This window comes from Rhineura floridana, chromosome 4, assembly GCF_030035675.1.
Source record: "Rhineura floridana isolate rRhiFlo1 chromosome 4, rRhiFlo1.hap2, whole genome shotgun sequence".
Taxonomy (NCBI): Eukaryota; Metazoa; Chordata; class Lepidosauria; order Squamata; family Rhineuridae; genus Rhineura; species Rhineura floridana.
Window position 1 is genome coordinate 133,194,599 of NC_084483.1, and position 138,965 is coordinate 133,333,563.

At 42.1% G+C, this 138,965-nt stretch overlaps 3 protein-coding genes and 1 long non-coding RNA gene across 11 annotated transcripts; 3 read left to right on the forward strand and 1 right to left on the reverse strand.

Annotated features, from left to right (window-relative positions):
* The first annotated feature begins 12,032 nt into the window (after window positions 1-12,032).
* Window positions 12,033-37,408, forward strand: ABCB10 (ATP binding cassette subfamily B member 10). 2 transcript variants are annotated; one of them, XM_061624479.1, is made up of 13 exons: window positions 12,033-12,706; window positions 14,775-14,975; window positions 16,558-16,760; window positions 17,642-17,776; window positions 18,829-18,975; window positions 20,401-20,536; window positions 23,740-23,835; window positions 28,280-28,489; window positions 30,101-30,180; window positions 33,584-33,764; window positions 34,601-34,644; window positions 35,590-35,624; window positions 37,023-37,408. In XM_061624479.1, exons 1-13 carry the CDS (start codon window positions 12,355-12,357, stop codon window positions 37,282-37,284), a joined length of 2,082 nt encoding a protein of 693 aa, XP_061480463.1. In that variant the 5' UTR covers window positions 12,033-12,354; the 3' UTR covers window positions 37,285-37,408. The 2 variants fall into 2 exon arrangements, with proteins under 2 accessions (XP_061480463.1, XP_061480464.1); XM_061624480.1 differs by lacking the exon at window positions 12,033-12,706 and adding an exon at window positions 13,270-13,452 and having other exon boundaries at window positions 37,023-37,407.
* An 11,537-nt stretch (window positions 37,409-48,945) lies between these two features.
* Window positions 48,946-94,364, forward strand: NUP133 (nucleoporin 133). Its single transcript, XM_061624481.1, has 26 exons — window positions 48,946-49,265; window positions 50,156-50,274; window positions 53,620-53,723; window positions 54,736-54,843; window positions 57,098-57,229; window positions 57,453-57,623; window positions 59,200-59,355; window positions 59,435-59,505; window positions 60,004-60,151; window positions 60,797-60,941; window positions 61,883-62,040; window positions 62,231-62,322; window positions 69,981-70,144; window positions 70,562-70,656; window positions 70,742-70,966; window positions 72,499-72,621; window positions 73,616-73,715; window positions 76,233-76,475; window positions 77,645-77,778; window positions 79,493-79,651; window positions 81,722-81,857; window positions 83,453-83,571; window positions 87,028-87,108; window positions 88,988-89,052; window positions 93,718-93,806; window positions 94,131-94,364. Exons 1-26 carry the CDS (start codon window positions 49,093-49,095, stop codon window positions 94,265-94,267), a joined length of 3,447 nt encoding a protein of 1,148 aa, XP_061480465.1. The 5' UTR covers window positions 48,946-49,092; the 3' UTR covers window positions 94,268-94,364.
* Window positions 77,745-108,435, reverse strand: LOC133383558 (uncharacterized). Of its 7 annotated transcripts, XR_009762330.1 has the most exons (7): window positions 107,766-108,435; window positions 105,150-105,272; window positions 94,675-94,801; window positions 93,996-94,053; window positions 86,957-87,177; window positions 81,225-81,313; window positions 77,745-78,332 (listed from the first exon to the last, which is right to left on the reverse strand). It is a non-coding gene; the product is annotated as an uncharacterized LOC133383558 (long non-coding RNA). The 7 variants fall into 7 exon arrangements; XR_009762334.1 differs by lacking the exon at window positions 93,996-94,053 and having other exon boundaries at window positions 107,766-108,434; XR_009762331.1 differs by lacking the exon at window positions 86,957-87,177 and having other exon boundaries at window positions 77,746-78,332; window positions 107,766-108,162.
* On the forward strand, window positions 108,396-114,505 carry ACTA1 (actin alpha 1, skeletal muscle). Its single transcript, XM_061624482.1, has 7 exons — window positions 108,396-108,505; window positions 110,357-110,497; window positions 111,241-111,565; window positions 112,270-112,431; window positions 112,948-113,139; window positions 113,317-113,498; window positions 114,067-114,505. Exons 2-7 carry the CDS (start codon window positions 110,369-110,371, stop codon window positions 114,208-114,210), a joined length of 1,134 nt encoding a protein of 377 aa, XP_061480466.1. The 5' UTR covers window positions 108,396-108,505; window positions 110,357-110,368; the 3' UTR covers window positions 114,211-114,505.
* The last annotated feature ends 24,460 nt before the right edge of the window (window positions 114,506-138,965 follow it).

A 138,965-nucleotide genomic window follows, 5' to 3' on the forward strand; every position in this document is an offset into this window, starting at 1 on the left:
ACCCCCAGCAGAGTCAGTTACTGAGATTAGATAGTAAATGATCATCATTAATATTTATCATGCCCCTCTTTCTCAGGAGACCTTCAGAATGAAATCTTGGAAAGGTTTGCTCAAGAGTGGAGAATCTGTTGTCAGCCCCAGTCAGGATGGCCAATGGTCAGGGATGATGGGAGATGTGGTCTGACAACATGGAGAGTCACAGGTTAACCACTCTTGATTTGCCCAAAGCCAATATGGAGGGAGAAGGGGGGCCTATAGCTTACTGTAAGGGTATAGCTATACTCCTATTTGTAGCTAAAAAAATTTAAAAGGTCATGCACAGACTTCAAAAATAATTTCTCTCCCCCCCCCGAAAAAATGACTGCTTGTTGCTGCCAAAGGCCATATCCAATATTTATTTCTTCAGTGTTTATCTTTTATTTATTTATGCTAAAAATGCTTATCCCACCTGTCTCTCCAAAGACTCAAGGTGGCTAACAGCAATACACACATAATAAAAACAAACATGATCTCTCTACCCACTCCCAACATACACTTAAAATTTAACAAATCCTGTTAACCCCCAGTCACAAGATTTGTGTGACTCAGAGGGAGAAATAACAGGATGGATGGGTGCGAGCTCAGTGCAGGGTTCATTATCTTCATATCCATCCCCTACTTATATGTGAATAAGGTAAAGAAATGCATAAATACATGTGGCTTCCCCATCACATGTAGTTTAGCCCTTAAATTTCCAAGATACTGCTTTCTAGCAATATGAAGTTTCATTTCAAGACGACATCAGAAACAATTTCCTTTTTCCATTTGGCTCAGCGCACCCAATCCCAGGCAACTCCACACAGGGCAGCCCAACCTTTTCCCTTCAATCACTAGAAATAGCCAATCCCATTGCTAAGGAGGAAGGGGAGGATGCAAACGGGTATTCCCCAGCTCAGCTGGCTGCTATGTAGCTTTCACTCTTCCCGCTTTTAAAGGATGGAAAGGAGGGTAATTAAAGACCACATAGTACTCATAGGATACCTCCGTGCAGCTTTCCCCGCCTCCAGGAAAGGGAGGCTGATTTGCAACGAGGCGTTGTAGGAACAAGCTGCTTTCACCGCTGCCTTCCCATCTCTGCCAAGCTCTCCCAGAAGCGTACCAGGACCTGGCTGGCCGCCACCCAACCACTTCAACAGTGAAAGACAGGCTGGGGCTTTCCTTCTCCATAAGGGTTAAGGAGCCGGAGTCCCGGAAGAGCAATCAGCAGCTGGTCTGTAGAAACTCGAGGCTCTCCCAGTGATTGGCTGTGGCTCTACTACTGGGACTGGGGGAGGACCTAGGAAACGAAGTGCTCTCGCCAGTTCAGTTCAGTTCAGCCAGCATGATTTTTTTTTTTTAAAAAAAATATTTCTCTTGGCTCTTTGTGACCCCCCCCCATGGCTTCCTGCCCCCCCCCCCGGTGGTCACACCCTCAGGAGGGGAGCCACCGCTGTAGGACAACTAAGGGAACAAAATTTAACTGGCTGCTATAGAAAGGTCTAACTAAGCAACTGGAAACTAATTGTGGGAAGCAATTGGATTTTTTTTTTCTTACTGGTTCCTGGGTTGATTTTTCTGTCCGGAAGCCTGGAGAGGCCTTACGCTGAGCTGCACATCTTGGGAAAAATCAGAAATTAGCACTGCCTTACAGTCTAGGTGGCTAGCAGGTCAGCCAGCCAACTGTAGTGTGCACAGCAATATTTATTTTTCTCTAGGGCTTTTTTAATCTTTTATAATCAAGTACTCAAGAAATAGAAAAAATAGCCACTATTATTAAAAGAGTAAAAGGTACCTTAGGGTTTTCCATTCATGTTTTCCATTCACTTTAAGTTATCTCTGTATTTCACCCTTTAGCAGTAAGCACCCAGTCCTACTCTACTCTTTATAACAGCAGAACAAACAAACCCTTACTTTATTGCAGGCAAACAAACATGCTTCTTCATTGCTGGCTGGGTCGAGAACACAACTGAAGCTGAAAAGCAGAGCAAAGGAAAGTCCAACGGGTGGAGTCTACTTTTAGCCCATAACACAAATTTCTAATATTTAACTCTTCAAGGGTCATGTTACTTACCATACAACCAGTAAAAAAAATAAAATGTTTCATGATCACATAAGTCATTAAAAATCCACCCTTAGTCAGGGAGCCTTGAGTAAGCAGACTGTTGCAGGCTCTTCCACATGAAGCTTTTGTTATGCATTCGCCCTGCCTTGTTTACTGAAATGTTCAGAGGGTCCTATTCATAAATTGCTCATCTCCTCAAAACAAGCTGTCATTATTTCAGTGGAGCTTATAATTGTCTATCATGTCACAAATCAAATAGACGATTTCTCCCCCCCAAAAAATCTAGGGGGGTGGTGGTGGTGGTGGTGAAGTACAGCTTGGGGCAGTGCCCCCATCAGCTCCACTACAGACCTGCCCTTCTTGTTCAGATTTCTGGTTCCTGATCCTAGCTGAATGAATCTTCCATGCATGGAATAAAAGTCGTGTAGGTATATACAAGCATGAATATAAAATTCAAACAGAACAGATAGGGTTAGAGGTGCACTTTTGTTGCAATGCTTTGAGATAATGCCATCTATTCACCACCACCCCAATAAATTGGACAGTGATGCTTAATAACCCTGGCATCAATAGAGATTTTGGTGGATGAAGTGGCAGTTACAGGAACTCTGGGGGAAAGTGACCACACCATGCTTGAATTCTTGATTTTAACAGAAGCAAAAGCTGAGAGTAGCCATACACACACCCTGGACTTCAGGAAAGCTGGTTTTAATAAACTCAGAACAATTGTAAGTACGGTTCCATGGCAAGCCACCCTAATGAGAAAAAGAGTCCAAGATGGATGGGAGTTTCTAAAAAATGAAATTCTAAAAGTGCAATGGCAAGCAATTCTAACAAGGAAAAAAAAGGGCGGGGGAACAGCAGAAGAAGCCAATGTGGCTTCAGAAAAAGCTTAGAGATGACCTAAAAACAAAAAAGGACACATACAGGAAGTGGAAAGAAAGCCAGGCCACAAAGGAAGAGTACAGGCAGGTATTTATTTATTTATTTATTTATTATACTTGTATACCGCCCCATAGCCGAAGCTCTCTGGGCGGTTTACAGTAACTAAAAACAAATACAATTTAAAATACATCTTTTAAAAAACAATTTAAAACAATATAAAACACATGCTAAAATGCCTGGGAGGTATCACTGAATTGCAGGGATGGTGTCAGGAAGGTTAAAGTTGAGAATTAGCTGAAGTTAGCGAGAGATGCTAAAAGCAACAAAAAAGCTTTCTTCAGGTATGTCCATAGTAAAAGACAGAGAAAGAAATGGTGGCACAGCTACTCAATGAGGATGGCAAAACGATAACATGACAAAGACAGAAGTGCTCAATTCCTGCTTTGGCTCAGTCTTCTCCCAAAAAAGGGTCTATGACCCTCCCGGGAAACATGAAGTAGAAGGGACAGGATTGGAGCTTGAGCTTGACAGACAAACGGTCAAGGAATACCTAATCACTTTGAATGAGTTCAAATAGGCAGGGACCGATAAACTGCATCCTAGAGTATTGAAGGAACTGGCTGAAGAACTCTCAGAACCACTATTATCTTTGTGAAATCATGGATGACTGGTGAAGTGCCGGATGACTAGAAGAGAGCTAATGTTGCAAAAAGGAGGAACCGGGAAGCTACAGACCAGTCAGCCTAACATCAATCCCTGGAAAAACTCTGGAGCAGATTATAAAACAGTCAATCTGTAAGCACCTTGAAAACAATGCAGTAATTACTAGGAGCCAACATGGATTTAAGAAGAACAAATCCTGCGAAACTAATCTTATTTCATTTTTTGATCGGGTAACCTCCCTTGTAGACTGTGGGAATGCTGTGGACATAATATATCTCGACTTCAGCAAAACTTCTGACAAAGTGCCCCATGATATTCTGATTAGCAAGCTAGCTAAATGTGGGCAGGATGGAACAACTATCAAGTGGATCCACAGTTGGCTCCAGAATCGTACTCAAAGAGTGCTTATCAATGGTTCCTTCTCAAACTGGGCGGAAGTAACAAGTGGGGTACCACAGGGTTCAGTCCTGGGCCCAGAGCTCTTCAACATTTTTATTAATGACTTGGATGAGGAGGTACAGAGTATGCTTATCAAATTTGCAGATGATACAAAATTGGGGGCCACAGCTAATGCCATGGAAGACAGAAACAAAATTCAAAGGGACCTTGATAGGCTGGAGCATTAAGCTGAAAACAACAGAATGAAATTCAACAAGGATAAATGCAAAGTTCTACACCTAGGAAAAAGAAACCAAAGACAGTTATAAGATGGGGGATACCTGGCTCAGCAGTACAACATGCGAGAAGGATCTTGGAATTGTCATTGATCACAAGCTGAATATAAGCCAACAGTGAGATGTGGCTCCAAAAAAGGCAAATGCTATAATAGGCTGCATTAACAGAAATATAGTTTCCAAACCTCATGAAATATTAGTTCCCCTCTATTCACTACTGGTTGGGCCTCATCTTGAACATTGCATCCAGTTCTGGTCTCCGCACTTCAAGAAGGATGCAGACAAACTGGAACAGGTTCAGAGGAGGGCAACAAGGATGATCAGGGGACTAGAAACCAAGCCCTATGAGGAGAGACTGAAGGAACTGTCCATGTTTAGCCTGGAGAAGAGAAGACTGAGGGGAGATATGATAGCACGCTTCAAGTACATGAAAGGTTGTCACACACAGGAGGGCCGGGATCTCTTCTTGATCGTCCCAGAGTGCAGGACACGGAATAATGGGCTCAAGTTGCAGGAAGCCAGATTTCGACTGGACATCAGGAAAAACATCCTAACTGTTAGAGCTATACGACAATGGAATCAATTAGAGAGGTAGTGGGCTCTCTGACACTGGAGGCAGACATCTGTCAGGAATGCTTTGGTTTGGATTCCTGCATTGAGCAGGGGGTTGCGCTTGATGGCCTTATAGGCCAACTCTACTATTCTATGATTTTATGATCAGAAATAAAAATGGTGCATGCAAGGAATGCAACCATTATTTAAAAAATAGGAACTCAATATCTGTGCTTCTCTTATTTGTTCATCTTCGCAAATTAGTGATGTAGCGACTTCTTACACTGTCACAATGAATCAAGTTGATAAATTGGAAATCTGTTCTTATTCCAATAGCACCAACGGTTTGGCCCTAGAAATGTTCATTCTGGGAACTTGCTGGCTTCAGTAGGTCAGGAAAGGGAAGGAGTTTTGGAAAGGAGGAACTATTTAAAAAAAAAAAACCTGTAGAACTCCATTAAAATATAGCAAGGGCCCTGCTACATGAACTGAGAGTCCATTTAGTTAGCAGACTGTTTCCAACAGCACCTAGAGAAGTGTTTCTGAGAATCTCACAAAAGCAGGGCATGATGGTCAACTTTTTCCCGCCTTTGAGTCAGAAATTGGCCAAGATACTAAGAAGGCTCAAACATTTAGGGCTACCTTCCTGTGCATACTTTCTTGTGAATAATCCTTACTAAACATAGTGGGATTTGCTTCCCAGTAAACATGGGTAAAAATAGACTGTCAAAATGACAGTTGTAGCTTCCTCTGACTTGCCTGCCTTAAGTTCAGAAGTGTTGTTGCTGTTATGTGCCTTCAAGTAGATTTTGACTTATGGCGACCCTGTGAATCAGCGACCTCCAATAGCATCTCTTATAAAACACCCTGTTCAGATCTTGTAAGTTCAGGTCTGTGGCTTCCTTTATGGAATCAATCCATCTCTTGTTTGGTCTTCCTCTTTTTCTACTCCCTTCTGTTTTTCCCACCATTATTGCTTTTTCTCGTGAATCATGTCTTCTCATTATGTGTCCAAAGTATGATAACCTCACTTTCATTATTTTAGCTTCTAGTGATAGTTCTGGTTTAATTTGTTCTAACATCCAATTATTCGTTTTTTTCATGGTCTGCAGTATCCGCAAAGCTCTTCTCCAACACCACATTTCAAATGAGTTGATTTTTCTCTTATGTGCTTTTTTCACTGTCCAACTTTCACATCCATACGTAGGGATCGGGAATACCATGGTTTGCATTATGCTGACTTTAGTGTTCAGTGATACATGTTTACATTCGAGAAGGTTTTCTAGTTCTGTCATAGCTGCCCTTCCCAGTCCTAGCCTTCTTCTGATTTCTTTATTATTGTCTCCATTTTGGTTAATGACTGTGCCAAGGTATTGATAATCCTTGACAAATTTAACATCCTCATTGTCAACTTTAAAGTTACATAAATCTTCTGTTGTCATTACTTTAGTCTTGACGTTCAGCTGTAGTCCTGCTTTTGTACTTTCCTCTTTAACTTTCAACAGCATTTGTTTCAAAACATTACTGGTTTCTGCTAGTAGTATGGTATCGCTTGCATATCTTAAATTATATTTCTCCCTCCAGTTTTCACACCTCCATCTTGGTCCAATCCTTCTTTCTCTATGATATATTCTGTGTACAGATTAAGCAAATTGGGTAATAAAATACACCCCTGTCTCACATCCTTTCCGATGGGGAATCAATTGGTTTTTCCAAATTCTGTCCTTATAGTAGGCTGTTGTTGACAGTATAGGTTGCACATCAGGACAATCAAATGCTGTGGCACTCCCTTTTCTTTTAAAGCATTCCATAGTTTCTCATGATCTACACAATCAAAGGCTTTGCTGTAATCTATGAAGCACAGGGGTGATTTTCTTCTGAAATTCCTTGCAGGGAACTTAATCCTCTTTATTGATTTGAACTAACCAGTCAATTATTGGGTTGTAATTTTAAGATATAAAAAGTGATTTGGGATTACTATTATAAAGAACTACTGGGTCAATCCCCCTACCCCAGGGCAATTGATCCCAGTCAGGTACAATCCATGCCTCCCTTACCAGGCTGAGTTAAGCCAAATGCCAACCCTATAAGGTAAGTAGATTGCCATTACCCCTTATTTATTTATTTATTTATTTCATTTTTAAACCGCCCATAGTGAATAGCTCTCTGGGCGGTGAACAAAACAAGATTAAAATACAATATTACAATAAAATTACAATAAAGTCAGCAACAAGTTAAACGAAAAAAAATTTAAATGAAACACATTGAACATTAAAATGCCTGGGAGTATAGCCAGGTCTTAACCTGGCGCCTAAAAGAAAGTACCGAAGGCGCCAGGCGTATCTCCACAGGTAGGCTGTTCCACAGTTTGGGGGCCACCACAGAAAAGGCCCTAGATCTAATAACAATCCTCCGGGCATCCTGATGAGTTGGTACCCGGAGGAGGGCCTTGGATATTGAACGAAGTGAACGGGTAGGTTCATAGCGGGAGAGGTGTTCCACAAGGTATTGTGGTCCCACACCGTGTAAGGCTTTATAGGTCAAAACCAGCACCTTGAATCTGGCTCGGAAACAAATAGGCAGCCAGTGCAGGCGGGCCAGGACAGGTGTTATATGCGCAGACCAGCGGGTCCTCGTTAACAACCTGGCTGCCGCATTTTGCACTAGCTGAAGTTTCCAAACGGTCTTCAAGGGCAGCCCTACGTAGAGCGCATTACAGTAGTCCAGTCTAGAGGTTACCAGAGCGTGAACAACTGAGGCGAGATCGTCACTGTCCAGATAGGGGCGTAGTTGGGCTACTAAGCGAAGATGGTAAAACGCATTCCGTGCCACCGAGGCCACTTGAGCCTCAAGCGACAAGGAAGGGTCAAAAAGGACCCCCAAGCTACGAACCTGTTCCTTCAAGGGGAGTGTAACCCCATCTAGAACAGGATGAACATCCACCATCTGGGCAGGTAAAGAGCTCACCAACAGCATCTCAGTCTTGTCTGGATTAAGTTTCAGTTTATTAGCTCTCATCCAGTCCATTATCGCGGTCAGGCAACGGTTCAGCACATCAACAGCCTCACCTGAAGAAGGTGAAAAGGAGAAGTAGAGTTGCGTGTCATCAGCGTACTGATGGCAACGCACTCCAAAACTCCTGATGACCACACCCAGAGGCTGCATGTAGATGTTAAAGAGCATGGGGGACAAGACCGACCCCTGAGGGACTCCACAATGGAGAGTCCAGGGTGTCGAGCAATGTTCCCCAAGCACTACCTTCTGGCGACGATCCGCTAAGTAGGAGCAGAGCCACTGCCAAGCAGTGCCCCCAACTCCCAACTCCGCGAGCCTCCCCAGAAGGATACCATGGTCGATGGTATCAAACGCCGCTGAGAGATCAAGGAGAATCAACAGGGTCACACTCCCCCTGTCCCTCTCCCGACAAAGGTCATCATACAGGGCGACCAAGGCTGTTTCAGTGCCAAAACCAGGCCTAAAACCAGATTGAAATGGATCCAGATAATCGATTTCATCCAAGAGCGCCTGGAGCTGGCCGGCGACCACCCGCTCCACGACCTTGCCCAAAAAAGGAACATTCGCCACCGGTCTATAGTTGTTCAAAATATCTGGGTCCAAAGAAGGTTTCTTTAGAAGAGGTCTCAACTACTGCCTCCTTGAGACTACCAGGGACTACTCCCTCTCTCAAGGAGGCGTTTATCACCTCTTTGGCCCAGCCGGTGGTTACAGCCCTGCTGGCCTTCACCAGCCAATATGGGCAAGGATCAAGGGCAGACGTGGTCGCCCGCACCATTCCAAGCACCTTGTCCACTTCCTCGAGCTGCACCAACTGAAACTCATCCAACAATGAAGGACAAGACCGCGCTCTGGACACTTCAATGGAGTCATCTGTCATAACATCAGAGTCTAAGTCCCGACGGATGCAAGCAATCTTATCCTGGAAGTGCTCCGCAAATTCGTTGCAGCGAGCTTCCGATGTTTCCTTAGTATCAGGAGGGCCAGAATGTAAAAGCCCTCGTACCACCCTAAAAAGCTCCGCTGGGCGGCAAAGAGATGATCTAATGGTGGCAGCAAAATATGACTTTTTTGCCGCCCTAACCGCTTTTACATACAACTTAGTGGAAGCACTCACCAAACAATGACTACATCCGTCAGGAGTTCGCCTCCACCTGCACTCTAGCCTCCTTCTCTCTTGCTTCATCACTCTCAGCTCCGGGGTATACCACGGTGCTGTTTGAGTTCTGCACCGAAGGGGGCGCGTGGGAGCGATCATGTCAATGGCCCGGGTCATCTCCGCATTCCACAGATCGACCATGGCCTCGACAGGAGCGCCAGTGCTATCAGCCGGAAAAACTCCCAGAGCGCTCTGGAAAGCAACAGGATCCATAAGCCTCCGGGAGCGGACCAACTTAATAGGTCCCCCACCTCTGCAGAGGGAAAGGGTTGCCGTGAGTCTAAAGCTCAGCAAGCGGTGATCTGTCCATGACAATGGAGTAGATGAAAAATACCCCACCCTCAGATCACCATCTCCATGACCAGTGGCGAAGATCGAATCAAGAGTATGTCCTGATACATGCGTCGGGCCAGTAGCAACTTGAGACAGCCTCATGGTTGTCATGGAGGCCATGAAGTCCTGAGCTGCCCCGAACAAGACAGCCTCGGCATGAATGTTGACATCCCCCAGTACCACAAGTCTGGGGGATCTCAACAATACCTCCGAGACTAGCTCCGTCAGCTCAGCTAGGGAAGCCATTGGGCAGCAAGGTGGGCGGTACACCAATAGTATTCTCAATCTGTCTCCTTGGCCCAGCACAAGATGAAGACACTCCAAACCAGTCGCTGTCTGGACAGGGTGCTTAGTAGCCCTTCAAAAAAAAACTAAAATAAAAAAGGATGAAGAACAGGAATAGCAGAGAAAGAACTCGATAGACCACAGCAACCCCGCCTCCCCGGCCCTCAGATCTACCACAGTGCTGCACCGAATACCCAGGTGGGCAAAGCTGGGAAAGAGCAACTCCTCCCTGCTCACCCACCCAGGTTTCGGTAATACACACAAGGTCGGCACCCTTAACCTGGTCTCCAACTCTGGGCCAAGGGGAAACTCAAAGTGCTAAAGAAAATAGGCAAGAGCCAAATTACACTCCCTGTCCTGGAACCTAAGGCAAAAAAACCCCCATTTATACAGTAACTTGTGGATAAATGGCCAAGGTACTGGATTCAGATCCAAAATTCCCCTACAATGAATACACACTGGTAAATGAGAGATAGTTTTTCTTCAAAATAAAAGTGTAACTGCAAAAAAATAGCAGCAGAATAATTCCTTAAACCAAACACCCAGGTCAGGATAAATACAAATTACAGAGAGTTTAGTCACAGGACAAACATAACAAAGTTGTCTAACCTATTCTATACTCACAAATTATAGGAAGACAGACAGAGCAATTTCATGGTTCACATCTCCCTCAGAGATGTATGGCCTGGATGGTATTAGGAAGATAGATCCTCAACATCAGAGAACAGTATCAAGTATTGAACTTTGAACAATAGGCCAACCTCTCAACTCTACTTTTATGAGAAAAAGCCCAACAACAGCCAGGAATTAATTAACCAATGAGAAGGCTTCCTAATGATGAAATCTTCTAGCGGTTTCTCACTTAGCAGCAACAGTTTCTCCAGCCTTCCCAGGTCTGTGGCCTTGAGGTACCACTTGTAAGCTAATAAACAGGTGTACTCACTGACTGCTTAATTAACTGGATTCAGCTGTGAGAAGTGACAGTCTCATAGCCTACCAGAGGCCCTAATGCAGGCAAGATGTGTCCCCCACAATTCCTTGCCACAGAAGCATCTTTATTAGCAAAACCAGACTTCCTTTACAACTGTAGATTTAGATAAGATTGTGGAACACTTGCACACTGGAAATGATTATAATAATGGAAATCGTTAACAATTTAATTACTGCATTATAAGTGAATGGATCTGTCCCAGATGCACATTATAGTGAGGCAGGTGTGATTGGTAAGGGTGAGTTCCTAAAATAAAACCTTAGACACCGATTTGTATAGAAGTAATGTACTGTCACTGGAAACTCTTACCACTAGGGTTGCCGGGTTCCTGGCCTGAGACTGATCCTGTATCTTTAGGAGAAGAGAAAGTCAGCCAAGTGCAGGTGTTCTTGCAACACTGTAATGGGAAAAACCACAAGGTGGAATTCTTCCTTCCCCCTGCACAACTTTTAAAGATACAGAAGACCTCTTGCTTGCCAGGCTTCTGTATCTTTAAAAGTTGTGCAGGGGGAAGGGAGAATTCCACCTTGTGGTTTTTCCCATTACAATGTTGCAAGAACACCTGCACCTAGCTGACTTTCTCTACTCCTAAAGATACAGGATCAGTCTCAGGCCCTGAACCTGGCAACCCTACTTACCACTCATGTATACCAACTGAATTACTGAATTAACTGGAAAGTAAAGGTATCTCTACTGACCCATAAGAAAAATTCCAAAACCTCTGTTAAGGTAATACCTTTATTTGGTCAACTAAAATGTCAAAAAAAGAGTGTGCAAGCTTTTTGGTTCCTGAGAACTCTTCATCATGCTAGAATGTAAACCGGGCCATTGGCGAAGACAGACAGAAAAAAAGTTGACTGTTAGTGAAACCATGAGTCTGCATCTTATAAAAGTCTTAAGACAGAACATAGATGACAGCAGACATGCATATAAGACTCTGTAGTGTTTCTGTTAAGGCGTTTTGGAAAGGAGAAACATACAATGGTAAATTCTCCATCTCTGGAATAAAAAAACCCAGCTGGTACCCAGACCTGTCTCCATGTTTAGGCGAAACAAACAGGTTCCTTGGTAGGCGGGAAACGGGAATAAAGAGAAACTACATACATGGATCATTTTTATCATTGCGACTCTTTCACTCCCAAATGCATATATGCAAGATTGCATTGCAGACACAAGCGCAGGAGCTTGGGGGGCTGGTTGGCGTAGTTCCGGGGAGAGGAGCACTCTGCGCATGTTCCAAAAGGCATGCTTTTAATCCCTTCTCATCTTTCATGAACGATAATTGAAAACAAAGTCTTGACAAGTGGTAGATTTTTGTTTTTTGTATTTTGGTTATTGTTATCAATCTAGTCACGGGCGAGGAAGGTGGGATTCTCTCGACCCCCTTCTTCATTTCGCACAAACCGGACTGGCGGCTGCGGCGGCGGCCTCTGCTCGTTGGTCAAGGCCGCGAGCAGCAGAGGGCGCTGCCGGACCCCGATCACTTCGGGTGGGTCGCTGGCTGCTGCGGGCTGGGAATGGTGGCAGGAAGCCTCACCCAAGAGCCTTATCAGCCGGCGGCAGCAGGAGAAGGGATCAGGCCGGGCCCCCGTTTAGGCGTACCACCCCACCCCACGCCTGATAGGGCAGCGCCACTGGCGAAGACTGAGGTGCCGCTCTCTTTCTCTCCGCGTGGGAAGGAAGCAGCGGACACGCCACCCGGCCGGTCACTCGCTCTATGGCAGGCTTGGTTCCCCGCCTCCCCTTCCTGCTGTTGTGGCGGCGTCGGTGTGTGCCGTGGTCCTCCTGGAGTCGAGGTCCCCTCAGCACAGCGGCCACCGGCGGCTGGGCCGCCTCGCACTCAGCAGGCACACGCCGGGAGGTTGCTCCTTCGCCCGACTTCCCCCGCTTACTGCCGGTCGCTCCCCGCTTCGCCGCATCCTCATGGGCAGCCGCGGCGGGGTCCCCCCAGAAGAAGGCGGGCGACTCTCAAGGAGCCACGCCGTCCTTGGCTGCTGGGCCCGACGGTGAGGTGTCGGACGCCAAGAGGCTCTTGGCTCTGGCATATCCCGAGCGCTGGAGACTGACAGGTACCTCCTCGCAATAACCTTCGTCTTCCTGGGGGTTTCGGGTGATAAAGCGCCCTCAGCGTTACTCTGCCCTCTCATACTCTGATCTCTTTTCTCCCCAAACGACCGTTCCCGCATTGTTTTTGCACGTCATTGCCTCCCCCCATCGACGTCCCGACGGCTACTAAACGGGCTCCTGCAGTTAGCAGTAGTTGAGAAAAGGCTGTCGACATGAGATCTGTTCCACCCCTTGTTGAACATTTGCTCTATCCCAGTGTGTGTGCATCCGCGCAAATATCTGACTCGTGTAGCTTTTTAATGTCTCGCAAACGCACAGACGTGACTTCTAGCAGGTTTTCTTCCCCCGCCACAGGCCTTAGAACTAAGTTCTCCCACTCTCCTTCTCCCTCAACCTGACGCAGGCACGGTACTGTGGTAAGTGGTATATTTTGAAGCGCAGGAGCTCATCACGACCTCCTCCGTAGCCACGCCCCCGAATAGAGTCCAGAAATGCTGGAAGGTGCTGTTGAGCCATTTATATATTAGCTAATTAACTAGTCTCTGACTTCCTCCACGTCACTCCCTCTCTCTCTGTCAGTAGCAGTAAAATTTGAAAGTCTCACTATTCCCTCGTTCATTTGCCAGAGCCAGGAAACCCTGGGTGCTCTGGCAGACTCCTTGGACGCTTGTGTTTGAGAAACAAATCTCCTGAGTTGCACTCCACTACTCCATTACACGCACACACAAATGCTGTAGTGCTTCCCAAGGTATTTTACTCCTAGCTCTCCCTGTGCTTAAATCTCAGCTCTGTCATCACAATGCATGCAGCCCCCTCCCACTCCATTATTGCTGTTTGTATCCCATTCAGAGTACCCCGCGATTTGGTGTGCGTGTTAGGCAGGCGTCGCTTGTATTCCCTTAGACTGCCCCAGCTGGTAAGATCTTGTCCTTCCCATCCAGCAGTCTACACTTTTTTCAGATCTACCTTTAGCCCAAACCTTTTTTTGAACTATCTATGTGATTATTGTTAATGTTGCTGTTGTGGCCCCTTTTAAGTCAGGCTGTGAGCCAGTAGTGAGTCCTGGCCCACCAATTGAAGACCACTGATTTTATCTATTAAACTTTCAGAAGTTCATAGGTCTTCTCTGTGCATTCATGGGACATTGTAGGGTGAGAGGTTGGCATTTCATTGGTAGGCTTTGCACCATTCCATAAATGTATTTGTTGGCATGTCCACAACATGCAGGTGTGCCTCTCTGTGCAATTGGAAACCCTGCCTTTGCAAGGAGAAGTGCCCCGAAGTTTTCCAATGTGTCAGTATATTTATGGGGCAGAGCCTGCCATCTCTACACCATGTACATGTTCAGAAGAAGCAGCTTGAACATCTTCACTTGGGTTTGAAAATGTATTCAGATTGTCAGTGCTAAGAGATGGCATCAAACGTTTTGAAAGTAGATGAGCCTGGTACTTGGGATATTTTCAGTCCTATCAATTTCTAATTGCATGAGTACAAGTGAGGAAATTTAGCTGTACTCCCACAAAGCACACATTTCCCTTTCTTTGTGCGTGTGCGTGTGCTTAGTATTTCTTTGCAAAAGGGTGCAAAACTATTTGCAAGAGGGCTGTTGGTGTGGGGGAGAGAGGACATGTCTCCATTACTGACTTGCCCCTTGCCAGTTATGTTTAGCTGGCTAGGTGGCTCAGAATAGGTATGCATATACCAAATGCACATTATTTGGTGGAATCAAACATCACACAGTGGAATCTGAGTGATTATATGGTACAGTGACATCTGTTGTTGTGTTATCTCTGATTGGCTGGGGTCACATAATGAGAAAACCCTTTCAACAGCCCCTGTATCTTAATTCATCTCTGCTTGACAGATTACTTTTAAAGTGGGTGCTGTAAAATAACATCTGATGTTACAGTTGATGTCTCATGCAAGTATTTAAAAAATCATGTGAATTGTGGATAGAATATTACAAACACTCAAATTAGGCTGCTAAAATGTATCTATAAGGAGCTTAAGTGTTTTATAAAATGTTAATGTAAAACTTGCATCAATTAAAAAGGCAATTTTCCCCTCTAGCTGCTGTCGGCTTTCTGACGGTTTCCAGTGTTATCACAATGTCTGTCCCTTTTTTCTTGGGGAAAATTATTGATGTCATCAACACAAATCCCACTGGTGAACTTGTTGACAACTTGTCCAACGTCTGTGCCTTGCTAAGTGGAATATTTTTGTGTGGTGCTGCCGCCAATGCAACTCGTGTCTACCTCATGCAGACTGCAGGTAATTGGGATGAATATGTAAAATGATCTTCTGGGAAACAGAGTAACTGACTGAAAGAAGCTCCAGACTCATAGTTACATATTTAATAGCCAATCGTCAGGGATGGTGGGAGGTGTAAGCCAGCAACTTCTGGAGGGCCACAGGTTCCCAAACTCTGGCCTGTGGGTTCCCTTCTTACTGTATGAACTGAAAGTTCACACATTCCAGAGTACAAAAGCTTCTAATGCTTTTTAAAAAGCTCCCACTTCTGAAGCATCCTAGGAGTGCAATCCAGACCCCTATCCTCACCATTGGAGGGGGTTAGGAACAGTTGGAGGTCTCCCTCTGCTCTGCTGTTGGCCATGCCTGCCAACAGTGTAGGTGGTTGGGAAGCAGCCAGTGTAAGGCCCCAAAACAGAGCATTCTAGGGTGCGAACAGGCAGGCCATCAGTGGATCCACATGTGGATTTCCTGGAGATGGGCCTGATCTGAACCTGTCTCCTGCGCCACCCTGGAGCTAGCCAAGCAAAAACAAAGGGGGGGGACTGCCCCCTCCCCCCAACCTGCACAAGTGGCAGGGTTCAGGTGTGGCACTTCAGATTCTGCAAGTTCAGTATACTACTGAAGTTATCAAGAAAATAAAATTTCTGCAAGCTACTTCTGTGTAAAACATTGCATGGATGGTTATACAATATAAGGAAAGAATTTACTCTTTAGTCTAGTTCTGATAGAATGGGTGACTGAAATTGTTCCATTTGCTTGATATCTTTAAATATTTCTATGAAGCTACTTGAAATTGCTGTTGTCTTAATTCCAGCTAATATTGTCATTGCTTGGAGTAAAAAAATATTAACAGTGCAATGCTTTGTGTATTTACTTGGAAGTAAATCTGAGTTATTTTGGGACTTACAGGTTCTTTATTTTTGCTGAATTTCATTGCATAATAGTTTCCATAATAGTACACACTTTTGATTAGTGCCAGTAAAGGTATTGCCTAGCCTAACTATGGATTTTGGATGCTTTTTTCCCTTCTGGACCAATGTAGCTGCCTTTGCCTTTTGTAATAATACAGTACACTGGAATGCAGTTTTCTTGGTACATTTTAATACGATTAAGTGTCTTTTTCCACCCTAAGATAATCTTCTACTAAGACATGGAAAATAACTAATTCATCTTCTAATTGAATATTAATTTTTGTCTAAATATTTAACAGCAACAAACAATTATAACCCTAATTCTCCCTATACCTGCACAGTCGCACACACAGGCACACCATTCTGTCCAAACAGATTTTCTCTCAATTTTGTTGTTCAAGATCTGTTGCAAAATAACTTTTATTTTGGAGATGGGCTGTGGCTCAGTGGCAGCACTTCTGCGCGGAGGGTCCTAGGTTCAACTTCTAGTATCTACAGGTAGGGCTGGGAGAGAACCCTGCCTGAAATCCTGGAGAGCTACTGCCAGTCAGTGTGGGCAGTACTGAGCTAGTTGGACCAATGGTCTGACTAAATATAAGGCAGCTTCCCAAGTTCCTATGTTTTGGAATTGGTAGTGTAATGTTTCATGTATATATTCAGCACATTGTCACACTTCTTGACCCTTCCAGGACAAAGAATTGTGAAACGGCTGAGAGCAACAATGTTTTCCTCACTCTTGAAACAAGAAGTAGCTTTTTTTGATAAAACCAGCACTGGAGAGCTGATTAATCGCTTATCTTCAGACACAGCACTCTTGGGTCGTTCAGTCACTGAAAACCTTTCTGATGGGCTAAGAGCTGGTGTTCAGATCTCAATTGCAGTTTTTATGATGGTATGTGCCTACTTGTTTTTTTTCTCTCACTCACTTGCTGTATTCTGCAGACTTGCCGTGTTTAGGATGAAATTACAAAGATTCAAGAGTCCACCTGTGAAGCTGTTGTGTCTGGTACACAATGCATATACTAAGATTGCCTTTAATTATATCAGATGAAAATGGTGTAGTCCAGTGGACAGAGAGCAGAACTTGAATCACGATTCAAATACCATCAAGCAGTTAATGGACTTGCCATCCTAAAGGAAAATCATACCACCACAGCTTCCTGCCAGTAACACTGGAATTACCCATTAGGGGATTTTGTTAAAGATGGGACAAAGGAATGTAATACATACTGATGTTTGCAGTCCTTTGTTATAAGTACGTTTTCTTTATGCAGCAGTGGAGGCATCCAAAGCACCTTGCTCCTTAATGACTGCAGGTAGGGAGATCGCAAGATGTGTGGGAGAATCCAACAAGCCTGCAGTCAAAATTGCACAACTTTTTGGCAGTTCTTCTTTCCACTCTGACTTGTGATGCAACTGGATCATGCAACTTGGGTAGGATTTAAGTAACCTGTCCACTTTTGAATACTGCCCATGCTGAATTATAACACTTGCAGCATGCCTTAAATGTATTCTTCAACAGCAGAGTTGAAATGATTCCCTTCACTTGTTGCCCACCTTACCTGTGAGTGGTTTGTATTTCTTATTGGAGCTGTGGGAATTCAACCCCTGCTGTATTAGAGTGCACAGAAATGAAGAAAAAAATGTGTGTGTGCAAAATGTTAAAAGGGAACTTAATTGCATTTCATTTTTGCTGTCTTTAATTTATAGATCTAGCAGAGCCTATTTAATAGTACTAACATGTTAATTCCACATTGCTTTTTTTACTTCTAGTTTTTTGTGTCTCCCAAACTTGCCATATTTGTTCTGAGTGTGGTGCCACCTCTGGCTTTCACAGCTATCATTTATGGAAGATATTTACGAAACCTGACTAGAATGACACAGGATTCCCTTGCAGAAGCAACACAGGTCAGTTCTCACATTTTAAAGTAAAAATATTGAAAGTGAATTTTCAGATAAAGACTCCTTTATTGCACTAAACGTTGCCCTTATATAGGCATGTCCCACTAGTCCCCAGTTATCTTCTGATTCTGGTGTATAAGTTCAGTTAAGGCAAATGAGGTAACAGTAGGGATGGATTGTAAAAGATGAAGAAACAGAAGTGTTGTAAGCTTTTTAGTCTGCCCCTTTTTAATTGAAAGTGAAGGCTGAGTCAAGAACTTAAGTCCTTTCTTACTAGTATGAATATGACAGTTATCTATCTGCTTGTTTTTTGTTTTTGGCAGGTGTTACTATAGAGTTTGTATGTAGTCTCTTAACATGTCTGCTTGTTAATGACTTTGTGTAAAATGGCTCTGCATTGAGCTTGTGAGTTGGCCTGCTTCTGATGTCATATTAAACCATAGTTAAAAATAAAGTATGGTATAATGAGAGCAAGCATGCTGGTGCATGCCGCATAGTAGTGCCTGTTTGATTTCTCTGACACTTCTACTTGTGGTTTAAGTGGAAAAAAACAAATGGTCAGTGCAGATTCACATGTGATTCACATGTAATTCAAAAATTGTTTCCCTCCTAGTACAGCAAAGATAGGAGCAGGAGGGGAGAGAAGCGGGCACTGTTGAGCAGCACAGCAGGGATCAGCATGCTGCTTGTACTTGTCAAACTATTGGTTATGTTTAACCATAATGGGACATCCGAATTAGGCCTTTGTATAATTGCCCTCTGTGACGTGTTGAAATGGCCCAAGCCACATATTGCCCTGGGGCTTAGTCTTAGTTCCTGTTCCAGCTCCCTTTTACACAGGAGCATAAAGCGGCAAAAAGTACAGGCATGCCTTTTAAACAGCATCGTTGCATGCTGAATGCTTTTGGCATATGTAAATAACAGCAGAAATATATATCCACTCTTACTGTAGTACTTAAATGCAATTAGAGGAATCAAAGTTACTAGGGTTTCAGGTTGGGGCACACCAAAATGCAACCCTCCAGAATTATATTAATTTTATTAAATGTTAACTGCAGTTAGCAGAAGAACGGATTGGAAATTTGAGAACAGTTCGAGCTTTTGGGCAAGAATTAAATGAAATGGAGAAATACAGGAGCAAAGTTGATCATGTGCTACAGTTGGCCAAAAAGGAAGCAAAAGCTCGAGCAGGATTCTTTGGAGCAGTAAGTATATGAAGAAGGTGAGGAATCCATAGTGTTTTTGTAATGTGTGGCTTTCTCTTCAGTTTGAAACATTTTGATATACACACCCCTTTTTCTCATTTTCCATCTGTAAATAATGTATTACAGTGCCCTTACAGAAAATTATTTGAAAGTCTAGATGAGAGTTGCACCTCAGGACATGAATCACTGTTTTGTTTTGTTTTGTTTGTGGAGGATTTCCTTATTAGTGTTAACTATGATCAAGGCACCTACACGTTTTAGAGAGCTTCTTTGCCAGTAGCTGCTCCAGAGAATTTCCAAACTGCTTCTTAGGCTGTGAGCACACTAGTTGCCTATAGCAAAGTGTTTCCATTGGCCATACCTGGAGGGGGAACACGCTCATCTGCGCATCAGTTACGAAATCCTTTTAAAGCTGATTTTGAAAAAAAAAAAACACTTGAGCTGATCCCATCAGATTTTACAGTTAAAAGGGGCAGGGCTTGACTAGCATAGTGTGCTAGTCAGAAAAGAGGTGGAGACACACTGGAACCAGCAGAATAGTGTGTCTCTACCTTTACATTCGGAGCAGTTTAACAGGCAAATTTGGAGGTTGGATATTGGAGTACTTCAAATGGAAATTCAGGATAAATGCAGCATGAGTTAGCAGCATTTTCCCTTTAAATTACTCTTATTTATTTATTTATTATTATTATTTATTACATTTATACCCCGCCTTTCTTTTCATGATAGAAACCCAAGGCAGCTTACACATGGTTCCCAGGCGGTCTCCCTTCTAGGTACTGACCAGACCTGATCCTGCTTAGCTTCAGCAGGGAGCTGGCCTTATGTGCCTTCAGACCATGTCTTATATCGCGTTGTGAGCTTCCTTGCTATTCTGTTGGAAACAGAGACTAATGATGTATTTCTTAAGGAAATTGGTTGAAGACATTTACGAGGGCTATGTTTTCCTAACTTATATAGATAGAGAACATTTAGTCCCAGGATGGGTAGAGCAGACAGTGAGTTGGATTATAGGAAGGCACATAAGAAGCTGACTTATGTTGAGTCAACCCATTGGTCATTCTAGTTCTGTGATGCCTACACTGACTGGCAGTGGCTTTCCTGGGTGTCAGACAGGAGCTTTTCCCAGCCCTACATGGAGAGATCCAGGACTAAACCGTGGACCTTCTCCATGCAAGGCAGATGTTCTGCCTCTGAGATGTGGTCCTTCCCATCTCTCCCTTCCTGCAACAGGCGCCTGCAACTTCCAGAACAGTAGAGAATGTATGAGAGGGGACTGCACCAGGGGAAATTTGGGAATACCTTGCATGAGTGGAAGTGCCTTCTGATTGCACAAGAGCACCTTTGGATCCATGTTAATATTTATTTGGCTACCTTTGAAGACCTTCTGAAATGTTTGCAAGTTTTCCTTTTCATCTTTTTCAGACTGGGCTGTTTGGGAATTTGATTGTGCTCTCTGTTCTGTACAAAGGAGGATTACTGATGGGCAGTGCCCATATGACTATGGGTGAACTGTCCTCTTTCTTAATGTATGCCTTCTGGGTTGGCACAAGCATTGGAGGTATGGTTCATAAAATGTATACTTAAAAACAAAAAATCGTGCATTTAAAATATTATAGGCAAGGCAAGATTCATTTCAGAAGTGGGGACAGGATAGATAGAATTATGTTTGGTATGGAGAAAGTGAATAGTTTTTTTCCCTCTCTCGTAAGAGAGAGGGGTCATCCAGTGAAACTTATTGGCAAGAAATTCAGGTAAGATGAAGTACAGTAGGGCCCTGCTTTACGGCATTCTGCTTTAAGGCGTTCCGCTGATGCGGCACCTTTCATTTACAATTTTAAAGGTTTTTTCCCCCATTTTGCGCCGTTTTCGCGTCATTTTTGCGCGATGCGGCCCATTAAAGTCAATGGGGTTCCACTTTAGAGTGTTTTCCACTTTACGGCGGGGGTCCGGAACGGAACCCACCATATAAGCAGGACCCTACTGTACTTCTTCATATAACTAATTTACAAAACTATGCTGCCACAAAACATGGCAATGGCCACTACTTTAGACAAATACAAGTCATATTGGCTATCCTCCAGTATGCCACTGAATACCAGCTGTCTGGGAGTAACAGCTACTGCTCTCATGTCCTGCTAGATGGACCCTTATTCTAATCCAGCAGGGTGGTTCTTGTATTCTGAAAGGAGCTTTAAAGTATATTAGTGATGTTTTAAAGCATTTGTTCCAAATACTTTATGAAGAGAGGCTAAAGGTTGTTGATAGGTTATCTTGGAATTTCAATGAATCTATGTGCCTAGTCCAACACTTACTGTTGCTGGTCTGGTGACATTCTCACAGGTTGATGAGAATATCTTACTTTGAACCATTATTGGGAAAATGCTGCTTTTAAGGCCTTGGAAGTTATACAGCTATTATGAATGCTTCCTGAAGCACTAAACATGGACTCTGTTAAAAGTATTTGCAACACTGAATACCTTGGCTCCATGTGTGCCATGATTTCATGGGAGCACAGAAAAACTGCGGAATTCAGAATTGGCCATAGAATTCACTCCTTAAAAATCCTGTCATTCTTTTTTTAATGTAGAAACAACTTGAATGTGGTATGAGAGCCATGATTGTATGTGTTGTGTACACTTATTGACAGTCATGTCTGGAAAACTAACTTTTGCTGGCTTTGCAATACTTCAGAAACTTTTAAAAACTGTTTGACCTAGAATTTACAGTGGAACAGAAAAAGCATGCCTTTGTCAATACCACCTTCAGCTCTCTTGACAATTATCTGCCTTCTTTGCTTTGCTCCTGTACCATTATTGCAGATAACAGCCCAATCTCTTAACTCAGAAATTGGCTGCTCCTTACAGAACAGTTATTACAGATGCACATAAGAAGATAAGCATGTTACTAGTAGGTGATTCCAGTAATTTGTTTTTTAAAAAGAACAACACAAAAGAAAACTTTGGGTTGTTGCTTGCTTTTAAATTAATTTTGGTGCTGGGAATAAGAGTACATTGTACATATAATGCCTTTTTTGTTTGAATACTAGCACCCAAGTTGCTATCTTGTTAATGTAGGCACCTTTTAATCATTGTTGTTTCACTGAATATGTTCTCTATCATCCTTGCCAGAAAAATGTTTTCTCCTATTGGGAACATGCTGTATTTAAGATCCCAAGTACTTTTAAAAAAAAAGTTTAGGACATCTTTACAAAAAGTTCCTAATAGATTTCCCCAGACTACATGGGACAAGTGTGTTTTCCTGGTGAAGCCCACCACATCCAGAGTGCTGTTTAGCTTTTGGTTACTCTAGTACCACAGGCACATTACTAGTCACCACCACCACATCTTCTCCTCATGCAATTTGGAAATTATTTTAAAATATCTCTTAATTTATTTTGATTTTCAGGATGAACCATGTTGTGGGCATGTTATGAATACATATTCGCTATTTTCAGTAGGAATGCATTTTTCTCTGTAGTGGTATAATCTTCCATAAAACCCAGTTTTTTTTCAGATTATTTCACCAAGAAATGTGTCAACAATGGTGATACTAAGTGGAAGTATAACCAACCCAGGTGATGCTTCCAAGATACAATCCCTACCTCTGCCTCCTCCACATTCAGTTTGCTTGAATCTGCAGACATGACTTTCAGATACTCTAATTGTTTTGCTGAGATTCAGCAGCTAACACTCATTACTGGTGGTTGTTTTTTTAAACATGATGCAAGTTGCATGATTGTTCATTTAAACAAGCATCCGTTCTCAAATATTGGGACTTGGTGGAAACATATTTCTATTTGCCTTCCATAGTGTTGAAGGCAACTGTTTTTCTTCTGAAGCAGTTAACAAAGGAATTGCCCATGAATGTTCATAAATAGGTGAACATATTGTTGCATGAGTACACAACCCACAGCTAGAGTAGAAAAGTGTCCTGTTTTCACAGTCCTGAAGTGCAGCAAGGTTGTTAGCACAAACAATAATAGAAGTAGACACAGGTGAATAGAGAAATTATGGGCAGATAAGTGAATTCCACAAGAATTCAAAAGGAGCTACACTCTTGAAGACTGAAAGGTAGGTTAAGGAGAGTAAGGCATACCTGTCAAAGGTAGTCAAAGTTTTGTTGTTAACCAGTTCGCTAGTAAAACATGCTTCTTTGGGGTGGAAAATGTATCCTACCCTCTCCTGGAACCCACTGGCATGGAAGGAGGAATCTAACGTAGTGCAATTTCACACTGGCAACAGGTTTTGTCTAGCACTGGCAACAAAATCATAGTCTTGCCAGGGTGGGAAAAGCTGCATTGGTTTCTCAAAATTGCTCCCCACTCTACCACTCCAACACAAGCACAGCCATCTATTCTTTCAAATTGTAAACAAACTAGCACTGCCAGCTGCTTTAGTGTGTTTTCCTTAAAAGTACAGAGAAAGAGAGAGAGATAAATACTTCTCCAGTGCTGTGGTTCATTTACCCTGCTCAAAAGAGGGGAAAAGGTGTTGCCCCTGCAGAATGGCTACTTGCTGCCAAGAACATCTTAGCCCTACACTTCACTCTTATTTAACTGTACAAATTAGTTATTTAAAAACTACTGTTTAAAAAGGGTTGGCAGAGCTTATTCTATCAAACATGCAAAACTTGATTTTCAGGCTGAGCATTTAGAGTCATTGGAACAGGCATTCAGTAGAGGTTATGCCAATCTCTTTCAGGACAACCACATTTTCTACATGTTCCTGTTCATGCATAACAATAGTTTTTTTTCTTGTTTAGGTTTAAGCTCTTTTTATTCTGAGCTAATGAAAGGATTAGGTGCAGGAGGGCGTCTGTGGGAACTTATTGATCGAAAGCCACACCTTCCTTTTAATGGTAGGTTCTCTGTTTCGTAAATGTTTAATCGGTGGTGTTTTGCTCTCCAACCAGTAGCACCCTATCCATCTGAAGTTCCCAGTAGGGCTGGTTTTAAGGGTTGGTGTGTTGTTGGCAGGGATGTGGCTGATGACCTCTACCCTGACTCTAGTCTGTATGCTCCCTCTGGCCTTTGTGCATTTGTTCCATTTAAGAGCAGACTGAAATTTCCTCCCCATTTTTGCAGAGCTATTTGTGTCCTCACCACTCCAAAAGTAGGGGGGGTTCTGGTTGGTTTGGGGGATGGGCAGTTGTAATTTCTGCAGATTTGTGTGTGTGGCTTCCCTTATTATAAGACAAGGTGGCAGAGGCTTGTCTTTCTGTATTTAAAAATACAGCCAGCAAACCCCCTGCATTTTCCAGTCATGTTTTCTCTTCCCGCCTGTGCCAGATCCCCATAGAAACAAAATTGGTGTTGTTTCCGTAGGGACCTGGCACAGGCAGGAAGAGGAAATGCTGCAGGAAAACTCAGAAAAGTCTTGCCGACTGTGACCAGTGAAGCCCTGTTTAAAATATACAAAAACAGAAAAACAAAGCCACACACACCTGGAATTCATAGATATTTTCTCCACCTATCCCCAACTTTGAGGGGCAATTTATTTTCTTTCTTAATCCCTGTTGGATGTTGTATCTGGCGCAAGCAGATGCCCAGGATGCAGAACAGTATAGTGACAGGCTAGATGCCAGTTGAAGCAATGAGCCGGACAAGCAATAAGTTTTAAGAGTCACTTTACTGACAATATATCACAAGCTCTCTCTGTACAAACTCCTCGACCCCCACACTCACAAGTGTCTGCTGGCCCTCTATATAGATAAGGCCAGCTGCCCGAGCCTAGGTTGCATAGCAACGTGTCCTTGAAGATGGCTCGAGCTCTGCCAACTTTCGCTTCTAAGTCACGTAGCTCACTTGTGGAAATTTAACCTCTGCTTTCTCGGTTTAATAGCCAACAATCCCCCACCTTAAATTTCCACATGCAGCTAGTTACATTTCTCTTCCATTTACATGTGTTACATTTTACATGTCATTACATTTACATCATTTGGTTTTATTCCAGTTTACATCACTTTCATTTGTAATCATTATTTCATTAGAATCGTAGCATCACTTTTATTACATACAGTTATTACAGCAATTATTCTCATGAAATTCCACACTTTTGCTGTCATACCTATTTGATTTATTGGTACTGTGTCTGCCTGTTCTTGTTCATTACTACCTTCAGTGTTTCCCAACTCCACATATGTTTTCTCTTCCCAATCCTGCTCTATTGCTTGCACGCTTCTGCTTAACACCACAGACCTTTGTTTTGGCATCCATATTCTGTAATACGTGTTTTCAAATCCCAGCATGTACCCTTTGTCTGCTCTCCTTTTCAGCTTCCCTGTCCTTTTATTTTTGGGAACATGTACCCAGCATTCTGCTCCAAACCTAATCAAATGGTTTAATCTGGGTTTTCTGTCATACAATTTCTGATAAGGAGACATTCCAGTGGCCTTATGGAATATTCTGTTTTGAATGTAAGCTGAATACAGATCACACTCTCCCCAGAAACCTTGTGTTAAAGAGGAGTCACATAGCATTGATCTTATTGAGTCCTGAAGCAACCTGTTCCAGCGTTCAGCTAACCCGTTCTGATGAGGGCTATAAGGGGCTGTTAACTCCTGTTTTATTCCTCTTTTATCCAAGTATTCAGTAAAAGAGTGTCCTAAGAACTCTCCTCCTTGATCTGATCTTATTCTCTGTATTTTGACACCAAACTGCACTTCAATTTTTGTAACAAATCTTTTGAGTTTCTCTGCAGCTTCACTTTTAGCTTTTAGTAAATAAACAGTGCAGAATTTTGAAAAAATCATCAACTATTGTCAGGAAATATCTTGCACCCCCCTGAGTAGGTTGAAATGGCCCCACTAAGTCCACGTGTATTAATTGATAAGGTGCATTTGTACTGGGCATGGCTTCTTTGTTCTTTGCAGCCACAACTGCCCTAGTTTGTTTACACACGTGGCAGTCTACATATTTTTCACAGTTTTTCAATGTCACATCATTACTGTTCTCTGTTGTTTTCACCACATTTTCATATCCTATATGGCCTAGTTTTCTGTGCCATAAATGAACACAATTATTATGGGGTTTCTTATTAGCACACATGAGTACATGATTTGTTAGTTTCACGTGTAAGAAGAACAATGAGTTCCTTACTATTCCTTTCATGAATATTTTTTCTCCTCTCATTACATGCACTGAACCCCTTTTGAACATTACCGTGAACCCCATTTCATTGAGTTTCGAAACAGCCATAATGTTACATTCGATATCAGGAACAAACAGCACATCTGTCATAATGGTATTGAAACCTGCTAATTTCACTGTACCCCTACTTTTGATAAGTTTCTTAGTCCCATCAGCCATTATTACATGATCCTCTACGTCACAAAATGTATGAAACATGGATTTATCTTTGATTATACTATTTGTTGCCCCACTGTCAATTGCCCATAAATCTTTACAGTTATTTCCCTGCTCATTGTTAATACATTGCTTATTCTTACTAGCATAGATCACCTGTACACATGGTTTTCTTCCTCTTTCTCTTCTTCTTGCTTCACAATTCCTTTGAAGATGTTGCTTGGAACCACAAAAATAACACGCTTTTTGTCCATACAGTCTCTCTTGTGGAGCTTTGTTGTTCTGTTTTTCCACGTTGTGTTTAGACTCAGTCTTTTCCTGCTTTGCCATTTCCTGCCTCCTTTGGAATTCTTGTAAAAGTTTGCCTTCTATATAATCCATATTGAGATTTGCATCGTCCATTGCTTCCAAAGAGCTCACCAGACTATCATAACTTGAATCTAGTGAAGCTAATGTGATATACACTTTTTGCGTTTGAGAATGTTCAATTTCACGTTCTGACAACTCAGTAAACAGTCTGTTTATTTCCAACAAATGCTCTGACATGGTTGTATCTCCAGATAAGCGCATCTGATACAATCTTCTGGCAAGATATATTTTAGAACTGGCAGTCTTTCTCACATGAATATTTCTTAAAGTTTCCCAGGTTTCTTTTGCCGTTGTTGCATCACGCACGTGCAGTAATTGAGAATCGTCAATAGCAAGAACAATTAACGCCTTTGCCCTCTCATCCAGCCTTCTCCAATCTGCTGGAATTGGCACTACGGCGGGTGGGTCTTCTGCGATAGCTTTCCACAGGTCTTCTTTCACTAGAAAAGCCTGCATTCTCTGTTTCCAAGTGCCATAATTTTTCCCTGTCAGCCTTTCCAAGGGAATCCCGGCCGATAACGTAACAGACATACTTTCACTTTTCACAGTTCACCGCCTTTGTAATTAGAGCTTCTCACCTCTGTCCTTCAGTTAGTTTTTTTTCTTTCCCACGGCTCTCTCACAGCTTTCAGCTCAGCTTTCGGTTTCTCCGTCTCTGCTGTTTTTCCCGCTGGTCTGCAGTTCTGGCTTTTCTCTGCCGCTTTTCTGCAATCCTCCGCTCCAGGTAATCCTCAGCACCAGGTACCATCAGCACCAGGAAACCATCCTCTGCTACCACTTGTTGGGTGTTGTATCTGGCGCAAGCAGATGCCCAGGATGCAGAACAGTATAGTGACAGGCTAGATGCCAGTTGAAGCAATGAGCCGGACAAGCAATAAGTTTTAAGAGTCACTTTACTGACAATATATCACAAGCTCTCTCTGTACAAACTCCTCAACCCCCACACTCACAAGTGTCTGCTGGCCCTCTATATAGATAAGGCCAGCTGCCCGAGCCTAGGTTGCATAGCAATGTGTCCTTGAAGATGGCTCGAGCTCTGCCAACTTTTGCTTCTAAGTCACGTAGCTCACTTGTGGAAATTTAACCTCTGCTTTCTCGGTTTAATAGCCAACAACCCCCCCCCCCAATTTCTCAAAAGAGTGGACCTAACATATTGACCCAGCTCTAGTTCCATGCACTCTTCCCTTTGCCCAATTCTATTCCTGTTGTGACCCATTCTCTGTCCTTGTTGCTGCTATTGAAGCCCCAGCCTGGCCATTGGGAGAAAATGGGAATAAGTACCTTTTGGCCCAACTAGACCATAAGCAGCAGGGACACATTGGATTTTTAGAATGTGTGGCAATGGTACTTCATTCCTAGACAGCACTGACAGCTAAGGCTCATGCCTAATTCCTCTATAAGCAGACTGGTCCAGGTTGCCTTATGGACAGTATTTCAGAATGACCAAATCCATAGATGTCTATAAAGAAACATAGTAAATAGCCTTTATCCCTTATTTTAACTTTCTGTTGGCATTACTCTTAAATGACATTTTACTTGGACAAACTTTGCACTCTTCTTCATTCATAAATGTGTTTATGTGTGGTATGTCTTTGATGTTGCCATTTTAATTTTTGTGTTTTTTTATAGAAGGAATAGTATTAAAACAGGATTCCTTCAAAGGTGCTCTGGAGTTCAAAAATGTCCAGTTCGCGTATCCAACTCGTCCAGAAGCATTAGTTTTTCAAGACTTTACCCTTACCATCCCAGCAGGTTCTGTAATGGCACTGGTTGGCCCAAGTGGGTCTGGCAAATCGACTGTTGTGTCTCTTCTACTTAGGCTTTATGATCCAATCTCAGGTAAGTATGAATGTGTAATGGATCGGCAGTTGCATTAGATACAGTTTCAAGTTGAGGATAAAAGCCAGCCTCCTATTCATGTTTTTTGTGCAGAACTTTTGCGTGGGAAGGAGTAACTTGCCTAGTCATCAGTTCCACAGTAATCTCTGCCCAGTCACTGAGACCATCCGGAGGAGTGTTGTTAGTTGCCCTCCGTGTTAGAGAGACCTGGCAGGCCTCAACTAGGATTTGGGCATTTTGTGTTGCCGGTCCCATGCTGTGGAACACTCTTCCAATGCAGATTTTGGCCAGCATCCTCACTTTTGACGTTCAGATGTCTCTTGAAGATATTTTGAGCTGACAGGCTTATCCAGCTGGTTAAGAAAATTTTTTTGAGGAGCCAGTCATTTTAAATGATTGTTTTGTATTGCTTTTATGCTGCTGTACACTGCCATGTTTTGCAAGAAGGCGCTATATAAATATTTTTATAAATAAATACAGTATCCAAATGTGGAGGCATGGGAGCTTTGGGAAACTGTTGGAAGGCTACTGGCATGGAATGTTGAGGGGAAATGTAGCACTAAAGTGTGTGAAAAACACACTGTGAAGTATGAAACATGTTGGGCTCATCTTGCTTTATTACAGCTAGCCTGGGGGACATTTCAGCTGAAAGAATGGCTTCTGTTGCTTCATATTAGAGATACTGTCACATGCTTGAGAAGTGTTGAAAAGGGTTTTGTGTTTACTGTGATATTTGTTTTTATGTTACTGTTTTATTACTGCTGCTTTATTATTTTTATTATGAAACTCTTTTTGTAATTGTTTACCTTGTTGTAAGCTGCTTTGAGCACAATTTTTTGTGGAAAGGCAGCATACAAATAAAAAGGATGATGGTGATGATACTTTTTATACAATGCAACCATCTTTTTATACAATGCAACTCTCTCCCCTTAAGGCACCATCTCTGTTATCTTTTTGGTGCCTGCTGAAGTAGAGACCTTATCCCAGTCTGCATCTGTGTTGGAATTGCTTTTTAAGATGTTTTTAAAGCTTTTTTTTTTTAAAAAAAACTTTTTAAAAAGATGTTTTGCCTTTATATTTTTTTAAGATGCTTTGTTTTTAAGATGCTTTTTAGTGCTTTTGTTTGCCGCCCTGGGCTCTTCTGATAGGAAAGGTGGGATATAAACTTAAGAATTAAATAAATATGTTTAATTGGATCTGGCAATTACTTGCTTGAATCATCATTACTTTAATAAATTACAGAAACTGATGCCACTGTAGAAATAATCCACACTGTTCAGGGTGAAATGTGTTCCTGTTAAAAATGCACACATTAAGGACCCAATATTTCTAATAATGAATACTGCTATTTTATAAAGCTACATGGAGCTACTTATTCATTTATTTTACAATTTTTATAACCTGTTTTTCACCACACTGTGGTCACAAAGCAGTTTTCAGTGCAACCAGTAAAATAGCACAACAGATGTCGCAGGTGGGACAATTGTCTTAACGTCTGTGGCACTTAAGAATTCCCTCTGCTATTATTGCTTATTCTCCTGCACCTCCTATTTCTCACCCTCGCTCTGTACCTAGAATGTTATCTAACAGCAATTTCTCAACTTGTTAAAGGAGGTATCACTGTTGATGGTGTTGATATTCGTCAGTTAAATCCACTCCGGTTCAGGAATGAAATTGGAACTGTAAGTCAGGTAAGAAGAGATGCAAAGTTTCTTTATGTATTTATTTATCATAACTCCTATAATTCCTTGTAAAAGGAGCAACTTATTGCAGTGCTGCATTCTAAGCACCAGATAAAGTTTGAGAATTCCAGGGTGCTTTAATTTCTCTTGTTGCTTTCTAATTGAAAGAATAGGTCCGTTGCTGTACAACACTAACTACTGCTGTTGGTAGCAAATATTAAGACTACAGCTGAAAAGGCCACCATCACTACGACCAATCTCTTGGATTAGAGAAATAATTTGACACTAAAACATCTGCTGCAACGTGCTGTACTTCATATGCCTCTTAGAGAAACGTTTCATAACTGTTTACACCCAATGCTAAGCCATGGTTTAGAAGTACATGCATGAGCAGGGAAGTGCCACTGTGAGACCCAGGCTCCCCCACTCCTCTCCTCATCCTGTGTGGCCAGGAGGAGGGCTTCTGTCACTTAAGGTTTACTTACCATGAAATGTGGCTTGTCATTGTTAGTTAAACAAGCCAGCTTCATAATCTGTGGCTTGGTGGTTCAAAATTGGCTTGTTTAGGTACAGACCAGTTTGTTTTACCATCTCTGGTTTATACAGTGCCTTGCAAAAGTAATCAGATCCCTGACCAATGCTCACATATTGCTGAATTACAAATGATACATTGTAATTTCATTTTGTATGATATTATATTTTGAAACACTGAAACTCAAAATCAATTATTGGAAGGTGACATTGGTTTTATGTTGGGAAATGTTTGTAAGAAACATAAAAAATTGAAACATGTTGCTTGCATAAGTATTCGACCCCCACACATTAATATTTGGTAGAGCCACCTTTTGCTGCATTAACAGCTTTAAGTCTTTTGGGGTAGGTATGCACCACCTTTGCATACAGTGACGGAGGGATTTTGGCCCATTCTTCTTGGCAGATTTGCTCCAGATTGTTCAAGTGGTAGGACGTCACTTGTGGACTGCAACAGATTCCCAATGGGATTGAGATCAGGATTCTGATTGGACCACTGTAGGACATTTACCTTTTTTTTTCTTGAGCCACTCCAATGTTGCTTTGGCCTTGTGCTTGCGATCCTTGTGCTGCTGAAAAGTGAATTTCCTTCTAAACTTCAGTTTTTTAGTGGACTGAAGCAGGCTCTCTTGCAGTATTTCCCTGTATTTTGCTCCATCCGTTCTTCCTTCAATTTTAACAAGATGCCCAGTCCCTGCTGATGAGAAGTGTCCCCACAGCATGATACTGTCACCATCATACTTGACTTTATGGATGGTGCGTCTTGAGGCATGGGCAGTGTTAGGTTGGCGCCACACATAGTGCTTTGAGTTTTGGCCAAAAAGCTCTGTCTTGGTCTCATCTGACCATCAAACCTTTTCCCACATCGCAGCTGGGGCATTCTCATGCTTTCTGGCAAACTCCAGACGTGCTTTCAGATGGTACTTCTTGAGTAACGGCTTCTTTCTTGCCACCCTCCCATACAGGCCAGTGTTACGCAGAGCTCTTGATATGGTTGGCTGGTGCACCATTACTCCACTCCCAGCCACTGAACTCTGTAGCTCCTTCAAAGTGATTGTTGGCCTCTCTGTGGCTTCTCTCATAAGTCTTGTTCGAGTACTGAGTTTTGAGGGATGGCCTTTTTTTGGCAGTGCCTGGGTGGTGTGATGCAGCTTCCAGTTCCTGATTATTGATCCAACTGTGCTCACTGGGATATCCAAACACTTGGATATTATTTTGTACCCTTTTCCTAATCTGTGCATTTGTATTACATTATCTCTCACTTCTGTAGAATGCTCTTTGGTCTTCATTTTCCTTCACATCCACAGCCTGATCAATGATCCTCCAACAGTGGGGGTTTTATCCTGACAATGTGACAGCAACTTTAATGGTTCACCGGTGGAGGCCAATGGTAAGGTCACTGTGTCCTCGATAGGGCGTTCTTTCATCTGTGTAAACTGGGAGCTTCCACAGCACAAGGGTTGAATACTTATGCAAGAAACATGTTTCTGTTTTTTATGTTTCTTACAAACGCTTCCCAACATAAAACCAATGTCACCTTACAATAATTGATTTTGAGTTTCAGTATTTCAAAATAAAATATCATTCCGAACGAAATTACAATGTACCATTTGTAATTCATTAATAGAGCATTGGTCAGTGGTCTGATTACTTTTGCAAGGCATTGTACGTAGCAACAAGATAGTTTTCATGGAAAATGGAACTAACCTTCCCAAGTTGTCCTCCAGCTTTGTGTGAAAAGGAGATAAGAGGGGGAACACGTGAGTTAAAGCTGGGTCTTTCTACTTGTACATGTAGTGCTAAACAAGCTCTATGTGCGAACAGAGCCAACATGTCATATTGGCTCGGGGTTGGGAACCTCCAGCCCCCATGGGCCAAATTTGGCCTGCCAGGTCACCCGTTTGGACTGTGAGGGCATTTTTCTGAAATCATGCCCACCTGCCCCCACACTTGATGGATGTGACATCAGTTGTGGGGCAGGTCAGAGATGTGGCTGCAGAAAGCGGGATTCAACTCCCGTTGCATGCACAGGGAGTTCTGTTCTGCTTGGTTTGGACACACAAGCCATTTCTAGCTCTGGGAATTGGCTGGTACGCCCACACCCTGCACAAAGCAGAACTGAACTCTCTATGCAACAGCTGATGCACGGGCAGTTCAATCCTGCTTTGTGCAGTATCTCCTTCCTCACCCCACCAGGCCAATTTTGACAGACGGGTGAGACAACCCACCTGTCAATCATTTTACATTGGTATGTCATCAGATGATTAATAGGTGGGCTGTCAAAGCTGGCCCACTGGGATGGGGAGATAAAGATCTGGCCCACTGGGCCAAGAAGATTCCCAATCCCTATGTTAAACATTGTAGACAATATATTCGGCTAATCTGAGAATATCCGATAGAAGTCTCCTTTTAGCACTGCCCTACCAATTATTATGTTACAAATGTTAGCCTCTTATGAAAACAACTTACATATATCACCTGTCCAGAATCATAGGATAGTAGAGTTGGAACGGACCTCTAAAGCCATTGAGTCCAACCTCCTGCTCAATGCAAGAATCCAACTTAAAGCATACCCAACAGCTGCCTCTGGAATGTTGCTGCATTGTTTGTTCTGTATGCAGTTTCTTCCACCTTTCCTGGTTTTTCTACCTCTCTGTTCCCTAAATGTGGGAATAGTTGGAAGCTTGGGAATAATTGAAAGATAGGCACTGATTAATAATTGGAACACAACAGATTTATCCTTTTGAACAGATACATTTGTTGTTGTGTTAAGCTCTAACAATCCACGTAAAGATACTCTGATTAATTTTTTTTTAAGTTTGTTGTAAAATTTTAGTCTTATCTATGTATAAGCTGTGAACCTGTATTTTATACATTTTAGGAACCCATTCTTTTCTCATGCTCTATCTCTGAAAACATTGCCTACGGTGCAGAGGACCCTTCTACAGTAACTATTGAAGAAATTGAAAGAGTTGCTGAGATAGCAAATGCTACTAATTTTATCCAAAGTTTTCCAAATGGATTCCATACTTTAGTTGGGGAAAAAGGAGTTCTTCTTTCAGGTATGACTTTGCATTTTTCAAAGTCTGTGTAGTTTATGTGCTTTTTTAAAATATCCTGGTTTTAAGTTTATCACTTGGGCTACATTAAAATGCCTCTTTAAAACATCTCTCCCCTGTGGCTTTAGTCAGGATAATGTTTATCCAGCTGCATGAGTTAATTAACAGTTCCATCATATTTCAGCACTACTTTATGAATTGTCACTATTAATAGCGTAATTGTCATTGGCCTGGTTTGTATGGCACACTGAGCCAAACCATGCCCTATGGTTTATTGCTTATGGTTAGTCCACGAGTGCTAAATCATGAGCCTGGGTTTGGATGACATGCTAAGCCAAACCAAGGCTTAGCTCCATGCAGCAGCAGAATGACTGGGGAGGAGCAAAATGGCTGTGATTTTCTCTCCAGGAGCCCACACATGCAAGCACTTGCATTCAGCCATGGTTTGGCTTGGCGTGACAAGCAAATCAGGCCACTGACTTTACTTCCTGCATTTAATTTCCCACTGACTTCACTATTTACTATTCTCTACTCCCCCAAATCAGGTGTATATATTCCTGCAATTTAGGATAGTACTTTATGCATCTGATGAAGTGAACCCTAGTGCATGAAAGTCCATGCCTTAATAAATTTGTTAGTCTCTAAGGTGCCACAAGACTCGTCGTTGTTTTTGCTGCAACAGACTAACACAGTAGCTACTCTGGAAATCTTGAAAACATAGTTACTTCTACAGATTAGTGGAGAGCAATTAATCTCGCCTACATTTAAGTAAGAACTTTCATTAAGAGAGAAAACAGTGAAGTGGTATTTTAAGTTTTATATTTCTTTTAATATATTAGGTGGACAGAAACAACGAATTGCAATTGCTCGAGCTCTTCTCAAGGTAAGCTTTAAGCAACTGTTTTTTCTCATATCTAGGTCTTGAAGGAGGGGCACAAATGTCAAAAATGATGTTCATAACTGAATCAGGAGTGTAGTTGTCTGGGGTCCCAAGGGGTCTTAGACCCCTTACCTTTTTGGGAGCCAGGTCCCAGCAGGGTCCCTGTGTTTCCATCATCCTACAAGGTAATCAGCATGAGCCAATGAGAAGAGTCCCAGTGAGTGTTAATTACAAGCAAGCCTTTATTAGTTCCTGGTTCAAAAGGTGTCCACCGTTCATGATTGGGTGACAAGTTGTGAAGAGTGATAATTTGTAGTTGCAGAAGAGGGGAATACTGATAATAGCATTCCATCTATGAAGTTTGGTAGCAGCAGCAGATAACATGTAGACACTGAATTCAGTAATTCAAGCAATATCTCTGACGGAGAGAAAGGACAATCAAATGGTGACAGTGATAGAGAATCAGAAAGCAGTATTCAAGTCTGGCCAGATTATTCTATAATTTTAGAAGGTTGTGTAATCTTAGAAGGGCTATGGCTGTGAGGAGGTGTGATTGTGACTATTATGAAGAGACCCTGCACTTCTGAAATTTGCCACTACACTTCTGAACTGACTAGGAATAAGCAATATATTATAGTTACGGCAATGTCATGTTTACTACATAGAGTCAAACTGCCCTGTCTTACTTTTCCATATGAAACCTGCTCTACAGACCTGTCTAGAATAGCCAGCTCTTGCAGGAGCAGCCCCTGCCCTCTGGGAAAATAGTAATTTCAGTCAGGGTGTCAAAAGTGTAGTACCTTTGCTTAGCACTTCAAGACGTTTAGCTTGCAGGTCACTTAACTAGACTTAGGTATTCTCCCTGATGTTCCAGTTATTTTTTTAATATTTGTGCATTGAAGCAAACTCAAGCTGTCAAAGTAAAACCAAGTTAATTTTGTTCTTTAGAATCCAAAAATTCTTCTTCTTGATGAAGCAACAAGGTAAGTAATAAAAAGTATCCAGAAGTGGTCTTTCTTCTCTACTGCTGACCTTTTAGTAGTTTGGAAGGACTGTGATTTGAGGTTTCTGAGTGCTTCAGCTAGTCCAGACCAGGAGATATAGCTCACAAAGGTCCGTGAAGGTTAGGCATAAGCTGTGCAATCTCTGTGGCTGGACTTGTACAATGACAGGGGCTGTGTTGCTTTCTGGGACACTTCTTTCTCTCCGGTTAAACTAGAAACATGGGAAATTTCCACCTGGATGTGATCCTTGTCTTTTATGGCACTTCCTTACTAAAAGTAAGTTTCATTAAAAATGATCATGTTTAACTAGACTTAAGTAGGAACTGATCTGTCAAAAAGTTGTGTTGCTGAAGACAGTGTGCAAATAGTATTTCCCCAAAAATAAGGAAAATATTGTGAACCGTATCATTGTTTTTCAGGGTTTCCCCCACCTTTTTATTCTACAGCAGGCACATGTAGCCTCCCAACCAAATTTAAACCAAAGCTGTCCCTGGCCACATCCACACCAGACTTCAGACAGTCTTAAGAGATCAGACTTTATTTCACTTTAGACAGTCATTGCTTCCCCCAAGAAATCCTGGGAAGTGTAGTTTGTGAAGGGTGCTGTGAGCTGCTAGGAGAGGCCCTATTCCGCTCACAGAGCTACAATCCCTAGAAGAGGGGCTGTATGTTAAACCACTCTGGCCACTGGAGCTCTGCCAGGGGAATAGAAGTCTCCTAACAACTCTCAGCACCCTTCACAAACTACTTTTTCCAGAATTATTTAGGAGAAGCCATGACTGTCTACAGCGAAATAAACGTCCGGTGTGGGTGTGGCGCCGATTAGCCAAGCCAAACAGCTGTGAGTCTGGCTTTTAGAACACTGACCGTTCTTGCTGAGCATGCTTGATATTATAATAGACTTTAATTAATTAAAAATCAGCCAGGCATTTTTTTAACTTTTAAACTGCAGAAGATGAAGGTCAGAGTATGGGGCAAGGTGAGTAATAGGATTACAGGTACTCTGTGAACATGGCTGGTTTTTAATGAATTTCAATGGATTATGAGACCACTGACAGAAAGAAGTCTAACAGGGGTCTGGATTCTTTTTCTTTTGATTTACACTTTGAACTCTTGATTCTCTCTGAGCATTTTGTGTATCATCATGAAAACTTAGAGGGCTATTAAGCTAGCATTTCTGAGTTCACGACTATACGTTTTGTAAGGTTTTGTTTTGAAATGAGCTTATGGAAAGCATCAGAATGGGATAGGGGTATTTTCAATTTAACATGGCAGAATGAGAAAAATCCATGCTGGCTATAGTATACAGCCACAAGAATGGCTGTATAAATAGGGGACTATATAACATGTTTTCCCTTCGCTCTGTTCATGAATTAGTGCTTTGGATGCTGAAAACGAATACCTTGTCCAAGAAGCATTAGATCGGCTCATGGAAGGGAGAACAGTCCTCATTATTGCTCATCGTCTGTCCACTATTCAAAATGCTAATTCTGTTGCAGTTCTTGACCGAGGCAGAATTATTGAGTGTGGAAAGCATGAAACATTGCTCGCAAACCCAGATGGACTTTTCAGCAAGCTAATGAAGAAGCAGTCTCTTATCCAGACTTCCGAAAGTTTGGTATTAAATGTGAAATCCTGAAAGAAAATTCTTTTTTTAAAAAAATTATGAAAGGGGATAAACAACAGAAATGTACCACATTTCTGAGGATTTTAAATTATATTTCAATATATGTACAATAAATGTTATATATATATATATATATATTTCAGCGTGTTTCAAATATTTTAAAACTTTATTCAAAGCTTCTAAATAATTATATTCTTATGAAGATATCCAACACTGAATTGTTTTCAGACTGTAAATATTTTTCTTCTATTTGATTGATGGCTATCATATTGAAGTTTATTGATTTTAACTTGAAGCGGTGGCAGCACATTATGATTTTTCCAACTAGCTTGACAATTTTGGAAATTAAAAGTACATTCAGTTCTGGAATCTCTTTTAAAGCCCTTAGACATGTTTTAGACATGCTCAGAAACTTTCCCTCCCATGGGAGGGGAAATGGTTTAAAAAAATTCCTGAGGCTAGTAACTTAGTTCCACCCTATCACTATGATTCTAAAAGAGAAGTGGATGAGACAGTTAATCCATTTTTGTAATCCCCTCTCCTTGAAATTAATCATTAAGTCTCTCACTTAAAAAGCAGAACAAGCAACATTACTAGCATTTAAAATCCAGAGTGAACATTCTGTTCGAAAGGCAAAATAAAACATGTTTCTGAAAGGCTTGGAGAATAACATCTTCAACTGGCCCAAAAGTATCTTAATGTACATTTATCTCATATAAGGTACCTTCATTTGTTCATATATTTACCTGGGAATACGTTCTACTGAAATAAGCTTTTATCCTAGGTAAGTGTTCATGGGATTGCAGTCATAGCCATTTTACCATTACCCATCATCTGTGATGTTAAATTTGGAGCAATGTCATGAAATAAATAGGAATAAATTAGCAAACATGCTTATGTGTAGGTGTCTGTTAAATATTGGAACCTTTCATGAGGGATAATAGCTTACACCCCAATCCTAATCATGTCTACTCAGAAGTCCTATTTCATAGAATCATAGTAGAGTTGGAAGGGGTCTATAAGGCCATCAAGTCCAACCTCCTGCGCAGGAATCCAAATCAAAGCATTCCCGACAGATGTCTGTCCAGCTGCCTCTTGAATGCTTCCAGTGTCAGAGAGCCCACTACCTCTGTAGGTAATTGGTTCCATTGTCGTATGGCTCTAACGGTTAGGAAGTTTTTCCTGATGTCCAGTTGAAATCTGGCTTCCTGCAACTTGAGCCCATTATTCCATGTCCTGCACTCTGGGACAATCAAGAAGAGATCCCGGCCCTCCTGTGTGTGACGACCTTTCATGTACTTGAAGAGTGCTATCACATTTCCCCTCAATCTTCTCCAGGCTAAACATGGACAGTTCTTTCAGTCTTTCCTTATAGGACTTTGTTTCCAGTCCTCTGATCATTGTCAGCTCTGCACTGAGTCAGCAGTGCCGGTGGGGGGCAGGAAATTCCTGGGTCGTTGGCAGGGAAGGAAAGTCCTTAGCCGGCAGTCCGGTCGTAAATCTGCCAGGCCTATGAGGAGGAAACCTGATAAGGGCCAGGCCTGTCCGAAGCGTACTTGCCGAGTCAGAGGTCCAGAAGCGAGGTCAGTAGAGGTCCGGGATCAAGTGCCAAGGGGTCAGTCCAAGAGACATTGCAAGGGAACTAGGAAGACACGAAGCCACGCCTGACTTTGCAGTCAGCAACCAGCTGAAGCCAAGGGGTGCCTTATAAGGAGCAGGTTTGCCAGCAGGTGTGAGCCCTCAGCGTTTGGGCCTTAAGGGGACAGGCCGGCCTCTCTTCTGCCTGACCTTCTGCTGTCTACGTTCTGCAGGTGAGGGGGGAGTATCCTGTTCACTGTCTGCGTCTGGCTGCAGGGCCTCTGCTGTCTCTGGGGTGCTCTGCAGCTGAGGGGGAGGAGCAGGATTCTCAGGAGTTTCCTCCATGGCTCCTTCTGGGTCTGCTGCTCCTGGGTCTGCTGCTGTTACTCCCGAGTCATCCTCATCGGAGGAGCCCTCTGACGGGGCCATGACACTATCCCCCACCCCACGACCAACCCGCCGCCTCCCACCGGGGCCTGGCTTATCGAGGTAGCGCTGGTGGAAGCGCCGGACCAGACGAGGGGCATGCACCTGCGCCGCATCTTCCCACGAGTGTTCTTCAGGGCCGTATCCCTGCCAGTCGATGAGGTACTGGAGGCGGCCACGATGCCTCCGGGAGTCCAGGATCTGTGCCACTTCGAATTCCTCTTCCCCGTTGACTTGTATCGGCGGCGGGGGCCGTGGTTGACTACCCAAGGGTTGAGGTGGGAGAGCGGGAGTCAGCAGTGCCGGTGGGGGCAGGAAATTCCTGGGTGGTTGGCAGGGAAGGAAAGTCCTTAGCCGGCAGTCCGGTCGTAAATCTGCCAGGCCTATGAGGAGGCAACCTGATAAGGGCCAGGCCTGTCCGAAGCGTACTTGCCAAGTCAGAGGTCCGGGATCAAGTGCCAAGGGGTCAGTCCAAGAGACGTTGCAAGGGAACTAGGAAGCCACGAAGCCACGCCTGACGTTGCAGTCAGCAACGAGCTGAAGCCAAGGTTTGACTTTTAAGGAGCAGGTTTGTCAGCAGGTGTGAGCCATCAGCGTTTTGGCCTTAAGTGGGCAGGCCTGCCCCTCTTCTGCCTGATCTTCTGCTGTCTACGTTCTGCAGGTGAGGGGGGAGTCTCCTGTTCACTGTCTGTGTCTGGCTGAAGGGCTTCAGCTGTGTCTGGGGTGCTCTGCAGCTGAGGGGGAGAAGGAGCTGGGTTCTCAGGAGTTTCCTCCGTTTCTCCTTCTGGGTCTGCTGCTTCTGGGTCTGCTGCTGTTACTTCCGAGTCATCCTCGTCTGATGAGTCCTCTGACGGGGCCATGACAATCATCCTTGTTGCCCTTCTCTGAACCTGTGCCAGTTTGTCTGCATCCTTCTTGAAGTGCAGAGACCAGAACTGGACGCAGTATTCAAGATGAAGCCTAACCAGTGCTGAATAGAGGGCATTTAATTCAGTGGGGCTTACTCCCAGATAAATGGAGTTTGGATTGCAATCTAACATTGTCAAAGTAATGAGAACAAGGTTATTTCACAGTGCTGTTCCACTAGTATGCACTCTAAAACTTGTATAAACTTTTTTTCCTTTCTGAAGCAAAAGAACAGGAACAGATTTTTAAATGTACATATTATTAAAATTGTAGCAAACAGTCCTCTTTAAAAATTTAGGGTCTCTTTCTAACTTTGCAAGTTTTATCAGCTTTCATATTACCTAGCACAATAGTGAAACATAATTGAACAGTAAGTTCACTACTTAGTTTAGAACTGAATTCATTGGTGCATATCTCAACTTTCCTGAACAATTTTTTTTAAAAAAGTAAACCTTTGTGAGATTGTTGACCAAAATTCTAGATAATATTGAATGTAAATTCTACTGAAGCTTTGTAGAATTCACTTGTAAGTTTGTTTGGAGTTCCCACGTTTCTGAACAGCTACCCCTAAATATTTCAAAGCTTCTTTAAAATGAGGAGATACTGAATTTTTTTTATTGTAAGAGCATTTCATAACATATGAGAGCAGGATAGTTTTTTAAAAAAAATCTCACAGATTTAATGCTGCAGTTTACCATGCTGCAATGCTTTTCTTTTAACTGCTGTTAATGATAAGGGATCCTAGTTCTAGTTTCCATGCCAAAGGTTGTCCTTATGCTTTGTATTCTTTCTGCTGGTACAATAGTGAGGGTTTCCTTATCTGTTGTCTTAATAGGAATTGTCTTGTTTCAAAAAATCTAACGGGAAACTGAGTTTACAAAACAACTCTTTACCATATAATTGTGCAAAGCAAGTTTTTTTTTTTTAAGTCCTATTTCAATATGACACAAGTGGGAAAAGCCGTTTTATTTCTAGATTACAGAGGAAGCCATGGCAGGGAAGGTAATGAAGAACACCAGCCAGGAATAGCTCAGCACCTATTAATTTGAATGTCTCCATACAGGTTTGCACCTTTCAGCTTAGCAGGAACATTATTCCCGCTTCAAAGTAGCACAGTGACCTGGTGATACCTTCTCCAATGCATACACTATAAACTGTTGATTATATTTGGCCTAACCCAATAATTGGATTGTGTCATCTACAGTAGAGATTGTGTTACATGCAATACCTTTTCACGTGTACAAACCTACAGTGCCTGTTTAAGAGGGAAAGGCGATATCTAGAACTAGACTTCCATGTATGTAAGTTAATGTAGCATTCTGCCCCATGTGAGAGGAATGGGGAAATCAAAATAAAGTAATACCTAGTTAACAAATCCTCCAGGAAAGAAGCTCCTTCTCACAAAGTCTCTTTTGGGTGCAGGGGCATGCACACACTGACATAGTCAGAATGTGGTTCCTTGTCTACTGGATTGCATCTGCTGCAGGCAACTCTTCACGCATGGCTGGAATGGCTTTCCTTGATAGGTGGCGCAGGCACCTCCACAGTAAACAGTGCTTTGGGTGCCCTGGAAGCACTGTTTACTTGCAGACATGTCATCTTGGGTGTAGGGGAGGATAGCAGAAAGAGAGAGCAAGCACAGGGTGGTGGCGGCGGCTGGCCCTTGCCTGCCTGCCTGCCTGAGCCTACAGAGAGAACTGTGCTCAAAGCTTTAGATTACTATAGCAAGATGCTACATTATAAAAGAAAAAAGGCAAGGCAGGTATCCCTGGATGTATTTTAGAAGAAGCCTTCAAGTGGTCTGTATGCAAGGCTTACCTGACCTGGTTGTTTCATTTCAGACATATATATTGTTAGTTTTGAATTAAAAAAAAAATTGATGAAATATGTTGAACTGCTTTTTTTTTTGTGGTGTAGGAACCTATCCCAATTCTTCCATGTTATTTCTAGCTCTGGTACCAAACTTTCTATTGAAGTAACGTCCAGGAACATGTGTACTTCATACTGAGGTATTACTGTACACTTAGGGGCCATGATTATCTCTTTGAACATGGATGTGAATACACATTGATCAAACTGTTGCACGTAACATTAATGTGCACACAGGTATCTCTGGGTTGAGCCTAGGGTCTATAAGCCTAATTGGTATGAAATCTTCCATTTCAGGATTATGTCAATAATAATCTGCCCATTACCAATAATCTACAATCTAAATTGAAACAATTACAATTATTCTTGATAGTCTAGTTGCACAAGATGGTTCCATAAAAAAAATTAAATTTCATAAAGTGGGAGTACTTGAAATCAAGACATGACTGCATTTCTATATGTATTTGTCCATAAATTCAAAGACAATTAAGCACAAGAAATGACTTCACTCTCAACTACTCCTAGTTTATGAACTTGTTTCCATAACCATGCACAAGATTGTAGCCTATGTTGCTGATTTCCTCCCTACCCCAACTGAGTTGGCTTGTCAAGATTTGATGACTTAGCAAAATGGTATCACTTTATTCAGTAAAAGCCTTGAATAATTGTTAAACTTGTCTAAACAAGTTGAGATCATATACCCTATGGGTGGGGGGAAAGATTGATGGGACCAGGGATGTGTTACAGCATCATCATTAGTAAGTTCAATGTTTTTCTGTATTTGAGTTCCTGAGATGATTTTATGTTTGCAGTTTGCAAAACTCCAACAGTGCTTATTAGAACATGAAAGTCTCACAATGATTTTAACACATTGGCATATAAACTGCAATTATGTTTCCTAATTCTTACAAATTGAAATACAGGATCTGGAGTGAACAAAACAACAAAAGCACTTTGTTTCACAGTATTATCATCCTGTCAATTTCACACTGGCAAATTTGTGATTTTTCCTGTGGATACAAATCTTATTAGCATATGTAGCATACACAAAACAGGTGGGTGTCTAAATGACAAACAGCTCTACATAGGCTGCTGCCAAGTTTCATAATGACTAGACCACTTCCTAAATGGTTTATCTGCAAATGCCCTTAGACTGAAGTAGAACGCAATTTGTTGATTACCAGCTTTGTATCCTTAGTTTATTTCATGCAGCTTTTTACAACTGAACACGAGCACAGCCTCCTAGACCTGCAAATAACTATATATGTTACCTGTAATTTAGGGGGTCTCCAGGTGCAACAGTTAAGTAAACCATTTATTTATTTATTTTATTTATTTATTCAATTTATATACCGCCCCATAGCCGAAGCTCTCTGGGCGGTTCACAACAAGTAAAACATCTGATATACAATTAAAACCACATATCAAGCAATTTAAACATACATTAATAATATCAAAAAGATTAAAAACATATGTATACACATACAAATGCATATTAAATATTAAATAGCTGAAATTCTAAAAATACTAAGATGCTAAAAAGCTAAAAACTGAAACTAAAATGCCTGGGAGAAGAGGAAGGTTTTTACCTGGCGCCGAAAAGATAGTAATGTTGGTGCCAGGCATACCTCATCAGGAAGAATATTCCATAGTTTGGGGGCCACCACTGAGAAGGCCCTTTTTCTTGTTATCACCTTCCGGGCTTCTCTCTGAGTAGGCACCCAGAGGAGGGCCTTCGATGTGGAGCGGAGTGTACGGGTAGGTTCGTATCGGGAGAGACGTTCCATCAGATATTGTGGCCCCGTGCTGTGCAAGGCTTTATAGGTTAAAACCAGCACCTTGAATCAAGCCCGGAAACATATAGGCAACCAGTGCAAGCGGGCCAGAATCGGTGTTATATGTTCGGACCGCCTGGTCCCAGTTATCAGTCTGGCCGCTGCATTCTGCACGAGCTGTAGTTTCCGAACTGTCTTCAAGGGCAGCCCCACGTAGAGTGCATTGCAGTAGTCTAATTTAGAGGTTACCAGAGCATGAACAACTGAAGCAAGGTTTTTCCTGTCCAGCCGAAGTTGGTAAAAAGCACTCCGTGCCACCGAGGCTACCTGTTAGCTAGAGATATCTTCAGGGATCTTACAGAGTTAGGGATACCAAGCTGAAAAAAGAATTTTCAATGGCAATCAAGAAAGGGGCAACAATTTGTTTATTTGTTTTTAAAAGAATGTGCTCTCATCTTTGAGAGATATGTCAATTAGTGCACTAGAGCCACAAACAACTGAAGCCAAATAATTCTTAATTTATTTTATTTGCCCAGTAATCTAATGCTTTCAGTAACTGAAATCTTTGGGACAGAAAAAAAACCACCTGGTGATCTGGGTTCCTAAAAACTGAAGTTGATTTTAATCTAAACGTTGGATGTTCAAAGAGCAAGAAGATTTTATTATCATTAAGTTTCTTATATAAAAAGTCAAAGTAGTACTTCAGTGTCCTGGAGTGGGGAGAAGAGAATGAAAACAGAGTAAGAATCTACTAGTGACAGTAAATCTTCCCAGCTGATGGGTATGAACACTAGCCTTATAAAACTAACTCAGCACGTAAGGAAAAAGATGGGTCGGATATGGTTCCAAACAGCCAGCACTTTGGAAGAATCTCAAGTTGAGATATAATCTAGAAAATATGGAATCATATAAAAACCTTTTGAATGGCTAGCAAAAGTTTAGTGAACTGTAAAATACATCAGTACTTAACTATTGTCACTCTTTCCTGACCCAACATTATGTTTTGGAGTTTAATGCAGAAAGGTTTTCAACTGAAGGTTAAAAAATTCACTCTATGATTGTATCTAAAATGAGAGTTATCCCATATCTGAGCAACTATAACAGAGAGCTGGCCGGATGCTTTGATATAAGTAAAAAAAGAGGTTTTTTGCTACATTCTCATATTTATTTTTCAACATTGGCCTGTTGTCAGTAATTCCTATTATGGATTAAAATATATTGATAAACCATATAATACAGCTGCAATTTTATATTAGATAGCCTGTTTTTTAATACACCATGCATTTTTATTGCTTTTAATACATATATATATATCCTCTTAGGGCAGAACTACACATCTGAGAGATGCTGCCCTGTTCCACATAGTTTTCTCACATTAAGAAAACTCACAATGTTGACATCACATCATCACGGTATATTAAGTGAACCCAGTATAGAAATGTCATTTTTTGTAACATCACCATGTCTCCCATAATGTGTAGTTCTAATTTGTCACAGGAATTTTACATTCTGAGGAGTGACTTTATTTTGAGAGGAAAACATATAGGCACTAGCACAGGCCCTTAAAATGTTCTTCTAGTCTGAATCTGCTACCTCTGTTGAAGTCACCATCTTTTCCTTACCCTTTCTTGACTCTTTGTCTTTCCTTTCCTCCTGCAATATTTTAACTGTTTTATTTTTGCCCCCAGTAAATCCTCCCACATTCCTGCCTTATCTGTTAAAGCAGAATCATGTCACCCTGACAAGGGCTTAACAATAAGGTAGAGGAATAGGAATATATGGCAAAACACCAGCCAAAATTTTGCCCATGTTTATAACTAAGTTTAAGTAATGTTGTTATGTGCCTCCAAGTCAACCACGACTTATGGCGACCCTATGAATCAGCGACCTCCAAGAGCATGTCATAAACCACCCTGTTCAGATCTTGTAAGTTCAGGTCTGTGGCTTCCTTGATGGAATCAATCCATCTCGTTTGGCCTTCCTCTTTTTATACTCCCTTGTTTTCTTTTCTAACAAATAATGTCTTCTCATTATGTGTCCAAAGTATGATAACCTGTTTCATCATTTTATCTTCTAGTGATAGTTCTGGTTTAATTTCTTCTAACACCCAATTATTTGTCTTTTTCGCAGTCCATGGTATCCGCAAAGCTCTCCTCCAACACATTTCAAATGAGGTGATTTTTCTCTTATCCGCTTTTTTCACTGTCCAACTTTCACATCCTTACACAGAGATTGGGAATACCATGGTCTGAATGATCCTGACTTTAGTGTTCAGTGATACATCTTTGCATTTGAGGACCTTTTCTAGTTCTCTCACAGCTGCCCTCCCCAGTTCTAGCCTTCTTCTGATGTCTTGACTATTGTCTCCATTTTGGTTAATGACTGTGCCAAGGTATTGATAATCCTTGACAAGTTCAATATCCTCATTGTCAACTGTAAAGTTACATAAATCTGTTGTCATTACTCTAGTCTTTTTGACGTTCAGCTGTAGTCCTGCTTTTCCTCTTTCATCAGCATTCGTTTCAAATCATTACTGGTTTCTGCTAGTAGTATGGTATCGTCTGCATATCTTAAATTATTGATATTTCTCCCTCCCAATTTTCACACCTTCATCTTGGTCCAATCCTGCTTTCCGTATGATATGTTCTGTGTATAGATTAAATAAATAGGGTGATAAAATACACCCGTCTCACACCCTTTCCGACTGCGAACCAATCAGTTTCTCAATATTCTGTCCTTACAGTAGCCTCTTGTCCAGAGTATAGGTTGCGCATCAGGACAATCAGATGCTGTGGCACCCCCATTTCTTTTAAAGCATTCCATCGTTTTTCATGATCTACACAGTCAAAGGCTTTGCTGTAATCTATAAAGCACAGCATAAGTAATATATAAGTAATATTACTGGCAACAAAACTTAAGTTAGTATGTATTACATATGTCAGGTATGGGGCAGGTAAAGATGCAGCTGGACTGAAGGGGGGGGTTTCCAAGCACCACAAATCCCTGTGCACAATCCCATGCACAGCACACTGCAAACCCTAATGATTAGGTGATTGTCAGTGCTGACAAAGCACTGCACTTTTGGCCCAGCCACATCTTTAACTGCCCCACAGTTGACAACCTATATGTCCAATACAGGAGAGGTGGGAGTGGGCTAGCCAAAACTTACTCGCAGGCCAAAGATGAGGCCTTTAGGCCAGTTTCCCCACCATTGAACTGGGTAATTATTCCCGTCCTGGTAGTTTTGAGGTTGGATTGCTGCTATGTGCTTTCTGTGGAGATGCCTTCGAAGAATTTAAGCAGCTAGTCCAGAACACTGCTGCCAGGTTGCTATGAGATCAGACGAAGAAATATCTTACCTGTACTGAAAACTCAGCTGTTCCCATACTCAACTCAAAAGTGTTGGTCTTAACCTTTAAAGCCCTATACCGCTCAGGACCCATTTATCTGTTTTCCTGCCTTCTCTTGTATCTATCCACTGAGATAATCTGAGGCCTTTTTCCAGGTACCCTCTCCTGAAAGCGTGGTAGGTTGTAACAGCTCTTTTCTATGGTTCTCACCATTGAAACATCTTTAGGTGCCAAGTAAAAGCATTTCTCTTTCCCTAGGCTTTTTAAGAACTACTAATGTGCTTAAGAAGACAGCTGATATAGCACAGTGGGGAGGAGAGCCTGGCTGGGAGTCTAGAGTCTGTGAGTTCAACTCCCCGCTCGTGTCTCCTGGGTGTAAAGGGCCAGCTAAAGATCACCCCTACAGTGAGTGGCTCAGGGGTTATGTGCTCTGCCACCTGTGCAGCTGTGGGCAAACTGCATAGTCCCAAGGAGCCCAGTTGCCCCCCAGCTGGCAGTTGTGGACAAGGGGCTGGCTTGTGCAGCTTTGGCAAGCTGAGCAGGCCCTAGCCAGCTGGGGAGGACTAGCCTCAGAGGGAGGCAATGGTAACCCCCCTCTGAATACCACTTACCATGAAAACCCTATTCATGGGGTAGCCATAAATCAGGATTGACTTGAAGGCAGTCCATTTCCATTTTCACTGTGGTTAAAGTGTTGGACTATGACCTGGGTGACAAGCGTTTGAATCCCCAGCAATGAAGCTCACTGGGTGACCTTGAGCCAGTCACTGCCTCTCAGCCTGAGGAAGGCAATGATAAACCCCCTCTGAATATCACTTACCATGAAAACCCTATTCATAGGGTCGCGAATATATCAGAATCAACTTGAAGGCAGTCCATTTCCATTGTAAGCATTTTTATTTTACTTTCCATTTGAATGGGTTGTTGCTGCTTTAGTTTTTGAATGCTTTATTTTATTTTTGTACCTTTTGCTTTATGTTACTTGTTAGTCGCCATGGGAACATAAGTCTTCAATGAACGTGTAGGAGATAAAGTAAATAAATAAGCACACCACAGAGTGGTATCCTGTATTCCACCCTCTGGAATTCACTTCCTTTTGACCTTCGACATGCCTCCTCCCTGATGAGTTTTATTCAGGCAGGCCTATGGGATTTCTGGGGTGGATTAGTTTTTATGATGTATTAACTGAAGGATGGTTTTAGATTAATTGATGTTTGTAGCTTTTGATTGTATATTGTATTTTATATTATTATACGTCGCCTAGAGTGTCCGTTAGTTCGGACAGATAGGCGACTAACAAATAACATTTTATTATTATTATTATTATTATTATTATTATTATGCTGTTATCATCTAATACGGAACTTTAAATTTGGCCCGAACTGGGCTTGCCTTGTCGACTAGTTGGGTGCATTAAAAGGGGAATAAACGGGTAGGAACGAAAGTAGCAGCAGCAGTCCCCGACCTCGATGGTGCCGATATTAAGAAAGGCTTAGTAGTTAATGTGTGTTTCTGGCAGAAAAGGCGTTTTAAATATACTCAACCACCCCGATCCCTGGGGGGAGGGGGAAGCTATTCATCTAATGCAATCCACCACCCCCGCCTTTGACCGTCTTGTCGCCCGCTCCGCTTCTTCCAAGCGAATCTTCCACGCGCAACGCACTCTCCAGCCCCCTTCCCTTTGGCTTTTTTTTTTTTTAACTCTCATGTTTAGGTAACGGAACTTCCTGCCTTTCTGAGCCAATGGGACACAACAAGTTTAAGCTCTTCAGCCAATCCCCTTCGTGGCGGCAAAGGGATGACGCGTTCCGGCGGGCGAGCCTGTTGGCACGTCAGAGGCGGGCGTCCGCAACACTTGAGAATTCTTAGCGCTGCTGTTGTAAGGAAGCTTTTGGCTGCTCTTGCAGAAACTGACGATGTTCCATTCAACTCCGGGCTCACCTCATACGCCGGGTGGCGGCGGCGGGTCAGGCCGAAGAAGCCTCCGGGCTGGAGGCCGGAAGAGTCAGGCCTTTGCAACCTCGTCAGTCAGTTCCCCGACTCTTTTCTCTCAGGTGGCCTGGAGGAGTGTTGGCTCTCTGTCTGCGCGGTGAGTTATAAGTTATTGCCCAGCCTCTCCAGGGTAGAGCCTAAATAGAGGTTTATTTCCCGCCCTTGAGATAAAGACGCCGGATCAGGTTATGACAGCAGCTTCCCGTCTTGTGTGTTGGGATTGCTGTGAGTTGTGCGAAGAAGTGGGATGCTCTGGCAGGTGAAGGGTGCCTTCCTACTGTCACTAGGATACTGCTTTTAGCAGCAACATCAGAGACCTAGCAAATACTGTGAAAGATTTTACAATAAAAGAAGTGACACTATATCACTATGATCAGGTCCTTTATCTACCCCCACCTCTCTGCTAAGCCTTCCATAATAGTCCTCATGGCAACCTGGAGTGATAGTCATGCTTTCCTACACCAGAAGATTGGAGAATTGTTGTAGATCAGTGTTATATGCCTCTTGTCAGTGGTAGGACCACATGCATCCCAGATATTTATGCCACTGACTCATATCGCTAAGTAGTAGTACCCACTCATGTTAAGCATTGTAACATGACTGAGAATTTTCCCAGTATGCCCCAAATGTTGACATTGCATTTTGTTAGTTTTTTCCACACTTTTACCTGTTGAGAATGTGATGGGCAGGATTTGTGCAGAGGTTTCTATAAGTAGCCTTTTCAGTTTTTCTAACTGTCAAATATTGCACTGCATGCAGGAATTGAAACTATGCAGAGGTGAAGTCAAATGTGCAAACTCCTTCTATAAGCTGATTAAACATTTGGCTGAATAGCTAAAAAGGATGCACATTGGTTCAAATGATAACAACAAAATGAAAATTAACACAAGATTGTTTTGAGTTAATACTGTTCACCCCATTAGCTACTATTCAATTAATTGAAATTGAGAAATATTGGAAATGTTCATCATAACTGCTTTTGTTTAGAGGTACACCCACAAAAGTTGTACATCATCCATCAGGAAGTGAAACCATGAACTACGACGTGAAAAACTTTGGTTCACCTCTTCCAGTAAAGGTTATGGAGGCCTTAAGAATGGCTGATGGTAAGTACTTGTAGTATACAAGTAAAATAGAATTGGGTCATGGCAAAATAGCTACTGTAGATTTTATAATTTCTTAATAACAATTGATTCCTGTCAACCTCCTTAAGTGTTGATGTAGATTAGATATGTGTTTCAGTCAGCATGCAATCAACTTGTGTGTATTTATTATTTATTAAATATGTATAAACTGCATTTTCATAAAAATATAACAAGGTGGTGTACACTATATAAAAGTTACAACAATAAAAACTCAATACAAACATCAATAAAAGATGCTGGTAAAAAGAAAATGCAAATTTGAAAGACCTGTAAGTAACACCATTTTAGGAGATGTCTGAAAGAAGTTAGGGATGATTCCTGCTGAGCCTCTACTGGCAGGGAGTACCATGCCAAAGACTTGGTCCCTAGTAAAGGCTGAACAAACCTCAGGGGCATGGGGTGCCATAAGAAGTGCCCTATCAGAGCATTTCAGTGATTGAGGTAGATTGATTAGGTCTCTGTGAATGAATACATGAACCTTGAATCTGTCCCGGTAGCAAATTGGCAACCAGTCCAACTGTCTCAGAAAAAGAGTAGCATGTTGCCAATGGCCTGCTCCTGTTAGCAGTCTGGCTGCTGTGTTCTGGACTAGCTGCAGCTTCCAGACCAGATACAAGGGTAGCCCTAGGTAAAGCATGTTAACAGTAATCAAGTCTTAAGGTTACCAATGCATGAACCACTGTGGTAAGGCTATAATTTTCTAGGAACGGTTACAGCTGGCATACCAGCAAATAATAAAATAATAATAAATTTAATTTATGTGTCGCCTATCTGGCCATTGGCCACTCTAGGCAACGTACAACGTACAACACCGGAAGCCTCAGGAGGGGAGAGTGTTCTTGCACTCGGGTCCTGCTTGCGGGCTTCCCCCAGACACCTGGTTGGCCACTGTGAGAACAGGATGCTGGACTAGATGGGCCACTGGCCTGATCCAGCAGGCTCTTCTTATGTTTTTATGTTCTTACATGTAAATAATTAGAACACAATACAATAAATACAATAATACAATGTAAAAACAATACAGCAGCAAAAACAATACTAGTACAGGGTTAGAGGCATTTCAGTCATAACAGTTAACCCTCCCCGGAAATCCCAAAGGCCTGTTGAAAGAGCCAGGTCTTTAAGGCTTTACAGAATACATTTAGGGAAGAGGCGTGCCGTAGATCTTGTGGGAGGGAGTTCCATAAGGTGGGGGCTGCCACTGAAAATGCCCTCTCTCTAGTTCCCACCAAGAGCTGGTGGAAAGCACTCCTAGCCACAGAGATCACTTGGGGCTCTAGTGACAGAGATGGATCAAGGAGCACTCCCAGACTGCAGACCTACTCCTTCAGAGAGGGTAAAAACCTGTCCTGAACAGGAACTTGATCTGTCTCCTAGACACGTAGATAACATACACAATTAGTTCATGTACTTACACGCATGACATCCTGCTTATTTCACACAAGGTAGAGGCTTATTTATTTATTTATTTATTATTACATTTATATCATGCCTTTCCTGTTAGAAGGAGCCCAGGGAGGCAAACAAGAAATAAAACACTAAAGATGTTTTTTAAAAAACATTTAAAAACAGTTCCAACACAGGTGTAGACTGAGATAAGGTCTCTACTTAATTGGCTGGTTGGAAGAGGAAGGACTTCAGTAGGTGCCAACAGAGACAGCACATTTGATTTGATTTAAGGAGAGTGAATTCTAAAGGTCCATTTCCTACGTTGTGCAGAATGGACCTCCTGATGAGATAGTATCTGCAGGAGGCCCTCACCTGCAGAGCGCAGTGATCGACTGGGTATTTCTGAGTGAGATGCTTAACAAATCCAGGAAGTGAAATTCAACCTGCTTTGGATGGGTTTGCACTCCCTCTTAAGGAAACAGTGCACAGCTTGAAGATGATCTTAGATCCATCATTGCTACAGGATGTGCAGATGGCTTCATACGTTTATAGTGCCTTTCACAATTCCAGGTGGTGTTCAGGCTGCACTCTTCCTGGAGAGAAACGGTCTGACCAAAATTATCCATGCTCTGATAATATCTGATAGATTACTGTAATTCATTGAACATGGGGCTGTCTTTTAAAAACATCCAAAAGATTCAATGGGTGCAGAATGCAATTGCCAGGGTGGTAACTGTGGCTGACCACTACAACCATATTACACCAGTATAGTAAGATCTTCACTGATTGCTATGTGTTTCCAGACTAAATTCAAGGTGCTGGTTTTGATCATCAAACAGGTGGCCTGGATATCCAAAGGATTGCCTTCTCACACACAAATCTGCATTGCAGTTCTGCATGAATTTGCATCTTCCTCGGAGGTTTTTCTTTGGATTCCCTTCCTTTAAAGTTTAGGCTACCAGAGAGATGTTTCCCCTGCAGTGATGATGCCTAAAGCTGCAATCCAATACACAGTTATCTGGGAGTAAGTCCCATTGAACCCAGTGGAACTTACTTCTGAGTAGACATGTGGATTGCAGCCTAAGTCATGGCGCTCTCTTCCCAGGCATATTCACCTGGCACAGTCCTCCTCAATCTCTCTATTTCTGATGTTCAGGCTGTGAATGCTATTGTATAAATGGCATCTCCCATGCAAAAGGGATGTATCGGCAGCCTTGGGAAAACCTGAGGTTTGCAGATATTAAAAGTTTTAGAAAGAAAAGCGGAGACCCCAAAAACAGCCTAATGAAAAGTTGGCATATTCAGTGGCCATGGAATGTGGGTTGACTGTTTGGGGAGGGTGCTGAAACCCAAGAGGTGTAGGGGAGGGAGAATGGCTGGAAACCTGAATAGGACTGTTCTACACTGCAGCATTTAGTTGCCGGTTCCACTTCTTAAATGCCAAACCCCATCTCTCCCAATCTCACATGCCTTTACTTTTAATACCATTGAATTCTCTGCTATTTGTCTTTTTATTTGCTCTTTTATTTTTAGTTCAACTAGTTATATTAGCTTTGTTTATTGTTTTATACGCTGATGTTTTAACCTCCTATTTTTATTACTATTATATTATTGTATGACTTGTTTTTATTGTAAGAAACTTTGGGGCTATTTTGCAAAAGGTGAGGAAAAATAATATAAATACATGTGGATCAATTGAGGTACTGCTAGAAGTGTTTTTTAACTTTATCCACCATCTTTAAAAGACCTAACAAGTCACCATAATTTTAATTACATTAAGTGACATATGCCCTCCAGCAACTTTGATTCAACTGGCTGCCATCTAATAAAATATTTAGGGCTTTAATGATACACTTGGGTATCTTATTCTGCTGTGTTTGAGGCAACATTTATTTAAGAATTTGTTCTTTCTTGTAGTTGAGGACCATTTGAATGTGCATCTCGATGAAAGTGGATGGGCTTGGCTAGTCTATAAGGACAGGTTGATTATTTGGAAGATTGGTCATTCCCCAGTTGCTAAGGTAAGTTAACAGTAAGTTACAAACATAGGTATGTAGTTTTTTGTTATAAGCATGTATATCTTTAAAATAAGTGTTCACCTCAAAGCAGTGATGTTGCTATGAGCCTCATTTATATCAGCCTAGGGTATTACCTGTTGCACCATTTAAGTCTTCTCTGCGAAAAGATAAGACCTTAAATGATTTGGTATCTATAAAGTGAAAAGTAGCTTTCATATGAACATAAGAGGAGCCTGCTGGATCAGGCCAGTGACCCATCTAGTTCAACATCCTGTTCTCATAGTGGCCAACAGATGCCTATGGGAAGCCTGCAAGCAGGACCTAAGCACGAGAGCACTCTCCCCTCCTGTGGTTTCCAGCAATTGCTATTCAGAAGCATACTGCCTCCAACCTTTTAAGGTGGCTATTTTATATAGTCTCTTGAGTCATTAAGTAGCCTGTTTGTATTGTAATAAAGGGGATAATTGCCAAAGTTCTACTCATACCCAGTCATTTTAATGACTGTGTTGTACTGTTTTATTTTTTGTTTGTGTTTTTATATTACTGTGCACCACCCCGATATTTTGTGAGAGGGCAGTCTAGAAATAATTTTAGTAATAAATACATTACTGGAAGAAGGCAGTTTTTATTTCAGTGGGGCTACTAATCCTAACTTTAGGATTGCAAACTTAATTTTTTTTCTATCTCCCATTTTCAACCTTGACAAAAATAAATTTCTTGCTCTTGTGTATGTATGTTGTATATAACACACGGGGGGGAGTTTTATGGAGGGATGTTCACTCATGATCTTCCACATACAGTCCTAAGTGTACAGTCAAACACATTGACAGCAGGAATATAAAGCTATCTCTTCCAGTAAAGTTGGAAGTACACAGATCAGAAGATCTGTTTCCATCTGACCTTTAGAATTTGAGAAGAATTTTTTCAAAAAATGTAGTTAATGAGTTATATAAATGCATGCATCTAAATTAAAACATTGCCAAACAAAATAAAATGACATAATTGTGTGTTGCAGTTGTCTGCGTGCAAGGAACTTCAGTTACCACCTAGTGATTATCTGTGGAGTTCAAGCTTAGTAGCAATATCTTGTCTTAATGTCTCTGGTGAAGCACCTTCTTTACTGGTAAGGAATTTAGCATTTCTTTTGGAAACATCATTTGGAAAAAACAAGGAATGTCATCTTTTTGTCATGGGATCATCTGTGATGTGTAGCAGATTTTTTTTATTTCTTAAATTCATTAGTGACAAGGAATGTATACCAACTGCAAATACAATATTGGGCAAGCTTGGCAGTTTCAAAATGTTTAGCTTTGTTTATTAAATACAAGTAAAATAAGGATGCTAAATTAGATCACTCTAGGGCACTGTTCTTCAACCTTGGGTCCCCAGATGTTGTCAAACTCCAGCTCCTATCACCCCCAGCCATCTTATCTGATGGCTGAGGATGATGGGAATTGTAGTCCAACAACATCTGGGGACCCAAGGTTGAAGAACAGTGCTTCTGAGAACAAAATTAAATGCAAACTGACAAAAAATCATATGCAAATTAACCTAATTTGCAGAGGAAAATTTTCCAATTCAAAATTTTCCAGAAAACCCACATCATGGGGATCATTTAGAAATTACGCTTAGGTTACAATCAAATTGACCATTTACCAGATATGATAGTACTACTTTAACAATTGTGTTTTATTTATCACTTAGGGTGCAGTCCAATACATGTTCACTCAGAAGTAAGCTCCATTGGGTTCAGTGGGACTTACTCCCAAGCAAGTGGGTATTGGATTTCAGCCTTTTTTTCAAACTTTAGAAATATGTTTTAAATATGTTAGGAAAAAGGTTTTTTTTTCTAGCAGAAAAGCCAACAAAGTAGAATTTGAAGGCTTTAATGCATGTTAAAGAATTGTGTATATCTAATTCACTGTAATCTTCCTGAATATGAAGATGAAATGGTAAAACAGATGTCCCAAAAAGGTGTGGTTTAATTTCAACACTCATTCACTACCTTTTGAGGCATTTGTTTTTAAGGAAGAAAATGTGTGTCCAAACCATTTCCGCCCATACTCTGCATGTGGTGGGTGCTGCATTTAGAGCATTCTGTAACAGCATTTCGAATAATAGTGCTCGGCACTTCCTCAGAGTGCGAACTGCAACACAGAGGACCAGCAGATGAATACCAGCCCTAGAGGTTCCAGGCTGTGGGAGGTTCAGTACAATACAAGCAAGTGTGGAGCAATGAGCTCTGTGGCTGGCTCCTTGGGCACCAAGAAGTAGCAGCTGCTAATGCTGAAGAAAGAACTCCTTTTGGACCTTAAGAAGTTTGGCTGACTTGATCACTATGAATGAAGAAGCTGAGACCAACTGCCATTTGGCCAACTACCATTTGCCTTCTGTCCCAGAACTGTCTCCTTATAAGACACTCCAGCAAATCGCTAAAAGATCAATTAAGCAACGTTATGAAAGCACCTATAATTGTTTGCCCTCATCTTCCTTTTTCCTTTTGTATTGTGGCTGTTTGATTAAAAAGCCGTGGAAAGAGGATGCCTTGTTTCTTCATCCTTCTAAAGTGCTTAGACCTCCTAAGATGTTGCTGTAGTTATTATCCTTAATAACTTGGGACCAGGATACCTTGCAGACCACTTGCCCTAGTACAGACTAAGCCAATCTTTAAGATCTTCCAGCCAGACTGTGCTGCGCATCCCACAACTAGCAGATTGCCTCTTAGTGACAATGTGGAAGGAGGTCTTCTCAGCCATTGCACCCACCCTCTGGAATGCTCTCCCTTGGAAAATTTGTGAGGCAGAGACAGTAATGACCTTTAAACACCTCTTAAAAACATATATGTTTACCCAAGTGTTTCTTGACTCTTAATTTTTAAAATTCTTTGTTTTGTACCTGGCTTGGTTTTATTTTATTTGTGACATACAGTTGGGCACCGTTGGAGGAAGGTATGGGATATAGATCTAAAAAATATTTTTTATCTTGCTTCAGTTTTTAAGTAATTTTATTGAATGTTTGTATTTTTTTCTAAACCACTTAGAGATTTTTATTACATTAAATTATTTTTAAATTGCCAGTAAAAATAATATTGTCTGAAATTTTCTATCTGTCTTCATCATAAATTAGCCTGTAGCTCCAACGTTGTATAAAATCTATCCTCCTATTAGTCTTAGGGCACAATGCAGATTTAAATTGGCTTGAAACAACTTGGCACTTTCCAGCACCCCCACAAAACTGAGGTTTGTTCCTTCATGCAACTATGGTCTCTACAGCTGCTTGGCAGGAAGTCATGACAATGAAAAGCTTGAAAATGGTTTAAATTTGTTGCTCAGGTTCTAAATACATATTTAACAGTTCTTATTTGCTGTGTTTGTAAGTCTCTGTCAGTCATGGTTGCCACCAGTGAAGGATTAATACGTTATTGGCCCAGCTGTGTGCACGAAAGTTCTTATACTGAGACACATACGGACTTTGGAGGCGCTCTCTGCAGTTTTCTAACAACTATAAAGGTAAAAAAGAAACTTCAGTGTAAAAATCTATTTTATGGAATTGTATGGAAAATTATTAATGACTCTGGTCACTCATCATTGTCCAGAAATGTTGAGATGCTTTTTTCTTAGTGTTATATCTAAAAGAATAGAATTTTTACTCTGAGGTGATTGAATCAAAAGAATAATACAGTAACTACAAAAAGCTGGTAGTAGGACTAAATTGGGCTTTCTTTCCTTTTAGGGAGGAAGCTTTATTTTATCATCTTCAAGGAGCCATTTTATTCGACTGACGCCAGACAGTAGTGGCAGAATTCATCAGCATGGTCTTCCACAAGGACAAGGCATGTTTTCTGGAATAGGCCGAAGAGTTTCTTCTTTGCTAGGAATCTTGTCTCCCAGTAATGATGCAGCAGTAAGTCTATAAAATAGTTTAAAACTCTATGGTAATGCTACATTTGGAATTTTCAGCTTCTTTCAAATGATGGAAATGCCTTACAACACTAATTCTAAAATGTAATAGAATTGCAAAAGTATCCCATCTGTGTGCTCGTGATATGAATGGGCATTAGTATTAGTCAAGTCTTAGTCCCAGAACTGGTTTTTGATCTAACTTCAGTTGGTCACATTTGTGAAACTCTGAAGATCAGCAAACAGGAATGCATGCATTTGCATATTTATGAAGTAGAAAAGAATTGCCACTTGTTTGTTGTTCAAGATCCAGGTGTACTTTTGATTTATAAAATTGCATTTTCCCAGCATTTGGGCAGCAATATATTGTTTGTGGAGAAATTGCTATATTTTTCCAAGGAACGTAACCATAATAGATTTGAGTAAAGTCTAGAATATGTTGTATGATTGTCACATTGTTGTGTTTTTAAAATAGGTAATTGAATGTTACCTGTAAGCCACCTTAGTAGGACTTCTAAGTAAGCCCTGTGCATGTGTTGTTCATATATAGAACAATCATGAGTTAAAGTGGAGTTGCACTCCTGGCCCATCCCCAACATATCGTCTCTGGCCTAGCCTAAATGCTGGCATGGTGAGCATGGATATTTACAAAGGAACCGCCCTGTATGAATAGCTGTTTGCGCATCGGGATCCTGCTCCTGTTTCAGCTCATGATTGCTGTATTCATGCGTGCGTTGCATACAGGACAATATACACTAAGCAACAAGTGCCTTTGATATCAGCAGCAGGGAACACAATCACTAATTGTGTATGCTACTTAGTGGTTGACCATGCAACATACAGTTCTGTGCCTGCACCAAGTTGGGCTTTTAACTCCAGCGTTCCTACTGAAAAGAGAGCAGTTGTATGGGGAAATGAAACTAATATCAGCAAAGTGCAAAGAGGTTTGTTGACAGCTTTTGGAACTGAGTGTTAAACAGGTTTTTTTTACAGTAATACCTCAGTTAAGAAATCCTCCAGAACAAAGCTCCTTTTAATGAAGGCCTTTGTTTTAAGGTGAAACTGACTAATTTGCTTTGCTATGGATAAACTTTGCAGCCTATGCCTTTGCTTTGCTATCAATAAACTAACAAGCCTGTGCCTTTAAGATGAAACTGAGAAGCCTGGCTCTTTGCTTTGCTGTAGATAAACTGATAAGCCTGTGCCTTTGCTTTGCTAGGGTGAAACTGACAAGCCTGTGTGCTTGCTTTTCATTAAAGAGATCTCTTGATTTCTCCCAGGGCTGGGGAGGGAAGGAACCAATACGATTTGGAGGAGGAGGAGGGAGGGAGGGCATGGGTGCCAGGTAGGCACTTTTTAAAGCTCCTGTTGAAGCTACCCCCACTATCGGCAGGTGTAGCAACCTATCCTTATTCTTTCCATGTTATTCTTACTGCTGGTACCTGGTTTCTGTTAAAGAATTAATGTCCAGGAATGCATCTACTTTAACTGAGGTATTACTGTAATTCTGATGGAAACTTTAAACAAAGAACTTCATTGTATTGAATACTAAGCTTCTATCTAATTTATGTTTAATGCAGCTTTCTAGCGTTCTTTGGGACAAACACGGTTCACGATTTTATGCACTGACCAGCTCAAATCTTTACAAATGGGAAATAGATGATACTACAGAGCGTCAAGTTATCAGCTGGGATATGAATAGAATACTTAAAGAAAACATTATGGAATCAATATGGGTAAGAGGCAATAAATATGAAATATAAAACTAAATGTTTGCTTTATTCTAGCATTTTCAATACCTGTTTGTTTGTACAGGGTTCTGAAAGCAACTATGGAGAAATTAAAGGAGATGTCAATGTGCAATATCTGGATTTGCAGCAAAATCGGTATGTCTTTGTGAGAAAGTGAGGAACCTTCCATTATGAGCTAGATTATACATTGTACCATGTTCTCTTGTGTCAAGTCAGTTATTTCAAGCCATAGAACTGTTATGAGAAGTGGGACTGACATTTCAGAAAATACTTAATTTAGATTTACCAGCATCAGTTGTGCTTGTTTTCAGAATTCTTCTCCCAGAATAAGCTGTCAATTTCTGTAATTTAATCAAGGATCTTCTCTGAAATGATGTGATTTTCTCCTTCCAAAAGCCAAGGAATAAATCTTCCATGGCTTAGCAGATAATAATATTTTTTAAAAATATTATACTGTAACAATTTGGCTTCGTGCAGTGTGTTAAAAGTTGAGTGTGTATGTAATTTCAATATATTTTCTAAGAAAAAAAATAGATGCTGTTGGATAACTAGAAAACTTTGTTTTGCTGCTTGGTATTTCTGAATGTTCTTATGTAAGGCAAACGTTTATCTCTTGTGTCTTCCAATAAATAGTTATGGACTGGTGATTTTAGCCGCAGCCTGGTATCTTGGTGACAGTCCATGTCTCATCTATTATACTTTGATAACAGTAGAGGATAATGGTTACCCTACGTGTGATAATGTTATCGTAGAGGTCACCCAGTATAATCCACCATTTCAGGTAATTGACATGCTTTACATGGGTTTTGTGTGTGTGCATTCTTTATTAACTATTTGCTCCTGATCCTAAACACGCTTTTGGAAATGTATCACACTGGCTGGATTTACATGCTGCATTAAAATGAGAGCTGCATCCAGCATGGCTTATGCTCAGGCATGATGGGAGTTGTAGCAACATCTGCAGGGCCAGAGGTTGCCCATCTCCATGAGTACATGTTTAGTGTGATATATATATATCTCAGAGTGGCTACTGTTAAGACTTTCCTAAGACAGTCTTAGGACACAGGGAGTTTTTTGTGTGGAATTTTTATTACCATTTATTTTACATGTTACATATTTTACATTTTATTTTGCAAGCAGCCTAGAGTCTTAGGAAATGCAGCCTGATACAAATCGAAATATGCATCTAGTATTTTATTTTGGAAAATTAAGTAGAGTTGACAACACCATTCACAAAGCTGTCACTTGCAGCCTGCTTTTCCTGTCCCATTGGGCCCAAACCATTAGATGTACCAAGCAGTATTACATCTATGCATTGGTGTGAAGCCCAACAGGTTGAAGGTAATAAGCTGTCTGTACTATGTTAGTATCAGATATTAGAAATGTTCATGCCACTCATTGTAACCCTTAATGAAACAAATTTCAGCCTGAAGAATTGATGTGTCGTTTAGTAGTCCCAGATTTCTCTAGCCATGCTGCCTATCTTTACACAGAAGATGAAGTATTTGCTTGCTCAACTGGAACAGGAAGAACTTCTTTGCCTCAGGAGAAAATGACATTCTGTGTTCAAGGTAAGAACCCTGTTAAGAACCTGAGCTTTGAATGCATGGGAAGTAGTTAATAAGCCAATGAGGTTGTTTTCATTCTGTTTCCAGAACTGTTGAGCTTTTACAATTTACTGTATATACTTATTGATGAAAATTATCTTGGGTTTATCAGCAATGCTTCATCTTGCCACTGACTCACAGTGCAATCCTATATACATGTCTACTGAGAAATAAGTCCTATTGAGTTCAGTGGGACTTACTTCCACGTAAGTGTGTATAGAATTGTAGTTTGATTGACCTATTCAGTTATGACCAATATTCAGACCAATCATGCCGCCTGACAAGATCGGCCACACAAGGCCTTCTCTCAGTCCCGCCAACCAAAGCAGCTAGGTTGGCGGGCACTAGAGAGAAGGCCTTTTCAGTGGCGGCCCCCACCCTCTGGAACTCCCTCCCACAAGATCTTCGGCACATCTCTTCCCTGAATATGTTCCGCAAGGCCTTAAAGACCTGGCTTTTTCAGCAGGCTTTCGGGACTTCTGGGGAGGCTTAATATTCTTCTGTTTTAAATGCCTCCTATTATGTATTGTTTGCTCTTATAATTTATATATTTCACTGTATTTTTATATTGTATTCTGCCATATTTATTGTATGTACGTCGTCTAGAGTGGCCACTGGCCAGATAGGCGACACATAAATTAAATTTATTATTATTTTTATTATTATTATTATGCAACAAACAATGAAATCTGAGTTTTAAGAACAATCCCTATTGTGTTGTATAGAGTTTATTATCTTTGTAGGCATGGGAACTTTTTAATAAACTCTGTCTATCACCTTTGTCACCTGATAGCTCTGAAAACCAGGCCTTGCAACCTTTTACACAGCTTAGCAAATCAACATTTAAGGTCCACAGTATGACATCCATTAATGGTGCTGATGTTGTGTGTTTTTTCCTACTTTAGGTGATAGAATTTTAGGAGCAGGTTCCTGTAGTGGATTTCCTATTTTCTTTACTAGAAAAACTGGACTCGTAGCCATATATTCCAGGGAAAATATTACTGTGCTTCCTGAAGATATTGAGGATTCTTTGACCTCCTCTGTAGCTGAGACAAATGATGAGGTAATAAAACAAAAGCAAGAAGAGAAAAGGCTACCCTAATTGTTTTAATAGTAAAGGTGTGTAATTTTGTTAGGTAATGTAGTTCTTTCAAAGTTAGCATTTTTTGCCATTTCAAATCATGTTTTTGTGGAAGGGTTATTCCTCACTTTAGGACTTTTACATTTTTCTTTCTCTTTAAATTTTGTTTTAGAGTACTGCATTTGATGCTGCTTCCAGAATGGATATTATAGCGCAAGAGGATCAGACTAAAATGTTGAAGTCTGCTTTCTTACAGTTTTGCAGGTACAAAATAAATATGGTGTTGAATAGCTTTCATTCTGGGGAGCATAGTGTACTTGTACAACTTCAGTGGTATAAAGATATTAACATTTTAGCATTATCTTTACAGAGGGTGAGATCCAATGTAACGTGAGCAGGCATCCACTTGTGCGCTCGGGCTGCTTCTCCTTCTCCTTGCAGCCATTCACACACCCAAAATCTGCTCCAGATTTTGGAAAACCTTCTGGAGCAGAGCTTGGGGGCATACCAGGGGGCTGGAGGAGGAGAAAAGAACCAGAAGTTCTATTACACAAGGGGATTTCTGTTGCACAAGCAAGCAAACACAGTTGGATGTCACCAGTAGTTTTCTATTTGTAGGATAATGTACACTGAAGAATTGGCCTCATTTCTTGAGGACGCCATGTATGCTTCCTTGAGTTGTATGATGAAAGAAAGGTAACCAATAAGTGTAGTGTATAAAAGTAATTAGTTGCTGGAAATACTTATTTTACAAATATTGGCTCAAAACTTTAATCAAATAGATCTGCAAAACTTGTTTTAAAAAATGCTAATCTGAAACGTTATTAATAGAACTTGCGGGAATTGTATTCTGCAAATCCCTTAATTATGATGTCTTGTACTTTTAAAAGTTGTGGCACGTCAGTTTGTATTTAGCGTTCAAAATACAGTAGCAGTCGTATTTCTATAGTGAGCGAAACTGTAAAAACAAAGGATTAGATCAAAGAACCACTTTTAGAGTCCCAATGCAATAGTAACTAAAAACAAATACAATTTAAGGTACATCTTTTAAAAAACAATTTAAAACACAATTAAAAAATTTAAAACAATATAAAACACATGCTAAAATGCCTGGGAGAAGAGGAAAGTCTTGACCTGGCGCCAAAAAGATAACAGTGTTGGCAGCAGGCGCCCCTCATCAGGAAGGTCATTCCATAATTTGGGGGCTACCACTGAGAAGGCCCTCTCCCTTGTTGCCATTCTCCGAGCTTCCCTTGGAGTAGGCACCCAGACGAGGGCCTTTGACCTTGAACGTAGTGTACAGGTGGGTTCGTATCGGGAGAGGCGTTCCATCAGGTATTGTGGTCCCAAGCCGTGTAAGGCTTTATAGGTCAATACCAGCACCTTGAATCGAGCTCAGAAACATAAAGGCAGCCAGTGCAAGCGGGCCAGAATCGGTTTTATAGGTTCGGATCGTCTGGTCCCTGTTACCAATCTGACTGCTGCATTTTGCACAAGCTGCAGTTTCCGAACTGTCTTCAAAGGCAGCCCCACGTAGAGTGCATTGCAGTAATCTAATTTGGAGGTTACCAGAGCATGGACAACTGAAGCCAGGTTCTCCCTGTCCAGATAGGGATGCAGCTGGGCCACCAACCGAAGTTGGTAGAAGGCACTCCATGCCACTGAGGCTACCTGAGCCTCAAGTGACAGATGATTCTAGGAGAACCCCCAAGCTACGAACCTGCTGCTTCAGGGGGAGTGCAACCCCATCCAGGACAGGGTGGACATCCACCATCCGGTCAGAAGAACCACCCACTAGCAGCATCTCAGTCTTGTCTGGATTGGCCCTCAGTTTATTAGCCCTCATCCAGTCCATTGTCGCAGCCAGGCACCTGTTCAGCACATTGACAGCCTCACCTGAAGACGAAAAGGAGAAATAGAGCTGCGTGTCATCGACATACTGATGGCAATGCACTCCAAAGCTCCGGATGACCACATCCAACGGTTTCATGTAGATGTTGAACAGCATGAGGGACAGAACTGACTCCTGCGGAACCCCATACTGGAGAGTCCAGGGTGCCGAGCAATGTTCCCGAAGCACCACCTTCTGGAGGTGACCTGCCAAGTAGGAGCGGAACCACTGCAATGCAGTACCTCCCACTCCCAACTCAGCCAGTCTCCCGAGAAAGATACCATGGTCGATGGTATCGAAAGCCACTGAGAGATCAAGGAGAATCAACAGAGTCACACTCCCCCGTCTCTCTCCCGACAAAGGTCATCATACAGGGCAACCAAGGCTGTTTCTGTGCCAAAACCAGCCCTGAAACCTGACTGAAATGGATCCAGATAATTGGTCTCATTCAAGACTGTCTGGAGCTGGCCCGCAACCACTCATTCAAGGACTGCTGCATCACCTTGCCTCCTCTAGGATGCACACCTTAACGTGGTGATGGGGTTTGAGAGTGCTGAAGAAGCTGAGAGCAATGCCATCGGGTCTAGACCAAGAGGCTAGACTCCTAGCAGGGGCACACCAGGTGGAATGGTCAAAGTTGAAACACCAGACTAAGATGCATCCAAACCCAGAAGAAGGCAATGGTAAACCATCTCGGAATACCTCTTACCATAAAAACCCTATGAATAGTGTCCAAAATGCAACACAAGATAGTGCTGGAAGATGAGAGCCCCAGGTCAGATGGCACTCAACGAGCTACTAGGGAAGAACAACGGACAGGTAGTGCTGTGACTAATGACACAGCTGGGTCAAAGCCGAAAGGAAGCCCAGAGGCTGATGCTCACAGATGCAAGAGGAGAGTCTGGAGTTGTACAACGCACACAATAGGAACTTGGAATGTGAGAAGCAGGAACCAGGGAAAGTTAGAAATTGTCAAGTAAGAAATGGAACGCATCAACATTACAATACTTGGCTTGAGTAAATTAAAATGGACGGGAACAGGACACTCAATCAGGCAACTACAAAATATTTTATGCAGGAAAGGAGAAATTAAGAAGAAATGGAGTTGCTTTAATAGTGAGAAGTGATGTAGCAAAAGCAATTAGGAGCTATAACGCAAGGTCTGAGCGAGTGATATCAGTGAAATTAAATGGGAAACCTATTAATATAACCATCATCCAAGTCTACGCTCCAATGGCAAACACAGAAGAGGAGGAATTGGAGATTTTATGCAGAAGTACAGGAAGAAATTGATCACACACCAAAACAAGATATGCTGATAATCATGGGGGACTGGAATGCAAAAGTAAGGAACAGAGACTAATTAGAAATTGTGGGGAAATGGGGTTTAGGACATAGAAATGAAGCAGGAGACTTACTGAATTGTTTCTTGCAAACACATTTTTTGAGCAACCGAAAAGACAACTCTACATGTGGACATCACCAAATGGTCAATATAGGAATCAAATTGATTATATAATTGGGAGCAGAAGATGGAGAAGTTCCATACTTTCTGCAAAAACAAGACCAGGAGCAGACTGCGGTACAGATCATGAACTGGTTGTATCAAAAATCAGAGTAAAGCTAAAGAAGAAGAACAAAGCAAACAATGCCAAATTACAATTTAAATAACATCCCAGAAGAATATAAAGATCAAATAAGGAACAGATTTGAGGCTTTAAGCTTAGCTGATAGAGAACCAGAAGAACTATGGACTGAAGTCAGAGACATTGTCAGGGAAGAATGCAAAAAGACAATACCTCTAGTTAAAAAGAGAGAAGACCTCAATGGATGACTGAAGAAACTCTTCAGATGGTTAAAGAGAGAAGGAAAGCAAAAGCAAAAGGAGAGAGAAACACTGTCAGAACCCTAAATGTAATTATACAGCAACTAGTACATAGGGACAAAGAGAACTATTACAATAGTTATTGTATAGAAAGAGAAGAAGACAACAAAAAGGGAAGAACAAGAGCCCTATTCCAAAAGATTAGAGAAATGAAAGGGAAATATAAACCAACAGTAGGGATGTTGAATAATCAACAGGGGAACACATGACTGAGCGTGATAAAATAAAAGGAGGATGGAAGCAATACACTGAAGAATTATATAAAGAGATACAAGGATGACAGTTTCATTCATGGAGGAACCGTATCATGAAGAAACAGAAATATTAGAATGTGAGGTGAAAGCTGCTCTTAAAATACTTGGAAGAAGCAAATCACCAGGAACAGATGGCATACCAACAGAGTTGCTACGAGCTACTGAGACTGAATCTGTCCAAATTTTGACAAACATTTGTCAAGAAATATGGAAAACTAAACAATGGCCCACAGACTGGAAGCATTCAATATATATCCCAATTCCAAAGAAAGGAGATCCCAGGGAATGCAGTAATTATCAAACTGTTGCCTTAATATCCCACATAAGTAAAGTAATGCTCAAGATTCTAAAACAAAGGTTCTTGCCATATATGGAGAGAGAAATGCCAGATGTCCAAGCTGGATTTAGAAAAGGAAGAGGTACCAGAGATCATATTGCAAACATACGTTGGATAATGGAATGGGCCAAGGAATTTCGGAAGAAAATCACCCTGTGCTTTATAGATTAAAGCAAAGCCTTTGACTGTGTAGTTCATGAAAAACTATGGAATGCTTTAAAAGAAACAGGGGTGCCACAGCATCTGATTATCCTGATGCACAACCTATACTCTGGACAAGAGGCTACTGTAAGGACAGAATATGGAGAAACCAATTGGTTTGCAGTCGGAAAGGGTGTGAGACGGGTGTATTTTATCACCCAATTTTTTGATATATATGCAGAATATATCATATGGAAAGTGGGATTGGACCAAGATGAAGGAGGTGTGAAAGTTGGAGGGAGAAATATAAATAACTTAAGATATGCAGACAATACCATTCTACTAGCAGAAACCAGTAATGATTTGAAACGAATGCTCATGAAAGTTAGGAAAGCACAAAAGCAGAACTATGTAAAAGCAGGATTATGTAACTTTAAAGTTGACAATGAGGACATTGAACTTGTCAAGGATTATCAATACCTTGGCACAATCATTAACCAAAATAGAGACAATAGTCAAGAACTTAGAAGAAGGCTGGGACTGGGGAGGGCAGCTATGAGAGAATTAGAAAAGGTCCTCAAATGTAAAGATGTATCAGTGAACACTAAAGTGAGGATCATTCAGACCATGGTATTCCCGATCTCTATGTATAGATGTGAAAGCTGGACAGTGAAAAAAGCGGATAAGAGAAAAATCAGCGCATTTGAAATGTGGTGTTGGGAGAGAGCTTTGTGGATATAGTGGACTGTGAAAAAGACAAATAATTGGGTGTTAGAAACCAGAGCTATCACTAGAAGCTATAATGATGAAACTGAACACATAATGAGAAGACATGATTCACTAGAAAAAAGCAATAATGGTGGGAAAAACAGAAGGAAGTAGAAAAAGAGGAAGGCCAAACAAGAGATGGATGGATTTCATAAAGGAAGCCACAGACCTGAACTTACAAGATCTGAACAGGGTGGTTCATGACAGATGCTCTTGGAGGTTGCTGATTCATAGGGTATCCATAAGTCGTAATCGACTTGAAGGCATATAACAACAACATTTTTTGTTGTGAGCTGCCTTGGTTTCCAGTCAGCAACCCTACCTCACAGGGATGTTGGAAAGACTCCATATATACACACAGTGGAGATGTAAAATACATACACCCCATGTAATAGTTTATTGAAACCATTTGGTCATTGCAGAACATTTTTTAAAAATCACTATAATAAAATAATAAAAGCAGCACTACCTCAGTAACCCCTGCCTAATTGCTTTAAAAATAGGATTGGCTTTTTAAAAAATTAAGAGTTTTATTAACTCTTTGATTTCATGATAAATTTAACTATAGATAAATTGTAATTGACTTGAAGGCATGTAACAACAAGAAGCATCCCCTTGCAAAAACTCTCCTTTAATCTGCTCCTGATGACTGGGGGACCTGCCAGGACTGCATTCAGTATACAGGAGCAGGGGTCCACAAAGGAGCATCTGTCTCCATTAGGAAGTGTGATAATATAATTTGAGAGAGCGGTCCTATTCTATTCTGTTTTCAGCTGAATAAAGTCTTTAAAGTTGGTGAGCGTACAGTAGATTGGCAGTTGTTTAGACAGGAACTTCCTCAGAAAACAGGGAGATGGATTCCTTTCCTGTGATATGAAAAGGGGGGGTGAAAACCACCTCCCAGCATTAAGTATGTTGAGGAGGAAAGAGAGTTAGAAAACAGCTGACTTCCCCTGCTTTGCACACAAGACAAACTCTATTGTTGTCCTCTTCTGTCATGGCACAAGTTCACAGGGAGCAGACAGAGCACTCCAGCATGCCCAAGTTATATTGGCTGTAGTTGTGATCAGAGCTTAGACTCCTGTCATGCTGGCCTCCAGTAAGACAGTTGCAACACCTGTGCTCATAGCACCCATGGCACCTTCTGCTATCTTTCCAGCCAGGGTCAACATCATTCTCACATAGTAGACCTGCAGTACCAGATGTGGTCCCCCAGAGGGCGCAGAATAACATTGAATGCTTGTAAGAGTTGGATTTGGAGAAAAAGGGGATGTTATAAATATAGCACCAGCAGCTACAAACCTTGCTGTGGATCCCATTGATTGGTCTCGGGTAGCTCTCACCTAGTGCCCCTCCCAACAATCAGATCTCATCTTTTGTTAGACCTGCACTTGTCCACAAGACTTGATAGGCTGTTATGGCAGATGTAGTTAAAAAGCTAGTTCCTAAACAGTTTATGCACTCACACCAAGCCTCTGGGATCATCTTCTTCTGCTCCTCAGGGCCACCCTTCAAGGGAGACATCAAAGCAGGGAAAAATCAGTCCATCCCAGCGCCAAACATTCTGTTTTTGTTCATTGCTCATCTGCAGAGGAAGCAGGTTTTTGTTATTCCACGGGTTAGCATCTTCATGGAAAAAGAGCAGCACTGCACATGCCCTAAGGGCCGATAAAGAACAGCCTGTGCAAAGTCCAGAGCCTTATTTCTCCCCCATTGCTTCAAACACCAACCACCAGGCCAACAGTTACTTCATGAGGTATCTGACCCAGGTGGGCAGACGCATCAGGGCCTCCTGTATGTGTTCTTTCCAACTTCTCTCTACTACGACAAGTCTTTCGCAAAATTCAATTGGAGAGCTGTCAGAAAGTCCTGATGGTCTTCTACTGGCCCACAGAATCCTGGTTTTCTAAACTTGTCTGGCTAGTAGACCCTCCATCATAGTTTCTGCTAATCAAGCCAGACTTTCTCCCACAAGGACCCCTCTAAATTCAGATCTAGCATGACTCCAGCTTTGCTACCTGGAAACCAAACAGAGAGCTCTCCTGAGGGCAGGTTTCTCATCAGAAGTGGCCATGTGGTCCTCAGCCAGCATTTTCACAAGCCATTTCAAGCTAAACCATCATCGTCAGAGACAGCTTTTGAGAAGACAAGTTCTACAGCACATGCTCCCGTGTCGCCATGCAGCCACCTGAACCCACACAAAACAGCTCTGATACCTCTTCTTGAACACCTTATGTCCAAGAAAGAAAGGAACTTTGCTCGTTATCATGAACATTGCTTCTGGTGAGGTATTGGGAGGTTCCACACACTCTTAAATGGCTACCACAATTTCACAAACTAATCCAGCTTTGGAAGCCAACTACTCTGGTCTGTGTTTCCTTTTATTTTTTCCTCTGCTCCTTTTATGGATTATTTTCCTGATTCCTGATGTGGTTCTTCAGTCATGGAAAAGAACTGAAGGACTAGCAGAGGGAAATGTCTCGGGGGGGGGGGGAGATCTGGTCAGAAGTTTCCTGCCATCCGAGCAGTTGGAGGGATTGTAACCCACTTGAACATCTTCCGATGTGCAACCAGAAGCAATATTCTCAGTGAGAACCATCTTTCTATTATAAGGGTTGATTTATCAGATCTTTTCCTTCATTTCAGGAATGATGTGAAAGGTGCACAGATTATTGTTGCTGAGCTCTTTCCACCACATGCAGATTTAGTTCTTGATTCAGACCTGGACAGAGCTGTGACTCAGATCAGTGAGAATTTGATGGATGATTATCCTACATCTGACCCACGATGGGCTGAATCAGTACCTGAAGGTAAGGAGCCTTGCATGAACATTCTGACTATACAATCTGAAGAATGTGGTCATGTATGATGTGATTTCTACAATATGTGTGGTGATGAGTATACGGAGATGGAATCTTCCTGAACACCAATGATTGTGTCATCTCTGTACGTTAAGGCTAAGAGAGATATTCAGAAACATCATAAGTTTAGTTCTTCCTGGGATTGTTCCTCTTCAAATTGGAGGCAGAAGCATTCAAACATATCATCCCCTATTTTTGTTTGTTTATTTAACAGTCTAGTAAAAGTGAGCTTAAATTTATCATGAAATCAAAGAGTTTATAAAATTCTGTTTTTTAAAAAGCCTTATCTCTGCAATATAAATATTTTTAAAGCATCTAAAATTTGAAATAACCTTTAACCCTGTTCCTTATCACAATTTTGTACAGAAGCTGCTAGTTTTCCCAGTTCTTCTATCCTTCTCCTTCGTCAGCTGGACAATAAAGCAAAGGCCCATTCTCTATTCATTGATTTTCTTCGACAGGTAAGCTCCTATTGTTCACGTGGGAAAAGGGGTAATATCCATTGTGGCCTAAGAATCTTTTTATTTACAATTATCTCTATCCAAGGTGGGTCTGTTTGGACGTCTGGGCAGTTTTCCAGTAAGAGGCATGCCAATGGCAACGCGGTTGTTACTCTGTGAACATGCAGAAAAGTTATCTGCAGCCATTGCTCTCAAGAACCATCACTACAGATTGCCAGATGTGGTCAATGCTGCAATACAGAATGCTTTGATCAAAAGAGAAAGTGACATTCCGTCAAGTCTAACTCCTGCAGATGTTTTCTTCAGAGAGGTGAAATAAATAAATTTTTCTTTATCTAAAATCGCATTTATGATTTTCTGTAGGAATTGCATTTCATTTTGAAGTATGGGAATCCATGTAACATCCTAGAATTCTTCTTTTAGATCCATAGTAAGTGTCTTGGAACAGGGACAAAAAGTTCAACAGGCATTCATGGAATACTTTTCCACTAGCAAAGTGTCTGATTAAAATTTCCCATATTTATGGTTCCGTTTGAATAGTGAAAATTAAATGCCAAAAAAAGCTGTTTGTGAGCAGTCTAAACCTCTGATGGAGAGCAGCAGTTCTACCACCGCATCTGCAGCCCTGCTGCTGAAGGAGTTTGATTTATGGTCACTTCTTTCTAACCTGATAGTCCTTCAAGATGTTCCACAAGCAAGGTTCTTGGGCCTGAGAATGGAAGTCAAATTATTGATACCATACCAGCATACCAGAATTGAGATGATTAATACAGTTTATTAAGGTTACAGAAAAGAAGTCTACTAGTTAGTTAAAGCAATAGATTATCATACAAGCAAAGAGAATGGGAAACAAGACCTCTCCCGAAGAGAAGACAAAATCCTGGGCTCTTGTACTTGGTATTACCGGTGCAACCAAACCTAAGTTCATACTTCACTATATGACACCAAGCATTATAAATTTTTCCATTGGCCAGACTAACCTTTAGGCTCTTATTGCTTTTCACTCCCCACTTTTCCCAGTTCTGTTCTTACTCATGTCAATCTACATGTATGCTTCCCTGTTCGTGAGCCCTAAATAATCAAACTGCACTTAGATCATCAACTGAAGGTTCTTTGGTGCATTGGTCAAGCTGTTCCCCAATGTTCACCACTACTTGATGTTTATAGTTTTCATACTAGTGGTTCCTCTTTTCCCCAGGTTCGAACATGTCACCTCTTCTTCGTCTGACCATTATACCATATGTCAACAGCCCAGATTTAGCTCAGCCTGTGTGTTTTTTCACTTGCCCATCTTTATCAGTCAACAAGATACCAACAAGTTATTGTAGGCCCAAGACATCCATCTCCCCTTTTCTCCTTCTGTACTTATTTTGATACAAGCCTTGAAGCAGCGTTGCAAAATCTTTCCTGCAGGCATCTTAGCTATAAGATTTTTCTACCCATAATCCTTTTAACAATTAGACGTAAGCCAGACAGACACAATGGGATTCATGGTCTCACTGCACACACTGGCTAGGGCAGAAGGAAAGGGACAATTCATCACAACGTTTTTGCTATGTCAGTTCCAGGCTGGCACAGCTGGTGCCTGTGGTAGCTTCTTGGTGGTTATGGCAGAAGAATCTGCAGTAGTTCTTTCTGCCAGCAGAAGCTAGTAGATGGAGGCCTATGTGCCATCCTGCCCCCAGCCATCAACATCAAACAGGTTGGTGTAAGATTACACTCTTAATGTGCTAAGTTAAACTCTTAATCTGCTGAGTACATAAAATATCTAACTGAATGATTGCCCTACACCTGATTGATAATGTTAATTGTCAGTGTTCCTTTTTTGTTTCTATTTTTCAGGTGTCACAGATAGATACTATTTTTGAATGTTTACTGGAAAAGGAAAAACAAGTCTTGAAGAATACATCAGTTCAGTCTGAGGAATGGGCTGAAATAGTTATCAATGTAAACAATATCATAAAGGTACCATATTTCAAAAATAAAGAGTGGTAAAAATCCAGTGACCTAGCAAATGGTGGGCATAATCCACCCAATTAAGTGATTTTACATCTGATTTTTTTCAGTAGGAAAGTTAAGTATTTTGCTTAAATCCCTCCAAATGGAAGAAAATGAGATTTAAAAGGGATCATGCCCTAATTCAGGGGTTGAATAAGAAATGGGAAATTACCAGTTCTAGGTTACATATTGAATTACAATGGAGGAAAGAGAATAATGTCAATTTCCCGGTATAACTTCCCATCAGACGAAGAAAAGGTATCGTAATACAGGATACGTAAATGTAAAATGTTTGTTAAAATGTAAAATATCAATGCTAATAATCTTAACATAACCCATATATTACAATATTGGGAAAACAACAATCCCTGTTTGAGGGTAGGAACAATTTGAGAGGACTCTCCTGTTCTTGATTTTTTTTTAATGCTCTTCATTCTCAGTAGCACCTTATGATATGTAAAGAATTGTTCCTGTATACAATTATTCACCATTTTTGAAAATGGACTGTTGTTTTCTACAAAAGATCACTTGTCTTGATAATACAGTGGGACCTTCAACAAAACATTGCCGTATACGTATCCTCCCTTCTAAAGGGGTGCTATTCTGGGTTCCACCCAGCCATTCCCCCCAAGCAGGGGGCATATCACACACACATTCTGTATTTCCATTTCAACTGTCCGTCTTCATTTATTCCTCAATGGGTTGTTTGGTTTTGGTTTTTTGCCCCATTACTGTTTTTTAACACATATTTTTGAACTTCTGCAAACCTCAGGGATCCCCTCAGCATGCTGAAACATTCCTGTTGTTTCTGTTTCCTTTTTTGCCTTCAAGCCTGCCAGCACTTATTAGCTGACTTTGCTATTGGGAGGAGTGATGTTAAAAAATGGCAAGTGTTGATAGTTAAACCCCCACAAAAAATCATTTTGGTAAGGTCCTGTGTGTTCTTTGTCATGTTCTCTAGGATATGCTACAAGCAGCCATCCAAGATCGCCAGTCTAAAGCGTCTTTATATAAAATAAGAGAACCACTCGAAATGGAACCAGAGTATGTTCCATGGACAGGTGAGAATAGTGAAACGTTATGCAAATTGTTTTGAAACACAATATTTATTATTTACATAATACTTACAAACAGAAGAGTACTTTATTAGCCTTTAAAATTGTTGCCCTTGCTCTAAGTCTGAAACTAAATGGTGCCTTGTTTCATATATACTGTATATATCACAGGTTCCCTTGTGTGTAAATCTAAAAATTTTAGTGTTAAATATTTCTTACATCCTACCTGCTTGTCACCATTATGGTGTATAATGTGAGGCAGACAGCTGTCTGTGCAACCTAATATAAGCATTTGTTTACTGGGGGAGATAACATTAGGATGCTATTAATATTTTAGATGGTTTGCCCTGGAAGCTTATGCCAAACTTAGTTGAATTAAATTGTAAACTCTTTTTTATAGCATTTTAGCATAAATGTGATTTCTCAGCCATGATTTGGACTTCTGCCTGTTTTCATTCTGGGGACTGAATGATTCTGAGGGCTGAGTGATTCTGAGGCCCAATCTCTTTTTTGCTGGGTACAAAGATTGGCCCTGTGAACCATTCCTAAGAACATTACAGCAGAAAATGCCTGACTACTATAGCTTAACTTCTGTGCTTGCATAAAAATTACATACAACTAAAGTGTGCATAGTAGAGCTGGCTTTGCAGCTAATGGAAAAAATCGTATCTAGCCTGCTGTGGTGATACATTGCCCAATGCTTTTTAGGTGTTTTGCACATCACAGAATTAAAATCCTAAATGGGAAGTGTCAAGAGATTGCCCCCTGGGGTCCTTTGACCTCAGCAACACCAAGGGGGTGTCTGCTTCAGAGAACAGTCCCAATTCCCTGGGCCGCTGCTTCCTGAGCAAACACTCACTTTCCCAGGGTTAGTTTATACCTAACGCCAACCCTGGAAGGTAGACTGCCACCACCCCTTTAAATAGTCCCTTACTCTGAGTAAGGGGAAACTCGGAGTACTATCTGAAATCTTAGAGCAGATCTATTGTTAAACTCCTTGCTCCGAAGCATGAACCTAAATTAATCAACAGTAGTCAGCAGCGTGTGGTCAAGGACTGGATTTAGAGTCATTAACTCCCAAGTAATACACACCAAATAGAGAAGGTAGTTTATTTAAAAAGGAAAGAAAGATACATGTAAAAAAGAGCAACATTACTTCCCTTTAAAGCCCATTACCCTCAATGTGGCTGAGTAAGAGATACATTTACATAACACTGAGAGATTCAAACAGACAAAAATAACAAAGCTTACCTATCCTGGCTAATACTCACTTCAAGTTGAAAGCCTGGTTCCCAATGGCTTACAAGCGTCTTCAGGCGAGTCAAGGTAGATGGAATAGGGAACAAGAAACTGAAGGATCATCCTTCATCTTATGGGGTTTGGGGTGTCAACAGGGAGGGGGCAAGTTAGCCATCCTAGGCACCCCTTCCGTGATCACCTTCTTTGAAGATAAGGAGGGCTAGACAGTCACACCAAGCGGTCCCTGATCTGCAATACCCAAACTCCTGACTTTGATCTTAGGAAGCAGATAAGAGATAACAGATAGGACTCAGCTGCATCTTCTTGACATTAGCAATATGCAGCTGTCTGGCACTAAAACACTTTTTTTCCCCAGCACAGAGTGTCCCGGAGGTCTTTGCAACAAAGCCCCCCAGAATTCCCTCTGGTTGAGCCATTTTAGCTTGACCAAACTTAGCTATTCTTGACAGGAAGTATAACAAATCCTACGTATAGATAAAGTGTATGACATGCTACAGCTTCCTAGTGCATGTACACATGTGTAGTGACATAAAATGATCTACATACAGAATGCGTATTATTTTCTACCTGGAAATGAAGTGATCTTTAGTAGCCATAGTGTTAAAGCTATAAAGGAAGGAAGGCTACATTTTAGGTTTTTATGTAAAGATGAATGTTGTCGGAACAAGTTTTGCTCCTTTTGTTTCAAACCGTCTCCTATCTCCCAAACTTTTCAGATCATTCTGTGAGGGGAAAGGTGATCACGAGTGCTGAATTGGCACTGAGCTCTAGCAGCGGTCTTTTCTCCTCCTGAGCCATAGGTTTGGCTCAGCTAGAATTACCAGTGCTAACTTGTTTCTCTCTTTGCTGCACTGTTGTTCCCCTGAAAGACTTGGGCTGGGGAATGCCGCTTTACTATGGAAATAGTAAATATGCTTACTGTTTAATTACCTTTTGCTTCTACTGAAGACCTTCCTCTTTCAACAAGCCTTTCAAGTAGAGATCTTATCCGAACCTGTGTTGGAATGACTTTTTTAGATGTTTTTAAAACTTTTTTTAAACGATTATTTGTTCTAATATGTTTTAAAATCTTTTGTTTTTAAGATGTTTCAGAGTGTTTTTACTGTTCTTGTTTGCCACCCTGGGCTCCTTCCTCCAGCAGGAGTAAGGTCAGGGTATAAATGTAATAAATAAATAACTTCCCCTCTGTATGCTGTCATATCAGTTTGCAGATTTCATATGTCAAGTATACTAATGTCTTAATATTTTTCTGGCCTTCTCAAGCATCTGTTGGTGTGCGGACGGCAATAATAAATCAACATGAAATCATTCTGAAGAAGGTCTATCCTCAGATTAATAGTAAGCTTCGTAGCATAGTGACAGAACAGCTGGTGGCACTGCTAGATTGCTTTCTGGATGGTTATGTTTCTCAGCTTAAATCTGTGGACTGCCCAGAGTATCAAGAACGGTATAACAGTCTGGAAATGGAATATACGCAGAAAAGATCAGAGCTATTGTCACCACTACGTAAGTACTGCTGTTATTATATAAGGTGCTGTTGAAGTTCCTGCTGTGGCTTGCAGTCTAATATAGTATGCCACAAAAAGGACTGGGAATGGGAAGGCAGAGGAACATACTCTTCTTTTTTTCTTTCAGTCTTCCTAGGAATGGTTATGAATTATTTTTAGCTTTCCGAGCAGAATTTTCATTCAAGGCTTGCAACACCAAATAAAAAATGTGGATTAGAATGCTAAAACAACGTGGACTACAGTCCTTAAGTGTTTTAATTCTAGGCAAACTTAGGTTGCTTTTCCTTAAGGGGGAAGATCATGTGCAAGGTATTATAACAATGAATGAAAGCGAGACTGGATTATTGTCAGCACTTAATTCTTTGGTTAGGAGTTGAACACTATGTTCACAGTCTACATGCGTGCTCGCAGTCCAGACAAGAACAAATAGTAATTAGCCAAATCCCTAAGCCACTTGAAAACTTTGGAATTTAAGAAGCAGTTGTGGGAAGTTGTGTTCTTTTGGAAAGCTTTTGTGAATGAGTCTTTCAGAACAATTCTGAAGTAATGGACTATGCATTATTTCAGGATTTTGTAGTACCCTGTTAAGGACTCCTTTCAACAGCAAATGAATCCAGTATAAAACCGGGTGGTAGTGTCTGTTGTGCCAGGATTTCAGAAAGGTTATTTTGGAATTCGTCTTAAATTGTAGAAGCTTTACTGGTACCAAGACCATATCACTCCCAGCTTCTACACCAGTAATGTTTATAGGCTGTTTAGGTCCTTTTCAATCACATTTTCATGCAAGCTTATTTGTTGTTTTTGTGCAGGATTCAGATATCTTCCCTTAGGAAACCTCTTCTGTTAGAGACTATTTGCATTTTCCTAGCAGTCCAATATTGGTTGCTGGGGGAAATGCAGTATTCTACACCCCCCCTCACTTAGCAAAATGCAGTTGTTGACCCTCCACTGACTGGAGGCTCTTTGATCCAGTAGAGCTTACAATATTGCTAATGGCAAGGGGACTATGCCCCTTGCAAATTTCCCTTACTACTTTATAATTTACTTATTTTTAAAAAATGATCTAGAGGCAGAGTGCCCTTGAAACCAAAACTCGCTCATCTTGTTTTTTAAAAAAGCTCGCAAGATAGTTATGTTTTGATCCTGTGTGTTTTTGTTTTTGTCTAGTTTCACTTGGACAGTACCAGCTAGCTGCTGCTCTGGCAGAAAAATACTGTGACTTTGACATTTTGGTACAAATGTGTGAACAGACTGACAACCAGACAAGATTGCAACGTTACATGACCCAGTTTGCTGATCAGGTAATGTTCTTTATTCACTCCAAGCGAACAGGCTTTTTATGTCATAGGAGAAACCTTTAATTTGCTATAGGTTTTTTTTCCAGAATTATGACAGTACAGGTTTTTTTTCTGTTACAGAAATAGAGTATCCAAGGTCCTCATAATTTACAGAGAATAACCAGTCTTGCTTATGGGGCCAGTCCTATCATCAGGCAAAATGAGGCAGCTCCCTCAGGCAGCAGATGCTGAGGGCAGCAGTGAGATGTTGGAGAACAGAGCTGTGTGTGCTGCATGCCATGCCCTACACTTCCTTAAGCTAGACTACTGTCCTCGGAAACAGTAGGAGATGCTGTCCTCTCACCAGTGATTCAACTGCCAGTCCTCTTAGCTTCTGTACATGGAATTTGGGGGCAGGCACCATCTTATCCTTTGCTTCAGGCAGGAAAATGTTTTGGACCAGCCCTGCTTTCTTGCATCCTACTGAGCTTCTGTCCCATACGCAGATGTAGCATTCAGGACTTAAACTGGAGGTGTATGTTTTACAAGCCATTGTGTAAAGTATACAGCTTGCAGATCTGGCAAATAAATAAAGACCAAACAAAACTGGCATAACAGGAAAACACTTGATGTAACCATATTAGAATGTAAAGGGACAGCATGTGTGCAACTGGCTTCAGGGTTGCATTGACCTTTCCACCTTTAGGAATGACCACCAGATGTCCACACTTGGGTCATCCTGGTGAAGATGGAGCAATGAAGGACGCAGTGGTAGACCAGGCATATAGCTTGCTCTTTGAAGCCCCTGGAGAAATACTGAGCGTTGGCATGAGAGGAAATAAACCCTCATAGTCTGATCAAAACAGGATAGTGTATTGTTAGAAGCCCACTTTCCTCTGACTGATGAAAGTAAATTGGTCCAGTAGATAGGGCAGCTAGAAAATAACTACTGAAGAGGGGTAGAGCTCTGGTCTGTAGCATCATACAGAAAAGGGTAAGCCGAGTTGGGTCCTTCAGAGATTCCCAGTAGAAGGTAATGAGTGAGACAGAGCAATAATCAGGGGCCAGGGCTCTTGTTGCTGCTGTCCTCCCCCTACTCCCTGCCCAAATATGCTACAGTTGTGGTGAATACTGCAGGAAAGGGAGTCCTGAGTGGAGGGGAGATGCTCTAAAGGAATTGCATATCATGTCCACTTCTGGAATGAGAACCACCTTGCCAAGGAAACAAACTAAGCAGAGATTTTATCCATTCTAAAGCTCTCAGTGTGTCTTCCTCAGAGCTTAGGGCTGAAACAGACAGTTCACAATTGGAGAGAAAGTGTTTACCCATGTAAACTTTCCACACCTCTCATTACGCTTTAGATACTTTACATTTGAATGGGTCAAAAGGCACGTCATTACTCTGCCTATGAATCCTCTACCCTGTCTATTACATGTGGTGACCACATATGAATGAGCTGATGATGCCTGTGGTGAATGCAGTAAGATATGATAGGGCATGCATGGAGTTTTGGGGTGAGACCCTTCACCTGTGACTGTGTTTGTTTCTGGTGCAGGCCTTCAGCCATGCTTCAGCTATAGGACTAGCACAAGGACACTGGTGCTAAGTTCTGAAAACACATGAGAATAACAGTGGGCAGGATGCATTGAAGTTTGACCATTTGTACAAAAAGCTTACATTTATATATATATAACACAAGTTGCAGTTTTGCAAGCTGACCACATTCTGTTGCTTTAGAATTTTTCAGATTTCCTCTTCCGTTGGTATTTGGAAAAAGGAAAACGAGGAAAGCTGTTATCACAGCCAGTTGCTCAGCATGGCCAGTTGGCCAGCTTCTTACAAGCTCACGAGCACCTCAGTTGGCTACATGACATCAACAGCAATGATTTGGAAAAGGTATGCTTTATAATAAAACAAAGTACTTGTAATAGGTAGCTGCTCTGTGCTTGGTACAGGCCCCCTCCAAAGTTAGACACTGAGACTGCACACAGACACCCCACTTTGGGTAATATCAGGAACAGGTTGAGACCTGTATATTTGCACCTACCATTTTGGTTGCATTCCACCACCATTTTTTGTTCCATATTTGTAAAGTGTGGGGTCTTCAAAGCTCTGTTTTTTTAATGAAATTTGTGAACTTATTTAATATGCCTCAAAGGAGCTGATCCAGAGGTGCACTTCCGCAAGCAGAACAGCTTCTTCTGACTCTGCAGAAGTTCCATGCTGGGTTTTAGTTCTCTTTTGTCATGTAGTGTGCTTCTGAAAGCGCACAGCATTGTGCAGTCCTTGCACAAAGACCTGCATAACTTCATAACATGTGTACTAGCACAAGACAAGGTGTGCTGTGTTGTGAAAGAACTGTTGGAAGACTTGGCACAACAGTTTGCAAAACAATGTCACTATTTCTTCTGCTGCTGGTGTATCTCTGGATCTCACCCCATGTAACTTTAAAACTCTTGTCTAAAGTAAAAATAGTATGCATGACACAATCCTGTTCTTTGAAATCATGACACAGAGATAATTTGTAACCTCTTCAGATATTTCTGCAACCTACAAGACATAGTATTATACAACTTTTTTCTTTATTTCACTGAGGTTATTCTATTAGCTTTGGGTGGTATTCAGTGCTATTCCTACACACATTGAACTTAATAGACATGACTAACTTAGGTTCATTAATTTCATTGGGCCTACTCTGAGTAAATTGTAAATTGTGAGCTGTTAGGTTTCTTTAGATTAGACAGATGAATGTGCTTGATTTGTTTTATTAAACTTCAAAATATAAACTTTTTAAAAAAACTCCTCAGCTAAATACTGACATGGTATCAGCAAGTTATAAATCGGGTACTTTGGTGTATGAACCTTTTTGTAATTTCTGTCCTTGCTGTCTAATTTTGGTGGACCCAGTCACTATTTTGGTGAATTTCTCTTCTTTTTGATCATTGTAATTATGATAATTCAAAACATTAGGTCAGGGATGCGGGACCTCTTACCCACAGGCAAATCTTTGCTGGCCAGGCTTCCACATTTGGCCCTTGAGGTCATTTTCATGGAACCACGCCCATCTGTTCCACTCCTAACGTCATAGATGGCATCAGGTGTGGGACAGGTAGAGATGTGGCTGCAGAAAGCAGGACCGAACTCCCCATACTTCGGCTGATCTCCCCCCCAACAGACAAACTTTAACAGGTGGGTGGAACTGTCATCAATACGACATCAGATGATTTACCAGCAGATCGGCCTGCTCACCTGTCAAAGTTGGCCCTTAGCGGAGGAAGGGGAATAAGTATCTGGCCCACTAGGCCAAAAAGTTTCTCCATCTGTGCATTAAGTAATGGGTTAAAGTGCTGGACTATGATCTGGGGGACCAGGGTTCGAATCCCCACACAGACATGAAGCTGAGTGGGCCAGTCACTGCCACTCAGCCTCAGAGAGAGGCAGTGGTAAACCCTCTCTGAATACCACTTACCATGAAAACCCTATTCATAGGGTCGCCATAAGTCGGGATCGACGTGAAGGCAGTCCATTTCCATTTTTCAGGTTTTTTGGAGAAACATGCTAGAAATAATAAAAGTGATAATGTATTTAATATAATAAAAGTAATAATATATTTCTAAAATATATGTAAATACTTTTCTTTCATAAAAGGCTTGTGTTGACATGCTTCCTATTTTCAGTGACTATTTTAATCTCTGTTCTACTCTATTGTGAACCAGTTTAACATTTTTCCTATGTTGTGTTTTATATGATGTTATTGCCAAAGAGTTCTATAGGTTTAGTGTAGGATAAGAAGAAAACTCATCTCAGCAGTCTCAGAATTTGAACACTGTTCTTATGAAACATTACTCTGATGTATCATTATCATGAAAATTACTATTTTAAAAAAATCTGTTCAGCATCTATCTATATAGTTACACTTTTGGTTTTCTCTCAGTTGAAATATTAACGTATTTTTGTCAATGTTAGGCTCACCGAACACTGCAGAATTTAGCAAATACAGAAAATCGGTACTTTGCAAAGAAGAAAACCCTTCTTGGCTTGAGTAAACTAACTGTATTGGCTTCTGATATATCCGAGGTGATGCTGAATGAGAAAATTGAAGGTACTTTTTTTTCCCAAGGCAAATTTTAAAATAATGTTTTGCATATATGGAGGTAGCCCTTCATTTGTTAAATCTATGGATCTGTTGTGATGATAGCAGTATGGTGGTTGAATGACAGACGCCAGTGCTTTGGTTTCTGAAGCAGTTTGTCTGTTTCCCACTGAACTTCCTTGCTGCTAAAATATAAACACAGATATCTATGAAAACCTTTTTCAATCTTACTGCTGTTGCTCCAATAAGCTATTATTATCCACCTTGCCATTATTTTTGGAATATACTTTATATGTCCTTTGTGCAACATCTGAATTAAGGTGGTTTTGTCACTTTAATTCAGTGGATAATGTATTGCATTGCAGCTATAATTTGGATCTCTACTTTTAAAACAAGTTGCCTATTTTAAAAACGGTCATCAAGGTGTTACAGAATTTTAAAGTGAACTTCAGTACAGAAATGTGAGCAGAAAACAGATCCTGTGTCATGAAATATTTTTGCTGTCTTTCCACATGGTTATCAAGAACTTGGGATGTAGCTATCAAAAAGCACATGGTAATAGCTGAGATTTACATGATTTTCTGAATACATGGCCAAAATTCCCTCCCTTGGTATCTTGTAGCTAAACTTCCCACCACTTTTAGGGACAGCAGTGGTGGCCCTTAAGTTCTGTATTAGAGGTCAGCAAGTAGAAGCCTCTTGTCCGAATTGCGCTGCGCTCCCCCAGATGGCTGTGAGGCAGAGGAGGTGTGTAGCAAGTGGTGTGTCTGACTTGTAAACTTACTCGCAGATCACTCTATGAGGTAAAGGTTGTGTTACTGATGTACCATCCTAGTTCTCAAAGTAGCATTGTGTTTCTGTATGGCCATGTTCTTAAGAATTCACAAGTAGTTCCCGATTATGCCTTCTGTGCAGATCTCGTTAATCCTTAATTGCACTTACAGTATTTTAAACAAGATTAATCATTTTAAAAATAAGCTTACAGGACAATTCTGTGGTCCCTCAGAGGGTGTCATAGGGTTATATGTGGCTACCTTTCCAAATAATCCAGAAACTACATACCAGAGCCATGTGAATTTGCAGATTTCCCTCCACGGGGGCTCCAAGTCCTCCAAAACATCCTACAAGTTTCAAAATTATCCAATTCCCCCAACACATACACAGGACAGGAGGAAGAAGATGCTAACCAAATGTTGGTTAAAGGAGCCACTTTGAGCATTGGAACAAAGTGAAGCTTAAGCAGTGAGGCTGCTAGTTTCAAGTGGTTTCTTCATACATGAAGGGCTAACCTGTCATTATTTTCTAGAAAATTAGTTCCTATTTGAAGAAATGGGCTTCTCTGGATGCAATAGTAGAATTGGACATGATGGGCTTGTTGACCTTGGACAACTTGCTTAAGCACTGCTTTGTTTTGAATAAAATGTAGCAATTTTTCTGATTTGCACAGTTACAGAAAGTCCAGACTGTTCAAGCTCACTGAAAACCATGTAGGGTGTGATGGAATATTCATAGTTTGCTAAATCATGTGGAAAACAAGTTACTTACTATCTTTATACTCAGGAACTATAGTAATGTTCTGTCCTTTTTTATTTAATTTTTACAAGAAATTACTGAACAAGAGCGTTTTCTGCTACACCAAGATACCCTACCTGAACAGCTGTTGTCCGAGAAAGAATTATATCTCAATGAAATGTCTGTATTAAGTGCCCCACAACTGATTGAGGTATGTACCACTAATTGTCCTAACAATATCATTTGAATTTAAGTAACCCTAACTTGGTTTTGTGTGCCTGAACAGTAGCATTAGGTAATCTTGTTAGTTAGTATTATTAGTTAAAATAATGATCCACCAGCCCGAACAAGTAACCTACGCTGATACCACCCTAAGCTGATAAAAGGCCCTCCTAGCCACTGATCCCACCTGCACCTCCACAAGCTGCAAACTTGGTTCTTCAGAGGAAGTGTAACCCCATTCGTTATTGGTCACAAACTGCCAACGATATCAGCTGATGCATTTGTAGAAAGATAGTATATGGGTCAGAGCATGGTGTTCCTCATCTCTATATACGGATGTGACACTTGGACAGTGAAAAAAACGGATAAGAGAAAAATCATTTGAAATGTGGTATTGGAGCAGAGCTTTGTGCATACCATGGACTGCAAAAAAACCAAATAATTGGGTGTTAGAACAAATTAAACCAGAACTATCACTAGAAGCTAAAATGATGAACCTGAGGTTATCCTACTTTGGACACATAATGAGAAGACAAGATTCACTAGAAAAGACAATGATGCTGGGAAAAACAGAAGGGAGTAGAAAAAGAGGAAGGCCAAACAAGAGATGGATTGATTCCATAAAGGAAGCCACAGACTTGGACTTACAAGATCTGAACAGGGTGGTTTATAACAGATGCTATTGGAGGTCGCTGATTCATAGGGTCGCCATAAGTCATAGTTGACTTGAAGGCATATAGCAACAACATGTGTAGATAATATTCCAGATAAGCATATGGCAGGGTCTGTCCTCTTGTACTTTGTAAAGAGCTATGGACAATTACCACAGAATATAAATAACTGGTTGTATCCAGTAGTGGGTTTGCACGAAAGAAAAATGTTTATGCTCATGCAAGATGGGCCATCCACTTGTCGCCAATCCCTCCTTCCTTCTCCAGATCTTTGGGCTATCTCATGCTGCTCCAGAGAGTTCCTGGAGGGGCTGCAGTGGAAGGGGACTGGCAATACTTGGGTGCCCTCCCTTACATGAATCTATGTGCTTTCTGGTAACAGAAGGCCGCTATTGGATACAATCCAGCCATGATGATGAAAGCCAGGATATCCTGAGTCTGTCCCAGAGAACTGACTTTTTATTTAAAACATTTTTCTGAACTATTAAGTCTTCGTGACCTCACCAACGCAGTCATATTCAGTAAACTTAGGTAAGGAATCTGTTGTGCAGTTTGAACCAAGAGACATAATACTCAGTGCTAACCTACTTCAGAAGGTGGTTGTAATAAAATGAGGAGGGGGAGAACAACATATGATGCTTTGAGCTACTTGGATTTTGGTAAGATTTAAATTAAAATATTCCATGCTTCAAACACCAGGAACATATCCCGTGTTGGATGAGCTGGCTATACTTTGACATACTCACTCCCACTGACCTCTGTATGCAGAAGCAGGTTTTGGTTATACACACATATCTAGTGGGTTACTCCAGCATTAATCTGTGCTTGCTTTGTGGCAAAATAAGTAACTGTGAGTGTTGGACAAACCCACTTCTGTATTAATGACAACAAGAGACTGGGAGCTTAGCCTCAAAGCAGTTTCTTGGTAAATACACTTCATTTGAATCCTTTTTTTAAGTGTAGGGACTGGGCAGGTGTGGCAAAAAATATATTTTTTAATTATTGAAAGCCCATAGTAAAAGTATGGCATATGTACGGTCATGTTTCCTCATCTGCATCCACATTCTGTGAAACCTGTCCTGCCTGGGAACCAAAAAGGAACCTGAATGTATCTGTGCTTAGGCATGACAATAGTATTACATAGGAAGTCTCTGTAAGCAGAAAGGGAGGAGTTTGTTTAACAGCTGCACTAAAGCCGGAACAACTCTGATGTTCCCTAACAATCTCCTACCTTGGTTGCCTGCCAGGCCACACTCTAACCCCTTGTAACAGCACGCCTTTTTCTTTCCACCCCTTATGTCATTCAAGTGTGTGTACATAAAATTTAAAAAACAGGTGCAAATATAAAACACAGCTATAATCTGAACAAAACTGCAGGTTACTTGCTTCAGTGTCTCAGCTGAACTGACAATTTAGATGGTATCTGGCATGCTCTGCCTTCAGGCCTACAGTAGTAGTCTGTATGATCCAAGCCACCAAGCCGCATTCCACATTAGATAGGAGAAATGCCTTTTAATGTTTAGCTTGTGGAGTACAATTCACTTTTGACTTTCCTCCCGAGTTCAACTCTCCTGAGGATATTGATTTTTCTTTCAATCAGCAGTTGCAGTTAGATATGGTAAAAATATAATTAAATGTCAATCTTCAGAAAAATGAGTGGACAGAAGTTTGGAAGAGGCTTTTCAAGTGATGCAGTTAACTGCAGCAGGGAGGAGAGGATGCAAAACTCTTCTTTTGTAAACTCTTCGGTTCACTTACAGTATCTTAGGTTTCTATATATACATTCACACATCATGCTAAAGCCATGGTTTAGCTGCCAGATCTGTACAAGCACACCCACCCTCTGTGCAGGGAGGAGGACTTTTTTGTTTTATTTAGTTTCCCTTAAAGTTACCTGGTTATGTTGTGTTCCATGGATTATGGTTTATTGTTAACTCTGATCAGCTTTCAAAACAACCCAGCATCAAGGCATGGGTTATGAGGCTGGTTTTTAAACTAACTGTAGGTAATGTTAAATCACAGTTCCTAGGTTAGATGACACAACAAGCCAATTTTAAGAGGAACTGAAAGTAAATATTTCCAAACCCTCCCACTGTTTGGAAGTGTGGAGGGGGGAGTGTGTGAGCTTACTGTGATGAATTCCTACTCATGCACATTGCACTAAACCATATTTGAATGCAACTATAGGCTTGGATCTTATTTCATGTTAAAATAAATATAAAAGTCTCCTTTGTGAGATTATGTTTGTAGGATATTGCAGGTGATATTTGTTTGCATATAAGCTGCCTTATACTGAATTAGACCCTTGGACTGTCTTGCTCAGTATTGTTCACACTGTGACTGGGCAGCAGCTCTCCAGGATTTCACACAGGTCTTTCCCAGCCCTACCTGGAGGTGCTAGGGTTGGACCTGGGGCCTTCTCATCCAAAGCAGATGCTCTGGCAATGATTTTTTCTGTAACAGAGTACTTATTGTGGAAGTATGTTCCTGCCCCAATAGTCTAGGAATGCTGCAGCCTTAAATGGTATGTACATTTGAAGCCTATCATATAGTGACCTTAGTGTAGTCTTTCCATTGTAATATGGATGGAATGCCATTCTAAAACCTTGACTCGCTCCCTTACTATAAAAATGTCTACCGTTGGATCAAGGTATATTTCAGTGAATAGGTCACAAGTTAGAAACCAGGGTGGTCCTAACTTACAGAGTTAACAAGGTCAGGTACGCTGTTTTGGAGTCTAAAACAATTTTGTGTTTCAATCTTTCATCCAATAGTTATACATATCTTCTGAGAACAGGAGGGCTAATGAATATGACTTCAAGAAGGCTCTTGATCTGCTGGAGTATATTGATGAGGTATGAGAATAAGAGTTTTGGTGATCTCCGATCAAGGAAGAATTTTTCAGTCTGAGTTTTTCCCCTCATCTGTGTAAAAGATTAAACATACCCTCTTATTTTTCAGTTACTAAAATAGTGAAGCACATCTAATGCTGACTATTTGCAATCTTTTTTAAATGAATAAAGGGTTAAGCCTGTGACAACAAAATAAAAATAGGAACCAAAGATGAGAATTCGGTTCCAGTGATGCCATTGTTTGATTGCTTTTTAAAAAGGAGTTGTATGCATGTTTTTGAAGAGTTGTTTTAGAATAGCTCTCAAAAAATTAACTGCACAGAATTTTGAATGAAAATGTTCAGAGTATAGTTCTTTTAAAGGCAATCTGTACAAGCCTCACTGGAAGCCCACAATCAAATCATTAGTTCATACCAATATGTGAAATTTATACTTTCTCACCCACCCCACTTCTTTGTAGTTATTGAGATCCCTGTAGAATTGTCAGATCATAATGTGCAGTGACAGAAGCCATAACTGGTAAATTCCCATTAGAGGCTAGGGTCAGGATCTAGTAATGTCCCAGGACCTCTTCCCAGTCCTCAGCCTTCCCCTGCATGAGGTTTCCATGTATTTTGTTTTTTATTATTTATTAAAATATTTCTGTATCACTTGATCACATCAAAAATAACACCTTTCTTCTCCCTCAAAGATTGAACTGTAAACTGTTTAGCTCTCTGAGCAACTGAACATTATGTAGCATCACCCCAGTTCAGTTGAGGCGTCCTTGCCATAAGCACAATACAATAATGATTCCTTTATGTATGTATGAATACATATCTATATGGACTTTGTGAGTTCATGCAGCCAATCACATTCTCTAGGATCAGTTCATTCTGACTTGTCTAAGTTAGGAAAGCAGATGGCTTTATATCTTCTTCCTTGACATCTTCATTCTGCCACAGTTTTCCCTGTCTGGTATTTCTGTTGGATATGTCTGTGGCTTGAGAGACTTTTGTACAAAGTCTCTATACGTATGGCTATGATGGAATAAAAGGCGTATTTTTAAATGAAGTGTTTTTCTGCCATACTCTACTAGTTTACAACTAGACTTCCTCCATAGTAAGCTCACAATTTCCTCTGCCCTGGTTCGTTAGTTGCCAAAAACCTCTTTTAAGACCTTCATTGTCTTTCAGCATAATTACACACACTTTTCCAGATACAGTTTGCCCCTAAAGCCCACTTCTCCCTGTCACTCACCTCCAAGGATACTGAGGTAGTCTAGGAATTTCTGACATTATTTTCTCTCCCCCCCCTCCCGCCCAGTCTTCAGGTCTGACTCCTCTCTCTTCAATCTCTCATTTACTTTCTCTGCTCTTTTGGTTTTCTTCCTTCTGGATGCTTGGGGTATAGGATACATCAGCTTCTTTATTTCCTGCCCTCCCTCCCTCCCATCCTCTGCCTCCCTCTCTTGCTAAAATCCTGTCTTTGCTATCCAGAATCCAGGTTCTTCACTGGCTGGCATTTTAAATAACTATCCATGCTCTCCACCTCTAGGTAGTCTCCTTCCTCATACATTACTCCCCATACTACTCAGGCTCATCTGGCATTGGCTCCCTTTTCTTATGGTTACCCTCAGATATGAGCTTCTGCCGTGCCGCTTCCTATGTAGGCAATGCTTGGTTCCCTCTACCTTCCCCTAATCATGTCATATTCTTCTTTCAAAAATACTTCAAAATAATATTTTCTAACCCATCCCCTTGAAAATTATCCCTGTTTCTTACTTCTGGACATGTTTTCAGCTTAAGTGAATTATTGAATTTGGATATAAACACAGTGTGTAATGTGTTTCTTTAAAATCTTCATTGTATTTTAATATGTGTATTTTCTTCTTTAAATGAAGGATGAGCAAGTGGACATAAATGATCTTAAACTGAAAATACTTTGCAGAGCTCTTTTAAGAGATTGGTAAGCAAACTTTCTTTTATTTAAAGTATTTTTGTCCCCACTCTTCTGCTGAAAAGGCTGCAAGAGCAGCTTACATAAAATCATTAACAAAGACAGGCCCTGCAAAGAGGCTTACAATCTAAAAACGTAATACAAAAGGAAAGGGGGGGATAAGAAAGGATAAAGAAAACATGCAAACTCTGGCACGAATTCTTAAATTTCTTATATTTATAACTTTCTTACAACAACTAAACCAGCTTGAATGGAAACAGCTCAGAGAGGAAATGATGAACTCATTTCTTAGCAGAGCTGATGGAGTGGCCATTTGTTGTAGCCATTCTAGGAAAACTTTTTATTAGAATTAATATTTTGTTAAAAGTTGTAATTTTCTTTAGGGCGCAATCCAACTTGCATTTCACTGGGCTGAGGGGAGTTTGATGTGGCAGATCTCCAGCTGATTCCTTGCTCAGCCAGGCTACACCAGCTAGCTCAGCTTAAACCGGTGTAGGTAAAGCCAATGTTAAGTCCAGAAAAAGGGGCATCCCGGAGGCATGTAAGGGGAGGGGCTGAGGGGAGAAGACTTAGGCCACATCCAACTCGTGTTTGGAGCATTCCTGCAGGTCCCAATTCAGACAAAAGTCAGTCTAAGAAAATAAATACAATAGAAGTCAATGGAGAGGGCTTACTCCCCAGTAGGGATATTTGAGAGAGCAGGCTTTTACATTCTGGTCCCTGTGCACAGCTCCCAGTTGAGCTGGTGTTCAGTCATCCCAGAGACTCCTGAATGGCAATTGGATGCGGTGGAACTTTACACCAGCTTCTCTTGCTCCAGCACCACTTACACCACCTTCTCCTGAGCTGGATTGCACTGCCTGTTCCTTATACCAGACTGAATATTTTATTTAAAACTTTTATGCTACACTTCATCGTATCTGAAGAGGGCAGACTTGAGCCTTGCAGGATCTACTTTGAGTGTTATTAGAATCCTGAGACCCACCAACTGGAGTGAGGTGCAAAAGACATTAATTTAGGATTAAAGTGCTGAACACAGGGATGTTTTGAGTGTTAGAACTGAGCTGAGCTCACAGTCCTTCCATACAAAAGTCTGTATCTAGTTACCCCATGTTTTCTTCATTTCAGCATTCAGGGAGGGGGAGTCATTTTGTTGTTGCTATTGTCAAACAATTGGGAGTCAGAAATCCTTGTCATTCTATTGCAGATCACTGAGAGATTCACCAGCAAAGCCTCTTCTACCATCTGCCCACCCATGGTGTATAGCATAAAACAGATACAATAAAAATTGCAAAGATAGCAAATAAAACTTTAGAACAGACTACTAACATTTGCTCAGTTGAATCAGTAAAATTATTTAAAAGCTTTCACCTGATTCCAAAATGACAGCAGTGCTGATGCCAGGTGAACCTCTTAAGGGAGAGCAGGGCATATCCAGGGCATCACTGTCAAAATCCTCTTCCTTGTTGATTATATTCTTTGATGGAAGAGGCACATGTAGAAGGGTCTTGGCAGATGACCTTAAAGAACTGGCAGTTTGATATGGGGTGTGGCATTTCTTAAATTATACTAACAAGTTGTATAGGCATGTGAAAGGTGCGCTTCTTCAGGCAGAAAATGGACTGCCTTCAAGTCGATCCTGACTTATGGTGACCCTATGAATAGGGTTTTCATGGCATGCAGTGTTCAGGGGGGGGGTTACCATTGCCTCCATCTGAGGCTGAGAGGCAGCAACTGGCCCAAGGTCACCCAGTGAGCTTCATGTCTGTGTGGGGATTCGAACCCTGGTCTCCCAGGTCATATTAAAGACACATCTGTAATAGCTTATCCATGTAGAATGTGTGGAATGATGAAATGTCATAATATTAATGTTCAAAGGTGACCTGGTTTGCACATCACATCAAACCATATTTAAATAAATTATGGTGTAAGTGAGCAGTGTGCACACTGCTGAAAATGCAGTCATGTTGCTCCTCCCAAGCTCTTCCTCCTGCTGAACTGCCAGGAAACACGGCGTGGTTTGTTTTATGTCTTTTGAACCTTGTTTGTTTGTTTCTTTCCAAACAAAACAAGAACGGAAGCCATGATTTGTTCTTGGCTTACCACTCATGGTTGTTTAGGGGAAACAAGCAGGCCTGGGTTTGGATAACATGATGAGCCAGGCCATGGCTTGTTTCCCAGCAGAAGGGGAGGAGTGAAGCGCCTGCAGTTTCAGCAGCATGAGAAAGAGCATGTTACTCATTTACATTAAACCATCGTTTATTTTATAACTGTGGTTTTAATGTGACCTGCGAATCAATCCAATCTCAGTAACCCTTACAATCATGCCATCAGAGAGGCTAATAATGTCCACCTATTACAGACTGGGGATTCACTTAAGCTTATCTAAGGATACCCAACAGGTTTTGGTGGAGCTGAGAGTTGGACTGTGGGCAACTAGTATCTCTTAACCATTATACCAAGCCAGCTTTTTTTATTCTCTGGCCAACTGAAAAGCAATAGTGGATTTCTTTCACACTTAGGAGGATTGCTGATTAGATTTTCTTCATGGCCTGTCCTGCATCAAGGATGGACAACCTGTTTCGCCCCTGGGGCCACATTGCATCATAGGGGAATTCAGAAGGCTGCATGCCAACAGTGGGCAGGGTGAAAGCAGTACCTTTCTTCTTGATAGTTTGCTTGAGTTCTGTGCTGTATGTATATAAGGGGCTTCTTTTTCTAATGACACAGCATGAAAATACAGCAAGTTGCTGATAGATTTGTTCCTCCATCAGGAGCAGGACTCTGCAGCCATGTCTCTTCCCTGCTGCTCAGCAGTTTCCCACTGATCAGCATGGGAGAAATTTTGGTTTCAAATTCTGCCAATCAGCTGTGGCAGATCATGGGGAGGGGAGACAACTGAGCAGCAGGGTAAATGGCACTGCACAGTGGCCAGGGCCTGTGAGGAGCAGCCAATAGGCCAGCTGGGATGGCCCAGAGGCCTGCATCTGTCCCACAGACTGGGAGCTCCCCACCCCTGCCTATTCCACACATTCATTTATGGAATTGTCTGCAGTTTAGAAAGCATTTGAACTGACCTTTATTGAGTATAAATCCAGACATTTGAAGGTGGTCTTTCAGAGTGTGTTTTTGTACGGGATGGTGTTTAGAATCTGTCTTTCTGTTTGCAGATTGTTCCAGACAACCCCTATGACAAAAGCCCATATCCCCCCTTTTTGTTTTCAAAAAGCTAGTCAGCTTCTCAGCGACAGTAGGTTCAACATTGGCTGAATTCCTAAGACCCCGCAAGACTGAAAATTTTGAGCAAATGTATGAAGTACACTTAGCAGCCCAGTCTGTACAGGTTTACTCAGAAATCAGTCCTCTCTAGTTTAATGGAATTTATTCCTAAATGTGTCTATACAGGAATTTAGAATTAATTATTTAATAAACTCCAAACTGGGAACAATTTTAAGGACTCGCTGAATAAAAATCACTGTTCACAAAATAGTACATGAACTCTGAGCAAACAAATTTAAATATAATTCTGTCAAGGTTTGATATCCAAGTTGGTGGATCAAACATTTGTTGGAATCTGATCTATATTTGTCCAGTTGATAGAACTGTAGATAAAATAGCTATGCAAGAATAGTCCTTATTCTGAAGAATGTGCCAAGGCATCTGCAAACCATTGCACTGGATACTTTGAACTACCTGCCTGATAGGGATGTGCATAACCCTTTATGCTTCCCTGCTTCATAGCTATATATGGCAGTTGAATTCTTGGGTAGTACCCTGAGGCTTGTGGGGAACACTTAGTGACTTCCTAACATAGTAGTAGACTGTGTTTCTCGCCTTCATTTTGTTCACTACTTTGCCTTGAGTAGAAATGGAGAAGGAAGTTATGGGAAAACGTATCCATCCTCCCAGCATGCCTAGTTGTTTAGTGCATCCTCTTAGCTTCATATACATATTTTAAATGCAGTAGCAATGGAACTTAAATATGATTTTCTCTTGTTTGCAATGATTTTAACAGTGCTTTTTTAAAAAATTATTTGGAAATATACTCCTCTCTCAATAAGATTTTCACTTGTATTGAATTGGGACTTAGAATATGGTTTCAGAGTTCTCTTGGCCTAACACCTTGCAACAGAGACATTTCTTACAAGGCAGATCCAGGCAGATAGTTAACATGCTAATAATAAGAAAATTAGCAACTGACAACTCTTTCAGGCATAGATGTTCTCCAAGCTGTCAGTATAAGAAGCATCATTAAAGGTACTTCAACATGAAAAAGCTGATTGTGCAAACTGCACACCCTTGCTAATACTTGATTGGTCTATTTCTGTACTATAGGTTACTCTTAAAAATCTTGGGGCCAGACCTACTAACACGTCTTTGTATATATCCTGCAGAATTTGGAAATGCATCATGTTAGATGTAAGGAAATCCTTATCCATAATGTGATTCATATAATATTTTACTTTAATCTTTGTAATATGAAACATGTATTTTAACATTAATAATACTGGCTTCAAAGATGTAAAATTGAGTAAGATCATGGTAAAGGATACAAGGCAACTGCAAATAATCCAGATCTCAAAATATACATAAAGTAGTATAGTGGGAATTCTGATTTAATGTTTTATCTAGTCTTATTAGTTTTGATTTTACTGTTTTTAATTTGGATTACAGTTGGTCTAGTTCAGAAGACAGAGATGATCCAATTGAAGCATCTAAAGACAGCATATTTGTCAAAATTCTACAAAAGCTCTTAAAAGAAGGTATGTTTTGTTTGAAATACAATCAGAAATAAATTACATGTGAGTCCTCTGCTTAAAAATATACTTACATCAGCTGGTAATACCTGTCTTATTACTAGTAGTCAAGATTTAAATACACCTACTGGCAAAATTAAAAGTTCACTATGAGCAGAAAGGTATTGCCAAATCTGGTTTGAAAATGTAACTTACCCATTGATGATAGTGTTTGATAAAATTATCACTGTATCCCAATCCTAGACAAGTAATTCTGAAATGTAGGTAGACATTTCCATAATCACTAAACATTTAAATTTACAGTACCTAATAACTTTTTTCCTGTTGTAGGAATTCAGCTGAGTGAATATCTGCCTGAGGTGAAGGACTTAATGCAAGCAGATGAACTTGGAAATTTAAAATCTAATCCTTACTTAGAATTCGTACTGAAAGCAAATTATGAATTATATATCTATAGGCAGACATGAGATAATTTTGAATTTTAGAAAGTATTTCTAAAGAATGAAACAGGTTTTTTTACCTTATGTAATGTTTTTGGAATAAAGTGCCTACTATAAATAAGAACATATCTGTCTTTAAAAAGTTAAATAATTGGGTGAATGTCTATAGAAGGCTTGGTGGCATTCCCATCTTTGAAAGAAGAAAACTTTTGAAGCTAAAGAAAATTGTTCTATGCCAATTTGAAACAGCTTTTAAGACATGGTTTGGAACAGACATTTTCTCTTGCTTCCATAATCCAGTTTCTAACTTGTGCTTCTCTTCTGTAAGTGAATGTATACATAATCATCCATGCAATTTTTCATCTATCCATTTACGAACACAGTACATGTCCACAGATATTTTATTCATAAATAATTAGACTTTTGGTGCTCACCACATTGATAACACGATCTACTACCATCTAGGTAATGACATGAAGACTAGAAAGTAGTTCTCCAAGTGCCTCTCCATGAAGAGTCTCTTCTCCATTTGATACCAGGCTGTTTTGGGTTGTTGGTTTGCTGTACAATCCACAAAATGTATAAATGCTAATGCTTAAAGAGCAGATGGACTAATATAAATCAGCTTAGTTGTTTTAATCTGACAAATGTCACAGGAGAATCTTTCCTACAAACTGCTAAACGTACACAGATTGACTGCAAAGCAAGTTACATTCCCTTACATTTTACTTTAGGCTTTGGCTAAATGCCTGATAGAAGAACTTGATCCAACAGCTGAGAAGGTCACAAGTTAAATCAGTTGAAGAGAGTCCAATTTCTAGTTTTAAAGCACAGCTATCATTCCATGGCTTCCCTTCTTGCTGTGCTAATACAGCTCTAAGAGTGGAGGAGCTGAATGTGTTTGGAAGAATAGACTTATCTGGAGATGTTCTGATGAGTGTAGAAAAGAAATGCATTAGCACTACTGGAAATAAATCCAAAGCACTGCATAGCAGAGAGATTCAATATACTTGATAGTTCAAATTAAGTAAAATATCTGGTATTGTATGTAGAGAGTAGTGAAGTTAAAAATATGATATAAAATGGACAGTGATAAAATGAAATCTTAAAAAAAATAAAGAATGTGTCTCACTAGCAGCCTTTATCAGCTTCATTTCCCTCCTAGACTTTGCAACTTAACTTTGGGTTGTATTCAACTAAATTCTACTCAGAGTAGACCCACTGAAATGAATGAACTAAATTAGTCATGTCCATTAATTTCAGTGGGTCTACTGAGCAGCAATAGCATTGAATACCACCCTTTGTGTCTAGTAATGTGGACTGATGGTTCTGCTGGAATTTCTCTCCTCAATTTGTCTCTAAAGTCTAGTTAGCTTCTTTTTTGTATTTAACACTGAAAAGTGCTATTTAACACCAATCTGGTGGAAATTATGTTACCACTATTTGAAGATTTCCATAGAGTCAATTGGGGTTCCCTGACCCAATGTCATTATTGGAGTACATAACTATTTTTGACCAGAATGTATTTGTGAAAATGCACTGTCCAAATATTGGTTATACAGTTTTCATGGAGATGTACAGCCCCATCCTCTGCACATTTACTCAGAAGCAAGTCCCACTAAATTCAGTGGGGCTTCCTCCCACATAGGTGTGCATACGATTACAGCCTTAAAGGGTGAAATCTGTAAGAGTAGTCTCACTTATTTGGCAGCCACTAGAACGTGTCACTTAACTACTTCAGCAAAAGACTGATGTACAGACAGTCCCTCTCCTAAAATTGTGTATGCTAGCAAACAAATATTTACAATGGGGACATGGTTGCTGTTGCATATGTGTAGTGTCAAACAATAATGAAATATTAGTGTGTATGCTTATAAATGTTAAGTTGATCAACAAAACAAAAAACAAATCAAGGCAACTATGTTCTACATCAAGCTTCTTACATACATGCACTCAAAGTTCCCAATTCCATTATGTTTTAATACATCAGTATGCATTGTAATGTGCGTGGTGTAACTGCATACTGCATTTGCAGTTGCTTATCTCTCTACTACTTGAACAAAAAAAGCATGGAGTCAGGCAACTAATTTTGCCCTATTCAGTGACTTGTTCATGCCCAGTGGGGGTCACCTTGACCCTGGTTGCTTAAAAGACTGCAGAGGCATGCCAGGTAATAGATTTTGTTTTGGGGTTGGGTTTTCAGTAAGCATGGGGTTGATTGCGGGTTTGAACCTTCCCATATGAATCTAGCATATGGTAATCAGAAGTCATTGATTTTAAAAAATGAATCATATCTGAGTATACCCACAAAATACTTTACTATAGTGAGATTTATCATTAATATGAATTCCTCTTACTGGAGATTAATCTATGTACATTTCTTCAATGTCAGTCAACCTTTTAAACAAAGGAGGCAACATTTGCAGCAAATTATGCTGATCACTTCTACTGGATTGGAAAGATTTATTTCAACAGGCTTTCCCAATCGACTAAAATCATTTAGCTGGGTGGAGAAGTTGAATTAATACCTGATTTAACTACCAAAATGTATAATTTTTTTTGTTTTAAAAAGCAGATGTTGTACTCTTCTGAAAACATATAACTTTAAAGTAGGAGGGAAGTTGTAAAGTTGTTCCTTTAAGACAGACTTGAGAAACTACAGCAACTTTTCCTATGGAGATTGGCTTTACTCTTACCCCAGCTCTCATTGCTACATCCTTATCCCCATTCCACTTGTACTCATTAATTCTAAACTGCCATTTTTTTTAAAAAAAGGGGGGGGCTATATAAAATATACTGAATCATAGATAGTAGAGTTGGAAGAGGCCTGCCTGTAAAGCCATAAAGTCCAATCCCCTGTTCAGTGCAGGACTCCCAAGTTAAAGTAATGCCCACAGGCGGCTGTTCAGCTGCCTCTTGAACCTCCCTGCAATCTTACAATTATAAGATTAGAATTCAGTGCGGCTTACTTTCAAGCAAAATGGCACATGATCAGGATCATGACCCTTAAATAATAAACAGGTGCCATCTATGTTGTTTTTTCAGTGACTACGAAAGACCTTCTTTCAACAAGCCCTTTAAGTAAATACAGTCTGCATCTGTTGTTGCTTTGAGATTTTTTTTAAGATGTTTTAAATATGTTTTTAGTGCTTTATCATTTGTTTGCCACCTTGGCTCCCTTTGAGAGAAGGGGCAGGATATAAATTTAATAATAATAATACACACCTATATGCATTGAGACCAACTTCAGAAATGGCAACACTTTCTCCTATGGAGATCAACTCTTACCTAGCATTTTAAAGAATCCAGTGTAATCAGAAAGGAAGGTCATGTGTTTTTTTAATTTACAAGCAAATAAAACATACAGATGGGTGTGTTTGCATGTATACAATATGTGTTAGTTGCCAATGGGTGGTCTCCAATGTTAGTTTTACTCAGAGCAGACCCATTGAGATTAATGTGCTTAAGTTACTTGTGTCCATTAATCTTAATGGGTCTGCTCTGAATATGACTAACATTGGATACAACCCAATGTAAATATTTTCCCTTGCTGGTAGACTGATGAACTTTTTTCCCTCTCAACATTTGGAAACCATTAACATTCACAGATTTTATTTATTACATTTTATTCCGTTCTTCCTTCAAGGAACTCAAGAGTGGCATACAGGGTTCTCTATCTCCTTTATTTCACAAACACTGTGCGATATGCACAGGTGGGCAACCTGTGCCTGTTCCAGGTTATGTTGGATATCAATTCCTATCAGCCCCAGTTAGCCAATAGTTAAGGATTATAGGAATTGCAGTCTAGCATGATCTGGGCCACAGGTTGCTCACTCTGGTTAAGTCTAAGAGCTATGGTGTGATTGGCCTACGGTCAGGCAGTGAACTTTACAGATGAATGAAGATTTGACCCCTTGTTTTCAGAATGCTAGTCTGATTTGTTGATGAAGATGAAAGCTTCACTATTAGTCTACAAACCAGGATAAAAATTATTTCATGTGTGATGAATAAAACAATGTGATTTTTGACAAATCTATACCTGAAGAGATAGAAATATGGTCACACAGCAGCAGCCACCACACAGTTTTGTCTGTAATCTCAATTTATATAAATCTTACCCAGGGCTGACCCAGCCATGTAGCAAAGTGAAGCCAACTTTGGGCAGCACCAGAAGTAGAGGAAAAGAGACCCAGAGTTCTTTATGAGGTCACAGTGTCTTCTATGTATGAACTGCTAAAGCATCGCTTCCAGCCAAGCGCTTTGGGCACCAGACTCTCAAGCATACTGCTGCCATGCCAGTAATAACCAATATATATAAAAATGCATAAGGAACTGAGCTACGCTTGAAGTTTTCCCAAATCATATGTCCAAACCTCTGGGAACATGGCCTCTTTGAGACATCACACCCAGCCATTGCTTTGATAGAGCACAAGATGCCAATAGTCAATGTATACAACTGAGAATGTACACCCTACAATGAGCCTTGGACCATCATACATCCAAAACACCAGGGGAGTGGCGTCTATAAGACACCACAGAATTGCAGCTAGTGCAACTACATGTGGGTGCAAGGCACTTTCAGGTGATGTCAGTAATATCCAATACATGAATAAATGATAAAGAACTGGGGGGGTGATGCCCCTATAATGTTTGTACAGTATTTATGGTAAGTAGAGTGAGTTGGGAGGGGGGGAGTACATGTGATGGAATGTTGAGGAATGCTGTGTTGTGATTGGCTGAGAGTCTGGGCGGCTGAACATAAATATGTGAGAGACAGTTGAGAGTTGATGTGGGTCAGTTGGGAGAGCTTGGTTTTGGGTTTAGGGGCTGAAGAGGGTGGAAATGTTTTTAGGCTAACATATATGTAATAAAAGTAACTAAGTTGAAGAATGTAACCACACCCATGACAACTGAACTTACAAGTAATCATGTTTATTCCCTGTGTTATTCAATAAATCTCTTTGGTTTAACAACATGCCTGATCCTTGGCTGGATACATACAGTGAAGGGTGGGCAGAGCAAATATCAGAGAGGAAACAGTATCTATGGTGGCAGTGGTGAATGATTAGTGTAACAGCAGCAGGTATCCAAGGCGACTCAGGGCTGTAAACTTTAAAGACAGAAGGTTACACAGGAGTTGTGGCCTGAAAGTGTACCTAGACACTTAATATCAGTCTGCTAAAGGAGGCGACTAAAGGCAAAGTCTCAGGGCAGCATTGCATTACAGTGTGTCAGGTAGTGGTGCCTAGTGGTGGGATTGAGAGACATATATGCTGGGACCAGTGTGAGAGAGGTGGTGGTCTGACAATGTGCACCTCACACTAAACCTTGGGCCACCCCTGAATCATATATCCACACTTCCAGGAAAGTTAAACTCAAAGAGATGCCACAGCACCGTATACAGCCTGATGCTTCCTTGGGGCACAAGGCACTATCAAGCATAGTGCCCCCATGGCAATACCCAGCATGTGGAAGAGTGGATGAGGAAAGGATGTGTGCTTCTTGCCGTAAGTGAATGCACTGAATGGAGGATCTGCCAGCACCTGAAGCTGTGCTTAATGTTGTTCCAAAGAGCATGAGCTGCCTAAATGTGTCTGCTTGAAGAATGGACACACATGCACTGGTGGTGTGATGATTAATTTGAAGACGAATATTTAAGACTAGATGTATTCAGGAAATCTCTATCAATGCTGTATAATATGAGCTTACATGATATGTTGATTGGGAGGTTTAGAAACATATATCAAAGCATATATAATGCATTCCATTTGGCTGCAGTGCCATACACACTCTCCTGGAAGTAAGCCCCATTTCATTCAATGGGACTTTCTCCTAAATATTCTGAGTAGACATAGGCCCCATTTGCACTGTATATTTCAAACGTTTTTATGCCACTTTAAACAGTCATGGTTTCCCCTGAAGAATCCTGGGAACTGCATTTTGTCAAGGGCGCTGAGATTTGTTAAGAGACCCTTCAGAGAGTTTCAACTCCCAGGGTGGTTTAACAATCAACCTCTCTTCCCAGGGAACTCTATGAATATTACGTCTGTGAGGGAAATAGGGGTCTCCTAACAACTGTCAGCACTCTTAACAAACTACAGTTCCCAGGATTCTTTGGAAGAAGCCATCATTGTTTAAAGTGGTATAATACTACTTTAAACGGGTAGTCCAGATAAGGCCGTATTTAGATAGGAATGCACTGCTGGTGCCTTAGTTAATGCAGGGCATGTCTAAGACCAATACGTATCCACTTTGAATAATCAAAAGTGGTAATATATAGTTATTTACAAAAAGTATAAAATATGTTTTTAGCCCTTACTAAGTTTACTAAGTTTTAATTTGTTTCTATTGCAGAGCAAAACATGTGTATCTGATTACCTTTTGACAAAATATTAACCCCCAAAGCTTTGTGAAATATCCATTAACAAGCTTTTCATATACAGAATTCTTAACAAAATAAAATGAACTGGGGGTGAAAGGTTGATATAGTTAACACTGCAATTATACAGAAAACAATGACTTCTGCAGGTCTATCACATTTCACTGCTCTTGGGATATAGGCCTTTATAGAAATCATGTTTAGTTTTATTAATCACATATGCAAAGCATTTACTATTTTTGGTAAAGTAGCTCAAGGAATAAGTATCTTTCTAAATCTGAACATTTAGAAATATGGGTCTTATTTACACACAGATTAACACAACTGAAGTGCAGTGAATCAACTTAGTTGAATAATATAATTTTGGTAAAGTATTACATTTCCAATGGAAAATCCTGACTTTTTTTTTTAAATGCTAGCACCATGGCATAATTGCAGTGTGAGATGATGGTGCCTTTATAGTACATCTCTTCTATCAGGGGTGAGGAACCACAGTCCTGAGGACCAAATGCAGCCCTCAAAGGCTCTCCATTTGGCCCTCGGGTCTCTCCCTTCACCACAACACTCTCCAGAAACACACACAGCCATTTCCTCAGACCACACCCCTAACAGGCCCTGCTTTGCATCCTCACTGGGTGATTTTGCCTTGAATTCTGGTGCCTTTTGCTTGCCTCAATGGAGGCCTGGGTGGGTGGGTGGAAATCAGCCTACTATGCAAATGTAAATTTTGCATTTGTTGCTTTGCCCCCTTTTGCCTCTGGCTGCTGTGGTCCCAAAAGCCTGCCCAGAAGGGAATGCAGCCCTCAGGATGTAAAAGGATTCCTCAGTCCTGATTATACTGTTGCGCACCTCCCCAATCTCCAAGTGGTGAGATTTCAGGGGTCCCTGCACTTCTCCAGGGTTTGGTTTCCTTCGGGAAGAAGGTCAGTGGAGACTGCGGTGTCTTTATGAAATATGGTTTATTTATTTACACACATTCCAACCTGAGCTTAGAATGGAGGGTTTCAAGGCATCAGCAGTCCAATATCCAGCTTTTCCATCTGGGTTGCAGGAGGCATCCTAAAGCCATGGTGCAGAGGGATAGCCTCTCTGCCTGCCTCCAGCCCCAGCCATTCTCTAGACAATTCTAAAAACACTCAAAGCACAAATTTCTGCTAGCCACCAGGAAGGTGGGGGGGGGAAGGCTCTCCTGAAAAGTTTCAATGACAAGGATCTTCCTGGCCCATTCACCAGTTGCTGGGCAACTGACAGACCCATTATCCTATCTGGCCACTTTATTAGCTTAACAAAAGAGACTCATCTGACCAGCAGAGCGAGTTCCTCATTCCAAGGCACAGGATTCCATATCAGAGGTTGGTAGGGGACCCACAGGAATCATCCATTCCAACCCCCATACTCATAACAATATATACCCACACACATACACAGTTCCTGTAGTCCTTCAAATGTGTTAGTCATACACAAAATTGGAAGTGTGCCATTAGAGCAAGTCTTTATACCAAGGCTGGGAAACTGGCAGCCCTCAAGATGTTGGACTCCAACTTCCACTATCCCTGACCATTGGCCATGCTGTCTGGTACTGATGGGAGCTGGAGTCCAACAACGCATGGGGGGCCAAAGGTTCCCCACCCCTGCTTTATACCACTGCTGCTGTGAAAGCCTATAGTTTAGCCAAAAGTGAAAACATGCTACCAGTGCTACCCTAAGGCCAGAGTAGTTTGTAATCTGTGAGCATGCTGCCCAGAGATGGAATTAGTATTGGATATAGGGTTCAGCATCCTTATGGTTTTTCACTTTTGGTGATGTGTAGGATACTGCAGTTGCAAGATTCCTGGACTGAGCAAGGGATGGGATTAGACGACCTCCAAGGTCCCTTCCAACTCCAAAATTCTATTATTCTGTAACAAGTTTTCTAATCTGTATTATTGTGAAAACATGTTTAAATATGCATCTGCAATGACTGGTGCAATCTCCAACTGGATATGCTATAGGGGGAGTTGAGGCTGGACTTGTGTTCCATATTACATTTTTTATTATTTATTTGTTGATTTATTAGATTTATATCCCGCCCTTTCTTCCCTTAGGAGCCCAGGCGGCAAACAAAAGCACTAAAAACACTTTAAAACATCATAAAAACAGACTATATTACAATAAAACCACCATTAAAAACATATTAAAACAAAACATCTTCAAAAATATTTTTTTTAAAAGCTTTAAAAACATCTTATTTAAAAGAAAGTTTAAAAACATATTAAAAAGCAATTCTAACACAGACGCAGACTGGGATAAGGTCTCAACTTAAAAGGCTTGTTGAAAGAGGAAAGTCTTCAGTAGGCACTGAAAATATAACAGAGATGACACCTGTCTAATATTTAAGGGGAGGGAATTCCAAAGGGTAGGTGCCACTATACTAAAGGTCTGTTTCCTATGTTGTACGGAACGGACCACCTGATAAGATAGTATCTGTAGGAGGCCCTCACCTGCAGAGCGCAGTGATCAACTGGGTATATAATAGATAAGACTGTCTTTCAGGTATCCTGGTCTCAAGCTGTATAGGGCTTTGTACACCAAAACTAGAACCTTGAACTTAGCCCAGTACTTAATGGGCAGCCAGTGCAATTCTTTCAGCAGTAGGGTAACATGTGGACGATACCCTGCCACAGTGAGCAGTCGCACCCCCCCCCATTTTGCACCAGCTGCAGCTTCCGGACCAACCTAAGGGTAGCCCCACATAGAGCGCATTACAGTAATCCATCCTGGAGGTTATCAGTGCAGGGACAACAGTGGGCAGGCCGCATCAACTGAAACGGTTCCCAAGAAGTTGCAGCAGACGTTGCACTGGAAACCAATTGGGGACTACAGTAGATGTGGATGGGGCATCAAGACTGCTACGGAGGCAAGCAACTTTACCCTCAAAGTGCCTTGCAAACAATTCACAGTGGGCCTCCGAAGGGTTTAAAACTCCATTTCCTGGAGTTGATGTCAACAGACTCCTGACAATACAGAGAAGCTCCACCTGACGGCTACTTGAGGATGCGACGGAGGCAGAGAAGTGGGCTTTCTTTGCTGCCCTCACCACCACACAGTAGGCACGGTTATGATGTTTTACTCATGCCCAATCAGCCTCACAGCACATCTTTCACCACTTGCGTTCTAGCCGCAGTCCAGCCTGTTTCATTGCCCTTAGCTCACTGGTGTACCAAGGTCCAGACCGGGCTCCACAATGCTGGAAAGGGCGCTCAGGGGCAACCATGTTGAGAGCCCAATGCACCTCACTGTTCCACAGCATGACAAGGGCTTCAACAGGGTCACCTGCTCTATCTACTGGGAACTCCCCCAGGGCATTCAGGAATCCAGTGGATTCCATTAGGCTCCGGGGGCGGACCATCTTAATCTGTCCACCACCCCTACTGGGAAGGATCGGAGCCATAAGTCTAGACTTCATCAGGAAGTGATCTGACCATGATAATGGGGTGACATCCATCCCCCCTATCTCCAGACCTCCCCTTTCTCATCTGGAGCAAAAACCAAGTCGAGGGTGTGCCCTGCCCTATGCGTCGGGCCAGTGACAACTTGAGACAATCCCATGGTCATCATGGACAGCATGAAGTCCCGAGCCAGAACACTAGAGGCAGCCTCAGCATGAACATTGAAATCACCCAGCGCTATTGTTCTGGGCTCCTCCAACACCACAGCCAAGATGGCTTCTGCCCGCTCAGTCAGAGAAGCTGCTGGGCAGCAGGGTGGGCGGTACACCAGCAGCAACCCTAGTTTACTGTCTCCTCAGCCCAACACCAGGTGCAGGCCCTCACAGCCAGCTCCAAGACAGAGTGGTTTCCTGGTGACAGAGATGGAAGTTCTGTAGACCACAGCAACTCCTCCCCCCCCCCATCCCTGCAGCCTGTGCTGGTGTTGCACCGAGTATCCAGGTGGGCAAAGCTGGGTCAGATCAACTCCTCCCAGCTCACCCTCTGAGGTCTCAGTAATGCACACCAAATCGGCAACAAACCATGATTTGATGATGGATGAGTGTGGTTTTATTGTGTACCGATTTGGCATTAAACAACAGCACACACAAGCCAGTGGGCACAGCAGATGGGCAATGAGGAACCTGTCCATGAGAGGAGTGGGAGCAAGAAACAAGACATAGATAGCCTTGCCCTCACTTCTATGGTAGTTCACCACCACCCCATATCTATACCTCCCCTTATCTATGATCACTGAAATTGGGGTAGCATCACCCATTTTACCCTAACTTGTTGTCTATGCTCTGGTAACCTCTAGGATAGATTACTGCAACATGCTAAACATGGGGCTTCCTTTGAAGACCGTTCCAACTGCAGCTAGTGCAGAATTCAGCAACCAGATTGTTGACTGCGACTAGATGGTCTGAACATAAAACATCAATTCTGGCCCAGGTGCATTGGCTGCCAATTATTGTCTGGGTTTAATTCAAAGTGGTTTTGATTTGCAAAGCCTTGGCTCAGGACTCCAATCGCTCAGGGACAGCCTTTTCTCATATGAACCTACCCAGATCCTGTGATTGTCATCAGAGGTCCTTCTCTGTGTTGCTGCTCTCCAGGGAGATGTGAAGGTTGGCAAAGTGAGAATGGGCTTTTTTGGTGGTCGCTACCCATTTGTGGAATGCTCTCCCTAGGGAAATATACCTTTTGTTATCACCATAAACTTTCAGATACAAGGCTAAGACACTCCTGTGTGCCTAGGCTTTTGGCTGTTAATTGGGAACATACTGTAATGAGACATTTTTGTGGGAAGTAATGAAATTATTATTATTATGCTTAGCAGAAGCTGAATAAATTATGCATATATATGTGCACTTGCATAATTTAAAGAAGTTACAATATGGTTTTTTCTCAGTCCTGCCTATGAGGTTGTTGAAAATAATCAGGGTCTGTTAGAAGTGCTGCAAGCATAGCTGTTACTTCCTCTTACTTTTGGCACAGTGCTTGGACTGTCCTCCTAAGGTATCCATTCAGTTCAGTCCTCGCCATAAGTGGCTGGTGTCATGGCCCATCCTAAAGGGGACTGGACTTCCACCCTTTCTCCAATCCCAAAACTGCCATTAACCACCTCCATGACCATAACTAGATATGAATCCCTTTAGATTTTTTTTTTTAAGTCAGTGTACCCAAGCGGTATAAATAGCATACAGTGCAGCAGGGCCCATGGTGTATGGTAACTGTTCACTGTAGTCTGGCAGCGAGCCAGACCTCAGATATTTATCATCCTCTATATATAAAACTGATTTTGCACAGCATTTTAAATTATATTAATAAAAAGGCCACATAGTGCTTAGCAGCCTCCCAGCTTCCCCAATCCCAACATCAAAACCCTATGACGTCTCTCCTGATCTGTGGCACAGTTAATCTTGTGCAAGTCTTTCAACAACCCTTTCTCATACAATCTTACACAGAAGTAGAATTCACTGAGCTCCAGTCTACTAGACAGCTCCTTTAACAGGCATGTATCTTGAGAACTGGTGTTGTGAGCCAGAAGAGAGAGGCCATGATTGTCTAGCGCACATCCTAATTTCCCATGGATAAATATTTATTTAATTCACATAGCTGTTGAGAAATTGAAAATGGAAATGGACTGCCTTCAAGTCGATCCCAACTTATGGCGACCCTATGAATAGGGTTTTCATGGTAAGCAGTATTCAGAGGGGGTTTACCATTGCCTTCCTCTGAGGTTGAGATGCAGTGACTGGCCCAAGGTCACCCAGTGAGCTTTATGTCTGTGTGGGGATTCGAACCCTGGTCTCCCAGGCCATAGTCCAACACTCTAACCACTACGCTAATTAATACAGATGTGCACTTGACCATCTTACAGACAACTTACAGCGAAAGACCACTTTTTTGTATCTACACGGTTGAGGACAGAGTTGTGAAATTGATTTATTCTTGTTCCCTTCAATGTATATATGTTCTATTTGGTGAATGTGATCCAACTATACCAAGCTCTAACTACTGTCTGCCACCTTGAACTATCCTGTTAATTAATATTGTTTTCCCATGATATCTGCCTAATTGGAACATTTGGAAGCAGATCACTGATTTCAATAAGATCTCCTCTGATAACATCTTTGCTCGTATCCTAGTTTCAAATCAGCCCAGGTGAACTTGATCTTGAATATGTATTATTTGCCACTGTGAACACAGTAAGTATGGTTATTCTGGGGTGAGTAGATCAAATGAGAGGGATTTTTTATGTGCCCTCATCTAATTTTAAACACATTACCTGTACAATAAACCCCACTGGCTTCAATAGCTCTTTCCAACTTGAGTTTAGCATCCTATCCTAGTAGAATAGGAATTATGAATATGCCTTAAATTGGCTTAAAATTAACCTGCAACAAAAAGGTGCAATTGTATGAGTACTAGACCAGAATAATTAATCCAGAACAAAGAATTAATAGGTGTGATCACTGCCTCTCAGTCTCAGGGGAAGGCAATGGTAAACCCCCTCTGAATACTGCTTATCATGAAAACCCTATTCATAGGGTTGCCATAAGTCGGAATCGACTTGAGAGCAGTCCATCTCCATTTCCATTTTATTTAAAAAAACAAAAACAAAGTTATGCTCCTTAAGGTTGAAATCACACACACTTACCTGGGAGTAGGTCCCACTGAACTTCACAGGAGTTACTTCTGAGTAGGCATACTCCAAGAGTGTCAACAGAAATATTTCAGGGGAGGGGGAGGTCTATGAATTGTCACTGGAGGTCATTGGCAACCCACTTCCCCCCCCCCATTACATTTAGAATTCCAGGTATGGGTTGGGAAGCACCCACCACCACCAGGACACCCTTGGCATACACAGAATGAAGGTAGCCTTATTCACACATTACACTGACCACAGGTACAAATGTATGATGCTGACATATACAGCTCAACGAGTCTTAATACAGGTCAGAGATTGTACTCACTGAACATCACATGTGAATAACTGTACCAGTGTACAGCTCAACTATGTCTGTACACGGACTGTACACGCGTTGAATGTAACTGTGAGCATCCCTACTGTAAATCGTATTAGAAGTTAATACGGAGCCCAAAAGGTGTGGTTTTGTTTTAATTTATGACCCCTAAAGTAGCTAAGGCTGCACTCCTACCCCCACTTACTTACCTGGAAGTAAGGCCTCCTGAACACAGAGGGCCTAATCTCTGGTGGCACGTGGCTTCCCCTCCCCACTCCACAAGCGGGAGGAGGTTGAGGGGAAAACAGCAGCAGCAGCAGCAGCGAGTGAAGTTCTAGCGGAGCTGCTGGCCAGCTCCCTTGCTGGCGCCGCCGAGGGGGAAAGGCGAGAGGGCCCGCAGGCCACAACCTCGTCGCCTTTGCTGCCCCCTCGCCTTCCCCCGCCCTCTGCGCCCTCGCAGTTTCCTCCCTGCCTTGTTGTTTTCATTCCTTCATTGAGCGACCGGGCTGGGGGACGCCCCAGTAGCTGCCTAGCCCCCTTCCTATGCCACTCCCGCCCGCCGGCCGCGAGCCGGGGGCTTCTTTCTCCTTTCAGGGCATGGTGGTTCGGGGGATTATTTGGGACAGGAGCCCTCGTGGCCCGGGGGGGTGGAGAAGGTCCCGGCCGTCAGACACTCCTTATACGGCCCGGCCCGTGTTACCTGGGCCTGGGCTCCTTCTTTGGGCAGCCCCGCGGCCGCGCAAGGGGCCTGGGGGGCTCCAGCCGGGCCGCCTGTGCTTGCTCGATGCCCAACACCCAAATATGGAGACATTCCTGTGGGTCGGCGGCAGGGGAGGGGAGAGCCCGGCAAGAGCCTATATAAAACCCTCCGGCTCTCTCACAAGCCCACCGAGCTGTAAGAGCTGGGAGAAGCAGCAACCGGAGCTGAGAGGCAGGAACCAATCCAAAGGTGAGTCGGGATGGACGGGCAGAAGGGCTGGATCCGGGCAGGAGGACAGTAGGGAAAGGAGAGCCAGAACTTCCCAGCCGGACGGCCCTTGGAACACGGGGAGAGAAGGTGGAGACGTAACCAACCACACTCAACCATCCCCAAAGAGGGAGTCGCCACACGTCTTTCTAGTAGAAAACAGATTAGTTTGGTAGAAGTGAGCTGAAAACAACTGCATCCAGTGCTTTCTCCTCCAGCTCTTTTCAGTTGCTATTGCTTTAAAAAAATTCAAAAACTTACAAAGGAGATCCTGCCTGCCAGTCTTCAAACCAACCTGGGACCAAGATTTCAAATTACAGGAAACATCTCACAGCTTGGGCTGCTACCTAAGACTGAAGAATCTTAAAATATGAAATCATTCAAAGCCTAAGTCGTGACATTCTGTGCGGAATGACCTAGGAGGTGTGAGTTCAGGTTCTACCCATGCCATCCATGGAGCTAGTGTGACGCCACTAGCCACTTGGAATGGACTCTATGGGTGAGGGGCAAGGAGTAGAACTGACAACAGGCAAGTCATAAAATCCCTGGGATAAACAAATCAGCTTGTCACTTGGATCATAACCCATTGATGCTTATAATTAAATGGGAAGGCAATGCTTCCAGTTCGAAGGATCCAGCCTTCTGTCACCATTTTGTATGATATTGGTACAGATGAATGGTAATTTTACTTTGTTTTATGAAAAGGATGTTGAGCTACAAATAAAATGGAGTGTTTTATTTGTTGGACAATCTTTGGTTTTGGTTTATTCCATTTTCATCCTTCGCTTCCCTAATTCTTTGAGGCATTCTGTGGTTTCAGACACAGAGAAAGGGTCTACCCCACTGGCAGCCTGTGTCACTCCTAGTTGGAATCTGTAGTGAGCACCTAGTTGTCCTGAGGAAAGACCAGTCTCCTTGACCCAGGACAATCCAGCTGTTGCAGCACTGCAACTCAGGGTGCTTAGCGCCATCTAGAAATGTGTCCTGAATGCTTCCCAAAGAAGCAAATCTTTCAACTTTCACTGTAACACACTGTTCAGATTGTGGCAAGGTTTGTGTTATCCCCACTGAGATGTTGTTTTAAAAACAAAATGGATCAATCTCATTCAACATTGTCACTTTCTGAAAGTGCCAATCATGGCAGGGGGGTGGACGCCATTGCTAAAACTCTTAAGCACACTTACTTGGGAGTAAGCATCATGGAAATAAAGGCACTCATGCCAGGTATATGTGCATTGTATTTGCATGTTAACATTTTAATATGGGAATCTAGAAGTGGGTGGCCTGCACAACTCCTTTGAGAGGTGGTTGGATTTAAATTTTATTTTTTAGGGGGTGAGGCTGCAACCCCAAACACACTTACTGTGGAGTCAGACCCATTGGACTCAGTTGAGCTTACTTCTGAGCAGACATGGGTTGGATTGCATTGTAAGGCCTAGCCTATTACTTTGGAAGTAACGGAAACAAATGGGACTTAATTTTCAGTAAACCTGGTTCAGTTTATCAAGCCCAAGTACTTTAATCTGCCTATGCTGAAGATTCAGCTATTACTTGATGTTTTAGTTGGCAGCTTTTTATGATCAATATAAGTAGGGGAAAGGAGAGAAGAAAAATCTAGTTTGTGCCCAGTATATGAATTACTTTCTCCAGAATAATGGTCCAGCAGGAGGGCTGTACTGTCCCAGCATGCCCTTTTCCCACATGGGAGAGACCCTGTCAGACTTCTATAGGTTAAAATTCTGCCAGTAGCCTCTGACTCCTAAACTTGTGTGACTGGAGGCCTGCTGTCCGGTTGCCTCTTGTGACCTCCTCTTGTTTCTGCTTTGACTCCAGAAAGCCGACACCATGTGTGATGAGGATGAGACCACCGCGCTCGTATGCGACAATGGCTCTGGCCTGGTGAAGGCTGGCTTCGCCGGAGATGATGCCCCAAGGGCTGTGTTCCCCTCCATTGTTGGCCGCCCCCGTCATCAGGTATTTTTGCCCCTTCTGCCAACCATGCCCCTCTTCAGCTATAGGCAGGTTGAGAGATGCAATATCTATTAGATTAACTTCTATTCTCCTGGGAAGGCCTGGACCCTGAGTGGGATTGAGAAATTAATATATACCAGATGGGCCACAGCATTTCTTCTCTGTCTTCCATTCCTGTTGGCCTTCCTAACGCTAGTAAGATTAAGGCTCCAGTCCTATGAACACTTACTTGGGTATAAAGACCATTGAATTCAGTGGAACTTACTTCTGAGTAAACATGGATTAGATTGGAATAGTACCTTTAATAGAGCAGTGACATTCAATTTATGAAGTTCCCTGGAGCAGAAATCTTTTGAAACAGGGGTATTAAATAAAAGTTTGCCTTAATATGTATTTTGGAATTGAAATAGGGAGTGTCCACCATAGCCTGTGAGCCAATATTATTTTAGAAAACGAAGAGGCATACATTAAAATGAGGGACAATCAGCCACTGTGGGCAGACTATTACAGTGTTCCCTTTTCCTCAGAAAAAGATATAATCTGTGTTAGTTGGTCCCCTAAATGTATTCAGTACAGCTACTGCTATGAGCTTCCTTCATACACCCTGCTGTGAAGGAAAGGCCTCCAGGCCTTGATAGAAATAGCCTGCTTTTTCCTTGCTTAGTGTAGAGGATAGCAATCCGTGTGTTACTATCCACTTCCTCAGCCCTAGGAAGATGCTGAGACCTTTCTGACTTCCTTCCTAGGGTGTCATGGTGGGTATGGGTCAAAAAGACTCCTATGTAGGGGATGAAGCTCAGAGCAAGAGAGGTATCCTGACCCTGAAGTACCCCATTGAGCATGGCATCATCACCAACTGGGATGACATGGAGAAGATCTGGCATCACACCTTCTACAATGAGCTCCGTGTGGCCCCTGAGGAGCACCCCACCCTGCTCACTGAGGCCCCTCTCAACCCCAAGGCCAACCGTGAAAAGATGACCCAGATCATGTTTGAGACCTTCAACGTCCCAGCCATGTATGTGGCTATCCAGGCTGTGCTGTCCCTCTACGCTTCTGGTCGTACCACTGGTGAGTGACAGTGCCAGAAAGGGAGAAGCAGAAAGGAAGGATGCCCAGGGAACCCCATGAGCTACCATTTCTCCCAGGGAGGGAGAGCTGCTTGCAATCCAATTAGGTTAGGGTATATTAGTCACTGACACTGATGTGGGTTTAGGAACTCAGGAAATTGCCTTATACTGAAACTGGCCACTGGTCCTTCTAGCTTAGTTTCACCTATATATAGACATCTAGTTGGCACTGTGAGAACAGGATGCTGGGCTAGATGGGCAGGGCTGCTGTTATGTTCTTACACTGACAGCAGCTTTCCAGGGTTCCCGACAGGAACTTTTCCCAGCCCTACCTGCTTCTTCAAGGAAAGAATGACAACAAATCCTTGTATACTTGTACAGACAATCTGCCACTGAGTCTCCTACATGCCTTTAGTGACAATGAGACTCTTATCAGACCATCAAGAAAAATAAGAACCCAGCCACTGAAATGAACACAGTTTTGCCCTTCAGACATGCATCTAGCCATTAGCTGGAACGCCTACTACGGAAGGGGAACACTTTTCTGATAGCACTCCCTGTGGGATGACTGGCAATCTCTTATGCCTCATCTTGCACCCTTCCTCTCATCTCTGTGTCCCCTATATCAACCTGACACTGCAAGCAGATGGAAGCAGGTGTCGCAGTCTCCTTTGCTAAGTTTTGTGTCTGTTTATTTTTCTGTAGGTATTGTGCTGGACTCCGGTGATGGTGTCACCCACAACGTGCCCATCTATGAGGGTTATGCTCTGCCACATGCCATCATGCGTTTGGACCTGGCTGGCCGGGACCTCACTGACTACCTAATGAAGATCCTGACTGAGAGAGGCTACTCTTTTGTCACCACCGGTAATGAGCACGACCTCTCCAACCCTCAGCCCTTGCACTAGCATCTGACTGACACCTCCTTGCCCTGATTTAGAACTATAAATGCCCTTTAACCACTGATTGCTCTGCCCTCTGATTGGTCTTTTGCTCTTTAAGACACTAGCAGATGCCTTAGAAAAATTTCTAAGAAGCTGGCATTTCGTTTGTGGTCATCAGGTAGAGGATGAGTCTGGAGGCTAATGAATACACATTTGGCATTCCTCTGCTTGGCTGATGCTGCCAGGCTTTGCAGAACCATACATTTAAAATTCACAGGCAATATATCTCATGCTATTGGCCTCATTCATAAAAAAATGTAAGCTAGAAGTTCTGGCACATGCTGTCCCTCTAGTGGCAGATACTTAAACTATTAACACCTGAGGTCCAGTTTTAATGTACAAGCTGCCCATGCCCCAGATTGAATTATTTGCTCTTCTCCCCTTCTGGGAGGGATTCTTGTTTGGCAGGCTGTTAAATTCTCCTTCTTCTCTCTGACAGCTGAGCGTGAGATTGTCCGTGACATCAAGGAAAAGCTGTGCTACGTGGCTCTGGACTTTGAGAATGAGATGGCTACTGCTGCCTCCTCCTCCTCCCTGGAAAAGAGCTATGAATTGCCTGATGGGCAGGTCATCACCATTGGCAATGAACGTTTCCGGTGCCCAGAAACCCTTTTCCAGCCATCTTTCATTGGTATGTATCTCTCTGTTAAGTGTTATCTCCAGTGATCTCTCTTCTGCAGAGTTCTCTCTCTCTCTCTCTCTCTCTCTCTCTCTCTCTCTCTCTCTCTCTCTCTCTCTCTCTGTGTGTGTGTGTGATGCGAGTAGCTTCGTTCATCTTTCTGTTCCTTTATCTTCCCAATGTCACCAGGTATGGAATCTGCTGGTATTCATGAGACAACCTACAACAGCATCATGAAGTGCGATATTGACATCAGAAAGGACCTGTATGCCAACAATGTCATGTCTGGTGGTACCACCATGTATCCCGGTATTGCTGACCGCATGCAGAAAGAGATTACTGCTCTGGCTCCCAGCACAATGAAGATTAAGGTGGGCTCAATTCCATGGATTACTGAATCACAATTTGTATGCATTAGCCATACTGTAGGATATAGTAGAAGAAGATATAATGCTTAAGGCAATTATTGACATTTAATCATTGCACTTGGAAGGAGTCTCCATGCATGCACACTAGAAATAGGAAGACAAAATGTAATTGCCTTGAGAGCCCCTCTTGTGTGGCTCACCTTGCTTGCACCTGCTTTCTGCTTGTGCAATAATTACAATCCAAATGATGCTATTATTATGATGCTGTAATCCGAATTATAATCCATACGATGCTAGCTAATTAACTATGTAGTCAGTATTACAGTATTAGTGGTGTTCCAAGAGCTACGATAGGGAATGTGGAGGACTAAATAGTATTCCTGTGTACCTTCAAGCATAGCCCTCTTACACTTGACCATATAATCAGTATCCAAATGGTGGGAGGTAGTGCCACTGATTAAACAGGATGCTTCATTTTAGAACCCCTTTTGCAGAGATCTGCTATCACTGATATAATTACCCCATATATTTTTTCACTTGCCAACTAAACCATTCCTTTTGCTTCTTGCAGATCATTGCCCCACCTGAGCGTAAGTACTCTGTCTGGATCGGTGGCTCCATCCTGGCTTCCCTGTCCACCTTCCAACAGATGTGGATCACAAAACAGGAATACGATGAAGCCGGCCCATCCATTGTCCACCGTAAATGCTTCTAAACATGTTTACAAAAAGGATCATTATTATTACTTGGTAACTACTCTCAGGATGACGACATTGTGAGTTGCAGGCTGTGGAACACCTGCAATAGCCACGTTAACGTTCTATTTTGTAACAATGTCTTTGTTACTGTTGCTGCAGACGCCATGTGACACTGAGTGTATGTAAAGTGTACATAAAATTAATTTATTTTACCTCATTTTGTTATTTTTCAAACCATGCCCTGCGGAAGGAAACCAAAAAAATACTTCAAGAAGCATTAAATCATCAGTCATTCTGTCACGCCCCAATGAAGCTGGCTTTGTGTGATTTATTGCTCTCAAATGCTGTGGGTTGTAACATTTCAAGCCTGCTGGCTTTTGTTCAAGTAGTTGCAATACAGAAAAGGGAGTGGGTGCTTAAAAGGTAATCTACATGATAATGATGTGGGAATAGGTTCATATCACAGAAGTGCTACACCATATAATGAGACTTTGATTTCTAGAAATACACACAGTTTTCTGTGAACACATGTGGAAGGGGGTGTGCTTAAAATATACACAGAGCTGCTGTTACAGATGGCCAGGCACGATTGAATTATTAACCCCAGATCACCCAGTGAGACCATAGCTGAGCAGGAATTCATATTCAACTCTCTCATTTTGAACCACACTGGCTCTCAAGATTGTCGATCACGTGATTTTTCTAAATAAGACAAATAATTTCAGAGGCATTCATGTGTCTACGCTCATAATTTTAAAGAAATCCAATTTAAAGAAATCAAGTTTTACAAAGTTGCATTATACTTGTAACAGACCCAGACCTTCCCTTCTTTGGTACAAGCTCCCTACTGAGATAAAAGTTGTTTACCTGCAGAATCAGAATCCAGAGTAACTTTCAAAGGATATCCACAACTGCTTTCTTCTTATTCAGACCACTGGTCCATCTTCTAGTCTGTCCACACTGATCACCTGCAGTCCTGAAGAGTTTCTGCCAAAGGTCTGTCCAGGTCCTGCTACTTGAGATCCTTTAACAAAAGATATTGGGAATTAAACTTGAACTATTACATATGTAAGACATGTGCTCTGCCACTCAGCTGCAGATCCTTCTTCAATTACTGGGTGTCAAACCTAACTGAGCCAAGACCTAAAATACCCAAGGGGGCAGGTCAGATTAGCACAGTACATTTGGTGTACAAAGGAACTTTCAACACCCAGCTGTTGTCTCTGTTACTGGGCTACAAGAAAATTGAAAAGGGCATCTGGCCCGATTTACTTTGACTGAAAGCCTATCACATGCCAGAGACTCAGAGCTTAAAGCAGGTTACAATAATGTATAGGATGCCCATTTCCTGTTTGGAAGACTCGCAGTCTAAATGAGAGAGAAAAAATCACTTGTGCTCTTCACTTTACTAAAGGGAAACAACGTCCTGACCTTGCAACCTAGCACTTCCTAACTTATTTTCTTTCACTCATGTTCTCTTGGTTTTTACTCAGAATCATTTCCATCCTTCCCAGAATCATTTCCATCCTCCCCTAAATAGCGCAAACTTAGCTAACCTTTGTATATTTCAATCCCCTGTGCCCCCTGGCTCACACACCCCTTAGAAAGATTGGTATAATCCAGGCTTGTGGAGTCTTAAAAAAAATCCTGCTCTCAACTCCCAGGGCAAGTGGGCAGTCCGTGCATGGTGATGGGATCCTCCATATCCCAATGCTCTTGGCAGCTTAGCCACAGTCTGTCAACAGCAGAGAGCAGGTGCAGGTCAGAGGCCCTGTGCCAGAGGAGACTAACACAAGGGCACATTTAGTAAAACAAGCTCAGATCATCACGCTTAGCAATGAATCAAACCAACTTTCTGAAATGCCATACTGGAAATGCTGCATACAACAGATGTCCAATGACACAGAGTGGGAAAGGTGATACTTTCGTATAGCTGAATGTTTTTCGCTCTCATTTCAGCAGCAGTGGGAGCAATTAAAGATGATGGATGATACTTGTCCAGCACAAGCCTCACAGAACTGCAATGGGAACAAGGGCTGTGCTCTTCTGCAACTCCCTTTCAACACAACTTATGCAGGAGATGTTCCTAGTGACTAGAATATTTTATGCTGGGGGTGGGAAACCTCCAGATGTAGGCCTCCTTTTCCACCCCCCCATGGCAATTAGCTTGAAAACAGCCTCCCTTTGGAGACTATGCATTTTCATGGGGGAGCACAGCTAGGAAAGGGTCCCCCTTCGCTGAAAATGCCCCCCCCCCCGGTGTGGCAATTGGGCTTGGAAAAACCCTCCTTTCAACTTCAATGCAAGGCTGCTTTCAAGCCTGATTGTTGCACAGGGGAATATTAGAGGGAGGGTGGTCACTGCTGGGGAGAAAATGGATACATTCTTGGAAAGCAACATACAGTGTAACATTATGCTAGCAGTAGATAATGCAATGTTTTTTATTAACCTGGGAACGTATGTCAGCCAGGCTGCCTTTGGCAAACTGTAGAAAGAAACAGAACTGAAGAACTTAGTGCTTCACAACATTAGCAGGAGGTGGTATCACCTGAGCAAAGCTGTTCCTTCTGAATTGGTTCCTCGATATACTCAGGCTCAAGCCTTTTTGGACAGAGAATTCCTGGTTTGTTAACAACAGTGGAGCGCCAGAGACCCTAGAGGACCCATGCCGGCAGTGGGCCCAAGGGGACATAGGAATATCAGTACCTGTATCCCCTCCCCTCCATATTTTCATCTTCTGTCCATTCTATACTTTATTGTTTTTACTTCCTTTCTTATTTTGATATAAGAAAAATGGTTTAAAATCTAATTAAAGAATAAAACAAACAAACAAACAAAAACAGCGTAACTCAAAACCAGGAAATGCTCCACCAGCTGACGGCACTGAGAGACAATGAGCCCTCCTTTCTTCTCTCAAATGAGGGAAACCAGCTTTACTGCTGTTTGTGAATCGTACTTGCTATTCTCTTATGTTCTCACTATGGTTGCAAGCCAGTCTGAAGCTGCTTGTGCCAAAGGTATGCATTCTATCAACAAAACATACTTGTATAAAATGTCCATTAAAAAAAGGAAAAGAAAACTGATGTCTGCAGAATATTCAATTTTGCGTCCAGTGGTAAATTCTTCACTTGCATTGTGCTTAGTGGTGGGTAAGAGAGGGAGCTGTGAGTCAGACGTCCCTAGTTCAAGTTTTGCCTCTGCCGTGGACTCACTAGGTGGCCTTAGCTAAACCACCCTCTCTCTCAGCCTCAGTATCTGCAGCACAGAGAATAATAATAATAATATTATATCTGTAATGATAATGATAATACAGGGTTATTGTAAGGATTACAAGTGGATAATACCTGAGAAGTGCTTTGAACACTTGAACACCCTACAAATGTTAAGATGTTGATGATGACAGTTATTAGAATTAGTATATGTCCCTGCGTGGTATTAGTATCCTGCCCCCTTATATCACAGGACTGATTCACACCATTACCTTATATCAGGGGTTGCCAATGCAGTGCCCAAGGGTGCACATGTGCCCACAGAAGCCTTTCCTAGTGCCCTCCTTCTGCTGAAATTAGGCTTCATAGAAGCATTCTATTGTAGCCAATATAATAAGTTGAAGTGTTTGCTTGGCTTTCAGTAGTCTATGTGTGGTGTCAACAAGACTTTATCCAGTTTGCAAATGTGCTCATGGGTCTAAAAAGGTTGGCAACCCTGGCTTACATGGCTGGTTTTGCAATTTTCAACATGATTAACTGTCAATAGCATGTGATTTCTCATTTGTGGTGATGCACATCAGTTCATCATTTAATGAGGCAAGCCAAGTAGGCATCTCATAAAATAGGATACTGGACCTAGAGTAATGGTTTTCTGTAAGCAATTAGCTGTACTCCATCATATACATATTACATTTTTATCCTTCCATTCCTTGGGGCAACATACATGGGTCTGTCTTCACCTCTTTCATCCTGGGAGAGTAACAAGCCCACAATCACATAGCAAATTTCAAGGCTGAGCAAGGCTCTGAATCTGTCTAATCCTAGTCTGTTGGTCCTAGGGCAACAGTTTGGGGACTTCTGACCTGTGGGCCGAATTAGACCTGCGAAGCCATTCCACACAAACCACGCCCACCTGCCCCACATCTGACATCATATGTGACATCTGGTGTCAGACAAGTATGGACGCAAGTACAAAAGAACAATCAGGTGCTTAAAGGGAGTCCTTTGATGATCAGCAAACAGCCCCACTGAGATCAGCTGCTTTAAGAAATTCCTTGTCAGCAACTCCCAAAGTCAAGGGGTTTGGATTCCTCTGTAGAGGAAAAAGACTCTGTCTGCAGGAAGGGGTTTGAATCCAAACCATTGCTGTAAATGGAGCATTTTTCCTTTGCAGAGACACAGATGGGATCTTCTGCATGCAAATCAGATGCTCTACCTCTGGGATACAACTATTCCCTAACTCCTTGATTAACATTGCAGGTTTGAATCCTAACCCTTTTTGTTCTTACTGCTTTAGTGGGGAATGCTGAACATCTGAATGGTTGCCAAATTAATATAGTGTGCCACCTTAAATAATTGCCTAGGCTTCAGAGAATTTATAGGTTGAAGGCACCTCCCTTCCTTTCCATATATATCCATTCCACCAGCAATGCCCTCCAGATTCAGGAAGGACGATAGGAATAGCAGTACGATTATGCAATTCTGCGGTCCACCAATAAACACAGGTTGATTTCAAAAAAGTCTGGGGCCACAGGAAGGGGCAACCTGAACTGTGAGGGGCAAACACTGTATGATTTTGAAGATGCTGTTCCCTGAAATTTTGAATGTGAGGGGGCTGTGTATACATCACACATTCAAAGCACACTCAAAGCACATTCCCTCCTTCCCAACAATCCTGGAAACTAGTTTGTGAAGGGTGGGAATTGTAGCTCTGTGAGGAGTAAACTACAGTTCCCAGGATCCCATCTGTGTGTGTTGTGTGCGTGCTTTAATTGTATGGTGTGTACACAGCCCATGTGTCTGACTGGAGTTCCTCTCAGGCAGCTTTCCTTGTGAGTCGCATTTCATGGTCTGCAAAGAAGGCATATCTATTTTTAAAGTCCTGCTGCCTTGCTATATCTGACTTGTTAAATAAGCAGTCCACGTGTTGCTGGTAAGCTGGTGGCATATATTTGCACAGCACTATTGGAATAATTTAGAGGAATGAGTGTAATTCTAAAGGACACAATAATTAACTACAACTACTTTGGGGTTGTAAAGAAGAAACTATGGATTATGTTCCTGTCCAACTAATGGTGGCTGGTAGCCCTTGGGACTGGTGGGCAGAAGGCAGGGAGACCAACGGTAGGTGGCACCACAGCCAATGACAGGTGGAGTCAACTAGTTCTAGTTTTCTCCCCAGCCTCCCCCCTCCTGAGTTCTAAAAGGGCAAAGCTGAGACTAAGGAGGAGGAAGCAGACAGACAGTGCCACCCCCTAGTCTGGTTGTAAGAAGGCAGGAGGTGGGGGCTGGCAGAGGACTGATTGAGGTTGGTGGGTCAGTGATCCATTTGCCCAAATAGACCAGCCTCCTCTGTATCCAACATTTATGGAGGATCAGTAGCTTGGGGTAGAACACATATTTTGCAGGCAGAAAGTCCTGAATTCAGCTGCTGACATCTCCAGTTAAAAAGATCTCATTGCTCAGAGTTGGAGTCTTGACTGGGAGGGCCATTATCTATTACAAGATGCATTTGATGCATATGATAGCACTCTTCAAGTACATGAAAGGTTGTCACACACAGGATCTCTTCTTAATTGTCCCAGAGTGCAGGACACGGAATAATGGGCTCAATTTGCAGGAAGCCAGATGTCGACTGAACATCAGAAAAAACTTCCTAACTGTTAGAGCCATTCGACAATGGAACCAATTGCCTAGAGAGGTAGTGGGCTCTCCGACACTGGAGGCATTGAAGAGGCAGCTGGACAGCCATCTGTCGGGAATGCTTTGATTTGGATTCCTGCATTGAGCAGGGGGTTGGACTCAATGGCCTTATAGACCCCTTCCAACTCTACTATTCTATGATTCTATGATTTAAAAACTAATCAGTGCCTATGCTCAGTCTCCAGGTTAGGGAAACATCCCCTATAGAAATCAATAGATCCTCAAATGAAATATAAGGATATACTGGTATATTAGCACGAATAAAGAGGGACTTGCTGCATACAAAGGCTCTAAGCCACTAAACTTTGTCCTGGGCCACTGTTATAGCTTGAGGTCTTCAGCACTCTTTCCACAAGGAAATTCTACATTAACATTTCTCCTCAGGGCTACTACCAAGCTGTCACTGTGTTGGTGGGGATCTGGGTGTTGAGAAGGTTTCTATGGCTTGAAACCTTTAAAAAAGCATATTTGAGGATTACTAGAAATTCTCCATTACATGATTGAAAGGCATCACAGCTCATACTAGATTACCAAAAGGATCAATAACTTGTAGAGAGCAGCCTCATGTAAAAATAGCTCTCAAACCGTTTATTTTGGAGTAGTTTAAATATAGTAGCCAACAGATTTGCCACATGGTAGGACTAAGCCATTGGCCTTTGTACTAGATCCCTCTTTCAGTGCCAGACTAGTTAATATGTTAGCACTCTATCTAAACACAAATTGCTAGTGGGTGGCAGGGACTGGATCTGGTTTGGGACCCTAGCATGAGAAAAGGAAATGTACTGCCTTCAAGTCAATTCTGACTTATGGCGACCCTATGAATAGGGTTTTCATGAGGCTGAGAGGCAGTGACTGGCCCAAGGTCACCCAGTGAGCTTCATGGCTGTGTGGGGATTCGAACCCTGGTCTCCCAAGTCGTAGTCCAACACCTTAACCACTACACCACACTGGCTCTCATAGGGACCCTAGCATAGGGGGTAGTAGATGGGCAAGGGTTAATTGCTTTAACCTTATGCCCTCTACTATGGTCTCGGTTCATACCTGCACCGACCATTTGTGCAGGGAAAAAAAACTCCCACTGAAGCAAATGAGAGAGGTTTTTGCCTTTCTGAATCTGGACTGTAGCAGTGGCAAAGGATTTAACTTTAAGCCTCCTGATCCATATCTAGCTCCCTCTGCTGGAAATGTGTGTGTGGGAAAAACATTGCATGTAAGGGCACAGATCCTCCTCTTCGGATGCACACCTTAACGTGGTGAGGGGGTTTGAGTGTGTTGAAGAAGCTGAGAGCAATGTCGTCAGGAGTCTAGACCAAGAGGCTAGACTCCTAGCAGGGGCACCCAAGGCAGAATGGTCAATGCTGAAACACCAGACTAAGATGCATCCAAATTCAGAGGAAGGCAATGGTAAACCACCTCTGAATATCTCTTACCACGAAAACCCTATGAACAGAGTATCCAAAATGCAACACGAGATAGTGCTGGAAGATGAGACCCCCAGGTCAGAAGGCACTCACTGAGCTACTGGTGAAGAACAAAGGACAAGTACGAGTAGTGTTGTGACTAATGACACAGCTGGGTCAAAGCCGAAAGGAAGCCCAGAGGCTGATGCGCACAGATGTGAAAGGAGAGTCCAGAGTTGTATGACGCACACAATAGGAACATGGAATGTGAGAAGCATGAACCAGGGAAAGTTAGAAATTGTCAAGCAAGAAATGGAACGCATCAACATTACAATACTTGGTGTGAGCGAACTAAAATGGACAGGAATGGGACATTTCCAATCAGGCAAATACAAAATATTTTATGCAGGAAATGAGAAATCAAGAAGAAATCGGGTTGCTTTAATAGTGAGAAGTGATATAGCAAGAGCAATTAGGAGTTACAACGCAAGGTCTGAGCGAGTGATATCAATGAGATTAAATGGGAAACCTATCAACATAACCATCATCCAAGTCTATGCTCCGATGGCAAATGCAGAAGAAGAGGAATTGGAGAGATTTAATGCAGAAGTACAGGAAGAAATTGATCACACACCTAAACAAGATGTGCTGATAATCATGGGGGATTGGAATGCAAAAGTAGGGAACAGAGAAGAATTAGGAATTGTGGGGAATTGGGGCCTAGGAGACAGAAACGAAGCAGAAGAAATAATTATTGAATTAATAATTTGTTTCTTGCGAACACATTTTTTGAACAACCAAAAAGACGACTATACACGTGGACATCACCAAATGGTCAATATAGGAATCAAATTCATTATATGATTGGTAGCAGAAGGTGGAGAAGTTCCATACTTTCTGCAAAAACAAGACCAGGAGCAGACTGTGGTACAGATCATGAACTGGCCATATCGAAAATCAGAGTAAAGCTAAAGAAGACCAACAAAGCAATCATAATGCCAAAATACAATTTAAATAACATCCCAGAAGCATATAAAGATCAAATAAGGAACAGGTTTGAGGCTTTAAACTTAGTTGACAGAGAACCAGAAGAACTATGGAATGAAGTCAGAGACGTTATCAGAGAAGAATGCAAAAAGACAATACCTCTAGTTAAAAAGAGAGAAAGACCTCAATGGATGACTGAAGAAACTCTTAAAATGGTTAAAGAGAGAAGGAAAGCAAAAGCAAAAAGAGATGGAAACACATTCAGAACCCTAAATGCAACAATACAGCGACTAGTACGTAGGGACGAAGAGAACTATTACAATAGTTACTGTATAGAAATAGAAGTCCTATATCGGAAGGACAGGAAAGGACGTATTGGTGGCGGAGTCGCTCTATACGTGAAAGAAGGCATTGAATCCAGCAAGCTCGAAACCACAAAAGAGGCAGACTCCTCCACAGAATCGTTGTGGGTGGTGATACCGTGTCCCAGGAGGGACTTAATACTGGGAACGATCTATCGTTCCCCTGATCAAAATGCTCAGGGAGACCTTGAGATGAGATATGAAATTGAGGAAGCATCCAAACTAGGAAATGTGGTAGTAATGGGTGACTTCAACTACCCGGACATAGACTGGCTGCATATGTGTTCCAGTCATGACAAAGAAGCAAAGTTTCTAGATATTCTAAATGACTATTCCCTAGACCAGCTGGTCATGGAACCGACCAGAGGGACGGCAACCCTGGACTTAATCCTCAGTGGGGACCGGGACCTGGTGCAAGATGTAAGTGTTGTTGAACCGATTGGGAGCAGTGACCACAGTGCTATTAAATTAAACATACATGTAACTGGCCAATTGCCAAGAAAATCCAACACGGTCACATTTGACTTCAAAAGAGGAAACTTCACAAAAATGAGGGGATTGGTAAAAAGAAAGCTGAAAAACAAAGTCCAGAGGGTCACATCACTCGAAAATGCTTGGAAGTTGTTTAAAAACACTATATTAGAAGCTCAACTGGAGTGCATACCGCAGATCAGAAAAGGTACCGCCAGGGCCAAGAAGATGCCAGCATGGTTAACGAGCAAAGTCAAGGAAGCTCTTAGAGGCAAAAAGTCTTCCTTCAGAAAATGGAAGTCTTGTCCGAATGAAGAAAATAAAAAAGAACACAAACTCTGGCAAAAGAAATGCAAGAAGACAATAAGGGATGCTAAAAAAGAATTTGAGGAGCACATTGCTAAGAACATAAAAACCAACAACAAAAAATTCTATAAATACATTCAAAGCAGGAGACCATCTAGGGAGACAATTGGACCCTTGGATGATAAGGGAGTCAAAGGTGTACTAAAGAACGATAAGGAGATTGCAGAGAAGCTAAATAAATTCTTTGCATCTGTCTTCACAGTGGAAGATATAGGGCAGATCCCTGAACCTGAACTAACATTTGCAGGAAGGGATTCTGAGGAACTGAGACAAATAGTGGTAACGAGAGAGGAAGTTCTAAGCTTAATGGACAATATAAAAACTGACAAATCACCGGGCCCGGATGGCATCCACCCGAGAGTTCTCAAAGAACTCAAAGGTGAAATTGCTGATCTGCAAACTAAAATATGTAACTTGTCCCTTGGGTCCTCCTCTGTGCCTGAGGACTGGAAAGTGGCAAATGTAACGCCAATCTTCAAAAAGGGATCCAGAGGGGATCCCGGAAATTACAGGCCAGTTAGCTTAACTTCTGTCCCTGGAAAACTGGTAGAAAGTATTATTAAAGCTAGATTAACTAAGCACATAGAAGAACAAGCCTTGCTGAAGCAGAGCCAGCATGGCTTCTGCAAGGGAAAGTCCTGTCTCAGTAACCTATTAGAATTCTTTGAGAGTGTCAACAAGCATATAGATAGAGGTGATCCAGTGGACATAGTGTACTTAGACTTTCAAAAAGCGTTTGACAAGGTACCTCACCAAAGGCTTCTGAGGAAGCTTAGCAGTCATGGAATAAGAGGAGAGGTCCTCTTGTGGATAAGGAATTGGTTAAGAAGCAGAAAGCAGAGAGTAGGAATAAACGGACAGTTCTCCCAATGGAGGGCTGTAGAAAGTAGAGTCCCTCAAGGATCGGTATTGGGACCTGTACTTTTCAACTTGTTCATTAATGACCTAGAATTAGGAGTGAGCAGTGAAGTGGCCAAGTTTGCTGACGACACTAAATTGTTCAGGGTTGTTAAAACAAAAAGGGATTGCGAAGAGCTCCAAAAAGACCTCTCCAAACTGAGTGAATGGGCGGAAAAATGGCAAATGCAATTCAATATAAACAAGTGTAAAATTATGCATATTGGAGCAAACAATCTTAATTTCACATATACGCTCATGGGGTCTGAACTGGCAGTGACCGACCAGGAGAGAGACCTCGGGGTTGTAGTGGACAGCACAATGAAAATGTCGACCCAGTGTGCGGCAGCTGTGAAAAAGGCAAATTCCATGCTAGCAATAATTAGGAAAGGTATTGAAAATAAAACAGCCGATATCATAATGCCGTTGTATAAATCTATGGTGCGGCCGCATTTGGAATACTGTGTACAGTTCTGGTCGCCTCATCTCAAAAAGGATATTCTAGAGTTGGAAAAGGTTCAGAAGAGGGCAACCAGAATGATCAAGGGGATGGAGCGACTCCCTTATGAGGAAAGGTTGCAGCATTTGGGGCTTTTTAGTTTAGAGAAAAGACGGGTCAGAGGAGACATGATAGAAGTGTATAAAATTATGCATGGCATTGAGAAAGTGGATAGAGAAAAGTTCTTCTCCCTCTCTCATAATACTAGAACTCGTGGACATTCAAAGAAGCTGAATGTTGGAAGATTCAGGACAGACAAAAGGAAGTACTTCTTTACTCAGCGCATAGTTAAACTATGGAATTTGCTCCCACAAGATGCAGTAATGGCCACCAGCTTGGATGGCTTTAAAAGAAGATTAGACAAATTCATGGAGGACAGGGCTATCAATGGCTACTAGCCATGATGGCTGTGCTCTGCCACCCTAGTCAGAGGCAGCATGCTTCTGAAAACCAGTTGCCGGAAGCCTCAGGAGGGGAGAGTGTTCTTGCACTCGGGTCCTGCTTGCGGGCTTCCCCCAGGCACCTGGTTGGCCACTGTGAGAACAGGATGCTGGACTAGATGGGCCACTGGCCTGATCCAGCAGGCTCTTCTTATGTTCTTATGAGGATAACAAAAAGGGTAGAACAAGAGCACTATTCCAAAAGATTAGAGAAATGAAAGGGAAATTTAAACCAAGAGTAGGGATGTTGAATAATCAACAGGGAAACACACTGACTGACCGAGATGAAATAAAAGGAAGATGGAAGCAATACACTGAAGAACTCTATAAAAGAGACGCCAGGATGACAGATTCATTCACGGAGGAACCATATGATGAAGAACCAGAAATTTTAGAATGTGAGGTGAAAGCTGCTCTTCAAATACTTGGAAGAAACAAATCACCAGGAATAGATGGCATACCAATAGAGTTGCTACAAGCTACTGAGACTGAATCAGTCCAAATTTTGACTAAAATCTGTCAGGAAATATGGAAAACTAAACAATGGCCCACAGACTGGAAGCGTTCCATATACATCCCAATTCCAAAGAAAGGGGATCCCAGGGAATGCAGAAATTATCGAACTATTGCCTTAATATCCCATGCAAGTAAAGTAATGCTCAAGATTCTACAACAAAGGCTCTTGCCATATATGGAGCGAGAAATGCCAGATGTCCAAGCTGGATTTAGAAAGGGAAGAGGTACTAGAGAGCATATCGCAAACATACCTTGGATAATGGAACGGACCAAGGAATTTCAGAAGAAAATCACCCTGTGCTTTACAGATTACAGCAAAGCCTTTGATTGTGTAGATCATGAAAAACTATGGAATGCTTTAAAAGAAATGAGGGTGCCACAGCATCTGATTGTCCTGATGCGCAACCTATACTCTGGACAAGAGGCTACTGTAAGGACAGAATATGGAGAAACTAATTGGTTCCCCATTTATTTAATCTATACGCAGAACATATCATACGGAAAGCAGGATTGGACCAAGCAGGTGTGAAAATTGGAGGGAGAAATATCAATAATTTAAGATATGCAGACGATACCATACTACTAGCAGAAACCAGTAATGATTTGAAACGAATGCTGATGAAAGTTAAAGAGGAAAGCACAAACGCAGGACTACAGCTGAACGTTAAAAAGACTAAAGTAATGACAACAGAAGATTTATGCAACTTTACAGTTGACAATGAGAACACTGAACTTGTCAAGGATAATCAATATCTTGGCACAACCATTAACCAAAATAGAGACAATAGTCAAGAAATCAGAAGAAGGCTAGGACTGGGGAGGGCAGCTGTGAGAGAACTAGAAAAGGTCCTCAAATGCAAAGATGTATCACTGAACACTAAAGTCAGGACCATGGTATTCCCAATCTCTATGAATGGATGTGAAAGTTGGACAGTGAAAAAAGCTGATAAGAGAAAAATCAACTAATTTGAAATGTGGTGTTGGAGAAGAGCTTTGCGCATACCATGGACTGCAAAAAAGACAAATAATTAGGTGTTAGAACAAATCAAACCAGAACTATCACTAGAAGATAAAATGATGAAACTGAGGTTATCATACTTTGGACACATAATGAGAAGACATGATTCATTAGAAAAGATAATAATGCTTGGAAAAACAGAAGGAAGTAGAAAAAGAGGCAGGCCAAACAAGAGATGGATTGATTCCATAAAGGAAGCCACAGACCTGAACTTACAAGATCTGAACAGGGTGGTTCATGACAGATGCTCTTGGAGGTCACTGATTCATAGGGTCACCATCAGGGCCGGTTCTAAGGGGCGGCCAGGTTGGGCACTGGCCTGAGGGCCCTGCATCTACAGGAGCTCCTGGGGGCCCCCTAAGGGGCACTCCCCTTCTGTGATCCACGGCACGAGCCGTGTCACGGATCGCAAGACAAAACCTTCCAAGCCACCCGCCATCCCCCCCACTTCACCTACCTTTCTCTACGGTTCTTTGTGGCTGCGCGCACTGCACACGCAGGGTTGCCATCAATCAAGATGGCGGCTGAGGTTTCTGTAAGGGACTGAAGCCTCTGCCGCCATCTTTGTTGATGGCAGCAATGCACGTGCTGAATGCCATCAACCAAGATGGCGGCAGAGGCTTCAGTCCCTTACGGAAACCTCGGTCGCCATCTTGATTGATGGCAACCCTCTACGTGCAGTGTGCGCAGCCGCAATGAACAGCAGAGAAAGGTAGGTGAAGCGGGGGGGATGGCAGGGGGCGGCGGGTGGCTCGGAAGGTCTTGTCTTGCGATCCATGGGATCGCGGAAGGGGAGCGGAGGGGCCCGGGGCAGGCTAATGCCCAAGGGCCCCCGCATTCCTGGAGCCGGCCCTGGTCACCATAAGTCGTAGTTGACTTGGAGGCACATAACAACAACAAGGGCAGAGATACAGTTATAACTCTTGGGAGTTGTGTTGCACTAGAGTTCTGTGCAAAAATGTTCCTCCAGGGTACTTAGACAGGCCGTTAGTGTCCTGTTGCAAGTCTCTTCTTTGCTTGTGAGAGCCAAATGTGCTGCATTATCCCACATGCTAGGATAGTGTGGTCTGTCCTTTTCCCTGAGCCCCATCCTCACTAGGTTTTTTTCCTGTGCACCACATGATGCAGTCACCAACCTGTAGCGTTTCTGTGATGTTTTTGCCTCCTTATTCCAGTATTTTGTTTACTGTCTTGTGTCTATTTGTTTATTGCACATCTCTGCGGTAGGGATTTTGGTGTGGACAAGCAACCCTTCTTCTTTTTTGGTGGGCATGGCTTCGGCCTGCAGGACCAGCTTGGCAACCTTCCTCCTCCCCTTCACGTGATGAGGATGGAGAGTGGCTCTGTGAGCAGATAATAACAATCCTCCAAATTAATGGACTCAGTTGCCTGATACCCTGGCAGTTGCCTGTTCCATTGGCAAAAACATGGACATTCTCAGGACGATGTATGCAGAAAACAAAGGCAGTCTTCATTTGATAAACATAGGACAGTCTTCCCCAATGAGGTGCCCTCCAGCTGTTTGGGGACTGCAACTGCCCAAACAGTTGGAGGGCACAGTGTTGGGGAAGGCTGACCTAAGGTGACTATATGATTGAGGATAGCCAGATGTTTTAGAGCTCTGCTGTTGGCTGCTAGCCATAAGGGCTATGCTGTGTCTCAGGAGAACCTCAGGCATGGGAGCCAAATGTGTCCCTCCAGGCCTCTCTATCTGATTCTCAGAATTTTTCCCAGGCCACACCCCTCACCAGCCCTGCTTTGCACCCTGTGTGGTGTGACTTGGCAGGAATATGCGTTTAACTCTAATAATGGTTTTCCTGTTTGTCTGGACAGAAGATGGGGGGGGTGACTGTGTGTAGGAACTAGTTTACTGTACCAAGGTAACATTTACATCCATTGTTCTGCCTACGTTTCCTCCTCATCCAGTTCATCACTGGCACGTGGCCCTTGGAAGGTTGTCCAGAAGGGAATGTGGCCCTTGGGCTGAGAAAGTCTCCCCATCCCTGTTCTCCCTCCACTGTCAGAGGCAGTATGCCTCTGAATACCAGTTGCTAGGAGTCACATGTGAGGAGGTCCGCTTTGGGAGCTTTTCATCGACATCTGGTAGACCAATGTGCGAACAGGATGCTGGGCCACTGTTTGCAAGCCAAGGGTTGTGCACCAGGATCCTCTACAGCTTTGCATGGGGTCCTGGGGTGCATCTCTACAAATATATATCTGTTTTCTCTGTTCATCTGATGCAGCCATTTGGGAGTAGCAAACGTCTTGGCCCGATGCATAAGTGCCCTTGCCATTGTAGATCATGGGAACTTGCATGACTCCCATGCTCACGGCTTTTAGCCCTGGTGAAAAGTTATATCAGAAAAGTGTGCATTGCCGTTTGGTGTTCACCTGCCTGCCTTAGCCTGTAAGGACTGATGGTTTCAACTCTCTCACTGACAAAACTACCCTTCAGTCACTCCACCTGGATCAGCAAGAGCAAAGATTCTTTTTATCAAGACCCACCTCCAAGATAAATTGAGGTGGTAGCCACAGCTAGAAAAGGGCTGGGCATTTAGTGAAGGAATACACTGTGAGCATTTCTTGGGAATCTGTCCTCACTGTGAGTTACCATTAGCAGTTTTCTATTTTTAGAATACAAAGTAAACTTCATATGGGGGTGTCCCTCATGCAACAGCTGATTGGACTGTGACACAGAGGAATTCATTTTGCACTGCAGCGCACTGAAGCCACAAACCCAGAAAGGAACTGATGTGCCTTATTTGTAATCATCTCTGATAAATGGCTCAGAAGGACATGGACTCCAAATACAGCAAGGTTGCCTCTGTTGGAAAAGGACAGGGATGACTTATTCAAAGGGGCCAGAAGTGTTCTTTTTGACTGCTGCAGGAGTGTCTGCTTTTTCTAACTATACACTTCCTGGGATTTGCAGTTTTGGCTTATGGACAGGGGATGTTACAGACCACAGACAGTCAGAGCAGAAGCTATTTGCCAGCTGATGATGGTGAGAGCCAGTGTGGTGCAATGGTTAAGAGCAGATATGGGGAGTCTGTGGCCCTCCAGATATTGTCAAAATCAAGCTCCCATGAACCCCAGCCACCACGGCCAATGGTCTCCGGGACGATGTGAGTTGTCCAACAATGTCAGAGAGCCACAGGTTCAAATGCTCTCTCAGTCCAGGTTCAAATATCCACAGAAGCTTTCTACATGACTTTTGGCAGTCAGTATCCCTCAGGATAACCTCCCTTGCAAAGTTGTTGTAAGAATAAAATGGTGGTGGCGATGAGAAACATGCGTACCGCCTGGAGCTTCTTGGAGGAAAGGTGGAGTATAAATGTAATAAATAAATAAACAAGGCCATCCTGAGTCTCCTTTCAAGACATACTATAACTGAGAGGAAAGCAGGTGCTGGTGGCAGGATCATTGTATTCAGCTGACATCATGGCCACCAGAAAGGAAACGGGGAATGCAGTTAGAATGCTGGAGGACAAGTGGAGTGAAGCCAGGAGAGGGGGATTATGGGAAAAAGAGAATGGGCAGGGCACAAAGCCCCTTTTGCGATGCCACACAAGTGCACTGTGTTATCCCAGAGTTGTACCTCAGCATTTTCTGTAAGCCTTTGAGGGATCCTAGGCGGCAACTCTTGGCCTCCATGCATCTTCTTCACTGACATCCCTAAAAACATTGGCACTTGGAGTGCTTGCATTGTCCAGCCAGCCCTGGCTTTGGAGGGATTGGATGTCACAGCCTTCAATGTGGTGTTAATGTGGTGGAGTGATGTGAGTGTTGAGCTAGGACCTGGAAGACTTGGGTTCAGATGCCCACTCATGAAGCTCATTGGGTGATCTTGGGGCACCCACTGCCTTTCACCTAACCTAACCTGTCTTCACCTAACATCATAGGGTTGTTGTGATGATAAAATGGTGAGGGATAGAAGCATGTATGCCACCTTGTGCTCCTTCAAGGAAAGGTGGGATATAAATGTAAAACAAAACCAAAAAACCTTGCTAAAAGTGGAAGGGCAATCGATTCCCCCAAATTCCAGGTAACTTGAAGAAATTTGGATCTCTCCAAAAGAGAAAAATCACCTTATGACCTGAGAACAATTATAAGGATGAACAAAACAAAATATTTAAAGTAATATCTTCCATTTATATCATGTTCTTCTTGAGAGTAGTATTTGGAGCTGGACAGAGGTTTTCTTTTGTTATTTAAATGTTGCACGAGGAGGGGAATGAAATGTTTGCTTCTGGTATTTCTATCCATTTCTGTCCGTAAGTGTGGATCTCACCAGAGACAGGGAAAATCTCAACTGGCATGCTGCTTGCTATTGTTACACAAAGATATTCCATGAATTTGTATAATCTATTCCAGGAACTTACTTGGGAGAGATGAAAGAGGAGATTACTCTTTCCTTCGGAGCAAAGAATACACACACTCAAATGGTTGCCAAATTTAGACATCATACTTTGTTTTGATTGCGTTCATTCACATTAGACAGGGTACTTTCAGACAGGGGCTTAATACTGCAGACGAGTCATTCAGATAACACACTCAGGTCACTGGTGACAGCCTTACCCCCCCCCAACAGATTTTCCACAGAGAGAAAATCCTGATTGAATAGTGGGGGGGGAATACACAGGCTGTCATTTTGATGCCCACAACATTGTGTGGATGCTGCAAAAAACTTGCATGCAAGGAGTACTGATCCCACCAGAAATACTGGAAGCACCCTTAGTAAATAACTTGTTCTTGATGCTGACTCAGTATGATGAAACAACAACAGGTTGGGAAAATTATTCCAAGTTATTTGGGCTCCATTTCAATTGCGCAAACCTGAGACAATAGTAATTCAAAGTAGAGTGCCACAGAGACTATGGACCCCAGTGATAGTTTGTTGCCTGCAATACAAGTGGGACCTGCAACAAAATGTTGCCGTATAAAGCACTTCTGTTCAAGGGTCCAGCCCCTCCATTCCCTCCACCCCCAGTTTTTTCACTCCCCCTCCCACCAATAGTCAGCATTCTATGCTCATGGAACATTCTCAATTCTCAATCATCTGTTCATGGAAAAGATATCCAAATTAGGGTAGACACATGTACCGTTCTGCCGGTCCCAGTGTGTCTCCACCTCTCATTTCTGAAAAAGGGGGCACACAACATTAGTCAAACCCCACCCCTTCTTATTGTAAAGGCTGATAGGAGCAGCCTCAAAGAGATCTCACAACTGATTGGCAGATCAACCCAGGTGTGAACAATGGAAACACTTTGCTGTAGGCAACTAGTGTGCTCACACCCTTAGATGGAACAAAGTACTAGGGAAAGCAAGGCATAAACTTCAATCTTCACTCAAGAGGCTAGACAGAGGGCCCATCCATATGACTGTACAATCTGCAATGTAATTGCTTTGTGCCCTCATTAATTCACCGTTGTCCATATGACGCTGCAAGCCAGTATGGATTTTCGCATTCACAAAACCGCATTAGAAATACCACCGAAAAACCAATATGCTTTCCTGTATCGATAATCAATCGCAATGCCACAGACTTTTCTGCAATAGGGGTCCATGGGTGTTCTGCGATTCTGCTTTAGCACAGCTCGGGGGGGGGGCTAGGACACATTATATTATGTGAACCAATTGGCTCATATGGGCAGAGTGACAGGTGGAGCTTAGGGAAAAACAAAAATAAATTAAAATTCCATAACATTACACGTATGGATGCATAAACTTCGGATTTCTTAATACTGCAAGCAGAGAACAAACAGCTCAGGTATGGACTCTCTGATGACCAACCAATAGCGAAAATGTGGATTTTCGAGGTAGGTATGGATGGGGCCACAATTTTAGGACCCATTATTTGGCAACATGCAAATGGTCCAGACAGAAAGCAAGGATGTGCATGGGACAGTCGTGGACAGTGGACTTTTATTAGAATATTGCAGGCTTAGATCAGTAGCACATTCCTGTCTGCTAGTCATGAGCCAAGCAGTGTTCTCAATTACACCACAAGAATCTGAGGCACAGATCCAGATTTACACCTGTGTAACAGAAACCAGGGGTGCTTAGTTCATATCTTATACACACACACCAACAACATTTCATCACAGTTCTTGCTAAACAGATAGGGAAGAATGTCAGTAGAATTCATTGACTTGCTGAACATAAGACTGTTTAAATTCCAGTGCACTGGAGGATGGTGAAATCTAAACAAAATCTAGCAACATCACTTCAATACTCAGGGTTGCTGGACTGTTTGTTCCCCCTCCTCAACTGTGTGCTAAGAACTGGAATGGCTGATTCTTTGCATTTGGTATTTGCTCAATTATCTTGTGATTCTTGTAGAACTGCCTACAGATGCTGTGGGCAGAGAACTGGATTCAAATGATCTTCAGGTTCTGCACAGATAATATTTCCAAATGTTCTTTGCATTGGCAGCATTAATTATTTTATTCTTCTCTCTTTCTTTTAGGTTATTTTAGAAATATCTGTCTCATCTTTCAGCTGAAACTTCCAGTCTCCATTTATGAATGAAACTAGGGTGCCAGCTTTTTGACTTGTCCTGCTCCTGGGTCTTTAAAGCAGCCAGATTCAGAGGAGCAAACAGGAGAGTCCATTCCCATCACTTTGGACACTTCAAGATGACCTGGTTATTGAGCATTCATCCTGATCTGTTTGCAGGGAGATTAAACAATGCTGCCTATTTGATGAGCATTCATTCTGGTTTGTTTGCAAGGAGGTGAGATGACATTGCATCAAAGAAAGTAGTTATCCCACACTTTTCATTGTTTTTCCCTGTCACTTTCCTTCTTGCAAAAAGACCACAAGCTTTTGGGGAAGCGGGTTTGTTGCATAAGACCTCCAAATCAACATTAATTGTACAAGCTGAATTTGCCAGTATGTGATTGAATCCCACCTGAAAAGAGTGACAGTCTGGAAGCACTCTATCTCCATGCCAGGAACAGCCTCACCAGCTTAATTTCTGCAAGCCAGGAAGCTAAAGACATAGGAGCAGGGCCAGAAAAAGAAATGGCAGCTCTGTGCTAAAGGCATGGAGAGAGAAGAGCAATAACTGCTACAGAAAGATGGAATTAGAACTAGGGTTAATTGATGCAAAATTTGTTTGCGCTCCACTGAAGCTGGAGACATGTTTCAAAGAGAACTGAACATAGCATGATAGAGCCACGGCTGGCCCTTGGCTACACACTCTCACCTCACAATCAGGGCCAGCCCTACCATTAGGCACAGTTGGGCAACCACCGGAGAGGTGAGACAGTGGCAAGGTCAGGGCTGCATGAAGGAACCAGAGGAAACATGACACTGGCTCTACCAGTGTGCCTGTACAGCCCTGACCTCACCATGGTCTTGCCCCTCTCTCTCCTGATAAGGGGCAGCAACACTGCTGCTGGGTCTCCACACCACCAGGTGAGCTGTTATTGGGTGAGTAGGGGGCAGCATTGCCCCCCTAGCTGTTCCTCCTAAGCCCCCCCCCAATCTTCCCCTTTTTTGAAGGACAGAGCTGTGTATTCACATGGGCCTTTCACGAGACCATTAAACTAGCCCGCTGCTCCTGGTGCAGAGGAGGATGCTATCTCACTGCCAGGGATGAAACAAGATTTAGCTGCCTGTATAGTCAGCTGCTGTATATGGAGTGGGTAGAGCAAAAAGGCTTGGGCCAGCCCTGCTCACAATGATCTCTGAACAGCTGTCTTACGCAGGTGTCTGCAGTGCTTTCAAAAACATGCCAAGTCTATTTGGCCCCAGACAATCGTGGGATGCAAAGAAATTAGTGTGTGCATCATGGGCAATGATGGCTCCACCACACTACTTTTAAATTCTGTTACTACTACTGCTGCTGCTGCTATTACTGCTACATTTATATCTCACCTTTACTCCAAGGAGCTGAAGGTGGTGTACAAACATGGTTCTCCCCTTCCTGATTTTATCCTCACAACAACCCTGTGAGGTAGATTAGGCTGAGAGACAGTGACTGGCCCAAGGTCACCCACTGAGCTTCATGTCGAGAGGCGCTTTAAACTCTGGGTCCCAGGTCCCAATCCAACACTCTAATCACTTCACCACGGTGGTTCTCTTATGACCAAACTAGACATAAATGGCATGAAAGATCCTTGGTTAGACTTTTCATGCTGTTTTTTTTTAAATATTGGCAACCACTGGGAAGGCATATTGATTTGGGACCGCAGCGCTAGAGAAGGGGACAAATTTAATGTTTCTCCCATGCCATTTTCCCAATTAAAATCACCCTCCTCCAAAGTTGCCATTTGATCAGCAGGGAAAAGTTACCTATACCCTTATGATACCTGTAACATTTACCCAACTGGGCAAATTTATCTTTTATTCATTTACATTACTTATAGCAGCTAGGGGGAAAAGTAGAATTTTAATCTGGAAAATGGCATGGAGGGAAGTCCTGTGGCCCCCTGGCTGCTATTAATGCGCCATGGTGGGGGGAGGAGGAAGGGGAAACGGGATGCAGAAAATCCTCATTATAGGTTTCCCACATCCAATCTATTTGCCCTTATAGTTATAGTCTGCTTCCAGCCATAGGCTCACAAGACTTCATGCTCATTTAGCAAAACTTGCTTGTCTAACAACAAGCATTACCAAAAGATACTGGACATTAATTTCAAAGGAATTTCCGTGCATCTAACTTTCTCTGGATTAAGTTAGATGCACGGAAATTCCTTTGAAATTAATGGAACCTGAATGCTTAACCATAATTATATTCTGCTGATTTCAGTGGAACTTGGATGTGCCCAGCGTTCTTTAAATTGCATCCCCTGCCCCCCTAAGAAAGATAATTTGTTGTTCCCGCTATCTGCTCCCTTTTAGGATATATTTCAGTTTGGTCGTTCAGCAGTCCCTATTTTAGGCCGACCATCTTTCCCTTTCTGATGCTGGCACAGACGCAGCCTGCAGTTTGTAAAATCACACTGACACATCATTTTGCATGCCTTCCTCCCACACTACGCTACACACAGCCCAGCTGTTGTCATCTCTTATCATGTAGGCTTCCAAACAGGCAAAGTGGGTAATGGCTAAAAACTAGCATGGGCAAATATATAATCTTTACATGGTTACTTGTGGAATGATTTTGCCTAGGAGGGGTTATGTTTGGCTTCCATGCTCTCCACATCTAATTATCAGAGTTGGGCTGAGGAAGGAATGGACCTTGATTGGTGCCCCTCAGATTTCTCTGCCTTCCCCTTTTTTTGTGTTCCTGGTTTGCAAGGCAACCCTGAGGCTGTGGTCCTCAACTCTGCGTGCTGCAGAATAGAGGGGACTGTGCGGGATGCCATTTTTGAATACTCCTTTTTGTAAAATCATCATTATCATCGGAGCAGAAAGGAGCAGGTCCGCAGCTTGGGGGTACTAATGGATCTAACGTTGTTACTGGAGGTTCAGATGGCCTCAGTGGCTAGGAGTGCCTTTTTCCAGCTCTGGCTGTTTCACCAGCTTCGGCCCCTTCTGGACAGAGAGGACTTGGCAATAGTACAATAATCCAATAATCCAGATTGGTTTACTGCAATTAGGTCTATGTGGGGCCACCCTTGAAGGTGACTCAGAAACTTCAACTGGTCCAAAATGCTGTGGCCAGATTACTAGCTAGGGTTGCATTTAGAATTCCCTGTTCTAAAACAGTTGCATTGGTTGCCATTTGTTTCCAGGCCTAATTCAAGGTGCTCCCATTAGTGTTTAAAGCCCTAAATGACCTAGGTCCCAAATGTCTGAAAGGCCTCCTTCTTCCCTACAGACCCTCTCATGTGTTGAGATCAGCAGAGGAGCCCCTTTTGGCATTTCTGCCATCCTCAGAAGCTTGGCGGGGGTGGCCTGGGAAACAGCATTCTCTGTGACAGCCCCTAAATTGTGGAAGTCCCTCCCCACAGAAGTGCATCTGGCAACTTCACTATACAGTTTTCAGTGAATGTTAAAGGTGCACCTCTTTATCTTTGACACATGAGATGTATATTTTTAGGACCTGTCTTATTTTTTGTGATGTGATTTTAATTTGTTTTTCTTTAACAGCTGCAGCACTAGGGGACTGAAGGAGACCTGCCCTGGGAGTGAGCATCTGAGCATCTGGGTGCTTGCTGCTTGCTTGTTTGGGGTGCTGTCTCTCAAGACAGCTGAAGTCCCTGGTAAGTGCTGCAAGGACTGGGTCCCCCTGCCTGACCCTGGCTCCAGAGAGAGGCTGCAGTTAATCTTGCAGCCTCTTGCATCAGCTGCTGGCTGGGTCAGGAGGCATAAAAGCCCAGCTGCCCTTGGGGAGCCCCTTAGGGAGTCCCAAGGGTGAGGGCACTACCCCCCTTCTATTACCTTCCTTTTGTTTGTTTTAATTTTCTGTTAAACCAGTCTAGAGGAGATTGGTGGTGGGAAGGATGTGTGGTGCATGTGTACTTCCTGCAAAGGGCGAGAGCCTGTGCAGTGAACTGAATGGTAGGAGAAAGTCTCCAGATGCCTTCAGAGTGAGAGTCTGTAACTGGCAGAAGGCTGGCCCTCCCTGGGTTTGAGACAGGAGGGGGAGTAGATGGGCCCTGTGTGAAAACATTTGAAAGGGTATGACTGTTCCCAATTCTTGCAGAGGCCTACTGGAATAATTGGCTCCAGCAGGCTTTGTTGGTGGGCTTGTGTTGGGTCCATATCAGGTGTTTAAGAGGAGTCTAAAGATGTGCTGTGAGGCTGATCAGGCCCGAGTATAACATCATAACCATGCCTACTGTGTGGTGGTGAGGGCGGCAAAGAAGGCCCACTTCTCTGCCTCCATTGCATCCTCAAGTAGCCGTCCGGCGGAGCTTCTCCGTATTGTCAGGAGTCTGTTGTCATCAACTCCAGGAAATAGAGTTTTAGACCCTTTGGAGGCCCACTGTGAATTGTTTGCAAGGCACTTTGAGGGTAAAGTTGCTCGCCTCCGCAGCAGTCTTGATGCCCCCTCTACATCTACTGTAGTCCCCAATGAGGTGTCCAGTGCAACGTCTGCTGCAACTTCTTGGGAATGGTTTCAGTTGATGCGGCCTGATGATGTAGACAAGGTGCTTGCAATCATGCGGCCAGCAATGTGTCATCTTGATCCTTGCCCTTCTTGGCTTATTAAAGCTTGCCAAGGGAGTCTGACCGAGTGGATCCAGAGTGTGGTCAACACATAATTCTGGGAGCGAGTGGTTCTAGATGCCCTGAAAGAGGCGGTGATCCGACCACTCCTGAAAAAGCCCACCCTGGACCCATTGGTTTGTGACAACTACCAACCGGTTGCAAATACCCCCTTTTTAGGGAAGGTGATTGAGAGGTTTGTGGTGCAGGTTTGCCCTGATGGATGACCTTTATTGGGAGAAGGACAAGGGGAGTGCAACCCTGTTATTCTTACTTGATCTCTCGGTGGCTTTTGATACCATTGACCATGGTATCCTTCTGGACCGACTTGGTGAGATGGGTATTGGAGGAACTGTTTTACAGTGGTTCAGATCCTATCTCCAAGGTCGCTCTCAGAGAATAGCATTGGGTGACTGTCTTTCAGCCCCCTGGCAGTTGTGCTGTGGGGTGCCACAGGGTACCATCTTGTCCCCCATGCTGTTTAACATCTATATGATGCCCTTGGGAGCAGTCATCAGGAGATTTGGGGTGAGGTGTCAGCAATATGCTGATGATACCCAGCTCTATTTCTCCGTAACATCTGAATCGGGAGAGACCGTGCAAGCTCTGGACCGCTGCCTGGACTCGGTGGTGGGCTGGATGAGGGCCAATAAACTGAGTCTGAATCCTAGCAAGATGGAGGCACTGTGGGTTGGTGGTTCCCAAGTTTGGATAATTGGTCAGTTGCCTGCTTTAGATGGGGTCATACTCCCTCTGAAAGAGCAGGTCCATAGTCTGTGGGTGCTCCTGGATCCATCT

What these genes read in the sequence shown, in the direction of transcription:
- ABCB10 (XM_061624479.1), top strand. Translation starts at nt 12,355, where the DNA reads ATGGCAGGCTTGGTTCCCCGCCTCCCCTTCCTGCTGTTGTGGCGGCGT. An exon ending in CAATTGCAGTTTTTATGATG is followed by an intron (nt 16,761 to 17,641) that starts GTATGTGCCTAC and finishes TTTTACTTCTAG; the next exon opens with TTTTTTGTGTCTCCCAAACT. An exon ending in GCTTTATGATCCAATCTCAG is followed by an intron (nt 28,490 to 30,100) that starts GTAAGTATGAAT and finishes AACTTGTTAAAG; the next exon opens with GAGGTATCACTGTTGATGGT.
- NUP133 (XM_061624481.1), top strand. Translation starts at nt 49,093, where the DNA reads ATGTTCCATTCAACTCCGGGCTCACCTCATACGCCGGGTGGCGGCGGC. An exon ending in GTCATTCCCCAGTTGCTAAG is followed by an intron (nt 53,724 to 54,735) that starts GTAAGTTAACAG and finishes TGTGTGTTGCAG; the next exon opens with TTGTCTGCGTGCAAGGAACT. An exon ending in GTTTTCTAACAACTATAAAG is followed by an intron (nt 57,230 to 57,452) that starts GTAAAAAAGAAA and finishes CTTTCCTTTTAG; the next exon opens with GGAGGAAGCTTTATTTTATC.
- ACTA1 (XM_061624482.1), top strand. Translation starts at nt 110,369, where the DNA reads ATGTGTGATGAGGATGAGACCACCGCGCTCGTATGCGACAATGGCTCT. An exon ending in CTACTCTTTTGTCACCACCG is followed by an intron (nt 112,432 to 112,947) that starts GTAATGAGCACG and finishes TCTCTCTGACAG; the next exon opens with CTGAGCGTGAGATTGTCCGT. An exon ending in CCAGCACAATGAAGATTAAG is followed by an intron (nt 113,499 to 114,066) that starts GTGGGCTCAATT and finishes TGCTTCTTGCAG; the next exon opens with ATCATTGCCCCACCTGAGCG.